Source organism: Calliphora vicina, chromosome 4 (assembly GCF_958450345.1).
Source record: "Calliphora vicina chromosome 4, idCalVici1.1, whole genome shotgun sequence".
Lineage (NCBI taxonomy): Eukaryota > Metazoa > Arthropoda > Insecta > Diptera > Calliphoridae > Calliphora > Calliphora vicina.
The window spans coordinates 21,286,408-21,430,586 of record NC_088783.1 but is presented as its reverse complement, the minus strand read 5'-3'; the positions used below and the strand labels follow the sequence as shown (position 1 = coordinate 21,430,586).

The window sequence follows — 144,179 nt, the reverse complement described above, 5'->3', positions numbered from 1 at the left end:
TATTTGTTAAGTTTTGTACGCTCTCTTTCTCGATATCACTCCTTAGTTAAAAAGAAGAATTTAATTAAAATTTAAGCTTCTTTATAACAGTTTTCAATTGAAAAAAATAGGGTGAGCTAATTTTCAAATTTAATATAAATTCTGAAACATTTTCTTAATATTTCGTCCCATTATGCTCTCAACAACTTTTTTAGCTAAACTCTTTTTTGCAATTTGTATAATCTACAAGATTTTACACAAGTATCTCTGTGCACTTGTATTTATGTAGGCTACATTTTGTCCCAGTTTTCATTTTCATTAAAGCATAATAAAATGTTAAATCCCTCATTCATTTATTCGTTCGCTACTTCATATTTTTTTTTTTGCATTTTTTGTTTTTATGCTGCTTAATTAAAATAATAAACATTAACCAAACTTTTTTACCAGCTCCATTATGGGAATATTTTTATAAATACACGTATAATGAATGAAAAGGTTTATAGGTTACAAGGCAGAAAGGGAAAGGAATTCATTTCAAATAAAAATTCCAATGTGGTAGCTACTAAATAACTCAACAAAATCAGTTCATAACTAGCTGGGATTTCAATTTATAAACGAAAACTTAAGAAATGTATGCAAAGATGAAGCTGGATGATATGTTAGAGGCATTGATGTTTGCAATGATTTGTGAGAAATGCGATAATTCGGACCCTTGTGTGTTTCGAAACCTAATATACCGAGCCACTTTCACAATACAATTGGATCTTCACTGCCACACATCCCGGGTTTCAAACGACCAACGATTGTCAACTCAGTTTTTTTCCACAGGAAAAAACTCAGCACATCAGTCAAACTATTACAACCACCAAGCAACTCTTTAACTCTTTTGATTTTCCAATAAACTCCTTCAAACTCCTGCCTCAGTATTGAAAAGTTTACATGACCATTAAAAAGTTGTACAACAAAAATGTACATAGAGAAAGCGACATTGTATGCGAAAGTAAAAATAATGTTAAAATAATTTTATTTAATTTTTTTTTATTTATTTTTTGTATAATCTATAAAAAGAATGAATGAAAAGACCTGAATTTGTATTAAAATGGGGGAGTTTATTTAATGTTTCATTTTTTTTTTGTTGTAAGGTCATGTTAAGTAGTAAACCTGAATGAAGAACTTGATACAGTTTTATTAAATCTTTGAGGGCGGACAATAAAATGCAACAGGTTTAATTGTACTTACAGAAAAACAGAAACAAAAAAAATTAAAAGGATTTAAAATGATTTTAATGCAGAAAAATGTATTTGTGGTTTGTTATATGGATAAAATTGAAAATAAAGAATGTCACGTATGATTGATATTTAATTTGTAAAAAAATATATAAATAAATATTACTCATACGTATTAAGGAAAGGCGAAGGGATTTAATTGTATTATTTAAATATTAACAGAGTAAAAACGTTATTAACAGTTAGGTTAAATAAATGTACACTTTTTTATTTAATTAACAACAATATCAAAAATCTTAATTACACTAGGCTACACCAAAAATATGCAGGCTTTCTTATAAGGACTGAGATCGAAAAAACCCAAACACACGTTTTTCCTTAAAACTTTAATCCAAGTATTATTTGATGTTATTTATTTTTTTTTATCAATTTACCTTTGTAAATCATGTCAGTTATTATGTTTAATGTCAATTATGTTCATTTGTTGTTAATCTAATTAAAATGTGTGACGAGAAAAAAGTGAGTAACAAAATTATTAAATACTAGCTGACCCGGTGCGCTTCGCCACCCCAATTAGAAGATTGAAATAGTACTATTAAGTCTCCCTTTGTGAATCTGATTGTAAATGTCTAATTTCAATTTTAAAGTTGTATAGCCTTTCCTATATTATCAACTAATTTTGTTTCTGTAACAATTAATATTTAAAAATTATCACAAAACCGAAAAAAAACGAAACCGCGGTTTTGAAATTCTTCGGTTTTTTGGAAACTCTAGGTCCGTTATTATAGTAAATTTAAAAAAGTACCTATGAGAACAAAGGAAAAGTACCAAGAAGTATGGCCTTGAATTTTCACTCACTTGGGACCATAGACGCCTATAAGCTTAATTTCATGGTTTTAGGTTAATTGGTGAAGAAATTACAAAAAGTCGAATAAAGAAAAAGTACCAAAAAGTCTATCTCTAGAATTCTCACTCACTTAAGACCATATATGCTAAATATCATGTTTCTAAGTTCATTGTTATAGAAAATTCAAAAAAGTACCATTAAAATAAAGAAAAAGTGCCAAAAAGTCTCCCCCTAGAATTCTCACTCACTTTAGAACATATACGATTAATTTCATATTTTTATGACCATTATTACAGAAAATTCAAAAAATTACAGCTACAATATATAAAAAGTACCAAAAATCAGGCACTTGTCGATTCCCACTCACTCCGGTCCATATAAGCTTTATTTCATGTTTCTAGGTTCATTGGTAAAGAAATTACAAAAAGTACCATTCTAATAAAGAAAAAGTACCAAAAAGTCTCCCCTACAATTTTCACTGACTTAGGACCGAGTATGCTTAATTTCATGTTTCTAAGTCCATTGATATACAAAATTAAAAAAAAGTACCATTATAATAAAGAAAAAGTACCATTAAGTATCCGCTTGAATTTTTACTCAAATAGGACCATATACGCTTAATTACATATTTCTAGGTCCATTATTATAGAAAATTTAAAAAGTACCATTATAATATAGAAAAAGTACCAAAAAACAGTCACTTGTAGATGTCCACCAACTCTGGCCCATGTAAGCTTTATTTCATGTTTCTAGGTTCATTGGTGAAGAAATTACAAAAAGTACCATTCGATTAAATAAAAAGTACCAAAAAGTCTACCCCTAAAATTCACACTCACTTAGGACCATATATGCTTAATTTCATGTTTCTAAGTCCATTGTCATATAAAATTCAAAAAGTACCATTAGATGAATAAAAAAGTACCTATAGTTCAGTTCTCACATTTTGGTACCTAAATATTGTACACTATTCCTAACACAAACTTCACTCAGATACATATCAGCTAACTTTAATGTCGATAAGTGAAATAATTTAAAATATTAAAAAAATCTGTCTTAATGTGCCCAAGAAAAAATATGTTTTAAAAAAAGTACCAAACTGTTTACCCGGTTTTGGCCCAATATACACCTTGGCACTCGAGTTCCAAATAACACCCTGTTAGTTAATTTTTGTACGCATCCAGGAACCAATGTTAAAAAATTATCAACATTGGCTTAATAATTTCAATAAAATGTATTTTACCGATTTTATCCCCTTTTTGGTACATTTTTTATCCCCATTGCTTCGGTAAAATTTAACTCAAATAAATTTCTGTATTGTGGTGGGAGCTCATAATAAAATATTCTATATTCGATTCGAATTATAGAAAAACATATTTTATGAAAAGGTACCAAAAATAAACACAATTTTTATCCCTTAAGGGTTCGAATTTCCAAAAAGTACCAAACTTATATTTTTTATTTTTTGTTAGTTAAAGAATACGATTTAAAATTTGTTTCTATGTTTATTGGTTTAAAAGATACATAGGGTGCAAAAAAAGTACCAAAATACAGTTTTTACCCGTTTTCTCCCCTAAAAGTTTCGAATTTCCAAAAAGTACGAAACACCTGTCAGCTTATTTTTTAAATGGAGTAACATGCTATTTTAAGTTTTTTTGTATCTTTATTAGTTTTGAAGATATAAGGTTACCGAATTTACCCGTTTTTACCCTTTTTTACCCCCTAAACGTTCGAATTTCCAAAAATCCCTTCTTATCGGATCGTTTTGGGGAGGGAGGAACCCACAGTTAAAATTTCGTGATTCTAGCTTCAGCCGTTTGGGCTGTGCGATGATGAATCAGTCAGTCATTCAGTCAGTCAGTCAGTCAGTCAGTCAGTCAGTCAGTAACGTTACTCTTTTATATATATATATTTTCAACAAAACCCAACTTGGTCCTACAAAAAGTTAGTCAAACAATCAAAGGTCTGCCGTCAAACTGTTTCAAATGTTATTAAACAGTATTGGCAGAACTTGTCCGTTGATAGAAAACCTAGTTCATGTAGAAGGAATGGTACACATGATGTTTCTAAAGCCAATAAATGGAAATCATTTTCAAATGAGCTCCCAACACATCCGGTAGGAAAACAGTGCGATTAGCTCGGACTATTTGGTACGAAAAGTTAAAGCTAATGCAGGTTTAAAAACATACAAGGCTAAAAAAGTTTCTGGCAGGAACTCTGCTAAAAATTTAGAGGCTAAATACAGAGCACGCAAACTGAAGTCAAATTTTATAAAAAAAAATATACCTGCTGCATAATGCTGTTTCCGGGTCAATGTTTTATGTTGCTGATGCTCTAATTTTCCCAAAAATTTCTTGGTTTGGCAAGCAATATGCAGTTGCGGCAAAAGAAGCCAAATATTGGTTACAAAGGGCTCTATAAATACTAAGACATTCAATCGATTAACCGTTAATCGGTTAACCGATTAATTTTGGTTGGTTAACTGTTCGAATAATTTAAAATAGACGATTTTAAAACAACAAATAAACCGATTAATTTGTGTCTATTAACCGAAATTTCTTTTTTTTGCACTTTAACATATTTTTTGTAATTCAAATACAAATGTCAAAGTAAAATTACATATTTTTCAAACATCCAAGAAATGTAGGTATAACAACTTGCATATTTAATTTAGATGTATTTGTCGGAGGAGGACATGATAATAGACCAAACAGGGACATTATTGAAACGAGTATTTTATCAGAACTTATTGAAATTACATCTACACATCTACAATCAGCGACAGAGTTTTTTCCAAGTCAATTTTTATTAAATTATTTTTTGGTTGAATTGTTATTTACACCCTACACCACCACAGTGGGAAGGGTACTATGCGTTTGTGCATATGTTTGTAACGCCCAAAAGTCTAAAACCCACCTAAAAGTATACCAATCGACTTAGAATCACTTTCTGAGTCGATTAAACGATGTCCGTCCGTCCATCTGTCCATGTAAACCTTGTGCGCAAAGTACAGGTCGCAATTTTGAAGATATTCCGATCAAATTTGTTACATATATATATTTTTTCGGCCTAGGGACCAAGCCTATTGAAATTTGCTGAAATCGGTTCATTATTTCACCTAGTCCCCATACAAATATCCTCCCGAAATTGGACTTTATCGGTCATAAATGTTTAATTTATATATGTATTTCCACAAATTCCGCTTCAAATAAGTTTTATATATACAAAATTCATGTCACCAAATTTTGTTACGATCGGTCCATATTTAGTCATAGCTCCCATATAGACCCGCTTCCGAAAATCACTTTAACGTGCATAAATCTCTTAAAAATGTTGGTATACACACAAAATAACTTTCATAGAGACATTAATCACAAGATCTAATTTCATGGTAATCGGTCCATAATTGGCCATAGCTCCCATATAAGGCCCACTTCCGAAAATCACTCACGAATATAAATTATTGATATTTTGAAAGAAAAATGTTCTTGCTCATTTACCTAATGTACGGTATTCTTACTTGTTTTTTATGTTTTTGTTCTTTTATTAATAAAATACTTTAAATAAGTACTCAAAATTCGAAACATTTCTTGGATGTTTGAAAAATATGTAATTTTACTTTGACATTTGTATTTGAATTACAAAATATATGTTAAAGTGCGGTGACGATCACAATTGACCGTAATGCAAACATTGGCTTAATTTTTGCAAACCACACCAAACGGTGTGGATGTAATGCAGTCTGTAGGGTCTATTATGGATTGATTTGACTTCATATGCGACCATTTTGTTTATTAACTAAACAATTTTGCGATATATCAGTCGTCTATAAGTTGCGCAAATCAATCAAAAATTTTCCAAGTACGAGTAAATCTGGACAATGTTGTTCAAGTTTTTGGACTTCAAAGATATTTTAAGTTGAAATTTTTAAAAGGGATGAATTGAATTTTGAAAAACTGAAAACCTCGTTTCAGTAAAATTATTTGAGGTTTATAACGTATTAATTTAAACTAATTATTTTTAATAATTTTACTTATAAATTAAAAAAAAACTTAAATTTTTTGGAAAATTTACAAAAGGACCTTTATATTCTTGGATCCAGCTCACCAAATATTTACGCCAGTACAAAAATTTAGAGAAAGTAGCTTAGAATGAATAAACATTGTATTTTATTCGGGAACATCCGTAACTTTTTTTGTGGTTACATATCTAATGTACATAGTTGAACATAAATAACACAGTGCAATACTCAAAAATATAACCATATACGGACACCACCACGTGATAAAAGATCAAAAAAAACACCCGTGTTTCCCAGTTTTGCCGCAGGTCATGCCATTTTTTTAGGGGCTCCCAAAGATTTGGGACCTCGGTGTCATTTTTGCAAAAAAAATATAATTTTCTCAGTCCCATATCTTGCAAACAGTTCTCAATTTTGGTTTACTCTCTGAGCCCTTGTCATAGAGAACAAAAATTGTTAACATATAAAATCAAAAAAACTTCATCTTCAAGATCAAAATTGCAAAAAACTTTAAAAAACTCGATTTTTTACCTTTTTCACCTATTCCGGTCCATAAGTAGCAAACCGTTAAAAATTCAAGGAAACAATCAACTACAAAAATGTATCTAAGATCGCAATAAACAACTTTCTAGAACATATGAACTTCCTAGGAATGATTCTTAACACCGTTTAGGTAGGTCAATATAAGCTAGTGAGAAAAAAACTAAACCATAAACTATTAAATTATTATAAACTAAACCATACTTTTAGGCAGCTTTAAAAAAAAAGAAATATTTCTAAATTTATTTCGAATTTTTTTAAGCTTTTTTGCGATTTTGATCTTGAAGATGAAGTTTTTTTGATTTTATATGTTCACAATTTTTGTTCTTTATGAGGCTACACTTTTCCTCAAAGAGTAAATTAAAATTCCGAACTGTTTGCAAGATATAAGCCTGAGAAAATGATAAGTTTTTTGCAAAAATTACACCGAGACCACAAAACTTTGGGGGCCCATATAAAAAGTGTATGACTTTGGGCAAAACTGGGAGACAATTGTCTTTTTTTGGTTTTTTATCACGTACTGGTGTCCGTATATGGTTATATTTCCATGACTTAAAAAATTTTAATACCACATATGATTGATATCTAATTTGTAATAATAAATATTACTTATACGTATAGATGTGAAGGCAAAGGGATTTAATTGTATGTATTATTTAAATATTTTTTATTTAATTTAAAGCAAAATGAAAAATCTTAATTATCATACCTGATCTCTAGCTAAATTTAAATGTTTTATACATTTATTTTAACAAATTATTTAAACTACACATATTCTATTTTAACCAGTTAAATATCTCTATGAAATATTTTCCAGCTTTAATTCCCAGATTATTTTCATAATTGTGCGTTTGTATTTAATTCCTTTTAATTTGAAAATTACTACGTACATATATGAAGAAGGAAAGATAAACGATTATAAGCAGGAAGAAGGTAAGTAAGAAATATAAACAGCTGTTTCCTTCATTAAAAATATCTGTTACTTATGAAATTCAACACGCGTTTAAGATTATCCTCATGAGTTTTTTTTTACAGTAAAAAAATTAAAAAAAAGAATATAAATGAAAAAATTAAAGAATATTTTTAGGAAAATGAAACAACAAGCATACAAAAATATGTCACATGTTTATGGATATGGTCTATAAACTTTATTTTTAAATTGAAGATTAAAGAAATTGATGATACAAGAAAATAATTCAGAGTTTTGTTTGTTCATCTGGATTTTAATGTACAGCATTTCTATATAAAATCTGAGAGAAGAGACTTTCTAATGTCAGTACTTACTTGGGTTTTGTATAAACATATTAATAAATACATGTATTTTTTAAAAGAAATATTTAATATGAAATAAACTTTCTCTCATACATACTGGTAATTTAAGAAACTATTAAAACCAAAAACCATAAAAGCTCATATAACCCGTATAGTGTTTCATACTTATGTTGAAAAAAATTAAGAAATCATTTTAAAACTTTGAGGTGTTGTATGTATAAAAAAAAACACTGGGAAAAATGGGAAAATCGGAAATGGCAAGAAGCTAAGGCATCTACGAGAGTGACTGTGATATGTACATTAGAGTTCGTTTGAGTCCAGGTCACTTCATTTGTTTTTCGGGTATCACCATTTTTCTGAAGGTTTTTGCGTAAATAAAAATAATGGAGTCTATTTTTTTGGAAAATTTTCACTCCTTGTGGTGATCCAACGCTCTTAAAAACGCGCATTTTGAGCACATTTTTCTGTAGAGCAAAAACGGTTGAATATGTTGCAAATATGATTGCACCAGTCGAATCTGCATCAAAAATTAATACTATGTTAAAAATTTTGATAAGTTACCTAAATTTTTATATGAAATATTGCTATAATATTCCTAATTTACAGTATTGTTATATATTTCGGGAATAGCCGGGTACCCGGGAAATTAAAAACCCTTGTCATACATTACTAATATGACATCAAATAATTTTAAAAAGTTTTTATTTCCGTAGATCAATTGGTTCAATATAGTCGTGACTTAAATATATAGACAGATGGATGGTAAAACAATTTTTGCAGAGTGTATTTTCACTTTAATGTTTATTAAAATTTCATAGTTACCTACATAAAAATACACAAACATGCATATGCAAAACATTTATTGTGTGTATACATACTATCCATTGGGGAAATAATGCAGTTAAGTAGCCTTCCAAAAGGCCTTATTTTGCTGAAACAATACCTCTCAGTGCCATTGCAAAGTTATATATTTCTTATTTTCAATGAACAAAGCCATTCTTATAAAGAAGATCAATAAGAAGCCATTAAAAAAAGAGAGTAAGATCGCAAAGGATCTTTTTTATATTGAAATGAGTATCAAATCTCTTAGAATGTTTAAACAAAAAATTAGGCCTAGATATTAAAGTCCTTAATCTAATTCCAGCTGAGAGCTTTTGCTGTTTTTATTGTTTTGGTATACCTAAAAAATAGAAATGTATGAGTATCTGTGAGCTAGTATGTGTGTGTGTGTTTGTTCATGTATACATGTTGACAAACTCATCAAACTTGTAAGCTAACAAAGAGAGGGCAGAGGGAGAAGAAAAACAATAAATGCAAACACAGAATCGAGGGAAAGAATTTTAAATGCTCACGGGTTTAACAATTCAGACATTAGCATTTAGGTTTATGTAAATATTTAACTAAAACAACATTCACACTCTAGCAGATATACATACAAACACATACATTAGGGTGGCCCTTATTTCAGGAGGCACATTTCATTTGAAGTTTTAAAAAATAAATGTTGAAAAAAAATTCAAATTAAAAATATTTTTTGTGCAATATTTCATTTACCTATGGATGTTTAAATAAAGAATAAAACAATTTCTAACATTATTAAAATATTACAACTTGACACCAAAATAAATCTTAAAATAGCTCAAAAGCCAAATTTTGGTAAACGAAATTTCAAATTTCACCAACATTTTTTTTAACGATTTTTTTTCTCCCAATTTTTTGCACCAATATTTTTTTACAATATTTGTGTTTCACCATAAAATAATATTTTTTACCAAAAAATATTTTTTGACTAAAAATTGTTTTTAATATTTTACTTTAAGTAAAAATTGGTGAAGGATATAGAAGATACGACACAGCCGAATATAGCAAGCACTCTTACTTGTTAATCTTCATTTAGCATTTATTAAAATCGAAGACGCTTCACTTTCTTCAAATTGTTTCACCATAGAAAACACTTTATGGTGAAACACAAAGCTTTTAAAAAAAATTTTGGTAAAGAAATTCGTGTGAAAAAAAACTTAAATAAAATTTGTTAAAAAATATTAAAAAATTTTCCTCGTCTATATATGTATATAAAAATGAAATGGTCCATGTATGTAATGGCATCACGGGAGAACGGCTAGAGCGATTTGGCTGATTTTTTATTCGATTCGAAATTTTCAGGAGATGTTTTGTAAAGAAAAATAATTCTAAAATTCCGGGTAAAACTCGGAAATTTTTGTTGAGTCCAAAAAATAGTTTTTCACCAAAAATATTGGGGTTCTGTTTGAAAAATGCGAGATTTGTAGAATATAAATGTGTTCAAAGTATAGGCCATTGTTAACTATGATCTTTCCCATCTTCCTGGCAATATATGGATTAAGAGCCTAAAGAACTGCTCATATTTTGAGGCTAAGAACGAATCAATCCAATATCGGATACTGTGTTCGAAAGTACGCTTCACTTTCGAATACAGTATCCGCTCTCCAAAAGAGATCGAAATAAATAGTAGTCGGACGGGTAACGGTCTGGACTATAAAGCGGGTGAGCCAAAGATCTCAATCACTTCATTCTAAATACTTTTTAAAGGGTATTGCAGCTTGTGGCCGAGCGTTGTCATGATGGAATATTACGGTTTCATGTCTGGCCGCATATTTTGAACGTTTTGAACGTCAAACGAATTAGTTGCGTTCGGTACAGGTTCCTTGTGATGGTCTGGTTAGATTTCAGCAGCTCATAATAGATACTACCCTTTCTACAGAGCATTACCTTAGTGCCATGGTTATTTGGCTTTGATGTCATTTCGGCTGGTTGACTGGGCTTCACATACGAGCTCCTACGATTCGGGTTATCGTAATGGATTCATTTTTCATCGCAAGTAATGATTCGGTGCAAAAATTATTTTCTTTCATAGCGTTCAAGCATCAATTCGGACATGCAAAATCGTCTTTTAAGGTCTCTTGGCTTCAATGTGGTGAGCAATCGGAGTACTTCAGCGGCATTTTTTTTTTCAATTTAAAGAAGTAAAGATAAAATTCCCGCATATGACGCTTTGTTTCGATATTTTCGAAACATATTGTTGAATAAGATATGTTCCCTTCAAAATGACATATCAGTTATTAAGAACAAAAACCGCGTTCAAAAGATACGCCATTTATTCTAAATCCCGGTTTCATTAGGCAATTTTGTGAAGATGATTTTAGACATCTAAAACACTGCATTATGACAATTTGTGAAGCCAATTTTCCAATAGAAAAATAATTATAAATTTTTAATTTTTGGGTGGTACCTTTTGATTTTTGTATTTTTGGTACTTTTTGGAATACAAAAAAGTACCAAAACTCGATTTTCTTCCAAAAATTTAATTTAAATGGAATTGTACTTCTTCTAAAGAAATTTCAAACGGATTTTGAAATTTTTTTGGGAAATTTGAACGTATAAGGTAAAATTTATCCCTCTTTTTGGTACTTTTTTTTATTTTATTTTATTTATTTTCATTTATTTTCATTTCTTTTATTTTATTATTTAAAACATTTTGCTAACTTTATAGAAGATTTCAACCCAAATATTATAAAAATACCTAAAATTCGAAACTTAAAATAAAATATTTAACCTCTAAACGTTATCCGCTTCTGCTCAAATTGGGTTATTATGACGAAAACAAATTTAGACCTTTAGAACATCGAAAATCTAAAAAGTGCAAAATAAGGGATACCCTAATACACATACACAGGATCACATAAAGTCTGTACTATTTATATGTTCTCATGTACATATGTGTTTCCACAAAGCAATAACATTAACATAAGACGTTCATTTTGCAAACCCCATTAAAAGTGCAAAATTTATGTTGGAATTTTAAAGTTTTATTGAAGTGGTATGTGGTCAATTTTATACTTTTAAGGTAAGAACTATGTAATTTAAATATGTATAACTTTTTTTAAATATAAAAATAAAATTGAATCTATGTATAAAAAATCAGAACTTTTGCTTGTTTAAATTTCCTAAGTTGAAATTTAAATTTGTGTTTTTTTTATATTTTTGTTATTTAAATATTTATGTACTTTAAAGATTAGTGTACCAAAAGAAAAACAACAAAATCAGGTTTATAATCTAACAAATCTCATATTGTTGCTAAGGTTTTATGTAGATTTGTTTAGGGTTTTTATTTAACAACAAAATAAACTGTTTGTGTCTTTATGCAAGTTTTAGACAACAAAAATATAAATCTTTTTTCTTCAAACATACAATAAAAAAGGAATTTATGTTATTCGCTCTATTTATTGTTTGTTTTTTTTTATACGAAGACACAGGTTAAAATAACAAAAGTTTGTTTGGTTGTTATTTGGCCCTTAAAACTTTAAACATATTTCAAAACAATTTTCGAATGTCTAGACTTTTTTACAGGTGTGTGTGAAAAGTGATACATTTATAGAAAATTGTCGGTAATTCTTCATGTGTCAACAGAATTGCCCAGTCATTTTGTGACAATTATGTACCTAGTACTAAATTAAAGAACTGCCTTTTTAAGGTTCACATAAATAATAAATTTAAGTAATGCTAAATGGTTCAATAAAGATGACTGGAAAAAGTAAATTTTTTGCTATGTTGCATAAATTTCGGTAACTTTTTATGCCCTTAACCAGGAGTGGCAAGGGTATATATAAGTTTGTCATTCCGTTAGTAATTTCTACATTTTACATTTCCGACCCCACAAAGTATTTATATTCTGGATCGTTATAGATAGCAAAATCGGTATAGCCATGTCCGTCTGTCCGCCTCTATGATGAAATCAACTTTCCGTAGTCCTCAAATAAGACCCCTTTCACACTAGGCAATTTAGTTGCGCAAGTCTCTTGTGTTTGTAGATGCCAGAGGTAATGTCGGGTTAAGGAGAAGAAAATTTTACATGCTATTTTGTTGTTGGGCAAGAGACTTGCGCAACTAAATAGCCTAGTGTGAAAGGGGTCTAACTTACAAACATGACTGATATCAATATATCCGGAATTCTTCAGGCTCTGTCGCTATTTAAAATCAAGAAAATCGGCCTACAAATGGCTGAGATATAAGGAACAACCTATGGATATCTAATGATTTCAAAGTCCATTTCAACGATGTATAAGGCTATAGTAATTTGGACCTACAATGGGTCAAAATCGGGAAAAATATTTTTTAACCCGAATTATTAAATATATTAAATATCATATATTATTTCACTAAATTTAAAAAAAAAAAATTGAAAAAAAAAAATTTGGCATTAAAAAAAAATTTGACATTAAAAAAAAATTTCGTTTAAAAAAAATATTCAAAAACAATTTTGAAAACTTTTTTTATATTTTGTGTATAAGATACGGCACAGCAGAATATAGCTCGCTGTTCCGAATCTTATACACAAAATATAAAAAAAAAATTTTAAAATTGTTTTTGAAAAATTTTTAACCCGAATTTTTTTTTTACAGACAATTTTTTTGTCATATCACTAATAATTAAAAAAAAATGTTGAAAAAAATTTTAAAAAAAATTTCGCAAAAAATAAAAAAAACAGTTTCGTTAAAAAAAAATGAAAAAACAATTTTGAAAACTTTTTTTTTATATTTTGTGTATAAGATTCGGCACAAACTAGTTTTTCCATACAACCACAGATATGTTGCATACATTAGGGCTATAACCAAATTTTTCGCATAGTACCTATCACGAGATGGGTAATGTTGTTTAATTAACGAAAAACATTGCAAAAAACTTCACGCACCATAATCATTTTCTAAATCAATACAAATAAATTGGATTTTTTTGAATCACTAACACAATTTTATTTAAAGACTATTGAAACGCACTATAAATCACGAAGCCAAAGTATTAAAAATAATATATGCATTTTATTGAAATAAATTTCAACGCCATCTCATTGCATACAAATTTAAAATTTCATCGCATGATTGCTGGAATCATATTTTTACGAATTTGCATTAGCGATTTGAATTTAACGGTCTGTAACGACTGCTTGCAACATTCATCATGTTTATAAACATTATAGTGTAAACAACAAAGTTTTTTTTTTGCTTCGAAAATGTCGAATTTTGTACCAACAAAGCGTCATATGCGGGAAGTTTTGCTTTACTTATTTAATAAGAAAAAAAGTGCCACTGAAGCTCGCCGAAAGCTTATAGTGAATATGTTCCGCATATGACGCTTTGTTGGTACAAAATTCGACATTTTCGAAGCAAAAAAAAAAACTTTGTTTACACTATAATGTTTATAACCAAAGTATACCAAGTAGTCCAACTCTCTATTTTTTAAAATTACTCTATCACATATACGGGTACTGTGTAAATTCAACACCTTTGTGAGAGAATTATATACATCAGAAGTCTCGAAATTTTAACTATAAATTGTCGAATAAATATAGTTTGATACACGTAAATTCACTAACACACATTATTTTATAATTTTTTTCAGCACATTTAGCACTTTTTCTTTTCCGAAGCACGTCCATTTCGCACAAACTAAAAAATATTTTTTTTATTAACTTTGACGTTTTATTTTGTTTGTGGTAGGTTTTAAAATATAGAACAGAGTTTCAAATTTTGGTATTGAAAATAGAACAAAATTGAAATAAATTAAAATTGAAACTTTTTTATAGAACTCTGTGTGTCTGGTGAAAATTCAAAAGGCACCAACACATATACATTTTTGTTACTAACACATATTTCGACTTAGGTACTTTTTCACTAACACATGTATAGAGTTAGGTACTGCTGTCAAAGAGTTGGACTACTTGTTATACTTTGTTTATAACTAAGTGATAATATATTAAAAAAAATTAAATTTGTTTCGTTAATTTACATTTTTTGAAACTGTAAAAATAATTTACCTTTTTTCTAGGAATTTAAAATTATGAACGCGTAAATTATCAACCCAATCTGAAAATAAAAAATTAAAAAAGCCCAGTTAAAGGACCAACACACTGCACATACACTAGTCATCAATATAAAGTGGAGCATAATTTGTATAATTATATTAGGAGAATTATATTTAAGATACGGTACAGACGAATATAGTATTCCAGCTATTTATATTTAAGGTTAAACTATTTTTTTTTTTGTTTTCTTTCCTTTTTTGTGGAGACGATAAAAGTGTATATTGGTTTACATCTTGTATTTATATTTAGTCATTTAGTTATATTTTGGTTTTTTTATAAAATTTAGACATAGTTTATTTTTTGTCTTTTTCTCAATCCCTTACCAACAAATATTTTACATAAAGTTTTCTCGTAGTGATTTATGACAAAAGTAAAACTTTTAGTAACAAATAACAGCCAATAACCTAACGATAATAAGTAGACCCTTGTTTTCGGTGTGATTTTTTCTTTACCTTTTCAGGGTGCCTCAGAAGCCAAGAAATAGTAATAAAAAAAAATATAATAAAAAAAAAAACGTTTCCAAAAATCATTCTATTATTTTTTTAAGTGTATTTACGAATTATATCAATAATCGTTGACAGACTCATTTGTATTTACGCAGCAGACAGACAAACAAAGACAATTTTAAACGAAATTTATGAGAGGAGGGGTTAAGAAAAGCTATTTAGGTTTTTCTGCTTAAATATTCTCAATTTTTTTTTTTATTTTTCCTCAAAATAAAAACCTCATTCAAAATCATTCAAATTCTTAACGCTATTGTTGTATTTGCTGTGTTCATAACCTCATCAAATGTGAACAAGAAGAAGATGAACACGAAGAAGAGAAAAATTACTGACTAAATAAATAATCGTAGTACGTGGTATGGAAATCTGGCTAATATGCTGCTAAATTAAGTTTATTTTTTTTTAACATGTTCATTCCGGCACACATTCACTCACTCACTCAAACACACATTTAAACTCTTGGTAATTTTTTGTATCTGTAAAATATTTGCACATATACACAAGTGTTAGAATGTGGGTGGAAGTAGAGGGAGTATCGTGTCTGTCTTTATATTTAGCCTGTAGGATTTAGTGAGGATGAGAGCATGTAATGTCAACTTAAAAGCATAAATAACGACAATAATAATCATTACTACCAGTTAGTTATTTAGTTAAAAGATTTATTTTTACGAGCATTTTGGTATGTGTGCAGAGGTGTGTTTAATGGTAGTGTGAGTGCATATCCCAGCAGTTCTGAGTGACTGTTTCGAACCAGTGATATTTAGGGTGACAACTACTTAATCTTTCTCCGACTATTTCTCCATATATTACTTTTGATGGCTAAAATAACAACTTTCTTAAGTGCAATACAAAATAAACGTTTAAAGTGACTACAGTCTAGATTACTTAGAGACACTAAAGTGACAATTGACTTACCGCTAGATTACCTGGGATACAGTAACCAATTGACTTATTTCTGCACTTGCGTGACAAATGACCCAAAATATATGAATTGAAGTCAGCCAAATGAACCGATATTAGTGACAAATACTGTATCTAAGGGATACATTGACTTCTTGTAAAACTACTGGGATATGATGAATTTTTTGAAGGATGGAAGGTTGTTTTAAATTCAACCGTTTAATGTATATTTGCTTAAGATTAAATTTAATTTTTTTGGTATGTACGAATATATTAAAATAAATAAGCAAATGTCAATGAAGACAGAACTCCTTAAGCTTTTAAATAGCCTCAAAAATGAGTAACCACCACACACAGAAAACAGTTTGGTTGGAAATCGGTTACAATTATTAATATTTAATTAAATGAACTAAAAGTTTATTATAACTATGGAAAATGTATTAATTCAACAGATTTTCCATATTTACAGCTAAAAATATATATTTATAATTGTATTACGATTCCAACAATTGTTAAATTGGTTTATGTAATCAATTTGTGTGAGACTAAAATAAATTGAAGTGATTCGGTAACTTCAACCGATGTGTATTCAGGTTTTAATAGTAAATATGGTGGTTACAATCAAATTCTCGGTTGTATTAAAATATGTTCTCCTAAAAGTATGCTTCTAGTTAAAGTAACCAATACTTATTCAAACTAATTTACAAAATTCGATGTTCACAACCGAAAAAATAAGTACATAATCCAATCGAACTATTTGTTGATTTATTTGACAATTCAAAATATTTTATTAAAATAAACCAGAAAATAGAATATGCAAAAAATATTAAAATCAAAAACTTAGCCAAAAATATTGAATAGACTGCAGTTGCGATTATAAATCTGTAGAATGGTAAGTTCATATGAAATTTTATTAGAAACATTAATTTTAAGAGATTTCCTTGCTACTTTTAGATGTACTCTGATTTAGTGAGAATAAGGACGAGGTGTAATATTTTGAATCTCCTTGCTTTTCCATTTGATGCCGTATTGAACTGTTACGTATTTGGTGCTGCTGTTGTATCTGCTAAACCGTTTTAAAGGAAATATTAAGAGTTGGAAATAGAAGATTTCAACTGTAATGCAGATGTAACAAAAAAACGGTAAAAATAAATGTTCTACCATTTCTGGACCCACCGCCAATTTTAAAAATCAATTTTTGTATTTTATGTTAATTGTTTTTGGATAATAAAATAAACAAAAATCATTTTGTATTAATTTTTATGGTAAACATAGTATATTCGTTACTTGCAATCGATTTATGGATTGGTATGGGAACCGAATGCATGTAAAAAAATTCGGCTGCCATAACAAATTTATTTTCTCTGTATACCAATAAAGTGTCATTAGGACCTCAAAAATTCGGTAATTCCAACTGATTTATTTGATAGTAGATGTAACCGACTAAATTCGATTGGCGACAAATTCGGTTACCATAACGAATCTGTTTTCTCTGTGCACAAATTATTTAATTTTTTTTTTAAATCAAATAAAAATCTATCCATCGACAAAAATTTCAAGGTTTCGGTTTGTTGGAGATTTAGCTGAATAATAGATTCGCTTCTGAAAAAAAATCGGACTATAATGATTAAAAAAATCAAAAAATTCACGTTTGAGGCTGTTTGTATATGACCAAAAACACTTTTCTTCTCAAATCTATGAAACCATCCTTAATAGATCATTATTTCTTAAGTGTTTACGATTTTAACAAAATAGCAAATAATTGTGTGTCAATGACACTACTAGCAACAAAATCGCAAAATTTCATAATCCAACTTCATTGACTTTATTAGTTATGGGTTCTTAAAGTTGAAAAATATTATATAGTGTAAACAACAAAGTTTTTTTTGCTTCGAAATTGTTGAATTTTGTGCCAACAAAAGCGTCATATGCGAGAAGTTTTGCATTACTTCTTTAATTTGAAAAAAGTGCTGCTGAAGAACACCGATTTCTCAACGAAACTTGCGGTGAATGTGTTTTAACGGTTTTAAAACGTTTTCACGCACGTTTGTGCTGATTACCAATGCCAGCCAAAAAACCAAGAGTTGGAGGCACTACGCCAAGAAGATTGATGTCAAACTTAACAACAGCTTGCAAAACATTGGGAGCTACTCAAGCAGCAATTTCAAAACGTTTATTAACAGCAGTATTCATTCAAAAGCAGGGAAATTGGGTACCATACGAATTGAAGCCGAATGAAAATCATTACTGAAAACTGGATGCATTACAATAATCCGAAACGTAATAGATCGTATGTGAAGCCCGATCAACCAGCCGAATCGACACTAAAGCCAAATATCCATGGCGCTAAGGTAATGCTCTGTATTTGGTGGGACCAAAAGTCTCCTATCTATTATGAGCTGTTGAAATCTGGCCAGGCCATCACAGGGAACCTGTACCGAACGTAATATATGCGTTTGAAGCGAATATTGGCCGAAAAATGACCAGACATCAAGACAACGCTAGGCCTCATGTTGTAATACATGTTAAAAATAAGTGGTTGGGAAATTTTGATTGCCCCTTCACTTTGGAACAGGCTATCCGATATTGGCTTTATTCGTTCATGGCCACAAAATATAAGCAGTTGTTTTGGCTAGGAATCCAAAGATAGATGGGAAAAGGTCATAGCTAACTTTGAATAAATTTATATTGTGCAAATGGTTCAAAATAAAGATCATTGACATGTGGGCCCCTGGAAATTCTGAATCACAAAATTTGCAACTTCCACCAATTTTTATTAGCAAAAATTATCTAAAATAGATATAAAAGAGAAGAGTTGTGGAAGAGTTGTGACATTTTAAACTAACTTCCAAGCATATTGTTGAAGCTAAATCTGTTGAATTGGATGTCATTTATTCAGTTTGTTTTGTGTTCAGCGTTGCCACTGAACAAATTTTATTCCTACCAAATTTTTGTCAAAAAACTACCAAAATCGTTTTAAACCTACCATTTTTTTAAAATCATATACATATGTCAAGAATAAAAAATAAGTTTTGATTTTATTAGACATACTATCTGCCAGTTCTGCTGCTATTATACCATTTACGTCATAAAAACGTGATATAAAATAAAATTTTAAACTGTCCCATTGTTCTATAATTCTTGCAATAACACCTTCTAAAGATAACCATCTTGTTTGGCAAACACCTAATATTTTATGAGATTTTACAGAACAGTATTCCTGAAATTCTTTAAGCTCGTTAATTCTTTTGGGACTATGAGAGAAAAAAGTATATGTATATATTACCACAAAGAAGCTCAATATTTGGCTCAATATATGCATAACTGGAGCAGAGTTGGAGTGAGTGACATGTGCACTTAATGTAAAACAAGTCAGTTTCATTAGTAAGTAACGTCACCAGTCATAACGTTAGCACCGTCTGTTACCAATCCGATCAAGTTTTTTAAAGGAACGTTATGTGTAGGGTTTTTATCCCGGTACACATTTCCCGGGAATTTTGCCAATTTTTCACTACCCGATTCCCGGGATTTTTAGTCGGGAATCCCGGGAATTAAAAACTGACGAAAATACATTGAAAACAACTAAGAACTCCATTTTTTTCGCCAACAAACAGTGAAAAGTTTTTTTTACAGTTTTTTGCTTATATCTCGGCAATAATAGATCGCTTACTATTATTATTTATTTGTGGTTTTTCGTATGAAAATTTAAAAAGTGAATTCATTATTTATAGAATTTATTTCTCATTGAATCATTCTAATTTCTTTAAATTTCTTCTTCAAATCCATAACAAAATAGCTTCTCAAATTTATTAATTGATTAAATTTTTCTTCAATTCAAATCTAGTACAAAAAGGCTTAAGAAAATTTTTTTCAATTAATATTGTAAATGATTTGATTTAACAAAAATTTAGGCCCTAATTTTGTAAATCACTTCACAAAGTGATATTTATATGGAAAGCAAAAACAAAATTTGAAAAATTTTAAAAATTTGTTTTTGTTTTTGTTTTATATACAAATTCTTAACAGAACAAACGCACCAAAATTCAAGCGTTGATTTGCCTTTCATAATTTCTAAATTTTGTATATAAAACAAAAACAAATATTTAAAATTTTTGAAATTTTGTTTTTGCTTTCCATATAAATATCACTTTGGTGACGTGATTTACAAAATTAGGGCCTTAATCATTCAAAGTTTGAATAAATTCTGTTATTAATTAACTTTAAATTTAATTCAGTTTAAACAAAGGCTTTGGAATGAATCTAAAAAATTAAATATTAGGAATGGATTTATGGAATAAAAGGCTGACATTTTTCAATTTAATAATTATAACGCTAAGTTTTTATATGAAATTTGGCTATAATATTCCTAATTTACAGTGTCATTATATATTTCGGGTACCCGGGAATGTAGAAAAAAATTTCCCGATTCCCGGGAATCAAAAAAGGTTGGGAAATTAAAAACCCTAGTTATGTGCCGAAAAGAAATCTGTTATAAGTTGGAAAATTGAAACTGCATCTGCCTTAGTGATCTCTAATAATGCGATAAATCTATCTTGTAAATAAATACACAGAGAAAACAGATTCGTGATAGCAACCGAATTTGTTGCCAATCGAATGATACTATCTTAGTGACCGAATTTTACAGTTGTGGCTACCATATTTTGGAAGGGGTAACTAAAGTTTGGTTGCCTCAACTGAAATTCTTCTTTATCAACTGACTTTTTGTTGTTAGAACTGAAAAATTCTACGTGTGCAACCGAATCATTCGATTGGAAACAAATTCGGTTGCTATCACGAATCTGTTTTCTATGTGTACTTTTTGATCCAACCTACCAAAAATCAATTTAAACTACCTTCCTACCAAACGAAAAAAATCCTACCAAATTTGGTAGGAAAAGCCCAAAACGGCAACGCTGTTTGTGTTCAACAAGACGTGTAAATGATAAAATCAAAATCAAAATCTGAATGAATGGGCACGTTAACAAACAAAATTGTCGAATTTGGTACAATTACAAAGCACATGAGATACAAGAGCTTCCAATGCATCCAAAGGCGTCATCGGTCCATATTTCTTTTCAAAATTTATATGTTTGTTCAGCGATCGAAAAAAAGTCGCAGAATTTTTTTATATAAAATGAAGGAAAATATTCCAAACTTTCATTTAGTGGTAGTACTAACACGAAGGTAGACCGAGCTAACTTATTTTTTTTCTAATGAAAATTGCAAATGCGAAATTTTTTGGAGCCATTTTGATTTGCCTAGATCTCTTAAACTATATATGTAATTTAAATATTTTTTCTTTCCTATTAAATTCAAAATACTATATTTCGATAAAAATGCTCTATAACTATTGGTAGTTGAACCATATTTATTGTATAAACAACTGAAATGTAGTAAAATTTTCATCAGTTTTCGTTGTCCAATGCTACATTGGACATTACGCACGAGCGATTTGAAGTCATGATCATTTCACGTGGAGGTGATGTCAACTGGCCACCGAGATCGTGAAATTTTCATGTGAGATTTTCTTTGCAGGTCTATGCGAATAAGCCACAGATCACAGCGGCACTTTAAATTCTAAGATAGGAAGCTCGTAATGAAAGACCCTTGACTAAATATTATTTGTGAAAATATCAAAGCTTAAACAAAAAACCAACAATAAACCGTGATTTTATATTTTCTTTTCTTCATTATTTATTTGGCACAGCAAAAATATAAAATTTTCTCACCATAGGATAATTGTAATTTGCCATAGAACAAATTATTTTAATTGCTTCATATATTTGCTCATGGAGCGTATTATTAATATTTTGTCAGATTCAATTTAATATCAATCATACGTACTGTACTAGAAGAACATTTTACATACCTTAAAAACTTAATGAAAGTTTTCTATATTCAACATTCACAGCACTTACCTGTAATGAAAAAAAAATAAAGTAACATTAAATTAGTTTAAAAATGATTTAATAAACATGTAATTTATATTAAATACTTTTTGTAACTTTTACAATTTTTCCCTGACCTTTCCTTAAGCGTTTTTAGCTGTCTCTTGCTAATTTAAAAATCATGTTTAACTGTTGCTGCGTGTTATTGTGTAATCTTCTCTAGTTTTCTGAGCCAATTATGGTAATTGTTAATAGAATGTTACAACACTTTATGAGCCGTACAAAATAAACATTAAACCGCATGACATGACGCTGTAGGAGATTAATGGCCATTTTATATGTATGAATAACAAAAAGAGTAAATAGTTAGTTTTTTGATTTTTTTTTTGTGTGGCTTACATTTATACGATATTTCCTGTTTTCTGTATAGCCTAATTGTTTACAGTACTTAGCAAAGTATAACAAGTAGTCCAACTCTTTGACAGCAGTACCTAACTCTATACATGTGTTAGTGAAAAAGTACCTAAGTCTAAATATGTGTTAGTAACAAAAATGTACATGTGTTGGTTCCTTTTTAATTTTCACCAGACACACAGAGTTCTATAAAAAAGTTTCAATTTTAATTTATTTCAATTTTGTTCTATTTTCAATACCAAAATTTGAAACTCTGTTCTATATTTTAAAACCTACCACAAACAAAATAAAACGTCAAAGTTAATAAAAAAAATATTTTTTAGTTTGTGCGAAATGGACGTGCTTCGGAAAAGAAAAAGTGCTAAATGTGCTGAAAAAAATTATAAAATAATGTGTGTTAGTGAATTTACGTGTATCAAACTATATTTATTCGACAATTTATAGTTAAAATCTCGAGACTTTTGATGTGTATAATTCTCTCACAAGGGTGTTGAATTTACACAGTACCCGTATATGTGAGAGAGTAATTTTAAAAAATAGAGAGTTGGACTACTTGTTATACTTTGGTACTTAGTAATAATATTATGATGGTTAATGTTAATTTTGTATAACAAATTAACAACAATATAACAACAGTTGTGGGGATAGTAATAGCACCACACAATATCCTTAATAATATTTTAAAAACAAATTAATTTGAAAAATATTAGACTTAAAATCATTGAGAAAATATACATAGAGCGGAAACTAGAATTTCCTCAAAAAAGTTACACATACGAGTGTTGTTTTTCATATACATTCTCACCACTTAGGTTTTTGACAACTGAGTTTGGTTTTTGACAGTAGAGTTTTCGCTATATGTACATTTTCTCTATGCTTAAACTATTTGGTTAGTATTTTTTTGACGGTCAGACTGCCGAGTCACATTAATTTATTCCAAAGTTTATTCCTTGGTGTTATATATTTTATTGCAAGTATGAACTCTATATACAAATGACAGTTAGTACAAGTTTATGGTTTATGAGCCTAAACTAACTCATAAGTAAGTGTGTACATTAGGGTGGCCCCAAGGAAAAGTTGTGCATGTTCCCAACTTAAATAAAAGTTTAATTCATTCTAAGATAACGTTACACAAAATGTTAATCCTGGCTTCAGTATTTGGTGAGCTGGATTAAATGATAAATAGGTTATTTTTATGATTTTTAAGATTTTTTCATATTTCTCATTAAGGAAACATATGAAATATTGCTATCATGTGAAGCTAATAATGTGTTCCATCAATTTCAATTTTGAGATGGAAGACAAAGATCGCCAAGGCCATTAAATTGCAAAAGTAATAACTTAATAGCAAAAATTTTAAAAAAGCTAAAAAAAATGCATTTTTTCCCCTTGTAAATGCACCACAAAACTAAATAGAATAATTTTTTTGGTGGTATTTTAGGTCATTACGGGTACCGTTTAAACATTTCAAAAAATTTAATTCTAAGGGACACTCTAGTGTATATCTCATTTGCCAAATAGATTAACTCCCTAAATTTTTTTATTTTTTTTTTTAAACAAACACAAACTGCGAAGCGTTTTGTTTGTCTGCAGATACACCCAGAGTCTCTGGCGGGAATCGAACCCTCAACCCTCAGATTAATAGTTCAGCACACTATCGACTGGTCTATCGGGGCTCCCCAATCTAATATCTGAAATAATCTGATAAAATAATAATAATAATAATAATAATAATAATAATAATAATAATAATAATAATAATAATAATAATAATAATAATAATAATAATAATAATAATAATAATAATAATAATAATAATAATAATAATAATAATAATAATAATAACAATAATAATCTGAAATAAAATATTAGAAAGTGAGCTATATTCGGCTGTGCCGAATCTTATATAGCCTCCATCAAATTTAGGTAACAAAATTTAATATTTTTTTTTCAAAATTGTTTTTTTAATTTAAAAAAAAATTTCTAAATTTATTTTTAATTTTATTTACACATTTTTATTAAATATTCTTTCAAATTTTGTTATATTTTTTTTAAGTTTATTGAGTGAAATTTGTTTTTTTTTTGTTAAAAAAAATCTGGTGAAATAATATGTTTCCCGATTTCGACCCTTTGGAGTCGCCACTCATGGTGAAGGGTATAAAATGGCTACGAAATCTGTGATAGTATGGAAAAACTAGGTAACTGCACGCAGAGAAAAAATATAGTTGGGCATGGTTACTGTAACCTTTTCAATATTGTTACAAGTTTTTTACGATTAATTTACGATTCACATGATTGTATCAACCATATATATGGTTACAGTAAACAAATATATGTTTGTGACAACCATTCATATGATGAAGGACTTATCATATTATGTTGCTCTCGGCTTAAGGCTTGCCATAATCTGAGAACAACATATTATGATAAAATTATTCATCATAAATATGGTTGCCACAAACATATATTTGTTTACTGTAACCATATATATGGTTGATACAATCAGGTGAATCATAAATTAAACATATTATGGTTACCACAATCATGTAAATAGTTACTGTGACTATAATATTGTTAAAAATCTTGTAACACTATTTAAATGGTTACAGTAACCATGCCCAATTATATTTTTTCTCTGCGTGTGCATTTTTTGAAAATACGAGAAAAACACACTTAACGTTTTAAACATATTTCAATAATTATTTAAAATTAATTTATGTTATTTTGCATGCGCATTAAACAAAATATAATTTGAACTCTTTTTTGGACACTAAAACCGATTATTGATGTCTGTTACCATGTTTTTTGAAAAAATGGAGTTACCTAGTTTTTCCAAAAAAAAATTATTTTTTAATTTATTTTACGGAATTAAGGCAATTTTGTAATCATTTGTGTAAAAAACATTAATTACACTATGCAACAAATGAAGACTTTTGGAGAAACACAAGATCATGACAGCATAGGTTCGACTCTACTACCAAAGGGTAGTAAAACCCTATACTCACTTTGTCCATTTTGGTGACCGATTTTTTTTATGGGCCCCCAAAATTTCTGAAAATCAGTGGTGCCTCTAAAAAAGGTGTCAATAGAGAAGTTTACACTCGAACATAAATTTTTAACAAAAAAATTTTTGTTTCAGAGTCAAAAAATAGTAAAAAACTAAAATTTTTAAGCTACAAAGTGATTTTTGACAGCTATTTAGCTAGATATGTTCAGATTGCATTGATATGTTCACAAGAGTTGTTCAGATTTGCCGTAGCTACAGCTTTGCTAAATATTGTTAGTGAAAAATTAGGAGTCCCTGGAAGTTATTCTGAAAAAAGTAGAAAAAAAAATTCTTCCTATATTTTTTCAACAAAAGTGCACGAAAAAGCTGTTTTTTGGGAAAAAATTTTAACAAAATTTATTTGGCGGACTCTTAGCTATATTATTGCCATATAAAGTTAAGCCTTATCACAAAGTCTGAATTAGCTGTTAGCCAAAAACTGATGACACCTTTTTTAGAGGCCCAACTGATTTTCAGAAACTTTGGGGGACCATAAAAAAAAAATGGACAAACTGAGTATAGGGTTTTACTACCCTTTGGTAGTAGAGTCGAACCTATATAGTCATGATCGTGTGTTTTTTTCACTGTTGCACTGTGTTATTTGACTCAGTATGTTAATTTACTCTTTTTTTACGAAAAAATGGAGTTACCGAGTTTTTTCAAAAAATATTTTTTCCTTTTATTTTATTATATCAAAAATAAGCCGATTTTTCTTTCGTTATATTTTTCGGTTTTTTAAGAAACTATGGAGTTACCTCGTTTTTATACCCTACACCGCCATAGTGGGGAGGGTATTATGCGTTTGTGCAGATGTTTGTTTAAAGTATACCGATCGACTTAGAAGATATTTCGATAAAATTTGGTACATATTATTTTTTCGGCCCAAGGACCAAGCCTATTGAAACTGGCTGAAATCGGTCCATTATTTCAACTAGCCCCCATACAAATGTCCTTCCGAAATTGGACTTTATCGGTCATAAATGTTTAATTTATAAATGTATCTCCACAAATTGCGCTCCAAATAAGTTTTATATATACAAAATTCATGTCACCAAATTTTGTTACGATCGGTCCATAATTAGTCATAGCTCCCATATAGACCCGCTTCCGAAAATCACTTTAACGTGCATAAATCGCTTAAAAATTTTGGTATACTCACAAAATTCAACATAGTAAACTTTCATATAGACAGAAATCACACTACCTAATTTCATGGTGATCGGTCCATAATTGGTCATAGCCCCCATATAAGGCCCACTTCCGAAAATCACTCAAAAATATAAATTATTGAAATTTTAAAAGAAAAATGTTTTTGCTCTTTTACTTAGTGTAGGGTATAATATGGTCGCGCTTGACCGACCATACTTTCTTAGCTAGTTTATACATGAAAATTACTTTTAAATGAGAAACTATATCAAATTTTCGATCTGACAGAGTGATAGTAAATGAAACGTAATTTCTATAATAAGAACAATTCTATACCTTGGGAGGATTGAAAATCTAAAAACTACAAAGTAAGAACTACCCTAGTTTACATATCACATAGGTAGCTCATTTGCCAAATAGATTAACTCCCTAAAACATAAAATAAAAAAAGTGATGAAATAATAGTTTTAATTATTTAAAAAAAAAAATCAATTTGAATATAAACTAATCTAATAAGCCAGAAAATAATTTTATTTATTATAATATGAAATTTGGACAATTTCGGAACTATTTCTTAGTCCATTCTTTTCTGACACTTTTCCATATGACCCGCATATGATTTCTTACAGCAATTTAATAGATAAGATGTTGGGAACAAATAAATAATTAGAATAAAATCAAATGCCCTTAAAATCTTAAAAAAATGCTAAAAGAACCTTTAATATATTTCGAAAATAAGACCATCCATATCCATTTAGCGTTAATTTCTTCCTAAGTCTATTAACATTCAAGTAAAGCTTGTTGATGCCATATTTGTTTATTTGTTTGTGGTTAGTTAGAATTTATACACGTTCTCGTATTCGTTGTCATTAAATCACCCCAGAGATAAATAAATAATTATTACAGAATGTAGTTTGTAAGTAGCAAGTCTAGCAAGTTTCGAATGTATTTTAGTTTGTTTGAATACTACATATATGTACTTATGAACTACTAATTATAATTTGTGTTTATTTATACTTATACGCTCATTCATAACATGATTTAGTACAATAGATGATACACTTAGTATACACCAGAGCGTTTAAAGATTTATGTCCTTTAGAGATGACTGCAATGAATTATAATAAAAATAGAGAATTTAACAAGAAAACAAATATTAAAGCATATTACTAAGAAGATTAATTAAAAATATGATTAAAGAAGGATGTTTAAGTATAATAGTGATTTAAAGATCTTTGAGTTAAGTTATTTTAATAAACTAACTAGCTGAGAAATATTATGAAATTTGCAGAGACTGATAATAACACCTTAAATAGGCAGGGGTTCTCATATAGCAATTCTATATTATTGGAGTCCATAGAATTAGGAAATACTTAGAGTTTTTCTTGCTCCATTCGTTTAGTAGCTAACACCTCTGTAGTGTAATAACGATATTCTTATAGTTACAACATGAAAAAATGTCACCAAAAATTCTTCTTCTAACAAACCAATTTTTATACCCTACACCACCATAGTGGGGAGGGTAACACCCACCTCAAAGTATACCGATCGACTTAGAATCACTTTCTGAGTCGATTACACGATGTCCGTCCGTCTGAATGGTTGGCTGGCTGTCCATGTAAACCTTGTGCAGGTCGCAATTTTGAAGATATTTCGATCAAATTTGGTACATATTATTTTTTCAGCTCAAGGACGAAACCTATTGAAACTGGATGAAATCGGTCCATTATTTCACCTAGCCCCCATACAAATGTCCTCTCGAAATAGGACTTTATCGGTCATAAATGTTTAATTTATACAGGTATCTACACAAATTTCGCTCCAAATAAGTTTCATATATACAAAATTCATGTCACCAAATTTTGTTACGATCGGTCCATAATTAGTCATAGCTCCCATATAGATTCGCTTCCGATAATCACTTAAACGTGCATAAATCTCCTAAAAATGTTGGTATATACACAAAATTCAACAGAAATAACTTTCATTAAGACATAAATCACACGACCTAATTTCAAGGTGAACGGTCCATAATTGGTCATAGCTCCCATATAAGGCCCACTTCCGAAAATCACTCAAAAATATAGATTATTGAAATTTTAAAAGAAAAATGTTTTTGCTCTTTTACTTAGTGTAGGGTATTATATGGTCGGGATTGACCGACCATACTTTCTTACTTGTTTTTTATTAAATTGTGGCAAATAAATAACTTTCTTAATCAGCTTTGCTTTGTTTAGTAGCATACTTTTTGGAGGGCAAATATAACATAAATTACATGCATATTTATGGGATGACATTATTATATTTTTCTTTTTAGTCTCTAGTCATTGTCAATGGCAAAATGTGTGTGTGCGTGCGTGTGACCTTAATACACTCAAGCAGATTATTAGAAAAAATCTCAACATCATAGCTCACGTGCTCATATGTCTCACATTACCTTAATGTCATTCTAAGAATAAGAGATTTGTTGATAAAATATATGTATGTGTGTATTGTATACAATTTGGTTGTTATTTCAAAATAATTCTTTTAATATTGGTATATAGTATATCTTAAATAATAAATCTTAAATTAATTTAAGTATGTAGTTAAAACATGGCAAGAACATGCCTTTAGAAATTAACACATTTGGTAATGTCTACTACATACCGCCAGCATCAATTGGGAGTAGCTTAGTAATGGCTGGTTTATATTCGATTCTCAACTGTTCATTAAGTCCCTTAAATATATTGTACCAGTTCACCTTTGTCCTGTTTTAGTTCATTAAAGTTGGTTCTCAAATAAAAAAGTGAGTAATTTTTTGAGTCATGGAAATATAACCATATACGGACACCAGTATGTGATAAAAGACCAAAAAGATACCCGTGTCTCCCAGCTTTGCCCAAAGTCATGCACTTTTTTTATGGGCCCCAAAGATTTGGGGCCTCTCACAGTGGGTTATATAAGGTTTATGCAAAATAAGTTGTATCGTAAAGTTAAGATATCAAGCAATAATTATTTGCAGAAATTATAGTTATTATGTCAAGAGAAATATTCGAAAATGGCGACAGAACACACTACTTTCGACTTTAAAGATTTGGGGAGTTAAAATTATACCATATTCAAGGGCGTATTTTTAATTATTTTTATTTTATAATTATTTTTTAGGATTGTTTTATCTTGTTGGAAAGGGTATCTTGTCCAGATTCTATCTTTGTAATGAGTTTTTTAAATATTGTTTGCAGATTTGAAATTTAATCATTTAAAATATATAACGTTTTTCGGCTTACCTACGCAACTTTTTTAACTATTGGCGCCGTTTGCCGCCGATCTAGTTTTAACATTAAATTAAATTTTAACATTAAATTAAATTAAAGTTTAACTTATTATCTAAAAGATATATCAAAATTAGCTGGTGCCTATAAACAAATGGCATGCAAAAATGTTCAGGAACTCAGAAATTTAAAAAAAAAAGATTATCAACTTTATTTGATTTTAGTTGCTTTTCATTGCTTATTTTGCTATGATAGCTTATAAATTTAGTTCTTAACAAAATAGTGTTTTAATTTTTTTAACCGGATGAAAATTGTAAAAGTTATTCAACATTTCATTAACACCTTTTATAGTATTTTCTCCCTCAGCACATATGACTAAAAAAACCAAAAACTAAGACCCCGATTACCGTTTACAACAGTTGTATTTTAGTGTTGTATTTTTTAAAATGCAAATGTAAATCATGATCGCATTTTAAAAAATACAACTGTTGTAAACTGTAATAGTGGCCTAAGTATTTTTTTGTACAATTTTTAATTTACAAGGTAAATTTTTTCGAACTTTTTTAGAAAAAGTTTAATAACTTTTGCAAATATAAACCGATTTTAACAAGTAATGTCTCAATTTTGTTTATATAAATTTATCTTTAAAATACTGTGCAAAAAAATAGATTTTCATAGAAAAAAATTAAAATAACTATTGTTGAATTTGAAAAATTACGAAAAAAATAAAAATAATGCGAAACATTTTATAAAAACATACATAATTTCATAAAATATGCAGACATTTATGAAAGACTAATTCGATGCCTCTCCATAATTGTTTAAAATTTTGAAATCGGTTTAAAAATGTGTGAGTTAGAGGTACTATAATACTATTACTTTTAACCAAAAACTCCAAAAATATCACAAAATTTGTTTTTAATCGTTCATAACTGTTTTTATTTATTTGATTTTTATGATTAAAAATGCATATTAAAGCTTAAAGTCCCACCTATTCAACAAACAAAAAATCTTACAAAAATCCTCATTCAATCAAAAGTTACAGATTTTTGATCCGAAAATGATCAACATTTTCCACTGTGCCTCGGTGTCATTTTTGCAAAAAAGTGATCATTTTCTCAGGCTCATATCTTGCAAACAGTTCTGAGGCAAAGTTGTAGTCCTTGTCATAAAAAACAAAAAAAAACTTCATCTTCAAGATCAAAATCCCAAAAAAGTTTAAAAAATTCGAAATAAATTTAGAAATATTTTTGTTTAAAAGCTCCCTAAAAGTATGCTTTAGATTATAATAATTTAATAGTTTATGGTTTAGTTTTTTTCTTACTAACTTATATTGACCTACCTAAATGGATTAAGAATCATTCCTAGGAAGTTCATATTTTCTAGAAAGTTGTTTATTGAGATCTTAGGTACATTATTGTTGTTAATTGTTTGCATGAATTTTGAACGATTTGCTACCTATGACCTGAACAAGGGGAAAAAAGGTAAACAAAAATCGAATTTTTTAAAGTTTTTACGATTTTGATCTTGAAAATGAAGTTTTCTGATTTTATATGTTCACAATTGTTGTTCTATATGACAAGTGCTACAACTTTTCCACATCGCCCAGTCCATTATTTCATTTCCAACACGAATGAAAAATAATTTTATAAACATTGACCCAATAAGGTTATTCATTTCAAAAAAAGGGAAAATTATACACTGATTTTTTTACACAACAAAAATATGAACAAAATTCCACAAAAAAAATATAACTTTTTTTGGAATTTTTTTTGTGTTTGTTGTGTAAAAGAGTAAAAAAATCAGAGTGTAATTTTCCATTTTTTTGAAATTAATACCCTCAATATTTAAGAACTGAGTAATTTCCAAACAAATTTGAAAAATTTATTTTTGTGAATCTGATGAATTTGAACTAACTATTAAATACACAACTTTAGTTGCCTACTTTAGGGCATACAAATAATTTTCTCTAAAGCTAATTTAAAGTTGTAATTAAAGTGAGAGATTTTTCCATTTTCTCTGTCTCTTCACAATAAAGCGAAATATATTTTTTATAATAAGTAACAACTTCATTAATTAACAGAGCTTCGAATGAATGAATTAATTGAATTCAAGTTTAATTCACTATTTCAAAAAAAAACAAATAGTTTAGCTTAATTCAAAGACTTTTATTTGAATAGAATTTACTCATTGTTGAATTAATTTAAAATAAAATTCATTCAAACTTTGGTAAATTTTTTTTTAATTCAAATCTAATGCAAATTGTATTGAACTATTTTTTCTTCATTCAATTTGTTTTAGTTTTACTTTTAATAATTTAAAAGATTTATTGAACAAAAATTATCTAAAGCCATAAATGTAATTTAATAGATTTTTTTCATAAGCCCTTAATTCTTCTGATGATTTTAAACTAAAATATGTCCCTTTTCTCTTCTATTAAATACCAAACTTTTGTTGCCTACTTTAAGGCACACAAATAATTTTCTCTTAAAAAAATTAAATGTTGTAATTAAATTTAATTAAAATGACAGCTTTTCATAGAAACTTAGAACCTTAATTATTCTGATGATTCTGAACTAAAATATGCACTCTCCACAATGCATTTTAAGGCTTAACACTATTAAATGCACAACTTTTGTTGCCTACTTTAAGGCTGTTAAATAATTTACCATAAACCCCAATTTAAAATTGTAATTAATAAATTGCATGTTTAGTTTTCATCCTTTTTTCATGACTCATAAATATTTAATGTGTTAACTCTAAAAAAAAACTAACAATTTTCACTTTTTTCCTTGTTCTCCATTGAAGTGTAAACAGGATTTGCCCTGCAATACTTACTCGTTCCCTGCTTTGCTCTCTGGCATTATTTTATTTACCTGTTTATACAACTGGAAATTCAATTATTTGTAGATTTTCACAACAATAAAAATTTAATTAAAATATAAATAAATGTTGTTGGTGTTCTAGTTATTCTGCTGCTCTGCACAACTCATTTTTCATTTGCTGTGTGTGTTTTTTTTTATATTTATTTTACTTATATTTTGTTTTATATACGACGAGTCAACAATATAAAAACAATTACAATAGATAAAATAAACAATGCTAGATAATAGGATAAAAACTAAACAAATATAAACAAGTAGGAGAGCTGCATATATTCGATTGTGCCGAATCTTATATATCCTTCATCAAAAATATACTTTAAGAAAATCAATGAAAATATTTTTTTTATTGAAAAAAAATTTTATTAATAAAAAGAAACATGGTTGAAAAAACATTTTATGGTAAAAAAAATCGGATTAAAAAATATTTTTTCCGATTTTGACCCGACTATGGTCTTAATTCTTTGGAAAGGTCTTTGAAATATCTATTATCAGATATCCATATTGTCTATACTAATGACTTAGTAATCCAGATATAGGTCAAAAATCGAGGTTGTGCTAATTTCCTTATATCTCAGCCATTTGTGGGACTATTGTCTCGATTTTAAATAGCAAACGATCCGGGAGATTTCCCGATATATTGATGTATGAATCATGTATGGAAGTTATTTAGGGGCTACGGAATGTTGATTTCAACATACAGCCGGAAAAACAGGTTAAAAAATAGGTATGGCTATATCGACTTCACTATCTATAACGATCCAGAATATACTTTATGGGATAGCAAATCAAAAATGTAGAAATTACGAACAGAATGACAAAGGATATTATGAATGACAGAGAATATGCCACTCATGGTGAAGGATATTAAAACAAGGTACAGGAAGTATAGTTGAGGTGATAAAAGTCAGTATGACACGCTGCAGTAGATATCTATCCTGTTCTTTATTATAGATATTAAGTCTCACATGTTCTGTTAATGGACTGGTTTCAAAAACGTGTGATTTTCAAACTGAGAAATTGTATGATTTTTTACATTGAAACACAGGCTTGTTTGCTCGAATAAATCATGTGGATTTAGTTAACACAACACCATAATATGTGAATCCGTTTTAGAATCTATTTCCAGAATAGGAGAGGGTATTGAAGTTAGTATTTTACTGGATTGTTTGTATATATTAAGGTCTGAAGATTGCTAGTTTTTAATTCAATCGAGAGTATATAGGATTTCAAATTCTAAAAACAATAACTCTTTAGTGTTCGCGAATTTATGCAATATAACTCGAGAGCAGAAACAAATATCTTTAAAAACCTTATAATCTACCTACATGTTACAAACACTATGAGGCAACTTAACACATTTTACCCTAAAGTATAATCTACAAATCATAAATACAAAGAATTATTTAATAAATCCTGATTAAAAACTTAAACATTTTATTAAATAGTTAAACATTTTGTTTCTACGTAATACGTACACAACACAACAGCTCTACTTTAATCAGACCAAAGTTGAAAAGAAAATAACTGGAAAAAAAATTAAAAAAGTGAAGGAAAAAAAGGAAAACATTTAATTGTCACATTTTAAATTCAATTAAAATGCTAATTGGACTGGTTAAGAACAATAATGCAAAAACAACTAACATTATCAGGCAGAGAATAAAAAACAATCTGCATTAATTGAATTAAAAATTGCATAAATAGGAGTACAATTTTTCACACGTAGCAGGCGAGAGAAAAATATGAAAACAAGTTGTTGTTAACAAAAAAAGTTTGTCTGAAATTTATGGGTCATTTAAATAGTTTTAAATGCTGACAATATAATTATAAAAAATTGGTAAATATAATCAAACATTATATGTAATTGAAATGTTACTTAAGGAAGGCAGATGTTAAAAATTATAAAAAAGAATTTAGAGGGAATAAACCACAAATTAGAGATCAATTAATTAAATAACACCTTCAATCTAAACCTAAATTTAGCAGGACAAATTTATAAACATTTTAGTCTACAGAATAAACTTATTTTAGACTTATTTGTTTTCATTAAAAATATTTTTGTAAAAATAAGTACCAGAAAGAGGACTGAACCAATTAGATTCCTTATATTAAATTTTAAAAAACTTGCAAAATCCATTTAAATTTTTTTAGAAGGACTACAATTCCATTTAAATTAAATTTTTGAGATATGGGATACAAAAAAGTACCAAAACGTGGGTTTCGCTCGTTTTTTCCCTTAAAAGTATAACCATCAAAAAGTACCATACACCTGTCCACTTATTTTTTGCATATATTCAGATTAAGTTGGATTTTTGGTGCTAGCTCTATTAGTTTCTCCCCTTAAAATTAGAATTTTCTACACATCGGGCTCCAAACCGGTTTCATTATCTCATCGGTTGGATGGTTTCAGAGTCTACAACGGATATAGGTAGATAGAAACATTTTCTGTTTTTTATATACATATGTACGATAAAGTCCTATTCCGGGAGAACATTTGTATGGTGGCTTTGGCTGAAAATTATCGAAATGCTAAATCAATATCTTCAAAATTGCCTTTTCCCATCCTTCTGGCAACATATTGATTCCTTCTCATCTATTGAGGCCAAGAACGAATGAAGGAAATATAGGATACTCTCTGTTCCAAAGTGAAGCGTATCCCAAGCGTTCTCCATCGATCGAAACAAATATTATTCGGATGGGGCACGGTATTGCGGGTGCGGCAAAACTTAACAACCACTTCATTCTAAATACGTTTTAACAGGTATTGCAACATGCGGCCGGGCGTTGTCTTGATGGAATATTACGGTTTAATGTCTGGCGGCATATTCTGAGCGTTTTTCGGCCAATACTCGATTCAAATGAATCAGTTGCATTCGGTACATGTTCCCTGTGATGGTCTGGTCAGATTTCAGCAGCTCATAATAGATAGGAGCCATTTGCTCCTACCAAATACAGAGAACTGCCTAAGCGAAATGAATTTTTGGCTTCACATGCTTAATGGATACATTTTTCATCGCAAGTAATGATTCGGTGACAAAATGATTTTCTTTTATGGCGTTCAAGTAGCATTTCAGACTTCAATTCGTATGGTACCCAATTTCCCTAATTTGGATGAATCCTGCTGCTCGCAAATGTTTTGAAATTGCTGTCTGATTTCAATGATTTTGCAAGCTCTTGTTGAGTTTAACAACAATGACAGCTGTCAAAAAAGTTTTCAATGGTTATGGTTTGCAGAGCGAGAGAAAAAATACAATTTTCAATAGGCAAAGAGTGTGAAATATATTTGTCCCTCTTTTCAAACCACAACTATTTTCACATTTTCTTTTGTTATTTTTCTATTGCCATATTTCTGAAACCAGCTGATTCATAACTGTATAATTTGTGTAGGTTACTTTTGCGAACTACATACATATGTAGATTATTTTCTAATTACTATGGGAACAATATTGTAAAAATCGGTTATATAAAACGTGAACTTTAAACAGCGATAAAAAACAAACCAAAGAGAATTTAAAATGTTTGAGCAACTTCAAAATGTTGTATGACCAGAAAATACACAGAGTACCAAGATTTAATAAATTTGGAACGGGTAACGTATGATGCCTTGTCGAAAATGTTTGTTTTCTCCCTATAGTTATTTTATTTTACTGATTATCAACAAAATTTCTTATATGAAGATCTCTCTCAATCTCTCAGTGACTTTTTAAATGATATTGAATTTTAAATATTAAATGTCAGCTAATAACCTACTGCAAATAAGTAGACACCTTATTATCATTATTTTTATACCGTTTTGTAGACTGGTACATTCTCCATCAAATCTGTGGTTAATTTGAACCTGAGATCACAAGTTAAAACAACTATGTATAAAAAAAACATTTTGTGCAATTTCTAATGAATTAAAATTAAGAAAAAAATGCAATTAAATTTACTTTAAATGCAATTACTTTAAAATTTTGTCCAGCCATTAACATTTCGTTATGAACAATGACTTTAGAGACATATCGCACACCCAGTTCAAAAGTAACACAACTCAAAATTTTTATTTTTCAGAAATCGAAAATAAATATATACCAATTGAAACATAATAAAGGACATTAGTGTTTTTTTATCCACAGTTAACAACAAGAGAATACACTGATATCTTTTGTATAAATAAACAAGTGTATTGAGAATAGTTTAAGCATAAAATTAAATTTTCGGGTTTATATAACACGACAAATTAATTTTGAGTTGTGTCATTTTTGAACTGGGTGTGCGATATGAAATCAAAACATTTTATAAATATTTATAAACACAATACACAGAATGAAACAATTTTGTAAGTGTAGAAGCGTAGAAGCGTAGAAGCGTACGTGTGGTAAATTATATTGGTTTATTAAAATACAAAACCACCTACCACAGGTTTATGATCTTTATACCACATATGTATGTAGTAAATCCAGCCACACAAGGACATTTTACAAAAATTTTGAAATAAATGACACGTGCGCTTGTTATATTAAAATAGCAAACATACATACATACAAACATGTAAAGTAATTGTGGGAGAGTGTGTGAAAATACATAGATTCATACAGAAATGTTTATATTGAAGATAAAAAGTTAAATTGTTCCCCTTTTCCATATTTTTCCAACATTTTGTAATAGTATTAAGTGGTTTTTTTTTCATCGTGTGAAATGTGTCTAGAAATGTATGTAGATACCCCAAAAATCTAAAAACAGATGGTGTAGGCAACAAGCAACAACTGATTGTTGCTCGTGAAGCCGCATGGCCACTGAATTAAATATAAAACAGCTGGGACAAAAGCATGTTTATGCAGAACTTATTAACATCCTTTAAGCTTTTAGGGGCTTTAGGAGATAATTTTACATGCACTGCTCTCTTAGAAAGCTTAACTTGAACATTTTCTCTTAGCTTTCTTAAAGCTTTTCAATAACCATGCATAAGTATGTGTGTGAAGGATAATAATCATTTAATATATGGGCATTTTCACATAAAAATGGTTTAAACTTGTATAATATAATGTAATTTATATTATACAAAGTCGATTTAATAATGTCTGTATTTCGATAAAATTCGCCCCAAAGGCTATAAAAAATCGAATTTTGGTCAGAAATTTGAGTAATCACAGATCGATCTTCTTTTTTAGTTATTATATAAAAAATTGATTTTTGGTTTGAGATATGAGTGATCACAGATCGAGCTCTTTTTCTTGATTAAACGCTTATTGGCCAAGTTATTAGCGAATTTAGATATTTTGAGTTTTTATATAAAAATCGAATTTTGGTCAGATCGAGTGATCACAGATCGAGCTCCTTTTCTTGATTAAACGCTTATTGGCCAAGTTATTAGCGAATTTAGATATTTTGAGTTTTTTTTATAAAAAATCAATTTTTGGTCTGGAAAATGAGTGATCACAGATCGAGCACCTTTTCTTGATTAAACGCTTATTGGCCCAGTTATTAGCGAATTTAGATATTTTGAATTTTTCTATAAAAAATCGAATTTTGGTCAGACATATGAGTGATCACAGATCGAGCTGCTTTTCTTGATTAAACGCTTATTGGCCAAGTTATTAGCGAATTTAGATATTTTAGTTATTATATAAAAAATTGATTTTTGGTTTGAGATATGAGTGATCACAGATCGAGCTCTTTTTCTTGATTAAACGCTTATTGGCCAAGTTATTAGCGAATTTATATATTTTGTGTTTTTATATAAAAAATCGATTTGGTCAGAAATTTGTGTGATCACAGATCGAGCTCTTTTTTTTGATTAAACGCTTATTGGCCAAGTTATTACCGAATTTAGTTTTTTTGAGTTTTTATATAAAAAATCGATTTGGTCAGAAATTTGAGTGATCATAGATCGATCTCCTTTTCTTGATTAAACGCTTATTGGCCAAGTTATTAGCGAATTTAGATATTTTAGTTATTATATAAAAAATTAATTTTTGGTTTGAGATATGAGTGATCACAGATCGAGCTCTTTTTCTTGATTAAACGCTTATTGGCCAAGTTATTAGCGAATTTAAATATTTTGAGTTTTTGTATAAAAAACGATTTTTGGTCATAAATATGAGTGATCACAGATCGAGCTTCTTTTCTTGATTAAATGCTTATTGGCCAAGTTATTAGCGAATTTAGATATTTTTAGTTTTTATATAAAAAATCGAATTTTGGTCAGAAATATGAGTGATCACAGATCGAGCTCCATTTCTTGATTAAACGCTTATTGGCCAAGTTATTAGCGAATTTAGATATTTTTAGTTATTACATAAAAAAATGATTTTTGGTTTGAAATGTGAGTGATCACAGATCGAGCTCTTTTTCTTGATTAAACGCTTATTGGCCAAGTTATTAGCGAATTTAGATATTTTGAGTTTTTATATAAAAAAATCGAATTTTAGTCAGAAATATGAGTGATCACAGATCGAGCTCTTTTCTTGAGTAAACGCTTATTGGCCAAGTTATTTGCGAATTTAGATATTTTGAGTTTTTATATAAAAAATCGATTTTTGGTCAGAAATATGAGTGATCACAGATCGAGGTCTTTTTCTTGATTGAACGCTTATTGGCCAAGTTATTAGCGAATTTAGATATTTTGAGTTTTTATATAAAAATTTGATTTTTGGTCAGAAATATGAGTGATAGCAGATCGAGCTCCTTTTTGTGATTAAACGCTTATTGGCCAAGTTATTAGCGAATTTATATATTTTGTGTTTTTATATAAAAAAATCGAATTTTGGTCAGAAATTTGAGTGATCACAGATCGATCTTCTTTTCTTGAGTAAACGCTTATTGGCCAAGTTATTAGCGAATTTAGAAATTTTGAGATTTTATATAAAAAAATCGAATTTTGGTCAGAAATTTGAGTGATCACAGATCGATCTTCTTTTCTTGAGTAAACGCTTATTGGCCAAGTTATTAGCGAATTTAGATATTTTGTGTTTTTATATTAAAAATCGATTTTTGGTCAGAAATATGACTGATCACAGATCGAGCTCTTTTTCTTGATTAAACGCTTGTTGGCCAAGTTATTAGCGAATTTAGATAGTTTGAGTTTTTACATAAAAAAATCGAATTTTGGTCAGAAATTTGAGTGATCACAGATCGATCTCCTTTTCTTGATTAAAGGCTTATTGGCCAAGTTATTAGCGAATTTAGATATTTTGAGTTTTTATATAAAAAATCGAATTTTGGTCAGAAATATGAGTGATCACAGATCGAGCTCTTTTTGTTGAGTAAACGCTTATTGGCCAACTTATTAGCAAATTTAGATATTTTGAGTTTTTATATAAAAAATCGATTTTTGGTCAGAAATATGAGTGATCACAGATCGATCTCCTTTTCTTGATTAAACGCTTATTGGCCAGGTTATTAGCGAATTTAGATATTTTGAGTTTTTATATAAAAAATTGATTTTTGGTTTGAAATATGAGTGATCACAGATCGAGCTCCATTTCTTGATTAAACGCTTATTGGCCAAGTTATTAGCGAATTTAGATATTTTGAGTTTTTATATAAAAAATCGAATTTTGGTCAGAAATATGAGTGATCACAGATCGAGCTATTTTTCTTGATTAAACGCTTGTTGGCCAAGTTATTAGCGAATTTAGATATTTGGAGTTTTTATATAAAAAATCGAATTTTGGTCAGAAATATTAGTGATCACAGATCGAGCTCCATTTCTTGATTAAACGCTTATTGGCCAAGTTATTAGCGAATTTAGATATTTTGAGTTTTTATATAAAAAATCGATTTTTGGTCAGAAATATGAGTGATCACAGATCGATCTCCTTTTCTTGATTAAACGCTTATTGGCCAGGTTATTAGCGAATTTAGATATTTTGAGTTTTTATATAAAAAATCGAATTTTGGTCAGAAATATGAGTGATCACAGATCGAGCTTCATTTCTTGATTAAACGCTTATTGGCCAAGTTATTAGCGAATTTAGAAATTTTGAGTTTTTATATAAAAAATCGAATTTTGGTCAGAAATTTTAGTGATAACTGATCGATCTCCATTTCTTGATTAAACGCTTAATGGCCAAGTTATTAGCGAATTTAGATATTTTGTGTTTTTATATAAAAAAATCGAATTTTGGTCAGAAATTTGAGGGATCACTGATCGATCTCCATTTCTTGATTAAACGCTTAATGGCCAAGTTATTAGCGAATTTAGATATTTTGAGTTTTTATATAAAAAAATCGAATTTTGGTCATAAATATGAGTGATCACAGATCGAGCTTCTTTTCTTGATTCAACGCTTATTGGCCAAGTTATTTGCGAATTTAGATATTTTGAGTTTTTATATAAAAAATCGATTTTTGGTCAGAAATATGAGTGATCACCAGGGAAACCAAAATATGCAAATGCATGTTTTTTCGCAAATGCACGCTTATTGGCCAAGTTATTAGCGAATTTAGATATTTTGTGTTTTTATATTAAAAATCGATTTTTGGTCAGAAATAAGAGTGATCACAGATCGAGCTCCATTTCTTGATTAAACGCTTATTGGCCAAGTTATTAGCGAATTTAGATATTTTGAGTTTTTATATAAAAAAATCGAATTTTGGTCAGAAATTTGAGTGATCACAGATCGATCTTCTTTTCTTGAGTAAACGCTTATTGGCCAAGTTATTTGCGAATTTAGATATTTTGAGTTTTTATATAAAAAATCGATTTTTGGTCAGAAATATGAGTGATCACAGATCGAGGTCTTTTTCTTGATTGAACGCTTATTGGCCAAGTTATTAGCGAATTTAGATATTTTGAGTTTTTATATAAAAATTTGATTTTTGGTCAGAAATATGAGTGATAGCAGATCGAGCTCCTTTTTGTGATTAAACGCTTCTTGGCCAAGTTATTAGCGAATTTAGATATTTTGAGTTTTTATATAAAAAAATCGAATTTTGGTCAGAAATTTGAGTGATCACAGATCGATCTCCTTTTCTTGATTAAAGGCTTATTGGCCAAGTTATTAGCGAATTTAGATATTTTGAGTTTTTATATAAAAAATCGAATTTTGGTCAGAAAATTGAGTGATCACAGATCGATCTCCTTTTCTTGATTAAACGCTTATTGGCCAAGTAATTAGCGAATTTAGATATTTTGAGTTTTTATATAAAAAATCGAATTTTGGTCAGAAATTTGAATGATCACAGATCGAGCTCTTTTTTTTTGATTAAACGCTTATTGGCCAAGTTATTAGCGAATTTAGATATTTTGAGTTTTTATATAAAAAATCGATTTTTGGTCAGAAATATGAGTGATCACAAATCGAGCTGCTTTTCTTGATTAAACGCTTATTGGCCAAGTTATTAGCGAATTTAGATATTTTGAGTTTTTATATAAAAAAATCGAATTTTGGTCAGAAATATGAGTGATCACAGATCGAGCTCTTTTTCTTGATTAAACGCTTATTGGCCAAGTTGTTAGCGAATTTAGATATTTTGAGTTTTTATATAAAAAATCGAATTTTGGTCAGAAATATGAGTGATCACAGATCGAGCTCCATTTCTTGATTAAACGCTTATTGGCCAAGTTATTAGCGAATTTAGATATTTTGAGTTTTTATATAAAAAATCGATTTTTGGTCAGACATATGAGTGATCACAGATCGATCTCCTTTTCTTGATTAAACGCTTATTGGCCAAGTTATTAGCGAATTTAGATATTTTGAGTTTTTATATAAAAAATCGATTTTTGGTCAGAAATATGATTGATCACAGACCGATGTATTTTGCAGGTGTATTTAATAAGTGGGCGGACTTATTACTTTTGCGGACTTATTTATCTAATTATAGGCATATAAAAACGTTCTAGACGATTTTAGATTTGCACCAAACATTTATTTTTAAAAGGAAATTTTGAGAAATCACAAAATTACCTTCTTTTCCATTTAAATCACAAACAAGAGCGGAAACTAGAAAAAAACTCAAACCTAAATTTTGTTGTTTTTGTTTTCACATAGTTTTATTTCATATAGTTTTATTTTTGACAACTGACTTAGGTCTTGGAATTTTTTTTCTTCTTTTTTCAGTTTTTATGATCGAAAACTCCACCACACAACAATGACATAGCAGCACTTAAAGGAAACTAATGGTTTGTTATTCTACATATTGTGTGGCATTGTCATCGTCATGCTGAAAGGAATGCATAATGCAACAGCACTGTTTTGCAACAATTTCAATAACGGAAAATTATAACTTAATGGCAAGGAAAAGTATTGTATGAGATTGAGAGGAAACGGATGAATGCATAAAATTTCAAAGAACTTTATTAAATATTTTAATAAAAATAACTTTTGCAAGTAGGGACCAAACAAAAAATTTCGATAAAAACAATGAATTCGATACACAGAAAGAAGTTTGAACATAAATATTATGATTTGATTTCATTTAAAGTTCTCCAAAAGTTTGCTTTATATATTGAATCAAAGTTCTGTTTTTTAATAGATGCGACAATATACATAAATTAAAACTGTTAATAACTTTAGAACTGTTAGGATCGAAGATTTAAAGGTTTGTTTAGAAATCGGTTTCTCATCAAGACAGGATATATCATACAAAATCCTCCTTAAACAAAGGATATCGTCCATTCTCCAACCAATCGTCATATGCGGGTAGTTTTTTTAGCTTTGCTTCTTTAATTTGAAAGCAAGTGACGCTGAGGTACACCAAATCTTAGGGTGAATGAGTTCCATCGGTTTCAACATGCGAGAGATGGTAAAGATCGCCCACTCCAGCCGAAAAAGTTTGAAGACCAACAATTGGAGGAATTACTTTATGAATATTGCTGTAAAACTCAACAAGAAATTGCTAAATTATTGGGAGCTACTCAAGTAGCAATTTCAAACGCAGGATTCATCCTAAAGCAGGGAAATTGGATACTATACGAATAGAAGCCGAGAAAGACGATTTTTCATGTCCGAAATGATGTTTTTGAACGCTATGCTCCGAATCATTACTTGCTATGAAAAATGGATACATTACGATATTTATATTTATTATGAGCTGCTGAAATCTGGCCAGACCATCACAGGGAACCTGTACCGAACGCTATTGATTCGTCTGGAGCTAGCATTGGCCTAAAAACGCTCAGAATATGCGGCCAGGCATGAAACCGTAATATTCTATCATGACAACGCTCGGCCAGATATTGCAATACCTGTTAAAAACTATTAAGAATGAAGTGAATGGGAAATTTTGCCACTCCCACTTTATAGTACAGACCATGCCCGTTCGACTACTATATATTTCGATCGATGCAGAACGTTCTCTCTGGGATACGCTTCACTTTGGAACAGAGTTTCCGGTATTGGCTTGAATCCTTCTTGGCCTCAAAGGATGAGCAGTTCTTTTGTCTCGGAATCCATATGTTGCCAGAAATATGAATAAATTTATATTGTTGAAATGTTTCAAAATAAAAGCTAAACATTTGAGAAAATCACGCTTACTTTTCAATGACTACAACAAGTAGAAGTAGCCTTATAATGACTTATTTATTATCTACTAGGTGGTCGAAAAGTCGACCACTTTTAAACGCATTTTACCACTTTTATGGAAAGAATTTTGAAACAATTTTTATATTTTGCATATCTAGAGAAAATAACCTTTTAAACCATATATGTTTCATCGATATTGGTGGACAATAACATACTAAAAAGTGTGGCCTATTTATATATAAGATTATACACTGGTGCATAATCTTTAATTTATAGGCCACTGTAGCATTATTAATAATGTGTGGAGGATCCTTTGTTATGGATTGTTTCAAAAATACGGTCTGGCATTGATTCCACTAATTTTTTAAGCAGATCGGAATCAATTTCCTCCCAGACTTGTTTAATTCCTAGTTTCAGCTCAGTCACAGACATCATTCTGGACATTATTTGCATAAACTTTACGAGCCATGTATCTCCACAAGTTCTCCATTTGGTTTAAGTCTGGACTACAAGCCGGCCAGTCCAACAGAGGAATTCTGTGTTCATTAAGCCAAGATTTCTATTGCCTAGAAACATGGATTGCAGCATTATCTTCATCCATTTTTTCATCCATAAATGAGAGAAGAGCATCTTCCAACAGTTCGTTATAAATCGCACCATTCATTTTTGTCGGAACAAAACATATTTTCGACTTGCCAACTGCAGTAAACGCTGCGCAAACCATAACACTGCCACCACCGAAATTACGTTTTGACATCCGAAGATCGTTTGATCTCAAATCGTGCCAATAGCATGAGTATGAGTCAGGACCGTCTAAATTAATTTTTTTTTCGTCAGAGAAAATTACTTTTTTCCTCACATCTGTCCATTTCATATATTTTCTTGTGAATTTTAGACGATTTTCTTTATGGTGCTTTTTTAGCATTGGTTTACATTTCGGCTTTTTCCATTTTATGTTTTCATCGTCACTGGAAGATTTGATTTATTCTTTATTTGTGTGGAATTCAATTTGTTGCGGGTTGCTTCTTGTTTTATTATATTGTTAGTTTTGTATTTCCCTTTGTAGGTTTGCGAACTCCATAATTTTGACCTTTCTTCAAGGAATTTCGCACTACACTTTCCGAACGATCGATTTTATGTCCAATTTCTCTATTGGAACATCCTTGGTCGTGAAAAAATTTAATTGGAATCTTTTCTTGATCGGACAAAAAAGTTCCCTTGGGCCAGAGCTGTAAATGAATCATTCTTTTTTGATTTTAATTCATTATGAATTAGCTAAATTTTGAATTAATTCATTGAATTGAAAAAATGAATTGAATGAAATTTGAATCAATTCAAACGAATTAGGCAGAAATGAATTTCAATTCATTTCTAATTCAAATGAATTTGTAAAAATGAGTTGCAATTCATTTACAATTCATTTGAATTGAATTGATTTTGAATTAATTCAAATGAATTAGAAAAAAGAATTAGCAATTCAAATGAATGACTCGAAAATGAGTTGCAATCAATAAAATTCAAGAGCAGATCTCTAGGGGGAATTTCTCCTACCAAAATGAAAATATCCAGTACAAAAATTGAAAAGCCTTGTCCTGTATACGCGCTTGATCAATGAAAACATGGTGTTTGGTGTTTATTTCTTCAAGAAGAACTGATTTTTATTTTGAAATACGCGGAACGACAAAACATATTCAATATTCAAGAAGCTATTAATAATTTTTGAAATTTTGTGACCCACGACCACCCAACGACAAACTTTTTGCTAATATTTATATTATATTTATTTCAAAAAAATAAAACTATCTTCCAAAAATAATCAAAAATCAGGAAAAATAACAATGTATGTAGTTCAAAACACAATTGAGTTTCATAAATAAGGCTAGTTAGATTTAATTAGAATGCATCATTCACCTTAAACAATAATAGCTTTTCAAAATTATCATCTGAAAGAGATCCACGTTTAGGGATGTTTAGAATAGAGGCGTACGAAAATAATCTTTCAACGCCAGCTGACGATGGTAACGGCGCATTATATTTAAAGAAAGACTTTTTAACCGTCGATTAATTACTGCATACTTGATGAATTTGAACAATCTGCTAAATATGCTGCGAATTTCGCGTCGGAGTTGGAAATGAATTGCTAATTTTTTTTTAATTCATTTGAATTAATTCAAAATCAATTCAATTCAAATGAATTGTAAATGAATTGAATTAATTCAACATCAATTCAATTCATTTGAATTGGAAACGAATTGCAATTCATTTTTACCAAATTCATTTGAATTAATTCAAAATCAATTCAATTCATTTGAATTAGAAACGAATTGCAATTCATTTTTACCAAATTCATTTGAATTGACTCAAATTTCATTCAATTCATTTTTTTGTGTGAATGATTCGCGAATTAATTCAAAAATGAGTGATTCATTTACAGCTCTGCCTTGGGCATCTTTAAAAGTGATGAAATTTATTGATTCAAATAGAAAAAGTTGCAGTAAATTGATATGTTACTATTAGAAACGAAAGAAAAACTAAAATTGATAATATTTTATTTTTCGTAACTTTTTAAAAACAAATTTCACGTCTGAATTCATACGAATCTTCCACTTAAAATAGCACCAAGAACATTTGATCGCATAAATAAGGCAAACAACAAGAATAAGAAAAAAAAACTTGTTTACTTTCAAAAGGTACCGTTAATTTGTCTCTCATTAAAAAAGTTAAATTTTGCTTTTGGATGAGAACAACAAAGATATAACAAAAGTACAGAAAAAAAATAATTGCGTTTTTAGGAATATGCTCCAGTGTATAACTGCTTATTTTCTAGTCATTTGCATGCGCACATAACGGCTTCTGTGAGACCGAACTATGAATGACTTACTGAAGTCATTACTAGTAACCAGTTTTAGAGATATCAAAGTAATGACATTACCGTATTAAAATAATAAGTTAAAATGTTGATGTGTAAGTAGTGAACTGCCAAAATTTAGCCTTCAAACTCATTACTTGCCAATTAACGTTTATAATGGGACTATCTCCTTAACGAGAAAAACAGAGAAAAATAGATTTATTTTTAGCAAATTTTGAACGGATAAGGTCGGATGCCTTGTCGATTTGATTATGGAAATTTATTTAACCGGTATTTGTTCCCCGGGAGTTTTTTCCCATTGAATTTGAATAGGAAAAATGAGAAAAGGGGAAAAACTCCCGGGGAATTTTTATTCATAATTGGGATGATAATAAAATGTATATACTATGATTGAAATCGAATTTGGCCTCAGCATATACAACAAGATTTGATTGTAGCATTTTTATTGAATTCATTGAACAAAAATTGTTTGCTGAAATTTTTCTTTTTATTTCCATGTTTACTTTTAAATAAGTTTTCAACAACAAATGAATACGTTACAAGTAATTTAAGAAGACTTACCTTGATAATCTGATAATTATGAAATGATTTGATATAAAATCATGATTATGTAAATGATTTGTGGAGATCTGTATTTTCTTCTTGAGATCTTAATTGTTTGTCTTGCTAATAAATTGATTTGATCGTTGAGCTTTTTGTTTTATTGTTTAATTTTCATCTTTTTTTTTCTTTTCATATAGACATTATTAATTTGTGCTTAAGTCAAGCTAAATTAAGAGAAAAACAAAAAAAACAATAAAGAAATTAATAAGTACAAATAAATATGTATAATAATTACAAAATAATTAAGTGTTAAAATAAATGTAAAATATGCTGATGAAACCAAAGAATAATTCATTTTTAATTATTCATACAAAGATTATTAGAGTTTAGAACTTTCTATAGACTAAATTGACTGAAATTTATGTTTAATTATTAATTATTTATTTCATAATACTATTATTAAGCTTATTAAGAAAATTTATATATTTTTTTTTGTATTTTTTACTTTAATTCTAGTTAAAGTTTATTTAAAAAAAAAACACATTGAGTGTTTTGGTAACGAAAAAAGGTAAAAGAGAAACAAAAATCAATGTTCAATTTCATTTTATAAAGTATTCAATGCTGTTGTAAGTTTTAAATTAAAATTTTAATATTTATTTAAGGGCCGAGTTCAGAATCACTGATGAACAATTTTTTGAGAGTTTTTCATATAAAATTTAAGAAAAATATTCCGTTCTTGTTTCTGAATCTGGCAGTAAATTTTACAAGACAGTCGATATAATAATTTTAATTGTTATTATTCTCATGAAATAAATATAAATGTTCCAAATATAAATACACACATATTTGTAACAGTTTGTATAATAAACAATTTCTTTAGCATTTCTTTAAAATAAGAGTTATACGAAAATTTTGTGTTAATCTCAAAACTCAATTTTTACATTTTCTAATTGAAATTTCAAGAAATTAAAAAAAAATTTTAAATTCTAATAAACACGTGGGGGATTCAAATGGTCTCCTATTAGGTCGTATTGTCATAATGTCATAAAATATTTTTTAGTTTAAATAAATTTTTGTTGGGATTGAAACAAAAAAGTTATAAACTAATAAGACTTTTAGAACTATGTTTATTGGTTTGTCATAAAATAACACTTTTTTTGTTTGCAGCACAACAAGAATTTGTTTACGACATTATGACAATACGACCTAATAGCAGACCGTTTGAATCCCCCAACTAAATTAAGATTAAATATAAAAACATTTGTTCCTATTACAAGTTAGAGTGGGGACAAATTTAAAATTTAGTTTTGATCCTAAATTTTTAAAATTATTTCCTAAAAAAACATTTGGTAGTCTATTTTCTAATAAAGGGTCTTCCAATAGGGACTTCCAAAGTTTTTAACAGTTGATATCGGCCACATTTTTGAAGCTACATCTGTCGAATTGACTGTCATTTATTCAGTTTGTTTTGCCAATTCACCATGGACATATATAGTGTTCAACAACACCTGCAAATGATAAAATTGTTTTATCAAAATGCTCATGCACACAGTTCATGGCACATTGGACATTCTGCACGAGCAATTTGAGGGCATGGTCGCCTCACGTAGAAGTGATGTGAACTGATCAGCGATATTTGACCCCGTTAGACTTTGTCTTGTGGGGTTTTCTTATTTCGCAGGTATAAGCGAATAATCCTCATATTTGGGAACATTTTAGCAATGGCATTCCGATGTCAACATAACAAGATTTTGAAAAATTCCACATGAAAAGTTTTGTTGTCGCAACAAGCTAAATTTTTAAAGAAATTTCTTCCAAAAAACATGTTCTTATACAAGCTAGTTATTTTATTATTAAAGTACAATACATGTTTTGAATTTTTTTTGGAATTACATTGCAATATAAAAATAAATTAATTCAAGTCAGGTCAGGTAACTTAACATAAATATTAGATATTAGAAGTACATATTTTAAAGCCCTTTTGCAAATCTGAAACATTTGTTTTTTTTAATTTTAAATCACTGAAACAGTTTCCAAAATGAAATTGAACGGATTCGAACAAAAAAAAACACGTTTCATAAATAATTTATTCTAAAACAAAAATCGCTAAGGAAAACCTAAAAAAACAGTTGCTCTTCCTAAAACATGCCATCGGAATGAGCTATGGGTATAAGGATTATAAGAAATATTATAAAATTTCGCGTAACTAATTTCCAGTCATTGGGCACTGCAAAAGGCAGTAAAATTTGAGTAATACGATGAACCTCGTGCGAGGCACATACAAATATAAACGAAGTAATAATCATATTTAGAGTAGGAAACCCGGGAAGTAAAACCAAAACTCCATGGCGATCGGCTGCCAACCATATGTGATATTGACAGATAAATAATTCCAATGAGATGCGACCGAACCAGGCAAAAAATGTGGAGTAACGAGTACGCAGCATGCCTGATATGTTTCGTAAGATAATATAACCCACTATGGGTATAAACACTATATAGGAGTGTATCTCCTCACAGTTTTGTTCATTACGACAGAGAAAGGAGAAGGCCGTATAGAAACCTACACCCAGGAGCGCTAATAGAGTTACAGTTATAGAAGTTCTGCGGGAAAACAGATTGCCATGATTGTTATCATCGAATATACTGTATTTTTGGGCTATATGAAAACAGGCGGCGGCTATCATGCCAAACATGACCGTATAACGATCTAATTTCCATTGATACCACCACTCGTGTATATCATCGTCGGTGGTAACGAACAGAGCCTTCCACGGACGGGTAACAAAGATTCTTTCGAAGAACACCTCCGACATAAACAATATGGTAACAACACTAAAGCAGCCCACAAATTTACCCACCAAATACAAATAATGCAAGGGATTTGACTCCACTGACTGGGCAGTAATACGAGGCGGTAGTGAGAGTAAAAAATATACAACACACATCCAAAATGACAAAAGCGGCACAAAATAATAAAACTGATAGGGGCGATTCATGCAAAAGCACAAAATCACTGTCATGAAATTCAAACGAAATATAACTTGAAAAAATCTTACAAAGCCCGAATTGCCAGTTTGCCACATATAGGAGAAATGTGTATAGCCTGTGTGGAACAGGTAGCCACTTAACAATAATTTAATGTGCATATGAATGGGCAATACTCTATGAGCGCCCGTCATATAGTAAATCAACACCACCAATAAAATCCAACCCTTTAGCTCATCCGATTGATCACGATTAAGGACTTTGGTAAATTTGGAATCTTCGGTAAAGAAGAGACCAAGAGCAAAAACATAACCTACCGGTATCCAAAAGCTAAATTCAGAATAGTATTTATTTTCTTTCATAAAGAAGTTTGTACGATCACATATATAGAAATAGGCCATTATAATGCCCAACATGGCCATGGCCACTACGGGTGTGGTATAGTCCATACCGGCCAAACGTAACGATGAAGATCCATTTGTTGCTGATGATGTCATAGTCGCTGTGTGCAGATCGTGACGTTGTGGTTGCAGCGGTGAGTATAAAGTATGACCGCGTAAATTTAAAAGCCAGCGTCTAAGGAAAATGCCGCAGGTTAAAATTATGCTAAAATGGAAGAGGAGAAAGTTGAATTAAATTAAACAAATTTTTTCACCCGAACGTAAGAGTGTCATCTCTTTTGAAATTTCTACATTTTTCATGTGCGACCCCCAAAAAATATATATTACAGAGTCGATATAGCCATGTCCGTCACTCCGTCTGTATGTTGAAATCAACTTTCCGTAGCCCCCAAATAATTTACAAACAGATTGATACATCAATATATCGAGAATTCTTCCTGGTCGGTTGCTATATAAAATCGAGAAAATCGGTCCACAAATGGCTGAGATATAAGGAAAAAACCGGAACAACCTCGATTTTTTTCCTATTTTTGATATATATCTGGCTTACTAAGACAATATGGTTATCTAATGATAGATATTTCAAAGTCCATTGCAACGATATACATATATGTATGTATAAGTTGGACCTAAAATGGGTCAAAATCGGGAAAAATATTTTTTAACCCGAATTTTTTTTCAGCAAAAAAATTTTTTTGTCATGCATTTTTTTCACTAAAAATTTAAAATAAAAATTTTTTAAAAAATTAAAAAAAAATTATTTTTTAACCCGATTTTTTTTTAGCAAAAAAAATTTTTGGCATACATTTTTTTCACTAATAAATTTTAAATAAAATTTTTTTAAGAAATAAAAAAAAATTAAAAGAACAATTTTGAAAAAAAAATTAAAAAACAATAAAAAAAAATTATTTTATTTACCTAATATTAAAAAAATGTATTTTAGAGTATAATTTGGTGAAGAGTATATAAGATTCGACACAGCCGAATATAGCTCTCTTATTAGTTTTAACAAAAATTTTTTCAGTCTATATCTTAAAATATAGTATAGTATTCGGCACAGCCGAATATGGCTCTCTTTCTCGTTTACTTTAGAATCGTCTTATGAACTCAAAAATATCCCAGATTTACAGTTTTTGGTTTAAATTAGCCAAAAATTAACAAATTGTAAAGGGTTGTTTAGTATTGGAGATTTCACAAAAAATTTGTTGACTTAAAATTATATTTCCATTAAACAAATATTTTCATCAATTCCTTATCCATGTCTAAGTCTTAAATTCGTTAAGATTGACATACATTTTTCATTCACAAAAATACGAGTTGTTTTAATTGTTTACTTTAATCACTCCTAACATTTATGTAAGATCGGTAAAAATCTTGTATTACTGAACCCCCCAACTGAAAAGCAAAATCATAACATTCAAACATAGAATCTACTCACCACACTCCAAACACTGCATACGTAACAATCTGCAATAGTGTATACGGTTCGGCGCTACTACAGCAACTGCCATCATTGTAATTCATATAATCATTACAATACATATTCAACATCAATTGTACATAGTGTGTCAGTCCCAGAGAACACAACTTATATCCATCGACAGCACTATCGACCAGACCGTTTGATATATGCCAAGCCGATTCCCAAATTGTGGCGTCTGTATAACGAAATACCGTACGCGCAACATGATTTAAACGATCGATATCTTCATTTTTCACCAATTTCCACAATTCCGATAATTTCTCTTCATTTACGCGATCTTGTAATTTCCATAAAACTTTAGATTTCTGTGTAACTAAACGATCAAATGGCACCACGAGACGCGTTAAATTTATAGAGTATTGTTTTAAAAGTTCTTCGGTCACATTGCCGTTCAAAAAGTTACGATGTGTAAAGCCAACAACAAAAACAGCGCGCACTTCTTTGGTATCTTCGAATTTTGTGAGAGATTCGAGCAGAAAATCAGTTACTTCATTGGCAAATATGTAGGTGGCTCTCATGTTTAACTTACGATCCTCAAATTCAGTGTCGATGGGTGGTTGTAGCAGCATTGAACCATTATCATCATCGCTAGGATGTAAGTGATTGATAAATTGTTTGTACAATTGATGGATCGAATAGTCACCTATGAATACAAAGTGATTTTTATAGCTCCAAAAAGCCAAGTAGCGCAAACAACGTCGAGTATCGCTATTTTAAAAATAGAAAAAGGGAAGACAATTTCTATAAGTTTTTAAGGTCGTTAAATTACATAAATAAAAAATAATTTATAGTTTTGGGAAACCATTTATCTATCAATACAATGTAGACTTCTAAAAAACATACATATAAATATAAATTCCTATAATTCTATCAGCTTAAGTAAATATTTTTGAGCCAAAACGCAAATAATAAATTGCATTGACCAAAATAGAAATTGTCTTATCAGAAAAGCTCATTCGGTCATCATTTAATTAAATTTATATTAAACAAAGTAATTTATTGTGTTAATTAATCAAAGAACTTTATTAACAAAGCAAATATGTGGTTATCAGCAGTACCACAAATCCGTATGGAATCACGCATGATTTCCCTACTACATCAACACAACACAATAAATGACTCATTTAATATACTTAACCACATAAAAAAAACAAATTAGTTTTAATTAAACAATATAACTTTTATAAATAACTTACGTTTGCGTGTACTTGTGGATCATACAGCCATAAGGTTGCCATTCATTATCGCCTTTAAAACGTCCTTTGGACAAAAGCCATTGGCAGGAGTCACTGCCTGTAAAAAAACGGTTCCATGCATGAAATTGATTTTAACATATTATGTATCTTAATCCTGCACTTACCATATTGCCAATTAAGTATGCCATGATATACTATAAAGCCAACCACTACAAATAAGGCCAATTTCTTAAAATTAGTTGCATTTAATTGTCGTATTAAATATTCTGCCTTCGTATTGCTGCTGTTTGTTATTATTATTTCATCTGCACCATTTTGTAATGCATTTAATTCGAACTCTTCACTCATTTCTATTATGTTTTGTTGTTTCTTTTGTTTAATTTATCATTATTTTTAATGTTTTAGTGCATTTTATAAATGTTTGAAAGCGTAATAATCACGAAACCAAAAAAAATCTTAGTATGATGCCCTTGCAAGAAAAAATTCTTATTTTTTCGATTTGTTTACACACCTTTCCATTATTTGCACAACATTTGGAATCAAAACAAACGATGCAATAAAAACCGGTGTTTGGGGAAATGTGTAAAAACAGGGTTATTGGCTGGAGCAAATTAGCAAAGAGAGTTGTATTTTTTTTATAAATCAAATTTTGATTAGAAAATCTAAGTAAATTTATTTATAAAATTCCTTTGGAATTACATCAGTTTTTCAATTATGTTTAGCTTAAAATATTTGTGATTTTTTAAATTTTTTCTCCATTAATAGAGTTTCAGATTCTAAAGTCTTAGTACTTTCACATTGATCAAAATTTTACGAAAAAAACTTAATTACAATTTTTAACACATGTTTATTGAATCTTAGATCTCTTTTATAATAGCGAACATGTCAAACAATATAATAATGATCTTATATTGTGATATTTTCTAAACTGAAGGTGGTTATCGATTTATTAGTTGTCACGTTTTTTGTCAAATATTTCAACAAGCTCTTTTGATTTAGAAGTTATACATTAATAAATGTGATTTGTATGCTTATGTCTTGCTTTATTTTGAATTGATATTTTTTGAAACCAAAATAACGTAACATCAATATAAATTTGCATGAAAAAATAAAAACTTTTTTAAATTTAAATAAAAACAGTTCTGGTTTTTTTATATATTTAATTGGTTTTAAATACTAATTACTAATAACTACTTATTTTTTAAAAAATTAAAAATTATTTATTAATTAAGTAAAAAATCATTCACTCATTTGAAAATATGTAGAAGTTTAACATCGTTTAAAGATATATATGTAATCAATAAAAAAACAATTTCGATTTTTTGATGATACATTGTATTGCATTTTTGGTGAAGATATGTATATTCTTTAATACTTTCTACAAAGCCCAAGTCTCAAACAAACTCATCTTATTAATCTCTTAACGAAAACTATGTTATTTTTGATAGTAATACTGTCAATTTTATTATCAAAAATATTTTAACCAGATATATCGCGGGCTAAATCTTTTACATCATATTTTTTTCAATAACCTAGCACATTTGCCATAATCGGTCATAAATTTCTACAAAAAATTTCATTTAATTTAAAAAAAAGTAAATGTAAATTAATATGTACATATATTAAAATTTTTCACAAAAAAACTAGAAAATAGTCTATTTACTGGTGATTCAATATATATAAAAAATAATAATAAATTGTTTATTGGAATAGTTTTAAATGTTAATTCCGCATTTTGTCAGACGTTATTTTGAACATATTGTAACATCTGGCAGCATTTATGGAACAGAGTTGATTTTGGTTTTGTTTACATTAAATAAGTAATGGTAACTGTCATTAAAATCCACTAGCTATTATTTTACAAACAAAACGGTAACAAATTGTATTTTCTTTTACAAATATATTAACTTTATAATACCATAATATGTTAATCTTTTATGCCCATGATCATAATATTCCTATATATTTTGCCTGAATTTATGTTTTAGTCATATTTGTGCATTATTTCTACGAAAAATCGCTAAATTAACGACACTGCTTGCAATGCCGGAATAACAGTTGTTGCAAGGTGCATTTAATAAGGTGCCATCGGCAGCACAGCTGATTATAGAAATAGCACGCACAAATGTCAAACTACATATATAAAAAATATTCGCCCGTACGCCCGTATGTCAAACTCTATATATAAAAAATAAGTGAATTCGCCTGTATTTATTTCAATTCGCCACTGCTGTCACCTTGTTAAATACGCCTTGAGTTGTTGTTTACATGTTGTGCCAAAAACAAAAAAGAGTCGCAAAAAGTCAAATTTTTTTACAAATTCTAATTTTTGCAACATAATTTTAATAACTGAAAATATCATATAAAATTTTACACAACAAAATACAAATGCGTGATTTATTCAAAACATTAGATAAATTAAAAACTGAAACAGCCATGGAATACTGTGATGAATTTGATGGCATCAAGTCCATACTGGAATATTGCAACAAACAATTAAAACCCTTTAATAAATTACATTTTCGAGGAGGTAAGCTATAAATACATACGTTTTAATATTTTTAAAGAAACCTAATGAATTAATTTTAATATTTCAGGTAATGAATCGTTTATTAATGAATTGGTAAGACGTCTGCAAGAGTATTTTGTGCAACGAGAATTGGTGGACAATGAAAACAAAACACCTTTGCCGGATATGGCAAAAATACAAAAATTAAGAAAAATTTTAATGTTTCTAATGCTAAACACAGATGCTACTTTTAAATACAATCTGAAAGATGACCCCGAACTGGTACATGTATTGGAGATTTGTCCATTAATGCCCAAGTTTCTGTTGGTCACCTTGGTGTGGGAATTACATTTAGATCAATTCTTCAATGAAATGTTATCCTATGCACCTTGTTGGTTTACCTTTCAATATTTTGAGCCGGCCACAGATTCTCTAAAGTACATCGATGATGCATTTGAAGTTTTAGATAAAGTTGGGGCGTTACTAAAATCGATATTTATATCCATAACACGTTCGGAACTAAGGCTAATGGACAATGTGGATACACGTATTATACATAATAAACTTTATGATTATGCTATGAATTTATTACGTTTATTTTATACGCCCGATTCCGAAAAATTTAAAAACTTTACCAAGAAACAATCATATAAATATGCAGGATTTGCTTTAAAACATTTGCTAGAATTGGTATTGTACTCATTTGATGTGTATGAGAATGATGAAAAATCCAATCCAGCAGAAGATTGGCGGGAATACAATGTATGTAACCAGTTGCTAAAGAAATCCGAAGTTGGTAAAGAAACGAAACATTTAAAGGAACAGCAATTAAAGATAATTGCTGCCTTGCTAAATGCTCTACAAACTCAAGTGATGTTGGTTAAAATCGACATTTTTATATACTGGGTAGAAATTGATTTAAACGACAAGGAAAATCTTCAAGAAGTTATAGGTACAATGGCTTTTAGAGTGGGCGAGAGAATGATCAGCAATAAAACATTTGGCCATGATGTACAACAGCAACTGAAGGTCATTGAAATACGCCCTAAAACATTGGAAGAAATGACACGTGATGCCACAATTGGGGATATTTTGAACACACTGGATAATGGTGAAATAGATTACAACATTAAGAAGTTATGGTTTAACGAATTGCTTAATCGCACTGTGGCTCTAGGCAATGAGGAATGTTTGCAGTCTATTAAACAAAATATTAAGTTAATGACCGTTGAACATTGTTTGCAAATATTGGACTTTATCAAACTAGAAATCCTGCGCAATCATCATGAAAATCAAATTGATTCTGTAGAAGATATAAAACCAAATATGGATAGCATGGATATAGATCCAGAGGACTATGAGGAGTTAAGCGAATTGATTTTAAAGGCATTAGAAAACTACAATACCGAACAATTACTAGAAGTGCTTAACTATCAAGGTAAATTGTATGGCTTTAACACATCACTATTTGCACGGCCAGAAATTTCATCTAGGGTTACGGAATTTCTTAATAAATATAATGGTGGCAGCTCAACATTTGATGTTCAACAATTTCTTATACTGTCTTTTGAAAATGCCGAAATGACTTGGCAAAAGTTCTTTGATATGGCTTGTCATAATCTGGCCCTTATTACCAACTATTGCATTACCGTCAAACAATGCAGACCTTTGTCGAATAATTACTTTATACCACGTTTATTGGCGGCTTTTAATGAATTGCCCAGCCTAGAGCAACGTTACTTTCCCGCTCTATTGTGTGAAATCTATTTTACTCTCTACTATCCCGACAATAAGACAGAGTTTCTTAAGCAAGTTATACATAAACATGTGAATCAGTATTTGGATCATCAACAATTTGATCATCTATTGCCGTTGGCTAAATGTTTGAACATAATTGGCTCCTATGGTGAATCTCAATCAAATAAACCTTTGAATTTTGGTGAAATTACTGCTCCCGTACTATTAATGGCTGCTCAGATTATGGATAAAGCCCGGTGGGATTTAATAACATATTCGGATGTAAGGGATGAAATTGTACGAGAATGTATACAATTTATTCAGAAAACATCAAAGAAGTTTTTACCAAATGCCACAGAAAAAGGTGCGTATTTGTTGCATAAAAATATATATGAATTTCTTGTATTTTTTTTCATCTTAAACATTTTTTTCAAAATCTTTATCTTAAAATATACTTTGGATATAAGTTTCAGTATAGCCGAATATAGCCAGCTCTTAATTGTTTTAATAATAAAATTTCTTATACTTTTTTAGATCGCAAATGGATAACTAAAGTTATAAAGGACTCATACAAGCCACTAACTCAGTATTACTTTCAGAAATATTCCTTAACACCTGATCAAATACCCATAGAGTTTGATAGATTTTTAATACGTCTTGATATTGAAGACAAATCTGAAGCTGAAATGTTTCTAATCATAGTGAGTAAACTTGTTAACTAATTAAATTTATGGAATAATCAAATTTAATACTTGTTTTTTTTCAGAACTATGTACGCTGCACCATGAAAGAAACTGAATGGCTGGCACGCAGTGAACGTCTTTTACCTCATATCTCTGATGTTATGATCATTTTAAGCGGAGTCGTCAATGAGACCGAAAATCCAAATTCTATTAACAATTATCGCCATTGCTTGTCAAACTATGCGAATATCGTACAAAAATTTCTTTTGCCACAAATTGAAGATGAAAACAAGAAAATTGAGAAATTAGAAATCAAAGTATTGAAAATCATTTCATCGGCACCTGAACAAATCTATGAAGAAACATTTATGAGTTTCGAATCTTTGCTGCTGGAGATTATGAAGAAATGTGGGCGCCCTTTGGAGGAAAATATAACAAAAAATATTCGTAAATTTGTGGAGAACATGAAGGAGTGTAGCGCAAAACATATATTTTTGGATAAATTTCAAGGGCTAATAACTGAATTGGCTTAAGAATCGATTAATAATTACAAACGGGATAGAAAGTAGTAATTAACATTCCTATGTGAAAAATTGCTTTGTTTTTTTATATTTTGATGAATTTTGCGTTTGTTTTACTTTTATAATAAAGTACTGGAAGTAGTTTTTTTGTTATACAAATTGCGAGTTTTATTATTATATCCTTCTCCAGGAGTGATAAGGCCATATATAAGATTGTCGTTACGTTTGTAATATACTTGATAGTTAGTGATAGTGGAGTCGATATATCCATGTCTGTCTGAATAATATTTACCTTCAAGAACTTATAATTTTTCAATTTTCCTCTTTTAAATAAACATTTTTGGTCACACATTGTGGTAACCGAATTTCTTTATAATTGATTCACTCTAAATGACCAAATGTTTCTGTTGTAGCTGAACAATTTTAGTTGGGGTGACAAAAAATCGGTTACTTAAATGGTAAATCTACTGCGTCAACAGATTTTTCTTACTCGTACAGAAAAGAATCTAATCCAATCATTTTAAAAATGTGAATGTATTGCGTTTTTCCTACTGTTACTTGCATGTGTAAACGCTAATTAAAAAAATGCGCTATTATAAATGCTAATAATATTTCTTTCAGTGTTGAACTAAATACAACTCTGTTACTTTAAATGAACTTTATTCCAAACACTTCCCATTACGGCAACTTCAAACGATTTGCGACGAATTTTTTAAATTATTGAAGCTGCCATATGTATCTAAGTAACAATTGATAATATTATATTTCATTTATTAAGCAGAATTTTAGCAAAATTGCTATTTAAAATTCATCAATATTAATTATTTGACAAAAATATGATTATTAATATTTATTTCAAATAGTACTTCAAAATAAATCGTTTCCAACATAACATCCCTTACAATCTGGCAACGTCTTGATGACGCATGCGAATTTGCCTAAAATAATTGAAGCAAAAAGGAAAACTGAAGAAAAAAATTGATGTGAAAACGCAAAACGGATTATAGCAAACTGGAAAAATTTTATTTTGTGCGTTTAAGCAATTAAAATATATTATTGTGCAAATTTTCTTTAATAAAATTTGCATTTAGTATTTCATAAAACAAGAGTTGTACTCTTTTTTTAAATGCGATAAAAAATTAGTGATAAAAACACCCGGCGTGTGAATAAGAATAAAATCCGTAAAAGCTAAAGAAGACAACGAGTTCACTTTTTTTTGTTAATTCGAAAATTCCCGTGCAGTCATCATACGCAGCGAAGAAAAACGAAAGCAAGCCAGTCTAAAAGCAGAGAAGGAGGGAGAAACCAGAAAAAAGCAAAGACAACTTAATTGAATTTTTGCAAAAATTTTACTTTTGTCGTATTAATTTAAAGATATTTAACTGAAAGCTACAATATGGCCCTTCTCACTGAGGCCCAGCTTAGAGCCAAGCTAATCATTGACCCACCAGGCGAGTTGCGCTTTATTGGTAAGTAAAAAAAAGAAGAATAAGAAAAAAAAAAACATACATAATAAGGAAGCTAGCTATTCTGGCAAAGAAAAAAAATATGAAAGAATGAAAGGAAACAAGAAGTAGGCAGCCAGCGCCATTGAAATTTAATAAAAATTCAATAAACTGTTGTTACTAATTAATAATAAAAATGTGAATTATTTAGGAATGTCTTGCGTCTGCATACTTTTCTTTCCCGTGTCGTATTTGTTCGCATAGATGGCACTTTCAATGTGTGCGTGTTGTTTTGGCTATTCTTTTTTTCTTCTTTAAATTCATGGTATTTTGTCTAGATTTAGAACATTAATTTTTCTTCACTAGGTTAGAAGGGCGTATTTTTTATATTCATTAGCAAACCAGAAAAAATCAGCAAATATGTACCTATTAGCTATTATTTATTTTTAACTTTAAACGCTCCAAGCTATTTTTTTATTATTATTATGTTTTGTGTTTATTTTGTTACTTAGCGCTGTGTTAATAGTGTCAAAGTAAATTAATAATTTTAAATGTATGTTTAGTGTGTTGTCTGTTGCTGATTGTGTTTTTTAGCTTAACTGAAACAATATAAATGGTTTGAATTAAGGAATACTGTGGGCTTGGTAGTCGTTCAAAGCATGGTTAGCGTTATTTTGAGTTGTCTTGTTAATTGTAGTTTAGAATTATGCCCTATAACAATACAGATTCTTTAACTTTAACGATATTGGTAGTTATTTGGGTAAGATTAATGGTATTAAATCTAATTAACAAATTTAAAAAGAACAATTTTAAGATTTGTAATTTGTATAAGTACTTTCATATATTTGTTATTTATTGTATAACGATAACCCGTATTTTCGATTATTTCACTAACGAGATTTAATGGTTAATTGTTAGCAGAGAATATAGCCAATCTGGGTGTATTTAAAAATTGTTTGTTGCCTGGCGCTATAAACAACAGAATTTATGTTTTATGCATAATTCTGATTTCTCTTTTATACTTTTTCTTTTCTTTGGCTTGTTTTAATTAAATTCGCTTTAATATTATTTTTACCAAATTAATTAGTGTGCAGTTTGTTAGTGCTTTGATAAGGTCTGGCATAATATTTAAATTTGTTCATAAAATCAAAATTTGTTTATCATGCATTTTTGTCGGTTCAAAATAAATGCTCCTAATTTATCAATAGTACTAAGAAGTCAAAGGCTATTGGTTGATAATAATGAATTTGGAACAATATTGCAGGTTTGTTTTAAAATTAAAACGCAAAAATGTATAGGTCAGCAGGAGTTCCTAAAATAATTAAATTACTTCATCATTTGGAACTTATTTACAATGTTTTAAAGCAAAATTTCCATAAAAAAATTTGATTTTAAAACATTGGTTAATTTAAAAAAAAAATTATGAATAAGGCCTAAAATAACATAATTTTGCAAGCAAATAATTTTTGTTTAATATAATTTGTGAGAAAATTTGATAAACTTTTTTTATTTAACGATAAACTTAGAATTTTGTTAAAAATTTTCTATTTTAGATTATTGCCTGAAAAAAAAATCTATTAGAATATTTTAAAAAATGTAACTAAATTTTGTTAAATTGTATGCATTTATCTCACACCCGTTTTTTTATATTTGTTTAGAGTTTATTAGAAATAAGATAATATTTTTAGGAAAAATAAATTTTGCGAGAAACGAAATAAAGTAAAGTTAAAAATCGAAAATTTCAAAACTTCAACTAATACCTACACATCTGCTCAAAATAATAGATACACCAAAATTTATTTTTTAAAAACGAAAAAAAATAATGGTATATTGTAAAATTATAAAAAAAATTCAGTCGATTTTTATTTATAGTTAAAAGGAGAGTAAAAAACAAAAACAAAATATTTCATAATTAATAATAAATATTATAAAGTAAATTAAATTTCTTAAATTTCGAAAAATTTGGTGCTCATAATAATACATTTTTAAAAATTCTTATTAAACAAAAGCTAATAAATTTTATCTTAAAAAAATTAGTTTATTATTAAAGTAAAGCTAGTATCCAGTATATCCACCTTTGTTTTGTAAAACTTTCTCCACTCTTCTGGGCATACTGGATATCAAGTTCTGACACTTCTCCAATGGAATCTCGTACCATATTTTTTGCGTTTTCTCCCATAAATCGTCTTTATTTTTGAAAACTTCCTTCGAAAGCCTTATCTTTAATTCACTCCACAAGTTTTCTATTGGGTTTAAATCAGGGGATTGGCTGGGCCAGCTTAAAACAGGTACGTTATTCTCCAAGAACCAGTTTTTAACTAATCTTGAACTATGTTTTGGGTCGTTGTCCTGCTGGAATGTCCATATTAATGGCATATTTTCCGATGCATATGGAAGCATTACGTTTTCCAATATGTCTCTATACCCACTAGCATTCATGGTATCTTCTATTCGGAATATCGGACCAACACCATTCCATGAAAAGCAACCCCAAACCATTATGTTTCCCCCGCCATGTTTTACCGTCTTTTTTGTAAATTTAACGTGGAATTCTTTTCCTTTTGGTCGGCGTACATTTCTTTGGCAGTCGTTTCCAAACAAATTTATTTTTGTTTCGTCGCTCCATAAAATATTTCTCCATTTTTTTTCGCCTTCACACCCGGACCATTGTAAGTGCTCTTTAGCAAATTCTAATCTTGTCTTGATATTTTTTTGGCGCATTAGTGGCACTTTTCTGGCAATTCTTCCCGGCAATTTAGCTTGTAAAAGACGACGACGAACTGTTTGTGGACTGATTTCGTTACATAGCTCCGCAGAAATAGCTTTCGATGATATGAAAGGGTCTTTTTTAACCATAAGGACGATCCGCCTATCTGTTTCTGGACTGGTTTTCTTTGGTCTACCGCGAGTTTCTCTTTTTTGTTTTTTAGATAAAGCATTTTGGACAAAATGTAAAGATCTTCCTATTCTCTTTGCTATTTCCCGTAATGATTTTCCTTGATTTCTCATCGTTTGAACACTTTTTTTCTCATCTTCGGTACAATGATGATTTCGTCCCATTTTCTTCAAAAGAGTCCTATTTTTTATAAAATTGTTGCTAAAATTTAAATTATACTTACTGTTTCACGTAAATAGGAACAAAAAATTGCACAAAAAAAAAATTGTATATAAACAAATTACAAATTACTGATGTGTATCTATTTTTATGAGCAAATAATTTTTTGTAATTCAAATAAATTCGTTTTTAAAAATCAACATGAAAGCAAATAGTTGCCAGATTTTTGACTGACATGACATTGCCACATAGAAATTTTAATAATATGATGTATTCTTAACGCTTGCGAGGAAATTTTCAATGCTACCGCCATTTAAATTTTTTCCAATTAGGTGTATCTATTATTTTGAGCAGATGTGTATATCTTCTAAAATATAAGAGATAACTAATAGAAAAAAATGTTTATTGTCCTGTTTGCTTTATTACAAAAATGTAGCTCTAGGTATAAAGCTTTGCAAATCAGAGGTGACAATTTTGACACTTGTATACCATCTTATATTCTAATAGGGTAATCACAAATTTCTTTTCCAGAAAGCTTATGTGCTCCGAAGTATTTGCACATCACTTTGCAATCGGACCAGAACTCTGGAATAGGCAGATTTATTACCTCTTTTTTTCGATCGACTTATGTTTCCTAATTTACCGGACTTTTTCCTTTCCCGGGAGAAAATTAAAAAAATCGTTTCATTCCCGGGAACATGGAATAAATTGTCTTATCATTTTACCAGCGATTTAAAAGAAGTATAAAATACCTAACTATATTTGGTTGGTTTAACCTTGTAAAGGGTTTAATTTAATAGTCGTATTTTGTCAGTATTATTACACACTCGTAGTTTTAATCGGTATAAAATCAATAAATTTTATTGTTTAATTAAAAACCTAAAGTATTTCGACAATGTTAAATCTGTAAAACATGCGTAGTTAATTTCGAAAGAGAAATTTTTCAAATCAGATTGTAGATAAACAAATTTAAACCACTATTATTGTTATTATTTTCTCTAATTATGAATATCCTTAAAAGTTGTAATGTAAACATATAAATAATAATTACTTTAACCCACAATGTATAGTTATGTTTTAATATAAAGTTATTCTGACAGCTTTCATACAAAAATTATTTTAACCGACAATATAACTATAAGTTAACATAACAAACAGACCTCGTGTTAATGAGTATGAACATAAAATTTCAATTTGGTGCTGTCTTAAGACCGAATTTTTCTACTGTGGTTTGAGTTGAGTGAACAATTCTGTTATCTCAACCGTAATGCTTCTTTGCCAAGTGATCTGTAGCATGAACCGTAAAAATCTATTGATATAATAGAATAATTCTATAGCAACAAATTTAGCCATCACAACGAATCTGAATATTGTAACTTTAAGAAGAAAATTTATAAAGAAATTTTCGACAAACATTTCCCGAAAATTCAAAAAAATATTCCCGGGAAATTATTCGCGCGTAGGGAAAAAGTTGAGTATTTTTTGGAATAGTTTTTTATTTTTTTTTTTGTTTCTTTGACAAAACTTTTCTTGAATTTAAAAGTATTTTCAATGTAATTTCAGAAGATAATGATTTTAGGATATGTTTTTTTTGCAAATTCGATTTTAAATTTGAAATATTCTAAAAAAATGTTCTAACCCCCATTAACACGAAGCCTGGTTATGCCTTAACTAATAGTTATATTGTCGGTTAAAATTATTTTTGTATGAAAACTGTCAGTATAACTATTAGTTAAAACATAACCAGACTTCGTGTTACTGGGGGTAAAAAGAAGAAAACAAATTAATTATACAAACCATAGAGAAATAGACAGAGCGGAAAATAGAAAAAAAATATTACTCAAAATAATCACATTTACATTATTTACTAATATATTCTCACCACTTAGGTTTTTAACAAATGAGTTAGGTCTTTGATAGCAGAAATTCCGCTCTACCTTTTTTAATATTAATTTATTTAGCTTTTTTTTTACAAAATACATATCTCTATCTAACTCATGTTGAAAAATCATAAAAGTTTTGTTTCAAACATAACAATATATTGAATATAGTTCCTCTTTCATAAAAAAAACATTCCTTCCAAGCTTGTGAACATTGTAAACAAAGTAAAACTTGTTATAATTTGTTTCTTGCTTTAATTTTGAGGTTAAAGTTTTAACAAGTGAATGGTTGTTGAATGTGTTTTAAACGTGAATATATAGTATGTAGTATATTACACCTTTGAACATATACTATACTCGTATATAAACTTCATATAACATGGTTCATGAGTGACGTGTGCCTGAATGTCGTACTTTGTTATTGTTCTTCTACCTTCCTTATTATATACAAGTATTTAAAATACATTTCATAGTTCTCTGAGTAATTACTAGGTTAATATATTTATTTTGTTTGTTTGTTATTATTAGATTATTTTCTACGAATTTCATAGCCAAAGTTAATTTTTGAGTGTTTTGCAGTTGTTAGGGCTTTGTGGGTAGAGCAGAAAAACAACATAAAATACACCAAAAAAATCAATATACTTTCAATTTGAAATGCAACATTTTTGTGTTTCTTCTTTACAATAATAATAAACTAAGAAACCTTATGAAATTAAAAATAATAATAAAGTTAATTAAGAAAGTATGAAAACTACCAAATAAATATTAGCTTATTATTAATTTTTAATAAAAAGCTGTCTTTGTTAAAGCCCTGTGCAATGATTTAGTCAGTCAGTCGTACATTTACAACAGATATTTTTTGAAATAAAACATTTTGAATTGTGTGTATGACGAGTATGTATGGATGTATGTACCTATAAGGTGGACAATACATACATATGTATATTAGATCTTAGGTCATTTACTTTTCAGTTTATTATATGTATTTTTTTCTTGCTATAATTTTTTGCCTTTTATTCTTTTGCTTTTTTTTTTTTTTTGGTGCAAAACAAATAATGTTGTCATCGTTTATGCAACACGTCGTGTTCAGTTTTTATATGATTTGAATTTGTTTTTATCTGTTCCTATTCTATACTACAGGCTATACTTATATGTATTTATAATATTTTCTTTTTGCTTTTATTTCCACCATATTTTCATATTTTTCTTTCCAAGTATTTTACAGGTTTTACAAAATTTGTGTTTTTTTAATGTTGCAAAAAAAACACACACAAAAGGTTTTTTTCTGTTACTAATAATTATTGCTACATTTATGATTAATTTTTTCGTTGCGTTTGCTGTTAACCTCATCTACACCACAGCCAACCACCCAATCACTCATTCACTCAGTTTATATTTCACTACAGAACCTAAGACAAATTTCAAATTCATATTGCATGTACTTGTATGAATATTTTGGTGGTGTTGTTGCTGTTTTTAATTTGGTCTTTTGTTTTTATTTTGATTCGATGTCTCTCTATTCAGAATGTGTGCTTTTTTTTAGTTTGTGGTGTGGAAAGACTGTGTTGTGATTCATATAAAATACACTAAAATATAAAATATATGTTTGTATATAGTATATTTTATATTTTACCCTCCAGCCCTATAGAGCACATGCTTGAGAAATAAAGTATTTTCCACTAAAATGTGTGTTCTTTTTTATTATTTTATTCTATTCTGCTTTTGAGGTCGACAAATATTAAATGAATGATGATTCTTTCAAGTTTTTTTTTGCATTTGTTTCTTTATGATTTATTTATTTTTTTTGTTCGTTTAACTCATGTTAGTTACGTCTTCATACTACACCTGTAACTTTTATAGCGTGTCAGTGAGTTTTATTATGACATTTATTTTTGAAAAGTGAATTTTAGTATTTATGAAATAAATACAAACATTTTCTTTTTAAATTCCAATAAACGTTTCAGAGACAGAACGAGATACATATACATATCATTCATTTGCTGCAACAACGTCATAACTCAAAATCCGGGTGTTTTGAACTGAGTAATACAAAATATGCGCTTTTCTTTAGTCTTTCATATAGTTTTATCAGTTTTAAAAAAGTCAATTATTTTATGTATGAGATTGTTTTTTTGTTGTAAACGTCAAAATGAAAATTCATGTTTTCTCGTACATTTGACAAGTAAAAATTTGTGTTAAATACAGATTAGAAAGATATTAGTATCTACTATTTAAATCAGATTTTATTTCTGAAAACGCATGATTTGTTGCAAATTTATTTAAGAAATACACAGAAAAAAGAAATTCATAATTGGAATGAATTTTGTAATAAATATTATTAATCGAACATGAAATTTTTTTCCCAAACTTTTTCATTCAGAATAAGAACATGTTCATAAATATTATAAAATTGTTCATGACGGAAATTTTTGCTTTTTTCCATAAATTTAATAATATTTTATAATAAATTGCATTATATTTGCATTACCTAATAAATTAATTCAAAACTATTTGCATAATAGCCATATATTGGCCAATATTTTAAGATGAATCAACAATATCTGAAACTTAAAAAAAATATCATTAAACATAATAAAATATCCATAAACATTAAGCATACATCCCCTTTGTATCCCCTTTGTATCTGAAAATCATAAAAATAAATAAAAAATATTCCAAGGAAAATTTCTAACATTTTTCAATAACATAAAAATATAAATGAAATTGAAATTATATTTTTCAAGCCTTCTAGATTTAAATTCAAACCATAAAATATGAAAAATATCTTAATATTTAAGAAATTATTTATAAATGTTATGAATTGAAATCAATGAAATCAAATCATAATATTTATGTTGAAACTTTTTTCTGTGTAGTAAAATATCATAAAACAATCAAAGTCGTTTTTCTCGAAACGACTTTTTTTGAATTATGACGTTGTTGCAGCAAATGAGCGATATATAAAATTAGATTTTTTTAAATCCAAATAATATTTTCTTGTTTTCCAAAATAATTTGTTGGAAACTATTTCCCTATAAACAAATTTTAAAAGTTTTGATCATTTAAATTGTCTAGCTATATTAGATCTAATTTTTCTGATGTACATTAACTAATGGCGTTTTCTTTTCTGGCATAAATTATGCCTTTATTCCGCCTTTTACCTTTTTTTTGTGTTCTTTAAAAAAAAATGTAGTTTGGTAATCGTATAACGTGTTCCTTTCAAATAATGTTTCCCTAAAACCCCGAAAATATGCTACATGTTTCACCGCTAATTTTATCAAATTGTTTAAGAGTTTATGTATTTTTTGATTAAAAGTGTAAAAATGGAAGAAAATAGTATTGTTTTAGAATATTTAGAAGCTACATAAAATAACATTGCAGAAATGGTAATGTTTTTGTTCTATTGATTGGCCTTAATATTGTGTGTGATATTCCATAATTTATATGATATTTTAAGGAAGCAAAAATAATCTCTAGCAAATCAAAGTCAAAATTCTAAAACTTTTTGTTCTTGTTTTGATAATACATAATTATTATAATAATGCGCCGTACACTGAGAGTTATATATCCCTTTCTAGTTACATGACGAGGCAAGATGACGTCTTTGGCAACAACAAAAATACATTCTTAAGGTTTACAACCGTAAAAACATGTACAAACAAAGTTTTTTGTTGCTTGATCTTATGCATTTTGGCAACTTTTGTCTAGTAGTAAAATCTATTATAAAATAATACTCCTTGTTTCATTTCCTATAAGCAAGCAAAAAAAAGCATTCATTCATTGATTGTAAACTTGTCCCATTTTTAATACACAATTCTTGTATGTCTCTCTTCTATATTCTATTGAAAATGTTGTGAACACCTTTTTTTTATTTTATTTTCTTTGGTGTGATTTCAGTGCCTCTTGTAATCTATTTTTCTTGTGCGGTTAAAGTGTGACAAAAACTTTTTTAAAACATATTCAATAATTTAATATTTTTGTTTATCTTATATTTGTATACAATTATGTATTTTATATAACGTTTAGTCATTAATTTGTCATTATTTTTTTATGATTTTTATTTAACTTATTAACATATATGTATGCTGAGTCACCATGAATGGGTTTTTGTGCAGGTTTTCGATTAAAATTGTGATAAAAATCTAATCGCTTATTTAGATTATGAAATTGTAATAAACTGCAATATTATATTGATAATAATTTGCTTTGTTGCCTGCCTCATGATAAAAAATATTGTAGCATAATAATTGTTGTTTAGTTAAGGACCATTTGGAAAAATTTAATACTCTTGCAAAGTTTTAAGGTGGACACTCATTTAGTTTAAAAATTATGAACTAGTTTTTCAAAACAGCAATGAGAGGGCTGATTGCACTGTAAATTGAAAATAATAGTATAGTCGGGAAATTAGGAACCCTATTACCGTCAGATAGGAAAGGGTTAAGAGATCTTCATTACACATCAAACCTTTTAAACGTCCTCATTATTAACCCTCTTACAAATTACAGACTTTTCCATAACTACCCACCCGTACAACATCTGGCAATCAAAATTTAGCAATTCCATTTAATTGAAAAATTTAATTTCCAAACATTATTTTTAACATCACTTAATAATACATATACGTGATGCATAAAAGTGGTAACATTGCCTCTCAAAGAATTTATAAAAAAGTAATTGAAACAGTACGAGTTTATTAGCTGTTATATTTTGTATACCAATCATCATGAGTGGTCATTCCATTTGTAATTTTCACAGTATTTATATGCAATCTTTTAAAAATATATATTCTAGATCGTTATAGATAGCTGAGTCGATATAGATATACCCGTCTGTTTGTTGAAATTAACTTTCCGAAGTCCACAAATAACTTACATACTTAATTATAGTCCTGGTTCGGTTGCTATGGCTAAGTTACAAGCATAAAACCACGACTAACTCGATTTTTTACTTATTTTTTTTTTAAATCTGTTTCTATATTTCTAAGTCATTAACAAAGACAATATGAAAGCCCCCAAACAACTTACATACTTTATTGATGCATCAATATATCCGCTATAATCCTGGTTTGGTTGCTATTTAAATTCGGGAAATCAGCCTACAAATGGCTGAAATATAAAAAAAACACTACTGCCTAGATTTTTGACCTATTTCTTATCTTTATCTGAATTATTAGTTATTAACATTCACAACATGACATTCCAACGACGTATATAACACCATAGAAATCAGGACCGACAATTAGTCAAAATAGATAAAAATATTTTTTTACTTGAATTTTTTTCACCAACAATTTTTGTTCACCGAAATTTGTTTTTTATACGCTTCACCTTCGTGAGAAGGGTATATATAAGTTTGTCATTCCGTTTGTAATTTCCACAATATAATTTTCCGACCCTATAAAATATATATATTCTGGATCCTTATAGATAGCGGAGTGGATTTAGCCATGTCCGTCTGTTTGTCTGTTGAAATCAACTTTCCGAAGCCCCTAATAACTTACATACACGATTCATACATCAATATCTCCGGAATGGCTGAGATATAATGAAAAAAACGAGGACAACCTCGATTTTTGACCTATTTTTGACCAATATCTGGATTACTAAGTCATTAATATAGACAATATGGATATCTTATGATAAATATTTTAAAGACCTTTGCAACGACGCATATAAGACCATAGTAAGTTGGATCTACAATGGGTCAAAATCGGAAAAAAATATTTTTTTCACCAAAATGTTTTTTTCGCTAAATAAAAAAAATTTTAATTTAAAATAAAAATTTAATTTAAAAATAAAAAAAAAATTAAAATTTAAAAAAACAATTCGAAAAAAAATTTTCCATAAAATTAAAAAAATAACTGGAAAAAAAATAAATTTTGTTTACCTAAAAATATTTCAAATTTTTATTTTGAAGTATAATTTGGTGAGGGGTATATACGATTCGGTACAGCTCTCTTACTTGTTTTTTTTTTAAATTTGTTTTCATCAACATTTTTTTCACCACACATTTGTTTCAATCTTTATTTTAATATTTAGCTGAAGGGGGGGAGGGTATATAAGATTAGAAACAGCTGTTCTATTACTTGTTTTCATTTCATATGCATATGATAAAAGTTCAACAAAGTTATTTGTTATTAAAATTACTATATAATTAAACACTATATTTTATACAATTCTATATTTATTTCAAGGTCCATTTACTAGTCCAGTTATTACAACACTTAAACTTACGAATCCATCGGATGAAACCATTTTGTTTAAAATTAAAACAACCGCTCCAAAACGTTATTGTGTACGTCCAAATTTCGGTTGGGTTGCTCCAAATGATAACGTTTCTGTTGAAAGTAAGTATTGAAAAAACGACACTATTAATTATAAACTTAATTATAAAAAAACAAACATAATTTATGTTTTGTTTTATTTATTTATTTCAACCTCATTTACAGTTTGTTTGCAACCCTTCAATTTTGATCCTTTCGAAAAAAATAAGCATAAGTTTATGGTGCAAAGTATTGTGAGTCCCTCAAGTGAAAGACCACAGGATCCCAACAAATATGTAAATATTGTAATTTATTTGTTTTCTTAGTTATTGTTTATTTTGTGTTTGTTATGTGTTATATTTGAATTTCTATGTATGTATTTGGTTTTTTGTTATAATAATTTTATTGTAAATTTATTTTTTCAAAATAAAAGTGGAAGGAATTGCCACCAGAACACTTTATGGATGCCAAATTGAAGTGTGTTTTTGAAATGCCAGAAGGTCATCGTGAAGAGACAGCAACCGCTGTTAAAGCTGTTAAAACTGAGGCTTCATTACCTCTTAAAGTTAAGAATGAAGAAAAGGTAAATGTTAGTTTTATTGCAATTCTATTTAATTAGCCTTTTCTAATTATTGTGTTTTTTTTCTTTTTCTTTTAGATCCTTAATCTGGATAATTCAGATCAAATTGAATGGCAGACAAATGAACTCAGACAATTGCGGGAAGAAAACAGTAATTTGAGAAAAGAATTGTTGAAAATAAAGGTATGTGAAAGTTAATTAATCAGTATATATTAAAATCCAGAAGAAAATAATTTCAAAATGTACAAGGCTTGGAAAATTCCTATAAAAAAAATTAAATAAAATCATAGAAATTTTACACCTATTTTAAACTTAGCCATTCGGCCAAAGATTGTCAACCCAGCGACAGCTGTAATATCTGGCTCGCCAGACTATAGGCGGGATTACGCAACCACTACATTCTAAATAGTCTTTCAAACAAATCAGTTACGTTCGGCACAGGTTCCATGTGATCGACTGGCCAGATTTCAGCATATAGATAGGACCCTTTTGCTCCAACCAAATACAGATCATTACCTTAGCGCCATGGATATTTGGCTTTGGTGTCGATTCGGCTGGTTGGCCGGGCTTCACGCATGATCCTTACGCATACGTAATGGATCCATTTTTCATCGCAAGTAATACGGTCTTTCAAGGTCACTCGGCTTTAATTCGTATGGTACCCAATTTCCCTGATAAATCATGCTGCTCGCAAAAGTTTTGAAATTACTGCTTGAGTAGCTCCCAATGATTTAGCAACAATCTTCATGGATTAATGCCTCCAATTCTTGGTGTTCAAACGTTTTGGCTGGTCTTTGCGATCTTTGTCTTTCGTGTCAAAATCACTACTTCTGAACCGAACAAACCATCTATCGCACTTTGTAACCGATGGAACACATTCACCTTAAGCTTTGATGAGCAATCGAAGTGCTTCAAGGACACTTTTTTTAAATTAATGAAGTAAAGCTAAACTTCCCGCGTATGACGCTTTGTTGGTACAAAAGATATGTAACCTTCAAAATAACATATAAGTTAATACCGCATTTTTAAGTCATACATCCAATACATATATGAAATAAAAACAAAATATTAACCAAAAGAAGTCGTCGAGAAAACAACTAAAGTTACAAATAAATAAATCCTAATCACGATGAGAAAAAATGAGCCAACAGTTTAAGGCGACTTGCATTATTGCATATTAATCTAAGTTCATAAAACGTCTATCTATAAAGTAATATTACGGTTTTTTCATCCAAAAATTATATGAGCAAATTATGACTTCCTTGCTGGTGTAACATTGAGCCATTAGTCGTACGAACCTGGAACTCAATGTCTTTCTTTTATTTAACTCCAACGCCAAAATTGTACAATTGATTTTAAATGAAATTTTATTAATTTGTTCTTTTAAATTTTGTTTTCTTACAGGAGGAAATAATCAGAAATCGATCTTCACCTTCTAAGCCCCCAATGGGTGAACCTTACACTCCTGTTATGGTTGGGAATCAATTTCCAATGTTCTATATAGCGATTGCTATTGCTGCTATAATTTTTGGTATTATATTTGGCAAATTTGTACTCTGAACATCTAACTAGAAGATGCAGAAACAAAAATGAGTGTTATGTTTTTTGTGTTTTGCTAGCAGTTTAAATAAATAAGCTGCATGTTACAGAAGAAAAATAATAAAAAAACAAGAAATTAAGAAAACAAATTTGCAACAAACAAAATTCAAAAAAAAAATCAGTCAAATTTAAATAAAAAACAAACTTAAATCCTTAAGAGAAGAGCAGCAAATATTTCAAAAGAAAAACGTAAAACAAAAAAAAAAAAAGAAACTCGTATAACAAAAAAAATCAATTTACCTAGTTAAGAAAAAGAAAACAAAAACTCTTTTTTCATTATTTTTTTTTTCAATAATTATTAATTTCTTTGTCACTTTCGAAAAGCAAAACCTAATTTAATTGTAAAACAAAAACAAGTACATAAATATTTCAATTGCTGCTTTTATTTGTGTTTGTTTAAGCTCTCTCTTATACTCCATTATAAACATACATATTTCTCACTCGTCTGTCTACTCTTATAAAATGATTTTTCTTAGTTCTCCGCATTTAATAGTTACAGAAAATCATTGAAACTGATATAAACAACCTACAATTAACTAGAGCTTACACAATTAGTAGGAATGTGCGTTTAAACGTTTATTAATTAAACATTATTGATAATTAGATCAGTTTACATTACAATTCTTTCAATACTTCCGTTTTAATAATACATGAAAATTAAAAGAAAAATAAATAAATAAAAAATAGCACAGTCCTATACAAACTTTTTAACTAGTATGAAGAAAATTAAAGAAATTAATTTAGCAAATTTAAAAATTAAAGGTTTTGTTTTCTCATGTCTAAGCTACTATATACATATTTATTAATTAAAACGTCTCTAAAACACTCCTATTTGAAAAGAAACAACTATTTAGATCTGGTTTATTATTTAGGGGTGTGGTTTTTCTTTCTGAAAATCTAGTTTTATTGATTTCTTTGTTTAGTTTTAAGTTTATTTTCCTTTTAAATCACTAGGGTGTGTTTTTATTTAACTGTTTTTTATCGTATTTAAATTTATATTTTTTTTTGCATTTCATAACACACACACATACTTTATTAATTTTTATTACATTGATGCTGCTGGACATTAAATAAAAACAAAAGATATAATTAAAAACTATAATGTAAAGCTAAAAGGAAATGAATTACAATTTAAACGAAGGCGGGCAACCTACGACTCTTCGTTACAATTGTAATTCGCTACCTCCACTTTTTTTCTTATATTATTATTTTTTTTTCAATCACTTTACTTTTTTAATATTAAACGAAATATAAGAGAAAATACCATATTTTGAACAAAAAAATCTAAGAAAAACAAAATATACATATATATATATAAATATATAAATAAATAAATATAAACTCCTCTGTGTAATGTGTAATTTCTATTTGAAGTTGATCGATCAACAACTCTAAAAAAACCAACTAAAACAAAAGCAAATAATTAACAAATAATGGTTTTCTTTGTTATTTTAATCTTAAAAACAAATACATTAATATCAAGCTAAAATTAATAAAACGAAACAAAATTGCAACAAAAAAATATATATAAAAACATTTAAATAATTATGAGTTTATAATTGGCGCCGCCGTACACCTATTTTTTCATTTACTGAAACAACAACATGCTACAAAACATAAATGAAAGAAATAACCGATTCATCATGATTTCAAAAAATGAAAATAAAAAAAAATACAAAATATTTAGTAATGCAATCAGAAAGATTTTTCTGTAACTATATACGAAATTTGATGAAGTATAATAAAAACTGAAAAATTATTTAAAAAAATAAAAATTGTTTTTTTTTCTTCTGCTGCATGGCGAGTAGTCTTGAGCGTTTATTTGCTGTAAAATTAGTGGCTCTAGTTCAGAAAATAATTAATTTAATTTTTCGCGAGCAAGTAAATTTATATCCCTACGACGGTCCCAAAAATTCGTTACAAATGTATTAAAACCAAAACAACTATTTACCAACTTATAGCTACTTCTGTGGTGTTTTACTTAATTATGTTTACTTGATATAAAAAATTGATTTATGATTTAAAATATGTCATTTTCCATTTGGACCACTATTTATCGACTTTATCCACTTTTATGTCTTACTTGACTTTCATAAAAAAAATTTTTGTTTGAAAATACAACTGGTCACTGATCGTCCTTTTTCCATTTATTATTAAGCGTTCACAATAACTCAAAAACCAGTCGTTTTGTTGTAATCGTTTGTATGTATAATGTTGGAAAGACGTATTGTATATCGATTTTTCAATTATTTTCATGCATTCAAAAAAAAAAACACTAAAAACTTATCTTCTTCTATATATATAAAAATGAAATGGTCCATGTATGTAATGGCATCACGTGAGAACGGCTGGACCGATTTGGCTGATTTTCTTTTATTCGATTCGGAATTTTCAGGAGATGGTGTAAAGAAAAAAAATTCCGGGTAAAACACAGAATTTTTTTAATCCTGTCAACTGTAATTAAAAAGCTCCCTAAAGTATGCAGTACAAATTGAGATATTTTATTTGCAAATAAATAAGAACAGGCAGTTTTATGTGGGTTGGAGAAACTTCAAGAACTAACATTAGTAAATGCTACCGGGCGAAGCCGGTGCGGTCAACTAGTAGTTAATAAAAAAAATATATGGAATTCTGAGGAGGAAAACAAAACATTTAAACGAGCAATTTCTTAAGAAAACGTGATACGAACTTTTTAAATATATGAATGTATATAAGGATTCTATATTTGAAACAAAAAGTCGACCTCTCGATAGTCGACTTTTTCACTACCTATTTATCAATTGTAACGGTAGATTAACGGTTTTTGTTATTGTAGCAGCAGTGATTGCTTAGTTGACAGCCCTTGGTCGAGTGAACTCGGTTCATTCCGGTTTTTAATGATAACGGTAATTTGATCCTGAATTCAATTATCAATAAAATTTACAAAAATTAAAAATATTTTTACAAAGGTGTTATTTTATTATATTTTAAATTATGTAGATTTCGTTAAACTCAATTATGAAATTAAAAATTTTTATAATTTAAATTATTTATAGAATATCGGTAACGGTATTTACGATTAGTTCGGCAACGGTAACTGAGTTTAACAGGTATTTTAAGGGTAAATGTAGCTTATCGGTAACGGTAGTTGAACTTATAGGCTATTTTAGGGGAAGTTTAGCGGCAACGGTAGACAAACTTGCTAATTTATGAAAAGTCGGCTTTTTTCAACTTATAATTTTTTCGATCTTTCACATATTTTAATGTAAAAAATATGTGGTTGCTAGATTTATAAATGATAAAAACGCATTTTATAAATTTTTTCAACATTATTATTTTTGTATTTTTGGAAATCGACTATTCGACTTTTTTTTTGGATAACGTAATCGGGGTTGTCATAGAATCCAATCATTGTCGGAATCGGTTTTGAAAACGACAAAAAAAAGTACATTCGACTTATGAAATCCAATGTAAGTTTTTGTTTAATCGATAAAGAATTTAATTCTAGATTGAATATATAACTTACAATTTCACGAGGCCAATGTCCTTTTTCTGTCGTTTTCAAAACCGATTCCGACAATGATTGGATTCTATGACAACCCCGAATATGTTCGAATAATCGACTCGTAGTTTCTTAATTCCACATGCAAGGCGAATTGATATAAGGTGGTGTCAGTTCTACAAAATAACTATTATGTTAAGCTAATGTCAGAAATCGGAAATGAAAAATTAAATGTGTATTAAAACTTATGTATAATAATGTGAATATTTGAATAGGGGTGATTTAAGTTATTTATGTAAAAACCAAAGTAAATTAATAAAGTAGCGACAGTACTACAACAAATACAACATTTACAAAAACCACAAGCAATTTTGTTTTTGGTTTAAGGTCTGAGCTGTCAAAGTTGCCTGTTGTTGTTTTTGCTTTTGGGCTTGTTGTATTTTTCGCCACAACAACCACAAGTGAATTGACAGTTCAGACCAAAGTAAAAAAAATAGTCAGCTGTTCTACTGAGTCTACTTTATTAATTTACTTTGGTAAAAACTATGTATTATTATTATTGAAATATAAAAACAGTCTTTGACAGCCGCTAGAACCAAACAAACGAAAAGAAAGTAATCAGCTGTTTAGCTGACTCCACCTAATATGAATTCGTCTCGCTACCACGAAACAAATTATCCGGCAGCATTGTGCCATCATCTGATTGGAATACAACAAAACCACGAAAAAAAAGTTTATAGTTAGCATTCTTATCAAATTTGTAGTCACTTACAGCCCCTTTTTAATTAAATTTTTACTATATTTTTGGCCTTATAATACTGTTTAAATTTAAAGTAATACATTCCTTTTATAATTTACCACTTATTTGTTAATAACAAATATAGAATAGTGTATATACAAATGCGTAGTAAATGTGTAAATAAACTGAAATAGAAACACGCGAATACGGCCAAAATCACGCACATACACACGTAAGTTGTTAACAAACTTAAACTTTAATATTAAATCGGAAATTTTAAAGCAATTTCATCATAAAACTTGCCTATTCATGTTGTCGTTTATCTCTTAAATACATTTTTTATATTGTAGTACCTTCACCGTGATTGTGCTAACTAGAATAATAAAGTGAACTCAGCAGAAAAATTATTGAAACACTCTAAAAATAACTAAATCATAATGTCCGATAATCCTACTTTGGAAGAATGCGTATCTATTCCCATATCGGAACCAGAATTGCTCGAAGTTACCGAAAAAGCCAAGGACTGGGCTATTATGCATGGTGCTGCTATGCGTTCGAAAACCAATTTTAGTCCAGATTCTTTAAATGTGAGTAATAATTTTATTGCATAAAATTTCTTTAGGTATTAATAGCACTCACTGTTAATTTTTGCAGTTTGCACCATTTTTATTGACACCCTCCTCATTTCCACGCAAGGAATTTGAAAAGGCCGTCGCTTTACAGACCATCATTAATCGTCTCATGCATAATGTGGCCCATGATGAGGAGTTCTTAACAACCACCTTGGCGGAAACTATCAAAGTTGATGAATTCACTGGCAATTTATTCAATATTTATAAGAAAGTTTTAGCCAACGGCTTTGGTCAGGTAAGTGTTTTTTTATAGGATTAACAAAATATTTATCACTTTACATTTGAGCATTTCATTTATTGCTTAGATAATTATCTAACAAAACTTCAAGGTGACAGACTATAGTGTTACCTTGACGCGTATTGTTATAACTAAATAAAAAAGAGCTATATAATCCAACCCATTGTAGAATAAGCAAGGTACAATTATTAGAAAGTATGTTCTCAATTATACATTCCCTATAACATCAAACAAAAGAAAATTAAAAAATATAAAAAGGAAATGCCAAAAAAAATAATTGAATTAAAATTTTTATTACAAAAATTTACTAACAATTGAAGAAAAACTATATTTTTTTAATAAGTGTTTATAATTTCAGTTAAAACGTAACAAATTTAAAAAATATCGCGGTAACAAATTAAAAAAAGTTAAGTTACTAAATAAATAGTTTGACGTTTTAGGGGTGAACATTGGAAACTCTCTCTAATAATTGTACCTGGTAACTGATTGTACCATGATCCAACCTATCTGTTGGAATCAGAGCTTCGAATTATTTCAATTTGAGCTTTATTCATTAACATCTTAATTCGGAATTACAAAATGTCAGTCATTCATTCCATAAATCCATTCCCAACATCTAATTCTTTAGCTTAATTCAAATGCCATTAATTTAAATAGAATTCATTCATCCTTGAAATCATTCAACCATGAACTGAATGAAAATATTTGTTCTCATTCATTTTTATTCCAATAATTCAAGCACTTGAAAATATTGTTGGAATTTGATTTGAATTATACTTGCTTTAAACTTGAATTCTAGTAAAAATGTTTTTTTTTTATTTCTGTTTTCCTTTTTATCATTTACAAAATGAATTGAAAAAATTTACTTACGTCTTTTTGTAATAGATATGAATTGAAGAAAAATTTAATCATATAATACATTTTTAAAGCTATTTTGTAATGGATTTGAATTCAAAAAAATTTTAATGATACAATAAGTTATTAATTTTATAAATAATGAATTCCCAAATGAATGAATTCAATACATTTGCAATACAAAGGAATTAAGCCTATGAATTAATTCACAATGAATTCATTAAGGGATTGGTTCAGAGATACAACTTATTTTGATATCGAAAATGGAATTAAGAATTAATTCTCTCGAAACGATGGTTGGAATAAATTTTTTTCAATTTACATAAAATTTTACTATTTTCCAATATTTATATTACAATTCTAGTATTTATCAGCCCAATTATGAATAAAAATTCCGCGGGAGTTTTTTCCCATTTCTCATTTTTCCTATTCAAATTCAATGGGAAAAAACTCCCGGGGAACAAACTCCCGCGGAATTTTTTATTCATAATTGGCCTGTATATTTCCAATGCTAGTAGTTAGTAAAAACTTATTTTGTAGTTACGTCCGAAATATTAAAATATAGTGATTGACAACAATGGAAACTTCTTTTAAAACTATATTCCGTAATTTCAGTTTCCAAAAACGTAAATTCCATAAATTAAAATAGAACATAATCTGCCCAATTATGAATAAAAATTCCCCGGAAGTTTTTTCCCTTTTCCCATTTTTCCTATTCAAATTCAATGTTAAAAATAAGAAAAGGGAAAAAATTCCCGCGGAATTTTTATTCATATTAGGGCTGAATATATAAAAAATCAATGGAAACTTCTGCAAGAAAGAACACTAAAAGAAAAATAATATGTATGAAAATTATGTTAAAAAACGTCGCACAGACGTGTTTTACTACCCAGCAAAAAAAGTGAGGAAGAAGATGCAGAATTTTCACAACAAATAGCATGCTAGATGTACTTCCAATTTTGGTGAAAAAGCTATGAATTTTACATTAGCTTGTCATTGGAGGGATGTTGTTAATTTTTGACAACTTTTTACTTAATAAATTCGATGCTTTCGATGCGATTAAATTTCGATTTTAAGGTGTTATTTTAATGTAGGTAGTGGATACCTATATTTTTTGGCATCTTTGATGGAAATATAAATAATAGAAAAAAAGTGATGTAATTGAGCATTTATGAATTGATTTTAATGTAGTTATAAAATTTATGAAACAATGGTTGATTAATTTTAATGATTAAAAAATGTAAAAATTGTATACCAATTTTTACAGGTTTTAATAAATTTTATAAAATTCAAAAAATGTAGGAAACAATTACATCAACGAAATATTTATAATTCAGTGTCAAATACCCATATTTAAAATCACATCTTCAGAGGTAGAAAAGATTCATTTGCAACTTTAGATGTGATTAAAATGTCATATGTAAAGATGCACTTCCATTATTTTTTGCTGGGTACCTTCATTTCAATATTTATTTTATTTTGTTAATTTTTTAGAGAGTAAAAATTTGGGAAAACTTAACCAAAATAATAAATATTCAATAAATAAAATAACAGTTTCAAAAATTATTAACATATTTCGTAAGAAAGTTTTTGAGCTATGTATATTTGGACCCAAAGGCTTGGTTTTGAATTTATTTATATAAAAATCAATAAAAAAGAAAACTAAATATTTTTGAGGAAGACCTCGTAAAACTACCCAATCAATAATTTAATATATGGAAACTAGTTCTAGAATTGTTAGCGACAGAACAACTTTTTTTAACCAAATTTTTTTTAAGACAAATTTTGCTTTCAACCAAACTTTTTTGATCCATTTTTTTAAAAAAAAAATTCAAAAAGTTTTTTTTTTTTTAATTTTTCAACAAAAAATTGTTTCAATTTTTATTTTAAAAGTATACTTTGACTAAGGGTATGTAAGACTTGGCACCGCAGAATATTACTCTACTAATTGTTTGTTTTTAATATAAAAGTATATATTACAAAATTAGTTTAAGATTTTATTTTTGAATTTTGAACATTGAAGTTTCCATTGTATTGTCAACCACTTTCTACTAAGTTGCAGAGAAAAGGTGAAATGAATATTGTTTCAAATAATTATGTATATTTAATCGAATTAAAACACATATGTATTATCAAAAGTAAGTTTTTTTTGTAAAATTATCTACAAAAATTTCTATATTCAGGGAGTATTTTGTTTGTTAAACTGGCAAAATTACCCTTAATGTTTACTATCATATCTTTATTATCTTTATTCATATTTATTCCTAATTACATTTTATAATTTTTTTTTTATTTATTATTTTCTTTGTTCACTTAAAAATGAAGCGCATATCGTTGGGCATTTTGCGAAGTGATTTGATGTTGGAGTCTAGATGTAAAGACTTAGAAAAAACAATAAAAAGTGAAAAACCCTGTGCCTTCTGTTGCTGGAAACAAGTTGAAATTAATGCAATAGCGTCTGGTTTTGGACATTTAGGACCATCCAGCAGAGCCATACAAAGGTGCTATATAACTTATGTTTATTTCTTGTAAATAAATAATATGATTTCAAGTTCTAGTCGCTGTATCAAAAGTAGTATTGTTATTGTATTCTCATTTTTTTAATAGATTATAATTATGATGCAGATAAGCTGAAGTTTTTAACTTCAGTTATTGTTTTCCTTTAACCTCCATAGATTTATTGATTAATTCTTTCAAAAGTTTACTTATTTTTATATACACATATTTTTTAAAATAGCTTTTATCTTAGACATAAAAATATTTTTAGTTATTTTTTTGAATTTGATTTATTATAATAAATATAGTGCTTAATTAAGCATAAGCTCCATGCATGTTGTAATAGCATAAAAACTAATATATATTTTATTATAATATTTTCTTGGATGCGTTTTTTATGATGGCATACAGTTCGGCCAGGGATTCTTTTTCGCAAAATTACGTACGATGATATATTGTTAAATAGTGTGAGCTGCTTTTAAATTGACCCGTCTTAGAATCAAGTTACTTCTCCCAATGCAATTCATCTATCATTTTTATAAAATCAAATTTCTCCTACGGTTAATATTTAATAATTTAGCAAATAATATAATTTTATTAAATATTTTATTGAATTAAATAAAACTTTCTTTTCATGTCGTTGTTTTCTGTTTCTTTTTGTTTTTTTGTTATATGTACAATTACAGGCTTTATCCCTTGGTATCTTACGTTCTGACTATTTGGCTCACATGTCTGATGAAAATGCTATTAAACAAGTTGAAATCAACACCATTGCCTCTAGTTTTGGTGGCATATCCACACACATGTTGCCTCTGCAGAGGTACTTTCAAATCTTTTATTCTTTACATTACATCTAGTTCACAGTTTACTAAAAAAAAAAACAAACACATTGTGTTGGACATCATTGATATTGTGCGAAAAAGAATTGGTTTAAAAGCTACATTTCTTAGTTTTTCTTTTAGAATAAATTTTCTATCATTAATTTTATGAAATTACTGTGATGCATGGTTTATATTTTAGATTTATGTATGTCTATATTTAATGTTTTTGTATATGTATTTACGTGTGGTGTAATTGGTAACAATTTTTAAATTTTAAAACTAATTTAATTTTCGCTTTTTATAGCTACGTTTTGGGTGAATTGGGTCAATATGAGAAACTGAAAAATGTAAGATATTTTTTTGTCGATTTTATTGTTATAAAACATGCACTAGCTAATCTTGTTGTTTTCTAGATGCCGGAAAATAAGGCTTTAGCTGGTATTTGCGATGGTATGATACGTGCTTGGGAGATCTACAATAATCCAAAGGCCGTTATTATGTTTATAATCGAGGATGTTTCTTATAACATTTGCGATCAGGTAAGCATTATCTATTACTAATAGTTTCTAGTTTCTAGTTCCTAGTTTCCGCTTTACGCCTATGACTAAAATATTAAAAAGATTGTATTTATTTTCTTTAAAATTACAGAGATTTCATGAATTTTATATACGCGAAAAATGTCCTCACATTAAAGTATTAAGACGGACTTTAACCCAAGTCCATAAGAATGGAAAATTAAGCTTAAAGAAAGAGCTTATTTTGTAAGTATACCTAAATATTTGATTGTTTGATTTTAAGTTAATTTTAACAATTGTTATCTTCATGATTCCAGGGAAGATCAGGAAGTAGCTGTTATATATTTCCGTGCTGGCTACGAACCAGGACAGTATCACTCTCAAGATGAGTGGGATGCACGCTATATGATGGAATGCTCTACTGCCATTAAGTGTCCTTCTATTCACTATCACTTGGCTGGCACCAAGAAAGTGCAACAGGCTTTAGCACAGCCTGAAATGCTGGAAAGATTTATCAATGATCCCGAAGAGATTAAAGCTATTGGGAAAATATTTACCGGCCTTTATTCTCTGGAAGATAACGATGTAGGTAATGCCACCTATGAGATGGCATTAAAAGAACCCGAGCGTTTTGTTTTAAAACCTCAACGTGAAGGTGGCGGTAATAATGTATATGGATTGGACATTCCAGATGTTTTACGGGTAAGTTAATGACTATGGCTTTTTTTGAAAATATGTTAAATTAAAATCTAAATAGAAAATGTCACGAGTTGAACGTTCTGCTTGGATCTTAATGGATCTTATACATCCACCTGTATCGAAGGGCTATATGATACGTCCTGGTGGCACTATGCCCCCGCCTATAGTTGAAGTGGTGTCAGAATTGGGCATTTTCGGTGTGGTTATTGGCGATGTGGACAATATAATTTGTAATTATCAAGCTGGCCACATGTTGCGTACCAAAATATCTACTGCCAATGAGGGCGGTGTTGCTGCCGGTTTGGGTGCATTAGACAGCCCCTATTTGGTTGATTAGCATTTTTAATTTTCGTATATTTTTAATAAAAAATTAATTGTAACATTGTATATTGAAAATATTTTTATAATTACATTTAAGCAATAAATCAGAGATTTACTATGGTTTACAACTAAACAAAATAATAAAACGCTGTACGATTTTTATACAAAAATTATATATTTGAAGAAAATATATGTCTAAACAATTAATAAACAAGTAAAATTCACAAAATAGAAATGTTGAATGCACTCTTAATAGAATTTTGATTGAATCATACTTTCACCAAACAAACGCACTAACACATCATGAAAATCCATTTCATTGACTTTTTCAATTTCAAAGGTTAATAACTATTTTGCCTGTGCGTCTGGACAAGCCATTTGATATAGAAATTGTATTAAAGTTCTTGTGGGCCGTCCCGTCATACGATCTTTTAATAAATATGGAACCGTGCCGAAACGTGTTAACATGCCAACGCCTCGTATATCTAAGTGAGCCCAATCAACACAGGGTACGAATTCCTGTAATAAATAGTGGTAATTTAAAAATTAATTAAAAGGTTACCAACAATTTGACAAACTGTAAGACTTACGTGCAGAATAGCAGCACCTAAACAACTTGAAGCTGGGCCAATACCATTATTGCTAATATCGAAACTTATATTGTCTATAAAAAAATAAATTAACATTTTCAAATTTATTCCTATTATTCAAGCACGGAGCTGCGAATTAATTGATTAAATTTGAGCTTAATTCACTAAAAATTAAAAGATTTCAGCCATTCATTCCACAAATCCATTCCTAAAAATCTAATTCATTAGATTCATTCAAAGGCGTTTATTTATATTATAATATAATTCAGTCATCGCTGAATTAATTCATAATGGAAATTAACTATTAAATTTTTGATAATTCAATTCTAATACAAATTGTATTAAAATATTTTTCATCAGTCAGTTCTGTCTAGCTTTCAACCATTTATAAAATGAATTGAAAAATATTTGCTAAAATCTCTTTGTAATAGATTGGAATTGAAGAAGAATTTAATCATTCAATACATTTTAAAAGCTATTTTGTAATGGATTTGAGTTAAAGAGAAATTGATTCAATGCTGAATGCTATAATGGAATTGCAAGAGAATATGTTTAATTTGATTCAAGCATACCTGTAACTAGTTTCTTGTAGTAATTCCATAATGGCAAACGCCACATACGGTCACCCGTAAGAGCACCAGCCTTTTGGAATTGCTTCCAAATATAATGAGAATTGGAGAATATGCCCGTAGCGCTACCACCTAGACCATTTACAACACCTTTACCCATAGTAGCAACATCAACAACTAAACGAGGCTTATAAGTAGATTGAGCATAAAGTAAAGGATCTGCCATTACCACAACACCAGCCTTTTCTGTATCCTATTTAAATAAGTTACTTAAATTATTAAAAACTTTAAAATACACAAAAACTTACTCTTATAGCCAATGTTCTACCATTAAGTAGGGTAACAATATCACCTGGCTTACAAGCCATACCAGAAGGCATATTTTCACATAAAGGAATAACGGCTGAAATGTTAATCGGCAACGAAAGGGCAGCGGCTGCACGTATGGCAGCAACACATACGGCTGCACCAGCCATAGCACCACGATATTCATCCATGTGTTTGCTGGGACGCAGACAAATACCACCACTGCAGAATAACACAGTTCATATTTGAATATTTTCTTAAATGAAATAAAAATTCTTACCTATTAAATGTCATGCCTTTACCCAATAATAGAACAGGTTTATCCTCGGGCGCAGTACCACAATAGCTTATTTCCAACAATACCGGTGGTTCGCAAGATCCTTTGGCTATGGTGAGGAACGAATTTAGATGTTGCTGTTCTATCCACTCCATTGTACGTATTTCAACAGTAACACCACATGGACATAAAGCATCGACTGTGGCTTGGGCAAATGTTGTTGGTGTCATTTGGTTAGCAGGAGCATCACTCAATCGACGTGCTAAATTCTGTGCTTCGGCTTTAAAAAGCCCACGAGTCCAGGCATCAACATCTGGAGAATCATACAATTCTAATTTGGGCACCATAGTACGATTCTTTTTCAGCTTATTGTCATTATAACGCCATATTGCTAAAGCGCTGCCCTCGGCGGCTTGTTCAGGATATTCCATAGAGTCCATGAAAACTTCTGAGCAACCTTGCATTTGTAAAGTGCGAGCACCGACACCAGCGGCAATGCGAGCATTTTCCTTTCAATGAAATTTAACCGTGAAATGTGGTAAGTTTAAAGATTTTTACTAAGAAAACTAAGTCATCATTCCTATCGACTTTGTTTAAACTTCATTAGATTCCGTTTAATTTTGTAAATTCTATACTTCCGAATTTAATCTGGCATTGTTTTGTATATTAAAACTAAAACCAAGATTTTGGTAAAGAAATTACTTAAAAATTCGATTCATACACAAATAATTTTAACCGATAGTATAACTACAGAAGAAAAATGTGGATAGATATCTATGATGTAAAATACCCAGCATATAAATGAAGATAAGCCAATAATAGACTTCGAAGGGTTTGAATTAAGAGAAAATATAAATCAATTTCAAAATTAATAATAAAGAACGAGTGAAAAAAATATCAAAAGTTTACCAAAAAAATATTGTTTAACTGCCGATGAACCCTTTGTATACATGTGTGATTGATTTTTTACTACACATCTATCAATCATCATTGAAAATTTTTTCAAATTTACCAACCCATGCTTATTGCATGAGCAGTATGTGTGTATGGGCACCATAAGACTACGACAAAGGTACTTGTAAAAAATCTGAATCATTAAAATATCACCTACCATTCCTTCATCAATCATTTCTAATTCATTAAATCCAGCTCCCTCGCGGCCTAAACCAATTACAGCGACTGATCGATATTCTTGATCTATGTTGTTGAATATTTTGCCTTTACCCAATTGTCCGGTGATATTGCATCTATTAGAAAACAAAATTATTTCTAATATTTGCTTGCCAATGTCACTTACTCTTTCACTAATTCTGATACTTTTCCCTGAACGCGATCATCAAATTTTTCACCGCTTGTAGTTAATTTGGGATCCTTATCACCTTCTTTTTGAAAAACGCCAATGACTAGTCCTTTCTATGGATTAAACAGGAATACATTTAATAACATAATTAATATTTGCCTTCATTTATACAGCTCTTTCGTATTTCTTACCGTTACTCGCGGATCTTCTGCTGAAGCATAGTGTCGTGTGTTCACTATTTTTGAATTTTTTGTAAATCTCTTAAGGGATCTCGTTAACGAATTTATTAAACGCAATGAGAACATTATTTTGCCTTGTTTATTTTAATATATTTGTGTTAAATTTTAATAATAAAAAAAATATTATATGCCTTTAAAAAAATATTCTATTGAAATAAAATTTTGACAAGTTTTATCGGTTTTCCAAGGCCTATTGAAATAGTAAAATTTTGGGAGAAAATGAACGAATATTCCAAGGTGCATAGATAAATACAGTAATTTCTTAAGTTTTCCTAGTTTCCAATTAATATACCTTTAATTTAAACATATTAAAGTCAAAATGGATAATACTTTAAGATATTCTGTCGCAAATCATATTGAAACACCGCTTTTAAATTAAGAATAACGTTATAGACGAGAAGATATTACAGAAATGATAATTGCTTAATATTTACAAAACATACATATGTTTCAATGTACTTCAAATCATATTACATATACAATGAATAAACAAATAAAACTGACAAAATATAATTGTTAAATACACCACAGTGGGGCAGAATCGAAATTTTTTGGAAATAAATCCGGCATTTCTAAATGGCTTATTCGATCAGGATGAAATTTGACATGGCTGTAGATAAGGAGTATTCGAGTTTAAGTTATTAAAATTGACCCTACAACTGCTACAGCGGTGGCGCTATGGAGGCTCAAAGTAGGTTACCTTCTACATGTAAAATTTTTAAAAATCATGCTTGTGTGTGCTATTTATCTCTTAAAATTTCCAAGTTATTGGCATTTGAAAATTGAAATTTAAAAATTTTGCCATTTTGCCTTGATCCCCTTTTTTTTAAAATATAGGCCGTACTTTTGGACCGAATGGACTCGAATTTTTTTGTTAGTTAGACTACTGAATTACCAATAATATGTAAACGATTTTAGAGCAATATCAATTACGGATCCAAAAATAAACGATTTTCAATTTAAAAATTAAAAAAATAGTAGATTTTTGCTGTTTTTTGTGAGAAAAGGTGACCCCATTTCTATTTTACGAATATGTCGGCCTTACGCCCTTCGACCTGGTGGCGGCATGGTGTAGTGGTTAAAGTGCTTGTCTACAAAACCAAGCACCCCAGGTTCGATCCCTGGCAGAGGACGAAAAATTTAAATCATGGTTTTCGAGTTTTTAAAATTAACCTCCCACTAAACAATACATCCAAGAAGCCCCCTGACCATTCCTCCACCTGTAAAAGAGGATAACATCATGGAAAAGGTCAGGCAGCCCGCCACCCCCTGGGAGAAAATGGTAGGAATCAAAGATCAGCAGCAAGGTTCCCCACCACTACACCAAATACACAGAGGGCGTTGTTTCAATCATCTACTTAGCTGGATCAACAACCGATTAACGAAACTGACACAAGGCAATAATAAGAACCGATTGAATACTTATGGCAACATCATACGCCCTTCGACTTATTTTTAAAGATATCAGGGGTATTCAGAAAATTGATTTCAACAGACGGACATGTCTTAATCGACTCCGCTATCTATAAGGATCCAGAATAGAACGCCCTTAAATAAAGAACAACGAAAGGCAATCACCCTTATCGTGGTTGGCGTAAACTTCTCACGCCTATGACAGTTTAGTACTAGATTAAGGAAACAGTTTGCATTTTATCTTTAATCTAGTACGAAACTGTCGTAGGCGTAAGACGTTTACGCCAACCACGATAAGGGTGAATGATTTCCATATAGACGAGAAGAAACAATTACAGTCAATATTTACCTTTTTCTGGATATTCCATTGAGTCGATAGAATAAAAAATCTTACAAATTTTAAAGTATTTTGGTTTCTTTTATTTCAATGTCTTTATTTAGGTTTGCATTTTAATTATTTATAAACTATAATTAGAAATTATGTTTACACAGTTTTGTACTAAATATTGCTTAATAAATTTTAATGTTTTTATATACATATGTAGATGCATATTTTTTTTGTAGGTACATATATATTTTTATAATTATTTGGCTAAATTGCACTAGACCACAAATGCGGTGTTTGTTTTAAAAATAAATTATGTTTTGTTAATGTTATTTGTACGAGCGCTGATGTACTTGTATTTAATTTACAATAAATAATGGAAATTTTATTCAAGCTTTCTTAAAAAATTTACGATAAGTATTGTCCATTAAATAATCGGTAAAATTATCAATGGGATGTATAATGAATGGTATGGAAGACAAACCAATAGCAACCGGTAGAAATTTCACAACAGATTTTTTGGCGTTAACTTTGCGTAGCAGTTTTCCACTGAAATAAGTAATTCTGTAAAAGAAAGTGTAAATGAATTTAATAATTTCAAAAGATAATAATTAAGTACATATTCATGATTTTACAAAATGATGTAATTTTCCAAATGTTGTTATGATGCTTTATTGAGAATATGTAAAAATAAAAAAAGTTTGCTAATTTACACACGACTTGTCAATTAACAACTTTTAGCAGTTATAACTTTTATATTATTGGTCAAACAATAACTATGTATTAGAACTTCAAAATAATTCATTTTACATACCGGTTAATGGTAAAACCCGGAATTGAAACAGAGGCTAACATTTGCCAGAGGAAGACATCTACAGCTGTAATACCCGCACTGCTGACAGAGGAACTTTGTTTAAAATCTTTATAAGTTTTATCAATAGTATCAGCCACAGCATAACCAGTAGCTACAACATAACTGCCCCTAACAACATTTTTCGATACTAAATTGCGAAAAGATTCTCCAACTTCATTGGCATAACCTAAAATGTATGTAATAAAAATTAGTAAACAAATTTACAAAATAAAATACAATAATTCTTACCCAAATATCGCACCAAGGTATCACGATACAAATCTGTCTCTTTTTCCATTTCACAAATTCTCTATTAAATGGGAATGTTTTCGTATTGTATTAAATCGTATGTTTTTCTCTTGTATTTTTTTTTACTTTTTACTGTATATTATGTAATTTATTGCCTTGCTAAATTTTAAAGTAATAATTTATGAATACAATTTAATTGGCAGTACATATTTCATTTAAATGTCGTCTTCTATTTCCGTTTCCGATGAGTGATGCTGATTTGAGTTGCGTTGCGTTGGATATGAATTCAACAAAAAACCGTTAATCATTGGTGGATATGATTTTCAGTTTTAATTTATTTACGATACACTACTACAAATACAACAATTGAGAATAATTAAAAAAAAAACTTGTGATAGAAATGTCATTATCAGATGTTGTACTTGGGTTGCCAGCACTTAGTGAATTTTATTGACGATTTTGTTATGTTTCACAGGTTGTAATGTCGATTACTAATTTCCAAACCACCTGTCGATACTTGAAAAATATTTATTATAACAATTAATGACGCTTGTGGGCAAAACAAACTTGTCCAAACAAAAGCACAACAATTTTGTCATAACGAAGCCATAATACTAAATCCAGTCTCTACACGACCTTTACTCATCGGACAATTTCTTGTCCACACATGAATTTGTCTCGTGGCGAGCATAACATTGACACAGAAAATTGTTCAATGAGTGCACAAATTGATGGCTAGTCAAGATGTGGGGTACCAAATGGATACTACCTGATAAAAAAATTTAAATTGACACCCGTGAAACGTGACAAAATTTTAACATAGAGTAATCTTAATTTCGTCTCATTTGGCACTACTAGATTGAGGCATGGAATAAAAACTTTTTCTCCAGACAATAGAGTTTTAAATTAAGATTAAATTATTTTTTTTATTTTTTTAAACAATATTTTAAGAAGTGGATTTAGTAAATGTTTTGAGGTGGAATGGATTCTTTAATTAGTTTTTATTAAAGAAGAAACTGAAAAAACACGTTCACTTTTTGTTGAAGTGTGATTAACCGTTATAATTGAATTGTATAAAATATTTAATTTATTTGATCTTTTTGAAAATTTGCCCAATTAACCAAAATCTTGTTTTAAGTCGATAGTTGTTGCAATATTAGTTCCTTATTTGGCATAAAATCTGATATAATCTTATTTTGCAAATAATCAAAATCTTGTTTTAAGTCGCTAGTTGTTGCAATATTAGTTCCTTATAAAATTTGAAAATAAATAAAATCAAAAATATTCGATTTTGTCGAATAAGAACAAAAAATCCGTTTTGTCGAATTACTCGAAAACAGTTCTTTTTTTAAAAAAAACTGAAAATTAATGAAAACCGGTTTTTCGAATAATTCGAAAGTAAAATACGTTATTTATTTGTTATATAAGGTTGCAAATAATTGCTTCCGATATTCAAATTTTAATTCATAAAATTGCAAACCTCACAGTATTAAGAAATGTTTAACATTTTAAAATATTAATTATTTATGTTACCCAGTGTTTTAAAATACAACTCTATTGCTTCACATTTGCTAAATGTCAGTGATAACAGAAACACAACAAAAAAATTAAAAGAAAACGTCAAATGATGAACGCATCATCGTATTTTATTATTGTTGTTGTTGTTGTGTGAGGATACAAATTTACGTCTTGAATTGCAATAAAAATAAATACTTTATTAGAAATCAATAAAAAACATTGAACAATTTAATAATTGTAAAATTTTAATTTACCTTTGCAGCATCAAGTAGTTTTGTAGTAAAAGGTAAACAATAAAAAAGAAGCAAGTGAAAAAGTGTATAAAATATTAAATACCACAACTCAAACATAATCTATATACTATCGTACATTGATTGCATTAGTCATACAATTGTTTGTGTAAATTCTCAATTTTTTGTCATTTCCAATGATTAAAAAGGAATGACACAAACAGAGTACGACCTTTTAATATAATTCAATGATGTCACAATAAAGGAGTTGTACAAATAGTTCGAAATTTGCTCCTGGGAAGGAGTATTGGGTATACATTTATTGATTTTAGTTTTTTTTTTGTTTGCACACAGTAATTGTACTGGACAATGGCTTCGGGGACAACTTTACAGAAGGCCATCGATTTAGTAACAAAAGCAACGGAAGAGGATCGTAATAAAAATTATGCAGAGGCTTTGCGATTATACGAACATGGAGTGGAGTATTTTCTGCATGCAATTAAATGTAAGAATTTAATTTAAATTGAAATTTATGTTTATTTATACTTGCTGTTTAATGTTCTAACACAGATGAAGCTCAGGGAGAGAAAGCTAAGGATTCTATAAGATCCAAGTGCTTGCAGTATTTGGATCGTGCTGAAAAACTTAAAGAATATTTGAAGAAGGGCAAAAAGAAACCAGTCAAAGAGGGTGAATCCAGTTCAAAGTTAGTATTTCTTTAAAAAGGAATTTAATTCATTGTAATAATTAATACCTTCTTACAGAGATGACAAGGACAAAAAGAGTGACAGTGATTCTGATGGCGAAGATCCTGAAAAGAAAAAATTACAAAGTAAACTGGAGGGCGCCATTGTCATTGAAAAGCCCAAAGTGAAGTGGTCCGATGTGGCTGGTTTGGATGCCGCCAAAGAAGCCCTTAAAGAAGCCGTCATTTTACCTATTAAATTCCCCCATCTATTCACCGGCAAACGTATTCCCTGGAAGGGTATACTGCTTTTCGGTCCACCTGGTACGGGTAAATCATATTTAGCCAAAGCTGTGGCCACAGAAGCCAACAATTCAACTTTCTTCTCGGTTTCCAGTTCGGATCTTATGTCGAAATGGCTGGGTGAATCTGAGAAACTTGTAAAGAATCTCTTCGAATTGGCCCGTCAACATAAGCCATCCATTATCTTTATCGATGAAATCGATTCCATGTGTTCGGCTCGTTCTGACAATGAAAACGACAGTGTGCGTCGTATTAAAACCGAGTTTCTGGTTCAAATGCAAGGTGTTGGCAACGATACTGATGGCATTTTAGTATTGGGTGCCACAAATATACCTTGGGTTCTAGACTCGGCTATTCGTCGTCGTTTTGAGAAACGTATTTATATACCCTTGCCAGAGGCACATGCACGTTTAATAATGTTTAAGATACACTTGGGCAATACGGTACATATTTTGACGGAAGATAATCTTAAGGAGTTGGCTGGCAAAACAGAGGGGTGAGTTTTTTTTTAAACACTAACAACTATTAAGTTTAGTTAGCTATATAAATTTAAAATAAACAAAATAAATTTTCTAGCTATTCCGGTGCCGATATCTCAATTGTTGTGCGTGATGCCCTAATGGAACCTGTACGTAAAGTACAAACAGCTACACACTTCAAAGTGAGTAAAAAAAACATAAGAAAATAAACATTTGCCCAATTCACTACCATTGTTGTAGTATCGATGTATTGTTGTATAAGTAAGTCTACCCTGCACCTTGATTGGTAAGGGTATATATAAGTTGATCATTTCGTTTGTAATTTCTACATTTTTCATAAATTATATCGGGGGACTATATTCAAAGCCTTCTATATTAGGGAGATCAATAAAGACTTAAAAGTTAGGGACACACATGACAAATATTTGACAAAAAATACGTAACCACTAAATAAAATACATTTGAATTCTTTTATTTATCTCGAAAACTTATTTTACTTAGGATGATTCAAAACAAACAATTTAGTTTTATTTTATTTGATACTGTTTGATCTTACAAAACACTTGTAAGAGTAAACAAGTCAAACAAATTCGTGCTAAAAATAATTTATTCACCAAAAATAATTTTCAATCTTTTTCGGTTGATAAATATTTTTGAATTACAAAGATACAAAATACAACTGGGTTGTGAATTTGGAAAAGTTAAAAGCAATAAAAAATATTTAATTTTTTTTATAAAAAATTAGTGTGTTACTGGTCCTTCGCCTGTTAATAAAGACGAAATTGTTGATGATTTATTACTACCTTGTTCTCCTGGCGATGAGGGTGCAATCGAAATGTCGTGGATGGATGTGCCAGGAGATAAACTTTTCGAGCCTCCCGTAACCATGGTAACATATTTCTATAACTATATAAATATTTAAAATAATAACTGAGTTTTCACCTATCCCTTCTATTTTAGCGTGATATGTTGAAATCTTTGTCACGCACTAAGCCCACAGTGAACGATGACGATTTAATCAAACTGCGTAAATTCACAGAAGACTTTGGTCAAGAAGGTTAAGAAAATTTAATAATAATTGTATAAGAGAACCATTGAAACTATTTAAATAAAATTCTATATTAAAATTAAGCACTTTATAATTTTCCATACAAACATTGTTTTGTGTTTTATATGTATCTGGCCATTTTATTGTTAATTAAAAACTTCTATTTTTTTTGGTTCAATTCTTTCCTTTTTTTTTTTAAATGTTTAATTTGTTCTACAAGACGGAAAGGAAAGCATTTTTCTATTACTTTAAAAATAATAAAGGAAACTCAGAGTGTTTGAATAACGTAATAAAAATATATATTTTTGTACTTGCAACACATCATTTAATGCAAATCAATTTTTGTAGGCGTATTTATGTTTACGAAACAATGCCATTATCTTTTTTTTAAATTGTAATTAAGATTTGTTTTTTGTTGGGGTTTCGCTTAAAACTACCAAAAATTGGCCTTTTAAAATTATACAAATAAATAAACAAGATTTCTTAAAACAAAAATTAAATCAATTTTAAACATGTATGTATTTCATTTAGCGATCAATATTATTATAAGTAAAAATATATAAAAAAAAACAAAACAATGAATTTTTCAATGAATGTATATAGTCAACTCAGTAAGTAAACGTTTTGTGTTTTTACTTTTTAAATTTATTTTACAAAAGATTTACATATACATATGAAAAACTTAACATTATTATTAAACATGGAAGTTATTTTTAAATTGTTTTTTGTTTTCACATTAAAAAACATGTAGTAAAAATAATAAACTTTGTTAAAATACTTTGGAAACATGTTAGTATATAAAATTCGTTAATTGACTAATCGTCCTCCTCGTCGTCATTAATATTTCGAGTACTATCTTCCACATCAACAGGTACGTCAAGCATTGCTTCGGAAATTTCATAGAAATCTATCATTTGCTGTAAAAAGTATAAATTGTATAACATTACAATGTATCCAGTATACAAATTTAAACGAATAGTAATAGAGAATTCTAATGAAACACTTAACTTCAAATTTTGCTCTAAATAAGAAATAAGTTTCCAAACTTAATAAAAAATAGTCCTACCTTACACAATTTCATATTCAATGAGCATATAGCTTGTGTGGTATCGGTATGCTTTGCAATCTCATCCTTTGGCACTAAACGAACTTGAGGATAACCATCTTCTCCTCCCTCGATAGCGACATTTCCATCACGAGCCAAAAACGCCATTTGAAATGCATTTTCCACGGTATTCATAAAATTATGTGGATCAATAATTAAGCGAAAGTAGGGTATAGGTTGACGATTATTCTGCCTAAACAGATCGCTAACTTGTTTTAGAATAATGTTGACTTTTTCAGCGCCGCGATCATCTCGTTTCAATTGTTTTATAGTTTCGGGACGTTTTTCCTGCGTTAGCACTGTACGACGGCGCTGTTGTTTTTCTTTGACCACACGCACTTTGGGCTCAACATCGATAGCGCCCAACATGCTGGATTTAGTGAAAGCTGGTCTTGCTACCGATAAGGCAATTTCGGTAATAACACGCCAATTATCTGATTCGCTTTGTGATATTAAGGCATTCTAAAAAGTAATACAACAAGTATTTAGTTACATAGAAATATGATACACTGTTCTATTATTAACTTACTATCCCATTACAGTACATGCCATCGGTAAATTCTGAGGTTGTTAGCATTATCTTCGATACGGACTCATGTATACTTTTCATTAGCTGAGCATCCATAACAATTTCGCTGGTATTTTCGACTTTTTCCGTAACGCCCGTTTCTTTATGCATATTATCGGAAAGATGCACAATATTTTGTACCGCCCGGCATGTTTCACTGAGCATTTGGTGGCCAATGTCCTGTTCTATATTTTTAAACAAAATAGTCATTATTTGTTTATGTTCAGGTCATCGTTGGCATACTTACGCAGCTGATTTGATTCATCCAAAAGCTGTTTATAGCGTTGTTTTCGATCTCCATATTGTGAAGAGTTTTCCATTTTAGTAAATTCTAAACAAATTTGTTATCATCAAATAAAAATAACGTTAATGAAAGAGATAAACAAAATATGAGCGCGTTTGGTTTGGTTCGAGTTTGTTTATCTTTTAAACAGAAGTGCTGCCATATGTCAAAAATCATAACGATAGCAACAGATGTTTTTTATTTAACTATATCGATAACTTTTATTATTTATACGGTATCGCACAAAGTAAATTAATAAAGTAGCGACAGTACTACAACAAATACAACATTTACAAAAACCACAAGCAATTTTGTTTTTGGTTTAAGGTCTGAGCTGTCAAAGTTGCCTGTTGTTGTTTTTGCTTTTGGGCTTGTTGTATTTTTCGCCACAACAACCACAAGTGAATTGACAGATTAGACCAAAGTAAAAAAAATAGTCAGCTGTTCTACTGAGTCTACTTTATTAATTTACTTTGGTATCGCACATTAGGTTGTATTTTTCGAACAACAAACAAAAAGTCGAACAACACAAGCGAATAACAGATTCCTTTTTGGAAAACTTCGTTAATTTTTATGAATTTATTGTTATGTTTTAATCTCTTTTATGTATTAGAATATTTTGTTTTTTAATTGACATTCTTTCCTTAATTTTAGATAAGAAATAATTTTTTTAGTTGAGTTTTTTTTTTACTTTACTTTTGTTTTAAGTAAGTTTTTAAAAGTACAAATAAAATAAGTTTACTTAAAGTATATATCGTCGCTTTAAATGCAAACGGACGTAACTACATTTTGATTGTTTTACAGGATACCAAGGCGTATTAACAATGTGAGTGCATAAAATCAGCTGTTTCTTAATTCGCTGTGGTTTTATGTACACTATATGTCAAACTTTGTTTATGTTTACATTTGTTATTGTAAATAACATAGTAATATTTTAATTCGCCTTGATTTTGACATTTACCTTACATTTTAACAAAAACAAATTGCCTGTTGTTTTTGCATTGTTGTATTTGTTGCCGGGACGCACACACCTTGTTAATACGCCTTGCAGGATACGTTATAAAATCAATAACAATAGAGTATTCTTGGCAATTGTTCAATCAATCAAAAACTCGATTTTGAACTGTTGTGTTGTTTTTGTTGTAGGAGCAGCGATTACTGAGTTGACAGCCCTTGGGTGAGTGAACTCGGGTCATTCCGGTGCGTAAAACCGGCTGTCGTGGGAATGAATTGTTGTGTAGTTACGTCTGCTTTCATTTAAGGTATGTACATTAGGTATATAACTAATTTTGGCGAAATTTTTGGCATACCACCACGTGATGGCCAATGTTGTATTAGTAATGAAAATCATTTTTTTAGGTCATTTGGAATCAAAACATCACGCACCAACTCCAATTTCTAAAATAAACCAATTTTTTTTTTCTCTGAAAAATTATATAAATAATTTCATATTTTTTTTTGAAAGTGTGAGGGATACTTCCCTTATTTAAAAATTATCTTTTGAAGTATGTCCGCAGTTATTATTAAAATAAAATATATTGTTTTTCAAAATAATTGAAAAAATTGAATGAAAAACTTTATTGCGTTTGGTGCGTGAACTTTTTTAACAACCGCGAAAAAATAATACCGTGGTTTTTCATATTTTTTAATGCTCTATTCGACTATGCTATGCCAATTTGCATATTTGCAAAAAATGTCAAAAGTTATATCCCTCATGTACATATGTATGTGTTTTCTATTTAACGCGATTTTTAAGTCCCAATTTCTTTTTTGTTATGTGACTGATGTATTGTTTTACGCGAAATAAAAAATTATTGGCCCCACAAAAGTATTTCGTTCTAAATTAGAACCTCGTTTTAAGCGAATTTGATTTACACGCTATTTTTTTTAGCCCAACAAACCGCGTAAATGGAGGCCTTCCTGTATAAGTATTTGATTTTGGTGAAAACCTTAGGACTTGAAGATTAACATTTTAGTAAAATTAAATAATTTTATACATTTTTCGGTCGTCATTTACGTTAAAAACTAAAAAAAAGTATAATATGGTGATTTTCCATAAAGAAAAATATAAGATTTTAATTAATGTAAAATTTTAACGGCAAAAGATATCATAACAAAATTTGGAACTAATATAGATCTAAATGGCCTTAAATCATTGGCAATATAATTGTTGTATTGTTTTGTTTTAAAATACCGAAATTCCTAAAATGAGGAAAATCTGTTCCAAAAACTGAATTTTATACCGTTCACCTTCGTGAGAAGGGTATATATGTATAAGTTTTTCATTCCGTTTGTAATTTCCACAATATAATTTTCCAATCTTATAAAGTATATACATATATATTCTGGATCCTCGGAGTCGATTAAGCCATGTCCGCCTGTCTGTTGAAATCAACTTTCCGAAGCCCCCAAATAACTTACATACACGATTCATACATCGGTCCACAAATGGCTGAGATATAAGGAAAAAATCAGGACAACCTCAATTTTTTACCTATATCTGGATTACTAAGTCATTAATATAGACAATATGGATATATAATGATAGATATTTCAAAGACATTTGCAACGACGTATATAAGACCATAGTAAGTTGGACCTACAATGGGTCAAAATCGGAAAAAATATTTCTTAATCCGAATTTTTTTTTTTCAAGAAAAGTTTTTTTTACTTTGGAACTTTGGAAACAAAAAATAAATTTTGTTTACCTAAAAATACTTAAACTTTTTATTTTGAAGTACAATTTGGTGATGGGTATATAAGAAATTGGCACAGCCGTATATAGCTCTCTTTCTTGCTTTTTTATAAAAATGCCCACTGTTATGTTATTAACCGTGTGATAGTGAAAAAACTTTGTACGTATTTAAATAACATATATGGCTGTATAAATATGGTGCTTTGTCGAGGATCGGTGCTTTGCGTTTTAGAATTTTTTACTCAAACCAATTTTTTTTTAAATTGGCCAAGTCTGGATAGCTCTTAAAATGAGCCACCTTTATTTCGCACCCTTATGCATTAAGTTTTCTTTGCGGATCATAGGTATAGTCGCGAAGAAAATTTTTGTCTATATTTTAAATATGATCAGCTCATTCGAATGCTAGAACCGAAGCGCATTCTGGACGTCTAATAATTCGAGCAATGCTGTCCGTATGTAACGAATAACAAGAACAGTGTTGGCCTTCAAGGCGTCAATTGATGCTGGTTTATCAGCATAAACAAGTGACTTCACATGGTCGCACAGGAAATAATTGAGTGGTGTCAAATCGCATGACCTTGGAGGCCAATTGACAGGTCCTTTTCTCGAAATCAAGTTATCGCCAAATTTTTATTTCTATAAATTGATGGTTGCGGTCACCATATGGCACATAGCGGCATCATGTTGAAGGCACATTGATCATGGTGCGGTAACGATCTCCATTGACCGTAACACAAGCTTCGACTTTATTATTTAAGAAATAGTCAATGTATTTTGTTGTTGTATCAGACATATGATTTGTTGTATTTTTGTTTGACAAATCGTGGTGTCTCGTCTTTATGTATAATTCTCGGTGGTGTGACAGTTAGCCCTTTCGTAAGTTATATCGTGCTTGAAAAACACTCATTATGTGCTTTCCTGAAAACTTATATTTTCTAAGATGGATGCTTTTGAATATATTTCCTCGATATATTCCGAGGGATATTTTCGCATGTGTAATAATTACAGGTGGTGTAAGAAAAAACTGCATATTAAATAAATTGGTTAAATCAATTTGTTCAATAATAAATTTCATTAATTTTTTCATTCTCTTTTAAACATACACATATCTCACGTTATTATTATTATTTGAATTTAAGCTCTTTCACAAGATGTTTGCTCCGCAACCAATCAGTTGTAAATTAAGCTTGGACTTGTGCAGTGCGCTGTTAACGGTTAGAGAGAAAACAGTTTGTGATGAAAACAAAAACAGTAAAAATAAAGTAAATAAAACAATGGAGTAAAATTTTTGTTTTGGAAAGTTTAAAAGAAAAATTAAAAAAATAATATAGTTAAAAAAGGAAAAAAAGTAGTGTAAATACGAATAATACAAATAGTTAAAATTAATAAGAAATAAAAGCTATGGAAAATATTGTATACGTTTTTTGTTTGTGTTTGCCACTAATTCACCTATAGGTAATTTTAATTTTTATTTTTATTTTAAATCAACAAACCTTGAAATACTAAGATATTTTTCGACTTCGTTAATAAAACTAAAATATTCCATTCATTATTTAACCTTTAAGGGATCACCAAATTTCTAAACATCATTTTATTTAATTTAAACTTTACAAAAATGTTGTGAAGTTTATAATTAATTTACAAAAAACCCTGACGACTACTGTTTACTTTTTTTTTTGAAATCAATTAGCCACCATGTTTGTTGTTGCTGTAACTTTATCTGTCAATACCCAGCAGTTAAGCAAGTAGTCAATGTATCCCTTATAGACATGTCTAAACACTTGGCTAACTCCAATTGATATAATTTGGGTCATTTGACAAGTGTGTGCTCTTTGTAGTGCAGAGAGAATTCAATTGGCTACTTTCTGCATCCCAGGTAATATAGGTAATATAGGCCGTAAGGAGCATACGACCCTATGCTCCTTGTAGGAGTTAAAAGGAACAAATATATATGTGTATATAAATTGTCACTTAAGTGTTTCTAAGTAATCTAGAGTGTATTCACTTTAAACGTTTATTTTGTACTGCCCTTTTTTGTGAGTAATTCGTACAAACTGGTTTTATACAAACCTAGCATGAAGTCAGTTGTCACTTTAGTGTCTCTAAGTAACCTATAGCGTAGTCACTTTAAACATTTATTTTGTACTGCACTTTAGAAAGAGTTATTTTTCGCACCAGAAGTTGTCTATTGCGGATATGTCGTAGGAAGGTTAGTTTACAAGCAATCGGTTATTGGGCTATATTTAAGCACTCGTACATGTTAAAATAACTAGTTATGTAGCTGATCAAGTAACCAGTTAGGTAGATAGTAAGGTAACTGACTCTATGTAACCATTATGTGAATCCAATGCTTTGACTACTTTGGATCAGCTCTCAGGCAGTCTCATTGCAATGCAAAAGGGTTAATTGATAGTCTGCTATAACTGCTGGGATATTTGTTTATTTATTTATTATTATCATTATGTTTTCATTTATTTTGCATCTCATCCATACATCCATCCATTGATATGTACATATTTCTTCTTTTGGTTGTTTTGAAGGTAATTTTTGTATCTTCAAAAATAAAAATAGTCATCACCATTACAATAAACTTGTATATTGTTCGAGTATATATGAACAACATATATGTATGTATGTTTATAAAAAAATAAAACCAATCAAGCCACCAAAACCAACTTTAAAGCAGTGCCTTAAATTTGTCAATACATACACAAGCTGTATTTTAAATTTAAGTTCCTCTAATTACTTTTGCAGAAGTGTAAATTAGGCAAAACCTGTATGTTAGTCTACTGGTCCAACCTTTGATATAAACACAATTAAAACGTTAAGAGCTTGGTTAGTCGATGTGGGAAAATCATTATAGTAGTTTGTAGTTTACCTTTGAAATTATATAGAAAAATTACACTATGATACACCAAAAATATGCAGGCATTCTCATGTGTTTGGAAATACTTATAGTTTTTCTCGATCACTTCGTTTATATCGATCATTAAAAAATATGGGGGTTATATTGAACTCGTAGTCGTAGATCCAAAAAGTTCTGGGTCATCATAAGATTCTAAGACGTTCTAGCTATGTCCGTCTGTCTGTCAAAAACATGTTTGTTGAAAACACGCTATGACCCAAACGAGCTGGCTGAAATTTTCCACAAATACTATCAGTTGATAAGGTTTTTTTTTGATAAGATTCGGTATTGAAAATATGTAATATCGGTCCATGATTTCCCATAGTCCCCATACTAATGTCCCCCCGGAATACTGTTTGAGCAGCTATAAATATGTTGATTATTTGAGTTTTTATTAGAGTTGATTGTCTTATTTTTCTAGAGTTTTACTTTAGAATAATCTACAAACTCTCTTCTATTTAAAAAAGTCAAAAAACCCGGAATTTGTTTTAATTTAAAAACATTGGGACAATTTTTTCATTTTAGAAATTATGGTCTATTTAAAAAACACAAAAATCGTCTGGACGTGATAGATGGAAAACTCGAAAGACATGTTTTAACAAAAATTACTTATTTGTATTTACGTATTTGTTTACGTATTTTCCAAAAAAAAAATATTTGACTGCCTCACGATGAACTTAGGTTTGAAAGAAATGAAAATTGTTTAAAAAAACCATTTTTTAACGGATTTTCAAAATGGGTTTTCTGTTTGAAATTCACCAAATTATGCTTCAAAATACTAATTTTAATTTTTAGATAAACAAAATTTATTTTTTTTCCAAAGTTGTTTTTCTTAATTTTTTTTTTTCCAATTGTTATTTTAAAATATTTTTTTTTTAAATTTAAAAAAAAAATTTTTTGTTAAATTTTAAAAAATATTTTTTCCGATTTTGACCCATTGTAGGTCCAACGTACTATGATGGTCTTATATGCGTCGTTGCAAAGGTCTTTGAAATATCTATCATTAGATATCCATATTGTCTATAGTAATCCAGATAAAGGTCAAAAATAAGTAAAAAATCGAGGTTTTCCTGGTTTTTCCTCATATCTCAGCCATTTGTGTACCGATTTTGCTGATTTTATATAGGAAACTTCTCGAAAGCATGTCTGATAGAATTATTAAAGGTTGGGATCCCGAAGATATCTGGGGTCTTCAGAAAATTGATTTCAACAGACAGACAGACGGACATGGCTTAATCGACTCCGCTATCTATAAGGATCCAGAATATATATACTTTATAAGGTCGGAAGATTATATTGTGGAAATTACAAACGGAATGACAAACTTATATAAAATTGACAGAAATGTACTCTCCAAAATGACATATAAGTTATTAAAAACAAAAACTGCATTCAAAAGATAAGCCATTTATTGTAAGTCCCGCTTTTTTAAGTCATACACCCAATATAACAAATTGTTCTCGATGCAAATAAAACAAGTAAGAGATCTATATTCGGCTGTGCCGAATCTTATATACCCTTCACCAAATTATACTTTAAAATAATTTTTTTTTATATATTTAGGTGAACAAAATTATTTTTTTTTAATTGTTTTTCAAAATTTTTTTTTCGAAATTGTTTTTTATTTTTTTTTAAAAAAAGTTTTTTCCCGATTTTGCTGATTTTAAATAGCAAACTTCTCGAAAGCATGTCTGACAGAATTATTGAAGATTTGGATCCCGAAGATATCTGGGGTTTTCAGAAAATTGATTTCAACAGACAGACAGACGGACGGGCAGACAGACGGACATGGCTTAATCGACTCCGCTATCTATAAGGATCCAGAATATGTATACTTTATAGGGTCGGAAATGAAAAATGAAGAAATTACAAACGGAATGACAAACTTATATATACCCTTCTCACGAAGGTGAAGGGTATAAAAATTAATGAAAAATTACAAATATTTTTTCAAGGTAGTTATTATTTTGTTAACATTTTCAAATAACTAAAATCCATAAACTCAAAATCCGTAACTCAAAATAACTTTTTTAGCTTTATTCTTGTTATAACAATAAAGTCTTTTAAAACTCTGTTATTTATGTTAAAACCAAAGAAAACAAATAAACAAACCTCCATCATGGCATGAAACCAAACTACAAGTTTTATTTTATTTTTGTTTTTTTATTTTTTTACAAACCAAACCAATTTTTTGTTTGTCCTCTGTATGCACTTATTTTTTTGTTTTTTGTTTTATGTTTTATGCTTTTTTTTGCTTGTTTTTTTTATCATTTTATTTTTTTTTACTATTTTAATAGCGGTCGTTGATATTTTTAAGCGGTTTTGTTTTATTTTCTTTATACTTTGTTAGAGCTCTTTCTAGTAAGAGGACTTAAAGTCAAAATAAGGAGAAAAAATTAGATACTGTGTACTGTTATTGGTGTATTTAAGAGTTATTACTAAATTTTAACTGGGATTTTTTGAAACTTGCAATTGAAATCGATTTTTATAAAGTGATGATGGAGTTTGGATCTCAAGTCTTTTGTTTATTTAGGTGTTTAAATTGTAAAACAAACTAAGCCAGGTTAATATCACAAATATTTCTATTGTTTAATTTGTTTTCAAGGTTTTGGCATACAAATGCTAAACATTGTTTGCTAAAGGTTATTTGAAAATGGAGCTAGCAAATATTTGCACAAAGGTAAAAGTACAAAAGTACAAATAGCTAAAACTGTGAGCAGCTTAAAAAGAAAATAATGGGTTTATTTTTCAAACATTGACTTTAATAGTAAAAAAAATCAAGCAAACAAAAGAAAACCACCAATCTTTTGTAACCTATCTCTTTAACTTCAACATCATCACCATCTCCAATTTCAACGGAAATGTAATGGCATTCATTGCTGTATGTCTGTTTGTTCAACTACAAGTACTTTAATGTCATGTTTAAAGCACAACAGTACTTCAGCTAAAATCTTTTTAAGAAATTACCATTTTACTTATTTAATGGGCTCTCACGTTTACCAAACATATTTCAGACAATAACCCATAATTTTACCCAAGAAAAAGATGATATCTATCTACATACTTGTACTCCGCACGATCAAAAATATGTATGCGTTGTCAGTCTATCAACAACAAACAATTGTTTGGTTTGTGATATTTAAACAATTTAAACAATACACTGGTTTTGTCATTAATATGTTGTACATATGTAGGCTTTTTCTCTCTCTCTCTCATATTTCTTTCTTTTTAAGATAAACTTTAAGTTTTGACCTACATTATTGGTATTTGTGTTGTATTGTTGTAGGCATTTTACAATTTTAGAAAAAAAAAGAAAAAGTTTAATTAATTCTAAAAATGTTTAAATGAGTTAAATTTCCGTTTTTTTATTTTTATTACTGAGTTGCAAACATACTTTTTAACTGTACGGATGTGGTCTGCTGAGCAGCATATGGGCTTTTTTAGAAACTATTCTCTTCTGAAATTTATATGCAAATCATATGGGGGAATAAGAAAAAAAATAGTTTAGTAGGGCAGAAAGAAGTTAACAATATGAGTTTTTCTTAAAAACTTTTATTTTCTAAATTTAAATATTTATTGACCTCAAGAGAATCTTCATATTCACTACACACCAGAGGTTATTTTGGGATAATGAATTTGTAGTTTAAATATTTTACATCAAATAACATGTGTATGTTATTAAAATTTGTTTCCAAAAAGAATTGTAAAACGTTGTGACAAAAATAGAAGCAAAATTTTAATTACATTTTAAACAAAATTATTTTAAAGAAAATTCAAAGTTTTGCTACTGTTACCGCCAGTTACCGCTTGCTATCGCTTGTTACCCCTATAATATCCATTCAGCTTGACTACAGTTACCACTAAGTTAATTTTACCGAAATAATATCAATTACCGCTAACGCTAAAAAAGGTTGTTACCGAGATAATCGTAAATACCGTTACCACTATTCTAAAAAGAATTTTAAATTATTAAATTAAAAATTTGTTATTTCAATAATTGAGTTTAAAATTGATTTAAAATGTTATTTACTAGTGACATTGTCAGTAGTACTACTGACCAGATGTACCCCCAGCCAATGTAATCTTCTATTGACATTTAACATTAACATTCAACTGACGCTTAATTTTAACTAGTGCAATTGTCGATAGAGAATGAGTGTTGAAATATATGGTTATATTACACTTATATGTAATATAAAACACACTGGTAATACGGTTGATGTTAACTCTAACAGCGATGTTAACTCCTCAGCAACTTGCTGTTACTATTAAAATACACTGTGTCACCTTTTAGTAGTTTCATGAATTATCTAACGGACAAAACTAGAATGTTCTATTTCCATTATGATCACTTAGAACTTTTAGTAGCTTTAATGTTAATGTTAGCAGTTTTAACAGTTAATGTAACGGCTGTTTTAAACAGCCGTTATAGACCATTTAATTCAAATTGATAATGCAATTTCGTAACAATATTTTCAGACTATTTAACGTATAAGAGTGGACGTTAAAAATGGGGCTAGGTGAAGTCTTGGACCGATTTCAATCAAATTCAAGAAACTTCGTCCTTGGGTCAAAACAGAAATTGTACAATTGTGACCTCAACTTTAACCTCAAAGTTCACACAAACACATATCTGAAACTAAGGATCATACTCAAGAATTCCCGGGAATTAAAACGTTCTTAAAGGAATTGTTAAGGTGCCTACAATTAGAGAAAATTATGACAATAATAGTGGTTTCTAATTGTTCAAATAAACTAAATTGATTAATTGAAAGTTTATAAGAAATAATTATTTCTACGAAAAGCAATCTGTAAATCTTTTACTAAAACAATTGAGTTAACGTATGCGGAATAAAATTGCAACAAAAATTTTGACACTGGCAAAGAAAAAGTACATGAGCTATTAGTTTTTTAGGACTTATTTTGAATTATGTTATGTTTTGCCTTAATACTTTAAAACCCCATTTGAAAATTTGGCTTTTTGTTATTCCAAAATGTTAACAAAATAAGAACTACCTTGAAAAAATATTTTGACTTTTTTGGAATTTGATTTGACCACCAATTCTAATTAATATATTATGAAATGTGTACACAAAATTAATCATTTCATAAAAGGTAACATAAGAGATTATTTTTTTAAAAAGAAAGTTCTTCCAACTGTCACTCCCAGATGATTATGGTGTTTTCCAACACCCTTCAACTTCCAGACTTTCAAAAGAGAAAAAATTTCCCAATGTTTTTAAATTTGAAAGTTTTTGGACCTTTTTAAATAGAAGAGTTTTTGTAGATTATTTAAAATAAAAAGCGAGAAAAATAAGAGCTCAGAAAAGTGTAAACATCGGCATTTCCAACACCTGTATATAAATTATATAAATTTCTTCATAACTGCCACAAAAGTACATGAATATGATAAATTTTTTGCTTACATTGAATTAATACAATTGGCTACATATATATAGGTTTTATATATTATTTGGTTTAACGTTGAAAAGAAATATAGCGTTTTCTGTTTTATTCCGCCATATTGTCATAATGTCCTAATATATTATTTTAGTTTAAAAAAAATTATGTTGTGTTTCAAGTTGGTTAAACTAAAATAATATATTACATTATGACAATATGACTTAATAGCAGACCGTTTGAATGCCCCAATATATATTTTATTGAATTTTGTTTGATTAGAACTATGAGTGTGACTAGGCCGGTCAAATTCCAATAATATATTATAAAAATTTCCGGGAATGAATAGATTTTTTATTATTTCCCGCTATAGTGATGTATGGAATTTTAAATTATATATGTATTTATATATCTATATATATAACAATGAAATGTCCATGTATGTAATGGCATCATGTCAGAACGGCTGGAGCGATTTGGATGATTTTTTTTATTCGATTCGAAATTATCAGGAGATGGTTTGTAAAGAAAAAAAATTGGAAATTTTAATATTTAATATATTACCTTCTTTTCACTTCTCACTTTTCTTAATAAGAGAAATTTTTTGGAGAAACTTGGGAGAACTAACATTAGTAAATAGCTACTGGGCAATGCCGGGGCGGTCATCTAGTTTTATATAAATACGTATAAGACTTAGTTTTAGAAGCGTTTGGGGAAACTAAATAATTAATTTTATAAAAATGATTTATCATTAATTGAATACCTGATATTTTCATAGGTCCTTAATAGTCACAAGGTTTTCGAAATTAAGTTTGATATGTTGTGATTTGAGATTTTAATCCGAAATCTATTGAAAAATGAAATGATGAAAAATAAAAATAATTTTTTCTTTAAATTTTAAGAATTGGCAATTCAAATTATTAATGATATTTTATAATAACTTTCACTTTGTTTCAACCCATTTGATAACAATTTTAATTTTAAAAATTTTCACAATTCTTCAATTACCTAAAATATTATTAAACTGTGCGCCATTTAAGCCTAGTTACATTATATACGGAAGTATCGTAGATCATATTAATATGTTGCTAACAATAAACAAAAAAACATAATAATATTTATAGCTTCTTTTGCTTTATCATCACTTTTTCAAAGAAATAATACTAAAACAACAGAGTTGAAGTGGAAAAAAAAGACAACAACTCTTACATAATATCTCTTACTACTGACACAATGGCCCAAACTGCAGACTAAATATATGACTGGATGTTTGTCTAACTGTCTGTCTGTTGGTCTTTCTTTCATTACATTACAATGTCTAACACAGTCAGAAGCCGGTCGTTTGTCTAGTCTGTCTGTCTCCCATTTCGCCAGACGATTGCAACAAACTTTACTTTTTTGTTTAAAGCTTCATTGGTCAAGTGCGTTAAAATGTGGTGGCTTTGTATGATTTTGAAAATTATCTTTAGCTTTTTACCACCACAGCGCAGATTTCTTAAGTTGCATTCACTTTTGTTGCGGCTCAAATGCAAAAGCCACAGATAGTTGAAATATATCCGGTATGTCTATGTATTGTCTTTGAAAAGAGTTTGGTCTTATAAATGTACACTTTTACCATTATTTTATGCGAACAAAAACGAAAACAATATATAACAATTGCATATAGCTGATATTTAGATAATAATTGACTGACATTGGCATCTATTAAATGGTACTCGCGTGTGTTGAAAATTGAAAATTTTGAGGTATTGAAACTAAATCAAAACGTTTGTATCTACGAGCATCTGCGTCCAGCTGCAATGGGTATTAAGTATGTTAAATTTAATACCAGTTATTAACGTTCGTTTTAACTTTGTTTTATTGTTTGTTAGTAGGTTTAAACTCCACATTAGTTAGTTAGTTAGTGCATTGGCATTGAATCATTTATTATGTGTGTTTAAATATTCATTAAATTCTAGAAAAATAAAGTTTTTTTTTTTCAAATGTCTCTTAATTGATGTCAATGTCGTTTAGAAGTTAATGTAAAAGACATTGACTTCGATTGTTACATCAGTTAAATGAGTAGAAAAAAAACAAAAATTCTATAGCCATTAACAATAATTTTTTATATTGATTTTTATTAGTTCATGGCTAATACCTATACAATCTCTTTTATTTTTATTTTTTGTTTATTTTGGAAAATGTCGTTTGGCTAATTCAATTAAAACTAGCAGCCGTTTATATAACACCTGTCTCACTTGAACGTTTTGATGGTTGTATCTAAAATTTTTGGAAAATGTTCAAAGCTTTTTCGTTTGTTACCTATACCTAGCACATGGCTGGCTATATCAGCAATGGATTTTAGTTAAATTTGACATTTCCGCAACGAAAATACATACATACTTATTTATATGTTTTAGTAATATCCCAGCAGTTAAGCAAGTAGTCAATGTATCCCTTATAGACAGTAATTGTCAATAATGTCTTATCACTTAGCTGACTCCAATAAATATTTTGGGTCATTTGAGAAGACAAATGGTTACTTTATACATCCTAGGTAATCTAGCGAAAAGACAATTACCACTTAACTATCTCTAAGTAATCTAGAGCGTAGTCACTTTAAACTTTTTGTGAGTAATTCGTACAAATTGTGTTGATATAATTGTCATACAGTTTATTTTTACTTTTTTCTTAAGTATACTATCTCATGTAACATAGCGTGAAGTCACTTTAAACGTTTATTTTGTTCTGTACTTTAAAAAGTAGTTATTTTAGCCACCATAAGCAATCTATTGTAGAGTTATCGGAGGATGGTTTGTTTACAAGCAATCGTTTTTTGTGTTCGATTAGCACCCGTATATGTTAAAATAACTAGTTATGTAGCTGATCAAGGTAGCTAGTAAAGTAACTGACGCTATGTAACCAGTATATGAATCCAATGCGTTGACTACTTTGGACCAGCTATCGGACAATCAGACTTGTAATTAAAAAGGGTCAAAATAACTAGTCACGTAGCTTTTAAAGTAACTAGTTCCCACCCTAAATGATGGGTAAAATCACTAGTTCGGGACTGACTCCTCGAACTGTTGCGACTATTAATATATGAATAAGTATTAAACAGATGTTATTGCTAGACTTTACGGTTTTGTTTAAAATTTAAACAACTTACATTTTAGTGTGATGCAGTAGAATTTTAAGTTTATTTCTCTTTTAAATATGGAATGAAAAAACATTTGTACAACTCCAATTTGAAGTCGGAAGTTTGGATGTGAATATGGGTCTCTAATAGATATTAAAAATTGGGCTCATGTAATCTTAAACGAAAGCCTGTTTGTATTTATAGGGGAGATTTAAGTTGACTTTGAAATAAAAAATGTTTTGATTGGTTTATGTTTTTAGAATTGATATGACCTAATTTAATAAGAGCACAAGGAGTCAATTGCTGGAGAGGTGTCAAATTGCACGACCTTGGATGCCAACTGACAGGTTCATTTCTCGAAATCAAGTTATTTTGATGTCAATAAATTGAAACCACATCTCGGATCAATGTCATCCATATTTTCAAACAAAACAAGTAAGAAAGTATGGTCGGTCAAGCCCGACCATATAATACCCTACACTAAGTAAAAGAGCAAAAAAAAATTTTCTTTTAAAATTTCAATAATTTATATTTTTGAGTGATTTTCGGAAGTGGGGTTATATGGGGGCTATGACCAATTATGGACCGATCACCATGAAATTGAGTCGTGTGATTTATGTCTATATTAAAGTTAACTATGTTGAATTTTGTGTGTTTACCAACATTTTTAAGCGATTTATGCACGTTAAAGTGATTTTCGGAAGCGGGTCTATATGGGAGCTAGACTAATTATGGACCGATCGTAACAAAATTTGGTGACATGAATTTTGTGTATATAAAACTTATTTGGAGCGGAATTTGTGGAGATACATATATAAATTAAACATTTATGACCGATAAAGTCCAATTTCGGGAGGACATTTGTATGGGGGCTAGGTGAAATAGTGGACCGATTTCAGCCAGTTTCAATAGGCTTGGTCCCTGAACCGAAAAAATAATATGTACCAAATTTGATCGAAATATCTTCAAAATTGCGACCTGTACTCTGCGCACAAGGTTTACATGGACAGCCAGCCAGCCAGCCGACTAGACGGACGGACGGACATCGCTTAATCGACTCAGAAAGTGATTCTAAGTCGATCGGTATACTTTAAGGTGGATGTTAGACTAATATTTTTGGGCGTTACAAACATCTGCACAAACGCATAATACCCTCCCCACTATGGTGGTGTAGGGTATAAATATCATGGATCTGTTGTGTATTGGTCTCAATTAAGACTCAAAATTTTGCGATAAAACAACCAGTCAGTTTCCAACTGCTCTAGAGCCCAATCGGCGAAAGATCCATCACCAGCAGGATCTTATACGGATGTAGGCTAAGATCTTTGTGCAAATCATTGAACGTTCCGGACGAACAGGAGCCCAATTCCTGCAACCGACGACGAATCGATACATTTGGATATTTATGCTCACTTTTGCTCATTCTCTTCAGTACGCACATTCTTTCGACGTGTTGATGTTATTGCTTCTTTTAGAGAGCATGTGGTATGAAATCTATCCACAGTTCGATGGATAAATTGATCAATTGGACGATTATGTGCGCCATAGAAATCACTATGTTGCACGAATCCCTGACTGAAGAAAATTTGCATAATTTCTTTGCGCTGTTCAAGCTTCAATCTTGATGACAGTTCGTTATATCCTTTCGTAAGTTCTATCGGGCCAGTATTCTGAAGATACTGTCAATTACTTTTAAAGTGGAATTTCATATTTCTATAGAATATTTTGTGTTTTTTTTCGATATAAAATTTTGTGTTTAAGAGTATTTTCTATAACAAATCTTGTGTATAACAGTATTTTCTACAGAAAATCTTGTGTATAACAAAATTTTCTATAGGAAATTACAATATTTTCTATAGAAAATTTTGTGTACAACAGTATTTTTTTTAGCTATAGAACATTTTCCGTATAACAGTATTTTCTATAGAAAATATTGTATATAACTGTATTTTTTTTTATAGAAAAACTTCTGTATAACAGTATTTTTTATTGGAAATCTTGTGTATAACAGTATTTCCTATAGAAAATCTTGTGTATAACAGTATTTTATTTAAAAAATCTTGAGTATAACAATATTTTCTGTAGAAATTCTTGTGTATAACACTATTTTAAGTGCGAGGAATTCATACACAAGATCCTTGCATGTCTATAGGTTCTAGATATTCAGCATTTAGAAGCAGATAGTCTCGCTGTGTTAAAGCTGGAATCAAACGACGTAAGTAAAAATTACACTCTTAGAAAGAATGTTAAGATCTGATCTGAATTATATTGTGTTGGTTACGTTTTTACCTTTTAAAAACGGTGGTTTATAAAAGCGTCTATTTTAAACTAAACACCGACTGCAACCGCAGCCACTATTTATACACAGCGCCATCTTCCTTCTAGTAGCATCATGAAAGTTCTACTTCTACAATGATCAACTCAAAGATTTTATTCAATGTTTTATGTTAATAATGTCTCCAGAAATAGAAAGGTTGAGAAACATGATGCAACTTAAAACAAGCCGTTAAAACCGTTATATTTTAATTCAAATACAATACCATTTCCTACATATACATAGATGTATAATAAATAATCTAAATCTAAATAATCTTTCATTTTCGTGAACAATTAATTGACATTTCGTTAATTGGTATTTTTATTTTTTCCCAAAACTTAATTAAAACAACATCTTTATTATTTCATTCAACATGAAATGCGTAAATTATTGTAAATACTTATTTTGCGTATATTTGAATGTACATACATATGTAAATAATGTAATTTAATATTTGTCATCTCAAATGCAATATTTATACGGCTAGTGTTAATTTTTAAATATGATGTTAAGTATGTGGTTAATAGTGAAACTTTTCTAATATTTAAAAAAAGTATTAAATACTACAACAACTATTTAATATTTATTACCACATATGTACGTTTGCTTTTAACGTATGTACATAAATACGTTAAAATGTATGTAACTTAAAACTACAATAAAGAGATTTTTGCACATCTTGATAAACAAATCAAGCCATGAATATTTATTTGTATTTTGAGTAAATAAATCTGCATAAATGCGGAGTATTTCAAAGGAAAGTGTTATTTTTAGTTGCGTTACATTTTGAAAGATAAAATATATCGATAACTATGAAGACTAAATTATATTATATTTTAATATTTAAATGTTGAACTACCACCTCTTCATAAAATCGCCTGTGTTTACATAAATATTAATAATCTTTTCCACTTTTTGTTTTATTTGAAATTTTAAAGAAGTAGAAGTTATAACAAAATTTAATGTGTTTTTTCTATATTACAATACCCCAGACTTGTTTGAAAAAATACTTTTGCTTTCAATAAATTATGTTTTAAAATTAAGATTAATGTTTTCTTTAGCACTTCTTTCCACACTAAATACTACTGGTAGTTAAAGGTGAAATTTTTGTTGAACAACATTAAATTTTAAACCTTTTCAACTTTTGTTTTCTCTGGTTAAATTAATACTGAACACATTATATTTTGAACCATTGCCTTGTGTTATATTTTTGAAAGAAAGTTCTAAAGTTTATAAAAACACAATAGGAACCGGGTGTAAAGATTGAGACTGAAAGTTATCGTCATTTGTTTACGCATTAACAAGACACCATTGTCAACAGTTTTTGTAATTAAAAATTATTTTTGTTTAAATATTTTTAGTTTTTATTGGGTGTACACTTAAAAATGCGTGATTTTTTCAAATTTTTAGCTTTTATTTTGAAAAATTTTTATAATACAAATTTATTCAAAGTATTGGCCATAGTTAGCTATGACATTTTCCATCTTTCTGGCAACATATGGATTCCGAGCCAAAAGAACTGCTCATCTTTTGAGGCCAAGAACGGATACTGTGTTCCAAAGTGAAGCGTATCCCAGAGAGAGCATTCTGCATCGATCGAAAGAAATATTTGTCGGACGGGGCACGGTATGGACCATAAAGCGGGTTAGACAAAACATCCCAACTACCAAAGCTGTATTAGAAACGAATTACAATTCATTCTATAAATTCATTTGAATTGAAAACGAATTGCAATTCATTTGAATTGAAAATAAATTGCAATTAATTTTATCATTTGAATCATTCATTTGAATTGACTCAAATTTCATTCAATTAATTTTATTGTGTGAAAAGAATTAATTTAAAATTAGCTAATTCACTGCATGAATAATTCGCGAATTAATGATTCATTTACAGCTCTGCCAACCACTGCAGTCTATAACAATAGTTTTTAACAGCTCTTGATGCATGTGGCCGTGTATTGTCATGATGGAATATTACAGTTTCATGTCTGGCCGCATATTTTGGGCATTTATCGACCAATGATCGCTTCAAACGAATCAGTTGCATTTGGTACATAATAGATAGGACACTTTTGCTCCCACCAAATACAGAGAATCACATTAGCGCCATGGATATTTGGATTTCGTGTCGATTCGGCTATTAACTGAGCTTCACAAAAGAGATCTTACGATTCGGTTTATTATAATAGATCCATTTTTGATCACGGACATGCAAAATCGCCTTTCAAGGTCTCTCGGCTTCAATTCGTATGGTACCCAATTTCCCTGCTTTTGGATGAATTCTGTAGCTTTAGTAGCTCCCAATGATTTCGCAAGCGCTTGTTGGGTTTAACAATAATCTTCATGGAGTAATGCCTCCAATTCATTGTCTTCCCTATCAAAATCGCCACTTCTGAATCGCACAAACGTTGAAACCGATGGAACACATTCATCATAAGCTTTGGTGAGCAAACGTTGTGCTTCAGCGGCACTTTTTACAAATTAAAGAAGTAAAGCAAAACTTCACGCATATGACGTGACAGTTCGACAGTTTCGAAACAAAAAAAAACTTTTTGTTTAAGCTTTGATATTTTTACAAATAAATTCTAATTCACTCTATAGCTTGATTTGTATAAAATCTTTAGTTTTTCTAAAGCCTTTAGGGAAAAGGTTTCCTGATGATATGGTCTAAGCAACCAGTGAAATGCGCATAGGAACTAGCTTAACAATAAATGTCAGTTAATTTATCAATAATTGGGAAATTTAGCACAATTCTTACTATAAAAACTTTGTTGTTTACACTATATTGTTCAATAACTAAGTGAGAATAAATGACTGTTATGTACCCTTCAAAATTACATATAAGTTATTAAAAATAAAAAACAGCGTTCAAAAGATATACCATCTGGTCATACACCCAATAGAAGAAATAATTTGATTTTCCTTATTAATAAGCGAAATAAACAGTTTTCTAAGATAGAGGCTTTTTGAATATAATCCCTTCCAATTTTCTGTGGGATTTTAATAAATCTTTGTTAAAACAAAATTTTATTTATACTCATACATATTGATTTCCTGCGAATGGTTTTTTGTATTCATTTCAACACAGATTCAATTTTTTTCTCTGGCCCACCACAAATTTAATTCTTTAAGTCGTTTCACTTTTATTTCATGCTGACACAAATACAACTAAAAATACACACAAAACCCCGGTGTTTTTCTAAAGTCTGAAATAAAAAAGTATCTGAAGACATGCTTGAGTTGCTGAAATTTTATTTAGAGTGGTCAAAGCAGCTGAAATATAATTAAAAAAAAACACAAAATTCTTAAACAAAAAATTGACCCACTTTTAAAAGTAGCCATAAGAAATTATTATTTGTAATTATTTTTGTCTATAAAATAAACAAAACATTATACTTAGTTTCTTAAACATTATGAAAAAATAAATAAACTACAAATTTTCATTAAATTTAGTTCCAACATTTGTTGAAAGCTTTGAAAGCAAAATGTTTGCAAAACAAAAAGCTGCTGGTCGCTTGTATGAATAAATATGAAACAAAAAAAGTGAAGCAAAATAAAACAGAGCAAAAAAATTCAAATTGAACAAAAAACAAAAGATTGTAGCAACAAACGTGATAAATTATAAATGCTTGGCACATAACAACAAAAACAACCACCAAACTAAAACAACAACAACAATTATTGGCAAAGCTTATGAGGGGGAAAACACGTTCACATTTAGCTGTTGTTATTGTTGCTGTCTCTTTGTTTGTTTTTGTTTTTCTTTCTCGAGAAAACCTTAAACGAATTTATAAATTTTTTTCTTCTTCTATTTTTCAATTTGGCTCTCTTGATCGCCATTTCAAATGTCATGAAATATTGTTTGTTTTTAAAAACAAATAGAATTCAATGTTTTTACAACATTTTGTTAAACAAAATTAAAAAAAAACTTAACGGTTTAATGGTGTTATTGCAATTAAGCAGAAATTAATTATTAACTGCTAGCTATAAAATTTACTCAAGTGTTTATAATTTTGCTCTTGGTATTTTAGATTTTAATACGCTTCAATACTTTTACCTGTTGATTTTTGCAAGCAACATTTTAAGTAAAAAAATAGACTGGAAGTTGAACAAAAGCAAACATAAAAGTAGTTCAAATTAAATTAAGGAAGTTTTTAAAACTTTATACTTCCATGGTTTTATAATACTACAAATTTGGATGAAAAAAGCTTAACTAACAATATATGTATGTATCTACTAAGCCACATAAGCCTATTTTGAAAATTTGGGTTACATAAATTTCAAGCATACATACATAATATTAATTGGTATAATTTAAATAAGTCAGCAAACAAATATATGCATTGACAGTGTGTTGACAAAGTGTTTCGACAAACGACAAAATCTCACATTTTGAAAAGAACAAAGGGAGAAAATAATCTATTTTGTTCACTAAAATTCTAATTTTGAAATATTTTCATATTTCAAATACAGTTATACACAAAATGTTCTTTAGAAAATACAGTTATATACACAATTTTATATAGAAAATACTATTATACTTACATAAATTTTTCTATATAAAACACAAGATATTCTATAGAAAATACTGTTATACACAAGATACTGTTATATACAAAACGTTCTATAAAAAATACTTTTATACACAAGATATTCTATAGAAGATACTGTTATACATAAGATATTCTATAGAAAATACTGTTATACACAAGATATTCTATAGAGGATTCTGTTATACACAATATATTCTATAGAAGATACTGTTATACACAAATTGTTCTATACAAAATACTGTTATACACAAGATATTCTATAGAAGATACTGTTATATATAAGATATTCTATAGAAAATACTGTTATACGCAATATATTCTATAGAAGACACTTTTATACACAAATTGTTCTATACAAAATACTGTTATACACAAGATATTCTATAGAGGATTCTGTTATACACAATATATTCTATAGAAGATACTGTTATACATAAGATATTCTATAAAAAATACTGTTATACACAAAACGTTCTATACAAAATACTGTTATACACAATATATTCTATAGAAGATACTTTTATACACAAATTGTTCTATACAAAATACTGTTATACACAAGATATTCTATAGAAAATACTGTTATACGCAGTATATTCTATAGAAGATACTGTTATACTCAAATTTTTCTATGCAAAATACTGTTATACACCAGATAATTCTATAGAAAATGTTATTATACATATGATATTCTATAAAATACACTGTTATATACAAGATATGAGGAAAATCAAAAATTGTTGAGAATTTGACTAAAAATATTTATCAAATTTTTTTTTTATGAACGTCATTTTGTAGTTGCATAAGACAAAAACTAGTTTGCGTTAAAAAATTTTCCCATTCACGTTACGTCGTTACGTTAGTTTAAAGTTGACAATTTAAAAAAATATTTTTTTTATACACTTCACCATGTGTGGCAAAGTTATTGTTATGGTTTTACCTTTTTAAAAACGGTGGTTTATTTCAGAGATCGAAAATAACTCGTCCATATACCAAAAAACCCAAATTGTGGTTTATATTTTTGTGATAAAAATAATTCACTGAAAACAACAGTTATAAAATGATTTTTATTTAAATGGTTTGGTATGACCTTTATTCGTTTTTGTTGTTTTTTAATGGTTTGGTGTGGGATAAACAATTCATTTGTTCTTGTTCTTAATAACTGTTACTTTCTCTTTAATTTACATACAATAACATATCGAGCCCTTAGTGCCAAATTATCGTAAGCGACATTTTCAAAATTTTTTTTTTATTGCAAAAATTAAAATTTTATGGAGCGACTGATGTTTTAGCGTTCTCAGAATATCAAAATTGTTAATAACTTCAAAATTATATGCGGTAAGATTTTATCGTAAGTCAATGTTTACATTTTACAGTAAACGAATTTTATCGTAAGCGACACATAGTGGTATAGAAAAAAAAGAGGGAAATAAATCTGTAACTTCTAAATGGTTAGATTGGTTTGAATGAAATTCCACATGCTCAAAGAAGAAGTGCTGTTGAGTTTAAGTTATGAATGTGGACCTCATGGGCCCACCAGGGGCGCGACCAAGGGTCCTCAAAATAGGACACCTCGGGTATGTTACATTTTTAAAACGATCCTATTTCTTCGTTTGTGTTCCGATTTCAAACAAATTATACATATGGAATCTTTTCATTGAGCGCTACGACCTAGTCGTAGCTATCAATTACCTCTTATAACTTAGGAGATATTCGCATTTGAAAATTAAATTTTCAACAGTTTTACCCAGCCTACTCCAGTTTTTTGATAACAGCGTATCCAAATATTTTCCGATTTTCTCCAGTTTTCCTTCATTAGACTAACAACATATGTATGTGTCAAATAGAAAAAGAAGTATTTAAAAATAATGCCCAAGTCCAAAGTTATATGCATTTTAATTTAAAAAATTTTAAAAAGCCGATTTTTCCCAAATTTTTTTTCTTACCGAGGGGACCAGGTACATTCAAAAAACACCTATTTTTTATGTGAAATTAAAATTTAGGTCAAAAATTCTCAAATAGCATATTCGATATCAAAATATAGTAACCGATTTTAGATGGCCCAATATGATTTTAATTATTTTGTAAAGGTTTCCGATAACTCAGATCCTGGTATGTATATTATAGCCAAAAAAACTAAAAATTTCCATTTTTGGGATTTTTCAAGAATTGCGGTATTGCTGATAATAAATTTCAAAATTCGTTTTTATTTTTCCATTTTGAATAGAAAATTTTACATAACTGTGAAATTTCATTAAAAACTATTCATAAATAACAATTTTATTTCAATTCGAAAAAATTGTATCTATGCAAAAATTCAATAAAAAACATTTTTTGTCATATTTTTCAATAAAGTATTCCACGAATTTTTAATTGTCAAAAGTTATAAATATTTTTGAAAAATAGACAAATAGCTTGAACATAATTATATTATATCACATCATAACATTTTTAATTTTATGTATAAATTTCAAAATAATCGAAAAAACCTTCTCCTGTAAAATTTGTGTTTTGTCGCTTACGATAATTTGGCGCTAAGGGCTCGATATTATTAGTAATTTTTAAAAAATTATGGAAATAATATGATAAGTATGAAGTCTGAGTAGCAGAAATGAGATTTTTTTTTAAATTTTTATTAATCTTTTGATAAGTTTTATATATTTATACCCTACACCACCATAGTGGGGAGGGTATTATGCGTTTGTGCAGATGTTTGTAACGCCCAAAAATATTAGTCTAACACCCACCTTAAAGTATACCGATCGACTTAGAATCACTTTCTGAGTCGATTAAGCGATGTCCGTCCGTCCGTCCGTCCGTCCGTCTGGTTGGCTGGCTGGCTGGCTGGCTGGCTGGCTGGCTGTCCATGTAAACCTTGTGCGCAGAGTACAGGTCGCAATTTTGAAGATATCTCGATGAAATTTGATACATATTATTTTTTCGGCTCATGGACCAAGCCTATTGAAACTGGCTGAAATCGGTCCATTATTTCACCTAGCCCCCATACAAATGTCCTCCCGAAATTGGACTTTATCGGTCATAAATGTTTAATTTATATATGTATCTCCACAAATTCCGCTCCAAATAAGTTTTATATACACAAAATTCATGTCACCAAATTTTGTTACGATCGGTCCATAATTAGTCATAGCTCCCATATAGACCCGCTTCATAAAATCACTTTAACGTGCATAAATCGCTTAAAAATGTTGGTAAACACACAAAATTCAACATAGTTAACTTCAATATACACATAAATCACACGACCTAATTTCATGGTGATCGGCCCATAATTGGTCATAGCCCCCATATAAGGCCCACTTCCGAAAATCACTCAAAAATATAAATTATTGAAATTTTAAAAGAAAATTTTTTTTTGCTCTTTTACTTAGTGTAGGGTATTATATGGTCGGGCTTGACCGACCATACTTTCTTACTTGTTAAGCGTTGATTTGCATCAAATGCATCAAATGCATTTTTGCGATTTATTTTTCATGTTCGCAAATAAAAGTCACAAGCTGACCTTTACGAAAAAAATAAATTATAAATCACTCATCCAGATTATTTTCTGTTTCTCTCAACCCCAAACCTAAAGTGTTCTCTAATAAATCACTCTCTCAGTGATATATCACAAAAAAAATATTTTTAAATGACTGCGAATGAGAATTTACCATTGAAATGAAAATGAACCCGTTATTTTCGGTCTCTGGTTTATTTTCTTTAAATAAACCGGATACTTTTGATTGCAAATAAAAGCAGTTGATGTCTTTACATAACGATGCTTCAAATTAGACTGTCTTGTTTGGTGTTCTCACGGCCAATTTTAGAAGCACAGCTGTTTAAACCAGCCGTTAAAACCTTTATATCTTAACAATAGTGTATAATTTTTTTGCCATTTCAAAATAATTGAATTGAAATCTTCTAGAAAAAATCAATTTCCCATAATTTTTAAATTTTCAAAAAAGTACCTTTTGTTCTGCGGCTTCTCATATAGAATCAGTTATGTAGATTCTTATTATGCAATAAAAAAAAATGGTGTATATGCTTATACACTATTATTTTATTGAGGGGACGATATAAGTTTATATAAGTTGTACAAAGTATATGTATTCTAGATCGTAATAGATATCGGAGTTGATAATATAATATATATCGGAGTATGTATATTGAAATCAGTTTTACGCAGCCCAAAAAATAATTTACATATGTACATGATGCATACATCAATATATCGGGAATTTCCCCGGCACGGATTAACGGATACTTTTTAAAATCAAGAAAATCGGCCTACAAATGGCTGAGATGTTGGACAACCTCGATTGTTGACCGTAATATATATACAATATGGTTATCCAATAATAGATATCCAAAGGACCTTTGCAACGGCGTATATATGGCCAAAGTAAGTCGGACCTTCAATGAGACAAAAAAAATATTTTTGAGGGAAAAATATTTTTTACCCAGAATTAGATCGGCCCTACGTTGATTGCGTTTCACTTGAATACCACCATATAATTTTCCACCAAATATTAAGTACCATAATTTTATATAGTACTTAAGACTATGATGACAATTGGATTTAATCTGTACGATAGAACAAATTATTGAAAAAACTCTTGTGTCTACCATATGTGTTAGTGATTTTTGGCATTACGAAACCCAAAAGAAATGCATGCCGTCTGATTTCAGTTTCAGTCTCTTCTGCTTTTAAACTAAATATAAACATTTATTTTTGCGTATCATATCAACAAATAACTCTCTTGACACACTGTGTGTAAGCTTGAAGTCAATGTTGCTACGTATTCGAAACCTTTTTTTAACATACTTGCATTGCACTTGTTATTTAAAAATGCTGTTATTGTCTTTGAGTAAACAGTGTGTGTTGCATATTAATTATTATTTATTTAGGTTTTTTTTCAACTTCTTTGAAAATTTTAATTTGTTATAAACTTAATACAGTTAGTTTTGTCTTGAATGCATTTGTTATTTACCTATTATACACTCATGCATTGTTTAAATAAAATTTAAAAAAAAAACTACTGGCACTGCATACTAACTAAACCATCTCTAGTTATCATGAACTGAACCGTTATAAGTATGTCATATTTTATATGATGATGATGACTGTTACATGTTTATAAACATGTTTGATAATGTATACGAAAGACTGACTGTTGTGCACAGTATTTAAACAATAATGAAGTTGTTGCATCTTTTTTCTAAAGGTTATTGAACTTAATGTGTAGTTGCATAGAGAGCTGTGAACTTCATTGGCTTTTGGCCAAAAACAAAACAATAAATAAAAAAAATAAAATAAAAAAAATTAGCAATTTATATTCCAGATTTGTTTTACAGATTTTCGAAAAATTCGTGAGAAACTTCAAACACATTAATAACAGCAATTAATTAACCCATTTTTAAGCAATAGGATGTGAATAAAATATCTTGCGATAAGATAATTATTAAAATATGCTATTAAAAATATGTGTATAAATAAAACTCACTGAAAGTTGTAGTCACAATTTAAAATGTGTATTGTTTTTCAAAATTTATTTAAATAAATTAGTTACGCAGACTCTTTAATTTTCTAGGACTATTTTTATATCCACCACCAAAAATTTAAGGGGTATGACAATGACAATATCTTCTTTATTGATTAAAAATTTAGAAGAAAATGTTCTTACTTCCGAAGTTTAGAAACAAGTAAGAGATCTATATTCGGCTGTGCCGAATCTTATATACCCTCTTCAAACTAAAAATTTTAAATATTTTTGGGTAAACAAAATTTATTTTTTTTTTGCAGTTTTTTTCATTATTTGGAAAAAATCTAATTTTTTTTTAAATTTAAAAAAAAAAAAATTTTTAATTTAAAATTTTTTTTTTTAATTTTTTTTTGGTTTTTTCAATTTTTTTTTTAATATTTAGCGAAAAAAACTATTTTTCCGATTTTGACCCATTTTAGGTCCAACTTAATATGGTTTTATATACGTCATTGCAAAGGTCTTTGAAATATCTATTATTAGGTATCCATATTGCCTATATTAATGACTGAGTAATCCAGATATGGGTCAAAAATAGGTAAAAAATCGAGGTTATCCTGGTTTTTTCCTCATATCTCAGCCATTTGTGCAAACTTCTCGAAAGCATGTCTGACAGAATTATTGAAGATTTGGTTCCCGAAGATATCTGGGGTCTTCAGAAAATTGATTTCAACTGACAGACAGATGGACAGAGAGACGGACATAGCTTAATAGACTCCGCTATCTATAAGGATCCAGAATATATATACTTTATAGGGTCGGAAATGAAAAATGTAGAAATTACAAACGGAATGACAAACTTATATATACCCTTCTCACGAAGGTGAAGGGTATAATAATTAAAACAGTATATTGTATATTGGGTATATTGATTTTGTCATTCCGTTAGTAACATATCGAAATATTAGTCATAGTACCAAAAGGTGTATATATTCTGGGTCCTCATAAGATTATTAAATTATATACATAGCTATGTCCGTCCGTCTGTTGAAAACACCATAAGGCCCAAACTATAGGAAATTTTCCACAAATACTATCTGCTTAATAATGTTTGATTGGTATTGAAAATGGGCAATATCGGTCCCTGATTTCACCTAGCTCACATACAAATGTCCCCCCGGAATACTGTTAGAGCAGTATAAATATGTCCATATAAAATATTGGAGAAATTAGTATGTATGTATTAGTATGGCGATAATCGGGCAATATTTTTCCTAGTCTCCTTACAAAATCGTGAAGAAATTGGACAAAAACAAGTTTTATATGAACCTAAATCTTTCTGGGGATCGGTAATTTTTTTAATTTTTTTTTTGTTAGTGAAAAAAAAATTAATTTTTTTTTTTTTTAATTTATTTCAAATTTTTTTTGTGATAAAAATTCGAGGAAAAAATATTTTTCCCGATTTTGACCAATTGTAGGTCTGACTAACTTTGGCCTTATATACGTCGCACAGTGGGGCAGAATCAAAATTTTTTGGAAATAAATCTGGCATTTCTAAACGGCTGATCTGATCGGGATAAAGCAAAGTAGTATTTGAGTTTAAATTATTAAAATGGGCCCTACAAATGCTTCAGGGGGTAAATTTTTAAAACACGTGCCATTTTTTGTTTCCCATCCGAAAATTGAAATTTTAAAATTCTGCCATACCAATAATATACAAATGATTTCAGAGCAATATCAATTGTGTATCCAAAAATAAACGATTTTCAATTTAAAAATTCAAAAAATAGTAGATTTTTGCTGTTTTTTTGGTCGAAAAGGTGACTTACTCTTTTTCTATTTAAAAAAAACTTTCTTTAAGAATATATAACAATTTCATGCCTTTTGTAAGGTATCTTTACCAAGAATATTTTGGTATAAAAGTATGACCTATTTATCGGTATTCGACCTATTTTTTTTTATCAAAATCTTAACTTTGGGCAACATGTTCTAAAATCCCAAAGCTGGAATCAGGAAACGGAAAGCAGCTTTAGAAACCTTGATGTGTTCCCCAAAGTATTTTCCCAGCACCGAAGGAGCAAAATTGTAAAAAATACCATTTTTGGGATTTGCGCTCCATTTTTTAGGAATTGCGGGATTCCCTTTGACAAGGTTTTTTACACTTTATTATTTAGAATGACAAATTTAAAAAACGTTGAAAATTTAATTGAGTTTTGTTAATAAATTAAGATTTTATTACATATTTATTGAGTTTTTAAAACTAAAATTTGTATCAAAATTTTAATAGGATTGCAAATATTAGGAACAATTTGATCCGAACTAATTTTTTTTATTTAGATAAATTAATTTTTGGTCTTGAAAAAAATTACCTTCAAAAATATTCCCCATTTTAAATAGCAACTGAATCGGGTCTATATTGGATATATTAATGTATTAATCATGTGATTTATTTTCTTAAATTTAATAACTCAATGGATTAACGTGTCTGATGAACGTCATCATAAAGATTTACTTTATATGTATGTTAAAACAAATTAAATTATAGACTTTGCATGTCTAAAAACATGACGATGTGATGCTGATGATTATAATGATTTGTGATACAAGCCTAGTTTAATCAAATATAATCATATATTTCCGCTTAGTAAATTATAAAGGGTGTTAAGAAAAGAGATATACATTTAAATGGAGGTATGCTTTGATGTTTTATTCCCATATTAAAGATATCAAAGTTTTACAAGGGGGAATTTTTTGTGGAAAAAGTGCCTAATAAAACAGTATTAAATGTAATAATAGTTATTAAATATGGAACCGGTTGGAGCATAACACAGTTTGAAGTGGTAACGGGTTTGTAAAGATCGACACAGTTGAATATATCCTATGATTTGTCAACTATTAATATTAAAATAACATCTATTATTGTTGAACTATGTAGAAATGTATATATTGCTCTAAAACATAATAACAATTTTAAAATTATGTATAATGCGTATGATCTTGTACACATTTGAGGTATTCACACGGTCTACTATTTGGTCATATTGTCATAATATCCTAATATATTATGATAGTTTAAACAAATTTTTGTTGTGTTTCAAACAAAAAAGTTCTAAACTAATAAGACTACTTGAACTATGTTTATTGTTTTGACATAAAATAATAATTTTATTTGTTTAAAACACAACACCAACTATTATAATATATTAGGACTTATGACAATGTGACCAAATAGTAGACCGTGTGAATACCCTAATTGTATAAATAGAAAATTGTTTTAAAAAATTGGGGGAATAAAATACAAACATTTATTTATTAGTGTTTTTCTATGTTTATATCATTTCAGATAATAAAGGAAAATTGAAATCTCGAGCACGTTTTAAAAACAGTAAATTCAAACTAGACAGTTTATAAAATTTTTGGCCGAATTCCCAAATTAATGCCAAGTTAACGAACCAGCCATATATCAAATAGCTGGCGAACGAGTAAACGTCATTCAGTTGCTTGTTAATATCGTTTGATGTTGTCGTTGTTCGAGAGACAAGAGACAAGATATGGATGGACGACTTTTGCCAAGTGTTTCGTCACTAATATTGAAGTGAATTGTTTATAATTAAGTATAAACAAACTCAAACTAAAATTTATAATGACATAAAGGAAATAACAAACAAAAAAATAAATAAAGACGCCAACTGCTGAAAACTGTTATGTTTTGGTTGTAAAATTTTGAGTGTTTGCAAAAAATAGTTAATAAAAAAAACAAAGTAAAACTGTATAAATGAGTGAAAGCCAAAATATACCAGCAAAAATCCCAACAATTGTTACTTTAAGCTAATACACTCATTAAAAAATGTTTGCTGGCTGGCAAAACAATAAAAATTAAAGACATCTATCCATCTATTTAACATTTAACGCCGACGCATTGTGGATTTACCTTTAAATAATAAAACAACTTTAAGCACTTTTTTGTTGCCACCGATAGATAACAAGAGAAAGAGCATAATATAAACGTTTTGAAAAATTTGAGTATTTAATCGTGAAAGTGTACATATATTAATTCATGTTCAAATCATAATCGTGAAAAAGAGTGAATGGATGGAGTGCGCGCATGCTAGTTGGTCATTTTTAGTGATTCACTGAAATCAGTTGATATTGAAAATTATAACGGTTAAGACGTAAAAATTTAAAACACTTGAGCTCCGTTAAAAATGCTCATAAAAGTGGCGCGATTGAATGAATGCAACAACAAACACTCTCAACTGATTGAGCGAATAACATATGACAGGTGTTGAAAATTGTTTTTGTTTAACTAAACAATTAAAACAAACAAAAGCTATTAAACGATAACGGTATTTAATTAAAAATAATTATTTGTTTAATAATTAAAGTCAAAGAAATAAACAAGTGCTAACAACAAATCATATCAAACCCTTTTAGTTAAGCATCTTTAAAACACAATACAAATTGTTTTTTTCTCTCACATCTCTAAAATATTAATAAAAAAAAAATTAAATAAAATTTACCAGTGAAAGTGTTTGCAAAAAATAAAAATAAAAAAAATACAAGCGCATAATTTCTATAAGTGTTTTTAAGTGAAGAAAATTAATTTTTTGTGTGTTTTTCATCATTTTCCATGTTTACCACATTTCAATTAATCAATATTCATTCATTCGCTTGCTATAGTTGGTTTTGAAAACATTTTCTTTTATATTGTTTCTCTTTTAACCAAGTAATATTATATGTGTCATCAGACTTAAACTTAAACCACTTTAAAAAAGAAAACAAAAAATAAAAATTACTCTCGTTTTACTGGCCTTAATCAACGCGATTTAAAAACAAAATGCACCAGTCTATAAATTTGTTGCTGTCAATATTCTGTTTGCTGTCATTATCAACATCGCTAACTTTATCGTCATCATCGCCATCATCATCATCTTCATTGCAGTCAAACGGTGAGTGTTAAGAAATGTCCATATTCATTTATTTCATTTAGAATTACACCGTATTATACGCATAGAAAAACAATTGAAATTATTATTTAGAAATTATTAATGCACAATACGATAGATAATAGTTTTAAGAGAAACTTGTGCTAATCTTGCAGTTAATGAGTTGAAAACAACAGTTGAGTTTTAGAAATTTAATGTTATTTGAAATCGTTATCTAAATGACTTACATTGGCTAATATCCAATTAATTTCTGCATACATGCTTAATTTTTTTTTTAATTTAAACACAATTGTATTTCTTTAAAGTTTTTAAGAAAGTGTAACTTAGGGAAAGACCAGTATCAGTACTTTTAATGCTTGTGGCGATTTTTATATAGCTGTCACTTTTGGATAATTTGAAAGAAAAATTAAATTATGTTTTGGTGAAAAATTGAATTTACATATCGATGGCTTAATATAAAAAAGACGTAACTCGATTTTTGGTTACTTTACAGGAGAAGGAAAAAAATTAATAAAATCCATCAAATTTTAGACACAAAAAAAGTTTAATGCTATTTTTAATAAGAAGAGACATCACATTTTATTTCTTACTAGCTGACCCGACAGACGTTGTCCAGTCCAAGTTAAAAAAATGCTTGTGTTCGATTTGTAAATTTGTGAGAAGCGGTTTAAAAAGGGTAAAAATAGTTAAAAGGAAAAAAAAACGTATTATTGAATGATAATTTTTATTCATATAGGACATAGAATAAAATATACATAGAAACGCTACTGAGAGACAAAGAACCTATGTTTTTTATCAAAAACTCAAGTTCTTGCAACAACAGAATACATGTGAATCAATGTTCATATTTTGAGTTTTTATATAAGTAATCGAATTTTGGTCTGAGTGATCACAGATCGAGCTCCTTTTCTTGATTAAACGCTTATTGGCCAAGTTATTAGCGAATTTAGATATTTTGAGTTTTTATATAAAAAATCGAATTTTGGTCAGAAATATGAGTGATCACAGATCGAGCTGCTTTTCTTGATTAAACGCTTATTGGCAAAGTTATTAGCGAATTTAGATATTTTGAGTTTTTATATAAAAAATCGAATTTTGGTCAGAAATATGAGTGATCACAGATCGAGCTGCTTTTCTTGATTAAACGCTTATTGGCCAAGTTATTAGAGAATTTAGACATTTTGAGTTTTTATATAAAAAATCAATTTTTGGTCCGAAATATGAGTGATCACAGATCGAGCTCCTTTTCTTGATTAAACGCTTATTGATTAAATGATATTTTGAGTTTTTCTATAAAAAATCGAATTTTGGTCAGAAATATGAGTGATCACAGATAGAGCTCCTTTTCTTGATTAAACGCTTATTGATTAAATGATATTTTGAGTTTTTCTATAAAAAAAATCGAATTTTGGTCAGACATATGAGTGATCACAGATCGAGCTCCTTTTCTTGATTCAACGCTTATTGGCCAAGTTATTAGCGAATTTAGATATTTTGAGTTTTTATATAAAAAATCGACTTTTTGGTCAGAAATATGAGTGATCACAGATCGAGCTCCTTTTCTTGATTAAACGCTTATTGATTAAATGATATTTTGAGTTTTTCTATAAAAAAAATCGAATTTTGGTCAGACATATGAGTGATCACAGATCGAGCTCTTTTTCTTGAATAAACGCTTATTGGCCAAGATATTAGTGAATTTAGATATTTCGAGTTTTTATATAAGAAATCAATTTTTTGGTCAGAAATATGAGTGATCACAGATCGAGCTCTTTTTCTTGATTAAACGCTTATTGGCCAAGATATTAGCGAATTTAGATATTTTGAGTTTTTATATAGAAAATCAATTTTTGGAGCACTCTAGTGATCACAGATCGAGCTGATTTTCTTGATTAAACGCTTATTGGCCAAGATATTAGCGAATTTAGATATTTTGAGTTTTTATATAAAAAATCGACTTTTTGGTCAGAAATATGAGTGATCACAGATCGAGCTCCTTTTCTTGATTAAACGCTTATTGGCCAAGATATTAGCGAATTTAGATATTTTGAGTTTTTATATAAAAAATCGAGTTTTGGTTTTCTTTTCTTGATTAAACGCTTATTGGCCAAGTTATTAGCAAATTTAGATATTTTGAGTTTTTATATAAAAAAACGATTTTCGGTCCGAAATATGAGGGATCACAGATCGCGCTTCTTTTCTTGATTAAACGCTTATTGGCCATGTTATTAGCGAATTTAGATATTTTGAGATTTTATATAACAAATCGAATTTTGGTCAGAAATATGATTGATCACAGATCGAGCTCCTTTTCTTTATTCAACTCTTATTGGCCATGTTATTAGCGAATTTAGATATTTTGAGTTTTTATATAAAAAATCGATTTTTGGTCAGAAATATAAGTGATCACAGATCGAGCTCCTTTTCTTGATTCAACTCTTATTGGCCAAGATATTAGCGAATTTAGATATTTTTAGTTTTTATATAAAAAAATCAATTTTTTGGTCAGAAATATGAGTGACACAGATTGAGCTCCCTTTCTTTATTCAACTCTTATTGCCCATGTTATTAGCGAATTTAGATATTTTGAGTTTTTATAAAAAAAATCGAGTTTTGGTCAGAAATATGAGTGATCGCAGATCGAGCTGCTTTTCTTGATTAAACGCTTACTCTAGTGATCACAGATCGAGCTGATTTTCTTGATTAAACGCTCATTGGCCAAGATATTAGCGAATTTAGATATTTTGAGTTTTTATATAAAAAATCGAATTTTTGGTCAGAAATATGAGTGATCACAGATCGAGCTCCTTTTCTTGATTAAACGCTTATTGGCCAAGATATTAGCGAATTTAGATATTTTGAGTTTTTATATAGAAAATCAATTTTTGGAGCACTCTAGTGATCACAGATCGAGCTGATTTTCTTGATTAAACGCTTATTGGCCAAGTTATTAGCGAATTTAGATATTTTGAGTTTTTATATAAAAAAACTATTTGCGGTCCGAAATATGAGGGATCATAGATCGAGCTTCTTTTCTTGATTAAACGCTTATTGGCCCAGTTATTAGCGAATTTAGATATTTTGAGTTTTTATATAAAAAATCGACTTTTTGGTCAGAAATATGAGTGATCACATATCGAGCTCCTTTTCTTGATTAAACGCTTATTGGACATGTTATTAGCGAATTTAGATATTTTGAGTTTTTATATAAAAAATCGAGTTTTGGTCAGACATATGAGTGATCACATATCGAGCTCCTTTTCTTGATTAAACGCTTATTGGCCAAGTTATTAGCGAATTTAGATATTTTGAGATTTTATATAAAAATCGAATTTTGCTTAGAAATATGATTGATCACAAATCGAGCTCCTTTTCTTGATTCAACTCTTATTGGCCAAGTTATTATCGAATTTAGATATTTTGAGTTTTTATATAAAAAATCGATTTTTGGTCAGAAATATAAGTGATCACAGATCGAGTGATCACAGATCGAGCTCCTTTTCTTGATTCAACTCTTATTGGCCAAGATATTAGCGAATTTAGATATTTTTAGTTTTTATATAAAAAAATCAATTTTTTGGTCAGAAATATGAGTGACACAGATTGAGCTCCTTTTCTTGATTAAATGCTTATTGCCCATGTTATTAGCGAATTTAGATATTTTGAGTTTTTATATAAAAAATCGAGTTTTGGTCAGAAATATGAGTGATCGCAGATCGAGCTCCTTTTCTTGATTCAACTCTTATTGGCCAAGTTATTATCGAATTTAGATATTTTGAGTTTTTATATAAAAAATCGATTTTTGGTCCGAAATATGAGTGATCACAGATCGAATTTTGGTCAGATATATGAGTGATCACAGATCGAGCTGCTTTTCTTCATTAAACGCTTATTGGCCAAGTTATTAGCGAATTTAGATATTTTGCGGTTTCATATAAAAAATCGATTTTTTGGTCAGAAATATGAGTGATCACAGATCGAGCTCCTTTTCTTGATTAAATGCTTATTAGCCAAGTTATTACCGAAATTGGATATTTTATAAAAAAATCGACTTTTTGGTCAGAAATATGAGTGATTACAGATCGAGCTCCTTTTCTTGATTAAATGCTTATTGGCCAAGTTATTAGCGAATTTAGATATTTTGAGTTTTGATATAAAAAATCAATATTTGGTCAGAAATATGAGTGATCACAGATCGAGCTCCTTTTCTTGATTAAATGCTTATTGGCCAAGTTATTACCGAAATTGGATATTTTATAAAAAAATCAACTTTTTGGTCAGAAATATGAGTGATCACAGATCGAGTTCCTTTTCTTGATTAAATGCTTATTGGCCAAGTTATTAGCGAATTTAGATATTTTGAGTTTTGATATAGAAAATCGAATTTTGGTCAGAAATATGAGTGATCACAGATCGAGATCTTTTTCTTGATTAAACGCTTATTGGCCAAGATATTAGCGAATTTAGATATTTTAAGTTTTTATATAAAAAATCGACTTTTTGGTCAGAAACATGAGTGATCACAGATCGAGCTGCTTTTTTCATTAAACGCTTATTGGCCAAGTTATTAGCAAATTTAGATATTTTGCGTTTTCATATAAAAAATCGATTTTTGGTCAGAAATATGTGTGATTACAAATCGAGCTGCTTTTCTTGATTAAACGCTTATTGGCCAAGTTATTAGCGAATTTAGATATTTTGAGTTTTGATATAAAAAAATCGAATTTTGGTCAGAAATATTAGTGATCACAGATCGAGATCTTTTTCTTGATTAAACGCTTATTGGCCAAGATATTAGCGAATCTACATATTTTGAGTTTTTATATAAAAAATTTACTTTTTGTCAGAAATATGAGTGATCACAGATCGAGCTGCTTTTCTTCATTAAACGTTTATTGGCCAAGTTATTAGCGAATTTAGATATTTTGCGGTTTCATATAAAAAATCGACTTTTTGGTCAGAAATATGAGTGATCACAGATCGAGCTCCTTTTCTTGATTAAACGCTTATTGGCGTATATTTTGAGTTTTGATATAAAAAATCAATATTTGTGAGTTTTTATATAAAAATCAATATTTGTGAGTTTTTATATAAAAATCTTTTTTTTATTGTCATAAATATAAGTGATAACAGATCGAGCTCCTTTTCTTGATTAAATGCTTATTGGCCAAGTTATTAGCGAATTTAGATATTTTGAGTTTTGATATAAAAAATCGAATTTTGGTCAGAAATATGAGCTCCTTTTCTTGATTAAACGCTTATTTGCGTATATTTTGAGTTTTGATATAAAAAATCAATATTTGGTCAGAAATATGAGTGATCACAGATCGAGCTCCTTTTCTTGAATTAATGCTTATTGGCCAAGTTATTAGCGAATTTAGATATTTTGAGTTTTGATATAAATAATCGAATTTTGGTCAGATATATGAGTGATCACAGATCGAGCTGCTTTTCTTCATTAAACGCTTATTGGCCAAGTTATTAGCGAATTTAGATATTTTGCGGTTTCATATAAAAAATCGACTTTTTGGTCAGAAATATGAGTGATCACAGATCGAGCTCCTTTTCTTGATTAAATGCTTATTGGCCAAGTTATTAGCGAAATTGGATATTTTATAAATAAATCGACTTTTTGGTCAGAAATATGAGTGATTACAGATCGAGCTCCTTTTTTTGATTAAACGCTTATTGGCCATGTTATTAGCGAATTTAGATATTTTGAGTTTTTATATAAAAAATCGACTTTTTGGTCAGAAATATGAGTGATCACAGACCAATGTATTTTGCAGATGTATTTAATAAGTGGGCGTATTAGTGGACGTGGGCAATTTTTATTTATGTAAAAACTTTTGTGGGCTATATATTGCGAACATTAAAAAAAAAATTAATTAAATCGGTCCAGTCGTCCTGCGATTTTAGATATATCGTCAATTTTTCTTTTCATTTAAACAAAAAATTAGCTAAATCGATGTAGCCGTGGGCGTAAAAGTGGGCGTGTTCAATTTCGTGTTGGTTCAAGTTGGGCTATGACCAACATTTTACAAAAAATGTGTTTAAATCGGTCCGGTCGTTCTCTACTGATGCAATTACCAACGAACGACATTTGATTTTTATTTATTATTTATATAGATTAGGACATTATGACAATATAACTAATAGCAGACCGTGTAAATACCCCAAATATTTTTTGGTGATGTAGTTTTCTCGCTTGTAGAGGTATAGTCCCTAAGTTCGCTCGCCGAAGGTATTTACTTTTAAACTAAACTATGGAAAATCATACAATAATTATATGCAAATATCGTTTGCATTAAATTGTGCTAAGTCCAATTGTTTTGAAAACTTTGAAATTTAATTTTTATTTTATTTATTTATTTTCATTAACATAGCCTATTTGCCATATAAATGTCTACTTAAAATTTTTAAATTCTGAATAATAATAAAAATACGCGTTTACATTTATTAAATTTTTTGTTGTTGTTCTCTGGTATACAAAAGTGCTAAGTCCATTTTGTGATATGCAAATGTGCTAAGTAAATATTTTTTTTTTTTAAATTTCAAAATTATTTTAGTCAAAACGAATTCAGTATAACTACGTTATAAAATATATAATAGTACCAAACATGTTTTAATTATTAGTTTGTTGATTTAATTTAAACAATTTTAAACAAACAAATTTATTAAGGAAATATTGAATCATTTTGAAATTTATTATCATCTCTAATATCAAAAACTAATGATTTGTGATCGACTTTATCAAATAACAGAGTAAATACAATGAAAATTTAGACAAAATTTTGTATTAGTTAATTATTCAGACTTGAGTTCATAATTTTTTTCTCCTGAGAAATATAATTTCTATTTATAAAATTGTTCATAATTTGAATAAATACAGAAAAGAAACACGGGAGAAATAATGAAAAAAATGTATAATAAAATATTCAGAAATGTTATAATACCATTTGCACTTAATACTGAACTCCACTAGTACGAGTATATTGTTAAAATTACGATTTGATGTATCTTCTGATGTATTCAGAAAAATTCATAATTTTATAGTCATAATTATTGCTACTTCAATTACTAGTTTAGCTATGGTCAAATAATATAATACATAATATCTACTCTTCAGTAAACATACATATTTTTCACATACTCGTACATACAATTAATGGGAACTTATTAACACATTCTGTTAACCATGAATTATGTCGTAATAACTTACCAAAAAAAATAAATACAAAAATCTAATAATAAATTAAATAAACAAATAGTGGTCATAGATAGATTCAACAGTACATATTATTATGTTTAACTGAAGTGTGTGTACTTTAAAATTTAATAAACTAAAGTACAAAAACCAAAAATAATATAATAAAATAAAATAATGTTACATCATTGAACGTTTTGTCACTGTAAACAATCAACGAACAAGTCTGTTACGACGCGTCTGTTTACCTTCATTTCTTTTTTTTTGTATTTAATGTATTATTAACATTTATACATTAATTTATTTATTTTGACTTTAAAATTTAACAATTTAAAGAAAACTATGTAAAAGAAATCACTTTTGGGTGGGGGACATTTAAAAATACAAACTGATTCATTCACTCGGCTGCTGCTACGAAGTGGTCATTGCATTATGAAATAGACATGCAGAGCGTTCAAGTAATGTATTCATTAATTTCAGTTGGAGTTTTTGTTTAAAAAATTATTTTTCCCCTTTTTTATAGTAAAACTTTTCGGTTTTGGGGGGAATTTCCTTTTTTCAACCCCCAGGATCCGCGACTGATATGTACATAGTTGGCGACTTATAAGTAATTTTTTGGATCTAGTTTTTATTACTTATTTTGTATTTTTTAACTCGATGTTTTTATTTGAAGCAATGGAGCAACGTTTTTGATATCAGTAGTCGAGATAACAATAAATTTCAAAATTATCCAATATTTCCTTAAAAAATGTATGATTTACGTTTTTCCGTTTAAATTTAAAATCAAACATTATCAAATATCATAGTCTTTTTTTATAAAAATATTGCAACTATCGTTATGTTTTTACCTTTTAAAAATGGTGGTTCATATCCTTTAAATAACCCATATTCTTTTAATTGCAAATGAAAGCGATCATTAGTTTTAATTAAAATAATTGTAAGAACACTTTATTTATTTAAAATAACAACAATTTAAATAGTGACTATCCGTTACTATTTATATATACCGCACCATCTTCTAGAAGTATCATGAATAATCTAACGGAAAAACTAGAATGTTCGAATTCCACAATTATCACCTAGAGCTTTTAAAGATGATTCTCAGTTGATATTAATAACAGCGTGTTATCAGCATTGTTGATGGAAATGTTTATAAACATGATGAATGCTGCAAGTAGTCATTACAGATAGTTAACTTCAAATTGATAATTCAATTTTGTTACAATTAGGTTTATAGTTTTGAATGAGAAAATTGTAAATTATTTCCGTAATTTCTTATTAAACATTTGTAACGAATTCATTATTTCAAACCACTGACAGACAGCTCGACTGAAGCATATGCATGTAATATTATTTTACAACCAGATTATCTAATCGTCAACATGTGTTAATTAGTTTTCATGCAACAAAAGAAACTTCTTATTGATCGATCGTGTGTCAGGTACAAATTAAACAACCAGTCGGGCCATTTATCATCATCTAAATACATACGTATTTTCGAATAGGTGTTAAATTTCAAATGCAACATTAGATTTGGAGTGATCTTTGGTTTTCATTTAAATTTTTTTTTATTACTTTAACACTTTAATTTAATTGCTGTGGTAAACTAATTGTATTTTATTGTTTGAGTGTGTTTTTTTTAGTAGATCTGTTTTAACGAATAGAGGAAGTATTTATTCGTACATTGTTTAAATTTTTATAGATTTACTTTATTATTTAAACGATTGTGTTTAATTGCTTATAACTGATTTAAATATTTATTTAATGGAAATTATTGTGTAAATCATGCAAATTCTTTGTCACAAACGTAAGTATTTTTATGGACCATAAAAACTTAAAAGTTCACTATTTTGGGTTTTTAATGATACAAAAGTATTTTAATAACTTTTATGTGTGTGACTTTAGATAATAATTTCCGTAGGGATTGACACGTGCTAAGAATAATTAAATGAATTTAATTATTTTTTGTACTTAATGGGGATGAAATTCTAAATACTCATATGGTCATAACTGAAATACACAATTATAACTTTTATAGTTAACTTTGGATAATTCTGCTAGTTTAAAAAAAAGATTTTGGATTGTTAGCTTAGTGAACAAATGTAATAAGTCCACTTTTTATGAAAATAATAATTTTAATCAATATGTTAGAATTATTTCTTTTTTATCGTTATTATACTGTGGTATGAAAAAGTGCCAAGTCTATTTTGTGGTATGCTCTTTTTTAAAAGTGCTCAATTATTATCTCAGTCAAATGAAGTTTTTGAATATATAATAGCGCCAAACTTGTTTTAATTATTAGTTTCTTCATTTAATTTTAATCCAAAATCGTAAGTCATACATTTTTTAAGGAAGTATGGCTCTAACCGCGAAAATATCTTATGTGCATAACAAGAAACTTTACATGAGAAGTTTTTTTTGGACAATGTGAATTCAACCGTTCTTGGTACATCCATGAAATTTCAACAGATTATGTAAACGATCTTAATTTACCGATTTAGATTAAAAAATTTAAATCGAATATATTGTGGGTTAAATGCCTTATTATCATCTCGAAAGTTCACTAAAAAAATTATATGTGGCTAATGCAGTCTTTCTAAACTGTGATTATTTATTACCAGTTGACCGCCCCGGCTTCGCCCGGTAGAATTTACTAATGTTAGTTCTTCAAGTTTCTCCAACCCACATACACCTTTCAGTTCTTATTTATTTGCAAATAAAATATCTAAATTTGTTCTGCATACTTTAGGGAGCTTTTTTATTACAGTTGACTGGACTCAAAAAAAAAATGAGCCAAATCGCTCCAGCCGTTCTCACGTGATGACATTACATACATGGACTATTTCTTTTTTATATATCGATGGCTTAATATAAAAAAGGCGTAACTAATTTTTTAAAAAAAGAAATATCAATGTAAAAATGGATTATATTAAATAATATCATTAAAATAAAAAACAATAAATTTTAAATGAGAAATAAAATATCTCTTCTTATTAAAAATTGTATATTTTTTGTGTCTAGAATTTATTGGAAGTTTTTTCCTTCCACTGTAAAGCAACAACAAATCGAGTTACGCCTTTTTTATATTAAGCCATCGATATATAGATTTAAAATCATACCATACCATCATATAAATAAAAATTTAAATAATTCTATTCAAGTCTTCTAGATTTTATGTGAAAAAAGAAAATATGAAGAAAATCATATTAGTTGTGTTCGCGTACTTGATAATTTGTAATAATTTGTACAATTTATCACTAGAAGTTACGGGATTCCGTTCGTTTACTTTTAAAAACTTGTAACGAGAGAGCAAGAGAGTGTTAAAAGTGACAGTTCGTAGATAGAGAACATGATATTTTTTACAAAAAAAACAAACGTTTTAAATTAATTTATAATAAAATACAACTTATTTTTACAAATTGTTGTTCGCGTACTTTTTGCAAATATAAGAAGTAAAATAGCCCAAAACAAACGTTTTAAATTAATTTATAATAAAATACAACTTATTTTTACAAATTGTTGTTCGCGTACTTTTTTTTGTTACTTTTCTGATTGAGAGTAATTTATTTTTACTCTCTAAAATAAAGTTACTGGATATTTTTTACTGGAAAGTACGCGAACACGCCTATTATGTAGTTATAAATATAGGAATTTATTTAGAAATGTTATATCAAATCATTATATTAATTTTTAAACCTTTTTTGAAGTAACAGATATTGGTCGTAGAACAAAAAATTATATATATTTAGCTGTGTCCGTGTTGAAGGCACGATATGATATGAAATTTTTTCCAAATATTCTTTGTTGATCCGAAATGTTAGGTCTAGAGTTATGGTCTAAAATGTGAGACAACCTCTCAAAAATAAAGTCTACATCCTAAAATCACTTAAATAAGCATAAATCTCTTATAAATATCGTTATCAGGATATCGAAATTAATAATTCTAATTTAATAATTTCCAGTAGATCCCATATAAGGAACTCTGCCGAAAAACTCATTAACTTATAAAAATATCGGTTTCCAACTAACATTTTATACAGATTAGAAATTTGTATCTTGAATATGGATAGTCTAGTGTTTATACCAATATAGTTTCTGTAATTCTCACTACATTTCGGTAAAGGGTATTTAAGACTCGGCACAGACGAATGTAGTTCTCTAACATATTAAAATTGAATTAAGAATTAATTTCTTAAAAGAATTAACTATTTTTTTTTATATTTACAGATACACAAAAATCTAAAAATGAAAATAGTTTAACACCTGAAGAATCACTGAATAGAAAATTTGCATACAGTCCGGCAAATCATACAGAATATGTAAGAGCTGTTAGAGAATCTATAAAAGAATATGAATTATATCGGCGAAGAGTCAAACCATCTAGGTACACATTAATTAATTAAATTTTAAACAATATTTGTATGCCCTTCACCATGTTTTAACAAACAAATTTTATTTAATTTTATATAATACTATTTTCTTAGAGTTAAACGCGCCGCCAAACGTGTATGTTATGGAGAATTGGGTTGTTTTGAAGATTCTGGTCCATTCGCTTATCTGGAAATGCTACCATCACCTCCCGAAGAAATCAATACGAAATTCTTTTTCTATTCGACTAAGAATAGATCTGACCGACCGTTAATGGAATTGCCCTTTCTCAATATGACAGAATCGTTTAAAACTACAAAAACTTATATTAAGAAAAGAGGTCTAAATGATACAGAAATTCCAGATGTAACCACTGAAGGTCCTCAAGCAACCACATTACCACCAAGAAAAACTACGTTTCGAAAAGCTCCTATAACTCTGGACAATCTAGATGGTTTTGATGAAATGTCTGTGCGTATTATAGTGCATGGTTTCGGTTCAGCCTGTCCCCATGTATGGATATATGAAATGAAAACGGCTCTTATGGCTGTGGTAAGTTGGCAATGATAAATTATGTTCTGTAGTGGTAGTAATTTATAATTATTTTTAATTTTAGGAAGATTGTATTGTTATATGTGTCGATTGGGAAAATGGTGCTACATTTCCCAACTATGTAAGAGCAGCTACAAATACACGTTTAGTGGGTAAACAATTGGCCATGTTGATCAAGAATTTACAGCAATATAAAGGACTTAACTTGTCACGCACCCATATTATTGGCTTCAGTTTGGGTGCTCATGTTTCGGGTTTTGCGGGTGCTGAACTACCAGGTTTAGCTCGCATAACAGGCTTAGATCCGGCTGGACCTCTCTTTGAGGCTCAACATCCCAAAGTTCGTTTAGATAATACTGATGCCGAATTTGTAGATGTTATACATTCGAATGGAGAGAATTTAATTTTGGGTGGCTTGGGTTCTTGGCAGGCTATGGGAGATGTAGATTATTATCCCAATGGTGGTAGAGTACAAAATGGTTGTTCTAATTTATTTGTAGGAGCTGTTACGGATTTTATATGGTGTAAGTTTTAGTTATCTTATGTTAAACAAATAATTTATTTTATTAATTCTTCACTTTATAGCGGCCCAAACTGCCGAAGAGGAAGAAGGTCGTTCTTTGTGTAACCATCGTCGAGCCTATAAATTCTTTATAGATTCTGTAGCTCCACGCTGTTTGTTTCCGGCATTTCCTTGTGCCAACTATGATGATTTCCTGAAAGGAAAATGCTTTCCCTGTGCTCAAGATGATGAAGATGTGGCCGAAGGTGTGCCTCGCTGTGGCAACATGGGTTATTATGCTGATCGCTCTTCGGGCAGGGGTCAATTGTATTTGGTTACTCGCGAAGAAGAACCATTTTGTGCTCATCAGTTCCAATTACAAATCTTTAATTCATTTAACGATTTGCCACTGAGAACAATTGGACGTTTGGAGGCTATTTTGGAAGGTGAAGGTGGCTTAAATGAAACTTTTAAAATATCAGAGTAAGTTTTGTGGGAAAAGGCTCAATACAGTTTAACCTTTATTTTATTTGTTATTAACAATATTATTTTGTTTTCACAGAAAAGACGACTCCGAATTCTTTGCTGGTGATATTGTCTCAAAAATCATAGTGCCTCATCCAGCACTAGGATTTCCTACAACTCTTAGTCTCAATTACAAACCCTATAGTGGTTGGCTATCCAAAGGTTTGCCGCACTGGGATATCGACAAAGTCATACTTACCGATAGTTATGGTCAAAGTTATTCCTTGTGCAAAACTAATACAAAATTATCTACAGGAGCACCAGTTCGCATAAAACTAAAGCCAGGCAATTGTGAATTGGATAATCAAGATGAATATGGTGCCTTTACAAGTAAACCACCCACTGAAGTACCCGATTCCACGGGTCAAGAAAGTGTCAATTTGCCAGAGTCAGATGCTATTGAAACCATTAAGAAACGTAAAAATTTCCTAAATTTAGGAACAAGTTTTAAATTGGAAGAAAATCAATCGTATCCCTTAGACGACTCGGACGATTTACCTTGGCAGCCCATACTGGAAGGAAATTCGTTAGACAAAGATCTAGTTGAGACTAGTCGCAGTTTTTCCTCACAACCAGAGGAAATATTTGAGCCGGTATTAAATGACAAACGTTTAAATGTGAACAGGGGACGTAATTTGAACGAAGAAATTGTAGAACCTTTACTAAAAGCCACCACACCTCGGATGAAAAAAGGTAAAGAAATAAAGTTGACTGATCCCGTGGTTGTTGAAAACCCCGAAAAACATGAACTTATAAAAATAACCACTATAACAAAAGCTGACAGGCCAAAATCTCACACAGAGGAACAAACAATTACAGTTCAATTGTTTCCCTTTCGCTTGGGAGAACTTTTGCAAAGAGCTGAACGTTATGCCAGAGAAACAATATTGCCTCTAATATCTGTGCAAGCACCAAGATTTTTTGGTTTTAATTTTGCTCCTAATGAGAACAGTGTTAAAAGTGAAACCAGAAAACCCCGTTATATACCGAGATTCGAAGATACTTTAAATACGAATACAACAAAAAATCAAACAAAATCTGTTGTTACAAAGAAAACAACAGATTTACAATCATCCGAAACTAGAGAGCAGAGAAATATTTTCCAGATGTTAAGACCAACGACTTTAGCGACATTACAGCTTGAAAATAACGAACAAGAAGCTCAAGAATCGAAAAATGAAGTTTCTTACTACACGAATGTATTGCTAACAAATGCACGTTCCTTAAAGCCAGAAGATCCTGCGTATGAACCGGTATTTATAGATTTGCCCACATTTAGACCACCTAAAGCAAGAATGGTGCGTTCTGCTTCAGCTTTCAGAAGGAGAATATTAATACAACCTTAGTTATTTCTTTAGTTTCTTAACATTACTTAGTTTAATTTTAAAATTAATTGAAATCTTTTAAAAGCTTTTCATATGTTACTGCTTAGCAGTAAAAGGGAAAAGCCATATGTAATGATATGTGATATTTAAGAAAATTATTGGCGTTATTTAAATTTTATTTACACAGAAAAGTATATTTTTTCATATATTGCGCCATTTATATAGCTCAAAAGTGGTAATTTTTTCTACAATTGTTTTTTATATTTATTATAAATAAGTTTGAAGACATTTATAGCTATTAAGTATTTATTTACAATGATTTTTATTTTTATATTATTTTTTTTGTACATAATACTCTATAATTAGTAAATGTTAAAATAAGATTTTTTTAAATTAACACAATATGTATGTAATGTAAATGTTCATATCGTATGCAATTTTATTTAATAAAATATATTTGTATAAAAAACATTATTTAAGAAAGTAACAGATTTTTTTTTGTACTTTTTTAGATTTAACCGCTATAATTAGGAAACTAGACAGCACTTTCATTGTATTGCTGTGTTGGCAACCACGCAAACAAATGTATACATGTAACAAGGAGTGGCAACACTGAATGCATTTTTGTTTGTTGTTTCTTTTTGTATTTTCTTGGTTTGTCAATAGTTTGAATTATTTTTTGGGTTTTAATTTGAATTCAATTGTTCAATAATAATAAATTTTGAAGTAATAAATTGTTTATAACATAAATATTCACATTTAAATGATGACGAATCTGTATAATGGACATGAAACTGTGTAAAAGTGCTCCTAGTTGATATAGTCAACCAGATAAAAATTATACCTATTATGGAAATCTCTTACTAACGTTATTATCAGAAAATGGAACCAACAAGTTGTAAAAGTTTCTAATAATGTTAATATTCCACATGTTTTTGTGTTTGCTTACATAATAATGGTTCCGCCAGTCCCTTTATATGGATTTACAAATTGAACACGCTCTCTAAGTTGTGGTATTTGATAAAAGCAAAATTGTGTTCCGTATTTTAATTCTATACGACTCTATTGTATTGTTCAGAAAATCTACGTTTTCCTATAATATAAAAGCTGCTATAAATATATCCCAGCAA

The 144,179-nt window shown here is 29.1% G+C and overlaps 9 protein-coding genes across 12 annotated transcripts; 5 read left to right on the top strand and 4 right to left on the bottom strand.

Moving 5' to 3' along the window:
* Positions 1 to 49,504: 49,504 nt before the first annotated feature.
* LOC135957850 (N-acetylneuraminate 9-O-acetyltransferase) lies at positions 49,505 to 54,324 on the bottom strand. The gene is made up of 4 exons (XM_065508656.1): positions 53,911 to 54,324; positions 53,747 to 53,843; positions 52,506 to 53,258; positions 49,505 to 51,272 (listed from the first exon to the last, which is right to left on the bottom strand). Exons 1-4 carry the CDS (start codon positions 54,092 to 54,094, stop codon positions 49,817 to 49,819), a joined length of 2,490 nt encoding a protein of 829 aa, XP_065364728.1. The 5' UTR covers positions 54,095 to 54,324; the 3' UTR covers positions 49,505 to 49,816.
* Positions 54,325 to 56,008: 1,684 nt separating this feature from the next.
* On the top strand, positions 56,009 to 59,355 carry LOC135958925 (uncharacterized). The gene is made up of 4 exons (XM_065509877.1): positions 56,009 to 56,276; positions 56,344 to 58,356; positions 58,527 to 58,693; positions 58,759 to 59,355. The coding sequence occupies exons 1-4, from the start codon at positions 56,135 to 56,137 to the stop codon at positions 59,206 to 59,208; spliced, it is 2,772 nt and encodes a 923-aa protein (XP_065365949.1). The 5' UTR covers positions 56,009 to 56,134; the 3' UTR covers positions 59,209 to 59,355.
* Positions 59,356 to 60,143: 788 nt separating this feature from the next.
* On the top strand, positions 60,144 to 75,119 carry Vap33 (VAMP-associated protein 33kDa). Of its 2 annotated transcripts, none has more exons than XM_065507167.1 (6): positions 60,144 to 60,665; positions 71,770 to 71,922; positions 72,025 to 72,134; positions 72,272 to 72,427; positions 72,497 to 72,601; positions 73,823 to 75,119. In XM_065507167.1, exons 1-6 carry the CDS (start codon positions 60,593 to 60,595, stop codon positions 73,976 to 73,978), a joined length of 753 nt encoding a protein of 250 aa, XP_065363239.1. In that variant the 5' UTR covers positions 60,144 to 60,592; the 3' UTR covers positions 73,979 to 75,119. The 2 variants fall into 2 exon arrangements, with proteins under 2 accessions (XP_065363239.1, XP_065363240.1); XM_065507168.1 differs by having other exon boundaries at positions 60,145 to 60,665; positions 72,272 to 72,421.
* A 3,139-nt stretch (positions 75,120 to 78,258) lies between these two features.
* LOC135956705 (glutathione synthetase-like) lies at positions 78,259 to 85,049 on the top strand. Of its 2 annotated transcripts, none has more exons than XM_065507262.1 (9): positions 78,259 to 78,469; positions 78,588 to 78,824; positions 78,892 to 79,104; positions 83,145 to 83,278; positions 83,584 to 83,626; positions 83,693 to 83,818; positions 83,928 to 84,040; positions 84,112 to 84,496; positions 84,552 to 85,049. In XM_065507262.1, exons 2-9 carry the CDS (start codon positions 78,675 to 78,677, stop codon positions 84,828 to 84,830), a joined length of 1,443 nt encoding a protein of 480 aa, XP_065363334.1. In that variant the 5' UTR covers positions 78,259 to 78,469; positions 78,588 to 78,674; the 3' UTR covers positions 84,831 to 85,049. The 2 variants fall into 2 exon arrangements, with proteins under 2 accessions (XP_065363334.1, XP_065363333.1); XM_065507261.1 differs by lacking the exon at positions 83,145 to 83,278 and adding an exon at positions 82,288 to 82,463 and having other exon boundaries at positions 78,261 to 78,469.
* LOC135956704 (cytosol aminopeptidase-like) lies at positions 84,971 to 88,275 on the bottom strand. The gene is made up of 8 exons (XM_065507257.1): positions 88,048 to 88,275; positions 87,854 to 87,969; positions 87,668 to 87,803; positions 86,560 to 87,065; positions 86,282 to 86,501; positions 85,977 to 86,226; positions 85,405 to 85,478; positions 84,971 to 85,333 (listed from the first exon to the last, which is right to left on the bottom strand). The coding sequence occupies exons 1-8, from the start codon at positions 88,159 to 88,161 to the stop codon at positions 85,163 to 85,165; spliced, it is 1,587 nt and encodes a 528-aa protein (XP_065363329.1). The 5' UTR covers positions 88,162 to 88,275; the 3' UTR covers positions 84,971 to 85,162.
* A 1,640-nt stretch (positions 88,276 to 89,915) lies between these two features.
* LOC135956467 (mitochondrial fission process protein 1) lies at positions 89,916 to 91,292 on the bottom strand. Its single transcript, XM_065506981.1, has 3 exons — positions 90,936 to 91,292; positions 90,648 to 90,873; positions 89,916 to 90,397 (listed from the first exon to the last, which is right to left on the bottom strand). Exons 1-3 carry the CDS (start codon positions 90,982 to 90,984, stop codon positions 90,223 to 90,225), a joined length of 450 nt encoding a protein of 149 aa, XP_065363053.1. The 5' UTR covers positions 90,985 to 91,292; the 3' UTR covers positions 89,916 to 90,222.
* Positions 91,293 to 92,579: 1,287 nt separating this feature from the next.
* Vps4 (vacuolar protein sorting 4) lies at positions 92,580 to 95,776 on the top strand. Its single transcript, XM_065506979.1, has 7 exons — positions 92,580 to 92,739; positions 93,038 to 93,188; positions 93,254 to 93,389; positions 93,448 to 94,167; positions 94,248 to 94,332; positions 94,896 to 95,039; positions 95,111 to 95,776. The coding sequence occupies exons 2-7, from the start codon at positions 93,053 to 93,055 to the stop codon at positions 95,210 to 95,212; spliced, it is 1,323 nt and encodes a 440-aa protein (XP_065363051.1). The 5' UTR covers positions 92,580 to 92,739; positions 93,038 to 93,052; the 3' UTR covers positions 95,213 to 95,776.
* A 44-nt stretch (positions 95,777 to 95,820) lies between these two features.
* Positions 95,821 to 97,279, bottom strand: Nse4 (Non-SMC element 4). The gene is made up of 4 exons (XM_065506980.1): positions 97,119 to 97,279; positions 96,833 to 97,056; positions 96,265 to 96,765; positions 95,821 to 96,115 (listed from the first exon to the last, which is right to left on the bottom strand). Exons 1-4 carry the CDS (start codon positions 97,189 to 97,191, stop codon positions 96,014 to 96,016), a joined length of 900 nt encoding a protein of 299 aa, XP_065363052.1. The 5' UTR covers positions 97,192 to 97,279; the 3' UTR covers positions 95,821 to 96,013.
* A 3,780-nt stretch (positions 97,280 to 101,059) lies between these two features.
* On the top strand, positions 101,060 to 143,536 carry LOC135957967 (uncharacterized). 2 transcript variants are annotated; one of them, XM_065508816.1, is made up of 8 exons: positions 101,060 to 101,304; positions 126,968 to 127,970; positions 128,352 to 128,573; positions 140,005 to 140,161; positions 140,262 to 140,697; positions 140,762 to 141,221; positions 141,283 to 141,682; positions 141,762 to 143,536. In XM_065508816.1, the coding sequence occupies exons 3-8, from the start codon at positions 128,462 to 128,464 to the stop codon at positions 143,068 to 143,070; spliced, it is 2,874 nt and encodes a 957-aa protein (XP_065364888.1). In that variant the 5' UTR covers positions 101,060 to 101,304; positions 126,968 to 127,970; positions 128,352 to 128,461; the 3' UTR covers positions 143,071 to 143,536. The 2 variants fall into 2 exon arrangements, with proteins under 2 accessions (XP_065364888.1, XP_065364889.1); XM_065508817.1 differs by lacking the exons at positions 101,060 to 101,304; positions 126,968 to 127,970 and having other exon boundaries at positions 128,305 to 128,573.
* Positions 143,537 to 144,179: the final 643 nt, after the last annotated feature.

Excerpts from the sequence above, each read along its gene's own strand:
- LOC135957850 (XM_065508656.1), bottom strand. The coding sequence starts at position 54,094 with ATGAGTGAAGAGTTCGAATTAAATGCATTACAAAATGGTGCAGATGAA. Across the intron at positions 53,259-53,746 it reads ATCCACAAGTACACGCAAAC|CGATACTCGACGTTGTTTGC; the intron begins GTAAGTTATTTA and ends TTTTTAAAATAG. Across the intron at positions 51,273-52,505 it reads TATGCAGTGTTTGGAGTGTG|CATAATTTTAACCTGCGGCA; the intron begins GTGAGTAGATTC and ends CTTCCATTTTAG.
- LOC135958925 (XM_065509877.1), top strand. The coding sequence starts at position 56,135 with ATGCGTGATTTATTCAAAACATTAGATAAATTAAAAACTGAAACAGCC. Across the intron at positions 56,277-56,343 it reads TAAATTACATTTTCGAGGAG|GTAATGAATCGTTTATTAAT; the intron begins GTAAGCTATAAA and ends TTAATATTTCAG. Across the intron at positions 58,694-58,758 it reads CTGAAATGTTTCTAATCATA|AACTATGTACGCTGCACCAT; the intron begins GTGAGTAAACTT and ends GTTTTTTTTCAG.
- Vap33 (XM_065507167.1), top strand. The coding sequence starts at position 60,593 with ATGGCCCTTCTCACTGAGGCCCAGCTTAGAGCCAAGCTAATCATTGAC. Across the intron at positions 71,923-72,024 it reads TGATAACGTTTCTGTTGAAA|TTTGTTTGCAACCCTTCAAT; the intron begins GTAAGTATTGAA and ends CCTCATTTACAG. Across the intron at positions 72,602-73,822 it reads AAGAATTGTTGAAAATAAAG|GAGGAAATAATCAGAAATCG; the intron begins GTATGTGAAAGT and ends GTTTTCTTACAG.
- LOC135956705 (XM_065507261.1), top strand. The coding sequence starts at position 78,675 with ATGTCCGATAATCCTACTTTGGAAGAATGCGTATCTATTCCCATATCG. Across the intron at positions 79,105-82,287 it reads TAGCCAACGGCTTTGGTCAG|CGCATATCGTTGGGCATTTT; the intron begins GTAAGTGTTTTT and ends TTAAAAATGAAG. Across the intron at positions 84,497-84,551 it reads ACATTCCAGATGTTTTACGG|AAAATGTCACGAGTTGAACG; the intron begins GTAAGTTAATGA and ends AAATCTAAATAG.
- LOC135956704 (XM_065507257.1), bottom strand. The coding sequence starts at position 88,161 with ATGTTCTCATTGCGTTTAATAAATTCGTTAACGAGATCCCTTAAGAGA. Across the intron at positions 87,970-88,047 it reads CAGAAGATCCGCGAGTAACG|AAAGGACTAGTCATTGGCGT; the intron begins GTAAGAAATACG and ends TTTAATCCATAG. Across the intron at positions 87,066-87,667 it reads AAATGATTGATGAAGGAATG|GAAAATGCTCGCATTGCCGC; the intron begins GTAGGTGATATT and ends TTTCATTGAAAG.
- LOC135956467 (XM_065506981.1), bottom strand. The coding sequence starts at position 90,984 with ATGGAAAAAGAGACAGATTTGTATCGTGATACCTTGGTGCGATATTTG. Across the intron at positions 90,874-90,935 it reads TACCTTGGTGCGATATTTGG|GTTATGCCAATGAAGTTGGA; the intron begins GTAAGAATTATT and ends CATACATTTTAG. Across the intron at positions 90,398-90,647 it reads CCGGGTTTTACCATTAACCG|AATTACTTATTTCAGTGGAA; the intron begins GTATGTAAAATG and ends TTTCTTTTACAG.
- Vps4 (XM_065506979.1), top strand. The coding sequence starts at position 93,053 with ATGGCTTCGGGGACAACTTTACAGAAGGCCATCGATTTAGTAACAAAA. Across the intron at positions 93,189-93,253 it reads TTTTCTGCATGCAATTAAAT|ATGAAGCTCAGGGAGAGAAA; the intron begins GTAAGAATTTAA and ends GTTCTAACACAG. Across the intron at positions 93,390-93,447 it reads GAGGGTGAATCCAGTTCAAA|AGATGACAAGGACAAAAAGA; the intron begins GTTAGTATTTCT and ends ACCTTCTTACAG.
- Nse4 (XM_065506980.1), bottom strand. The coding sequence starts at position 97,191 with ATGGAAAACTCTTCACAATATGGAGATCGAAAACAACGCTATAAACAG. Across the intron at positions 97,057-97,118 it reads GGATGAATCAAATCAGCTGC|AACAGGACATTGGCCACCAA; the intron begins GTAAGTATGCCA and ends TTAAAAATATAG. Across the intron at positions 96,766-96,832 it reads GCATGTACTGTAATGGGATA|AATGCCTTAATATCACAAAG; the intron begins GTAAGTTAATAA and ends ATTACTTTTTAG.
- LOC135957967 (XM_065508816.1), top strand. The coding sequence starts at position 128,462 with ATGCACCAGTCTATAAATTTGTTGCTGTCAATATTCTGTTTGCTGTCA. Across the intron at positions 140,162-140,261 it reads CGAAGAGTCAAACCATCTAG|AGTTAAACGCGCCGCCAAAC; the intron begins GTACACATTAAT and ends CTATTTTCTTAG. Across the intron at positions 141,683-141,761 it reads GAAACTTTTAAAATATCAGA|AAAAGACGACTCCGAATTCT; the intron begins GTAAGTTTTGTG and ends TTGTTTTCACAG.